General features: G+C 36.6%; 6 protein-coding genes across 9 annotated transcripts; 5 read left to right on the top strand and 1 right to left on the bottom strand.

Moving 5' to 3' along the window:
* Positions 1-10,370: 10,370 nt before the first annotated feature.
* On the top strand, positions 10,371-17,661 carry LOC134843702 (NBAS subunit of NRZ tethering complex-like). Its single transcript, XM_063859939.1, has 2 exons — positions 10,371-16,915; positions 17,198-17,661. Exons 1-2 carry the CDS (start codon positions 10,375-10,377, stop codon positions 17,509-17,511), a joined length of 6,855 nt encoding a protein of 2,284 aa, XP_063716009.1. The 5' UTR covers positions 10,371-10,374; the 3' UTR covers positions 17,512-17,661.
* A 122-nt stretch (positions 17,662-17,783) lies between these two features.
* LOC134843919 (dynactin subunit 1-like) lies at positions 17,784-22,201 on the top strand. Its single transcript, XM_063860261.1, has 2 exons — positions 17,784-21,368; positions 21,627-22,201. The coding sequence occupies exons 1-2, from the start codon at positions 17,814-17,816 to the stop codon at positions 21,861-21,863; spliced, it is 3,792 nt and encodes a 1,263-aa protein (XP_063716331.1). The 5' UTR covers positions 17,784-17,813; the 3' UTR covers positions 21,864-22,201.
* Positions 22,202-26,540: 4,339 nt separating this feature from the next.
* LOC134845069 (uncharacterized) lies at positions 26,541-33,416 on the bottom strand. The gene is made up of 2 exons (XM_063861914.1): positions 32,673-33,416; positions 26,541-27,186 (listed from the first exon to the last, which is right to left on the bottom strand). The coding sequence occupies exons 1-2, from the start codon at positions 33,111-33,113 to the stop codon at positions 26,974-26,976; spliced, it is 654 nt and encodes a 217-aa protein (XP_063717984.1). The 5' UTR covers positions 33,114-33,416; the 3' UTR covers positions 26,541-26,973.
* A 1,166-nt stretch (positions 33,417-34,582) lies between these two features.
* LOC134844015 (GPN-loop GTPase 1-like) lies at positions 34,583-43,050 on the top strand. Its single transcript, XM_063860466.1, has 5 exons — positions 34,583-35,033; positions 39,169-39,353; positions 39,784-39,990; positions 42,166-42,281; positions 42,648-43,050. The coding sequence occupies exons 1-5, from the start codon at positions 34,678-34,680 to the stop codon at positions 42,837-42,839; spliced, it is 1,056 nt and encodes a 351-aa protein (XP_063716536.1). The 5' UTR covers positions 34,583-34,677; the 3' UTR covers positions 42,840-43,050.
* A 9,435-nt stretch (positions 43,051-52,485) lies between these two features.
* Positions 52,486-88,200, top strand: LOC134844494 (tyrosine-protein phosphatase non-receptor type 7-like). Of its 4 annotated transcripts, none has more exons than XM_063861197.1 (2): positions 52,486-52,790; positions 85,623-88,200. In XM_063861197.1, the coding sequence occupies exon 2, from the start codon at positions 86,482-86,484 to the stop codon at positions 87,973-87,975; it is 1,494 nt and encodes a 497-aa protein (XP_063717267.1). In that variant the 5' UTR covers positions 52,486-52,790; positions 85,623-86,481; the 3' UTR covers positions 87,976-88,200. The 4 variants fall into 4 exon arrangements, with proteins under 4 accessions (XP_063717267.1, XP_063717269.1, XP_063717268.1 ...); XM_063861199.1 differs by lacking the exon at positions 52,486-52,790 and adding an exon at positions 81,329-81,692; XM_063861198.1 differs by lacking the exon at positions 52,486-52,790 and adding an exon at positions 81,800-82,119.
* Positions 88,201-127,516: 39,316 nt separating this feature from the next.
* On the top strand, positions 127,517-132,854 carry LOC134844329 (uncharacterized). The gene is made up of 2 exons (XM_063860964.1): positions 127,517-131,498; positions 131,747-132,854. The coding sequence occupies exons 1-2, from the start codon at positions 128,852-128,854 to the stop codon at positions 132,787-132,789; spliced, it is 3,690 nt and encodes a 1,229-aa protein (XP_063717034.1). The 5' UTR covers positions 127,517-128,851; the 3' UTR covers positions 132,790-132,854.
* Positions 132,855-144,179: the final 11,325 nt, after the last annotated feature.

Genomic DNA, 144,179 nt, shown 5'->3' on the forward strand with positions numbered 1-144,179 from the left:
GTTGGGACGAATGATATCTCCAGAGGATCAGATGAGCAGGAAGCACTGTGGGAATCAATGATGGTGTGTTTGTTTACCACTCTCTGGCAGAAGTTCAGTTGCGCGGTACTGACCGTTTGCACGGTGCCAATGAACGCAAGAAGCCTGACAGCATCAGGAAGAAGGCACAACGAGGGAGTCATGAGATGGAACAACATCTTGAGAAACCTAGCAAATCGAAATGCCGGAAGAATGATCCTCATGGACATTGAACATGAATTGAGAGCCATGGATCAAGCCAGACTGACCACAGATGGCATTCACTTCGACAGTGTCGAAGGACAAGCTTGGTTGAATCGAGTCTTCCAAGAACGGTTGGATGAGCTGGAAGCAGAACTCTTTGACACAGGAGTGCTGAAGGAAGAGGGAACGGTGAGTGATACGGTGATCACCACCTTTGTGCCTCCTAACCTGGAAACACGCTTGGGTACGGTCCCAGCCGTCACAAATTACCGGCAACAAAGCTCCGGTGAACCAGGTCGAAGAACAGACGTACAAGATCGGTTGGGAGAAGCACCGATGAGGAGGACAATTCATCCTAGGAAAAGGATAGGACCTGTCAACCAACCAATCGAGGAAGTAGCAGGCACATCTAGATCGGACACTAGATCGGAGACGACGAGTACCAGTCGAGAGGAGAGACCGAGCAGAGGCTCATTGATGTGGTCGCGATCCATACCGTCTCCTTGGCATATATACAAAGACGAACTAATGAAGCTGGACCTACAGAGAGTGAGCTTCATCGAAGATGCAAGGAGGATGCTGAATGGAGCGACGCTATCCGTCAGCAGATTGTACTCGATAACCGGCGTAGAATGGTTGATAGCCGCTAGCATAAATTTCAGCTCCACGACGGCCTTGAGATTTGCCGACTTGGAGGGACTGCCCTCCAACAACACAATAGGACCTGTGAATGCAAGACCGTTGCAAGATGTGAGATTGAACCATGATGAGAGGAATCGTGAAGAAAGGCCAGGAAGATTCCTGATGGCGAGAGCGCCGATTGGACAACACGTGAAGATATTTAGGCAATTGACGACACCACCTGGTCATGTGAAGGAGAGAGTGTACCCAAAACTAGTGAACCAAGATGGTGATGCCCAGAGATATGGCGGATTGACAGCGATGAAGAAAGATGAGACCATCTTCGCCGCCTACGACAAAGCAGAGACGAGAAAGGCCAAAATCATGGTAGTAGCGAATTCAGAGTTCGTGTACACCTCTAAGTCTTTGTTTTGGCCGGACGTCATAGTGCTGGCCGCAGTTGACCTAGACCTATTGCAATCAGTGTCATTGGCTATAGGGGTACAAAGGCAGACAGAAATGAACCCGATAACGATTGTGTTTGCTGGCATCAATGACCATCTACACAGTAGAGGTTTTCTGAGCAGGCTCAGAGATCCTGCAACAGCAGAAAACGCAGTATGGCCAGCGATAAAAGACATCCTGGAGTCGATGGGTGAAGTGGTAGACGCGACAAAGAAGGGATCATTCAATAAAGTGACGTTGAGAGTAGTATTTGCGTTGTCTCCGGGATATGCACATCTCCCGGATGGACTGAAATTTGTGTATGCAATGGTAGCCTTACTTTCGGAGGGAAAATATGATGTGATCATATCAGCCCCGAATCGCATGATAGAAATGGAGAGCCTGAGGCCACTTAAGGCTGAACTGCCTGCAGTATGGTCAGATATCTCAAACGCGATGAGAGGGTTCAAGGACCACGCGCTACACATGTTGGTGTTGGACGAAGTGCTGGGGTTGGAACTGTCCAACTTCAGTCGGCAACTCAAACTGAAACCAGGAATAGATGACGACCATCGAGTGATCACGGCGATGTCCAACGACTTGTGGTTCCGAGCAATGGAAGTGGCGAGTGAAGACACGAGAAGAAAGAATTCACTGGAGACGAGAGCTCATCTGGAAGCGATGGTGCTGAGAACCAAGCCGGAAGCAAACCAGTGGCTACACCTGAATCCGAGAGTAGCGGCATTGGGTGCAGATGCTTTTCAGCAAGGCCCAGTAATGATCACTAAGATACACGCCTACTTGTTGAAGGAGGTGAACCTGGCGGAAAATGCCGGAGAAAAGACAGCTGAGTTCGTGAACAGAATGTGTCAGATTACTCTGGAAACCTTCTGGACCCAGGAAGTGAAGGGACAGGAGGGATTTGAAAGGACAGACAGCATGCTAGAAGGGTTGGGAGCCGGATGGACCGCGTCCTTCTTGGCAAAAGTTTACCCGAAAGTCTCGCACTATTTGATAAAGGAATTCCTCCAAGCAGTAGCGAAAGTATCGATAGTGGAATTAATAGCCTTGTTCGTGACATTCGGAGCGGAGAGCTTTGTAAAAGGACCGGCGATACTGCTTACGGATGGAATACAGAACCTGCGACTAGATGGACTTCTGACACTGATCGCAATAACCCACGGAAACTTGGGAGGATGATGAAACTGGCACGTTGTCCAGAGCGGATGAAAGAAAGAGTGAGGAATCTGGATATGAAGAAATCCACAGACTCGTGGAACAAAATAAGAGACCTGAGACACACTCTTATCCAGTATCTCTTGCAGCAGAATCGCTTTGGAACCGGAGAAGACGAGACAATTGAAAGAGAGGAAGATGTTAGACGACATGTTGGAGGCATGCCGCTGTTAACAGATTTGAGCTTAGCTATGAGAATCGATCCCTTGGCGCTGATCAGAGGAGTCACGGAGTTCGTGACAGTGATCTATGGACCAGCAGTCACCTTTGCGTTCCCTGACGTTAAAGTGGAAGCATATAGGAGGTCGGTGTTGCACCTGAACCTCATATCGGCAGTGGACGGTAGTACACTGAACTGGTGTGAGCAGCACGCATTGCGAGAGCTCATGAGTGAAGATCTGTTATTTGCGAAAATATCGGAGCCAGAGATGACAGTCATCAATTTTGACGATCACTTCTGTGACCGCATGGGAGAAGTAGAAAGAGGGCACATCGAGGTGTTTCCAAAGCTTTGGAATCTGAGGCCCTATGACAAAACGAATGGTGAAATAACCAGAGTGCCTCGTCTCACAGCAGCATATCACAAGGTGAGAGAAGAGACGAAGGACTGGGGCGATTACAAGAAGCTACCAGAAGCAATCCCTGAATTCCCTCTGATAAGAAGGATGTTGCTCGGAGCAGTCTCCGTAGTGCAAACTCCTAGGTTGAGAGCATTCGAAACCAATGAAAGGAGAGTAGGGAATTTCTCGGCGACGATGGATCCATACTTCGTGGGGAGAAATGCCGCCGTGTTACAGTACACACGATTTGCGTACACGGATCAAGCGACGAGAAGGCGAATAAGCAACGCTGCTACTCCCAAGCCTGGAAGATTTGATGAGGAATGGAGGGGACTAGGCTTAGCTCCAATGAGTATGAGAGGCAGGAATGAATTGCCTGAAGCCTCAGTAATCCTGACCAGTGTGAGAAAAGAGATGAAAGTTGCGGGAGTATTGCAGACGAGAATTTTCCTAGCACCCTTCGGCTGCGAAGAAATCAAAGTGGTCCATGGAGAAGAGGAAGATAAGTCGGCCGGTACATTGCTCATACCGAGATTCCAGGAAGAAGCCGACAAAGACGAACAAGGACCATCGAACTCGAATAGGGACAAGTCAGAAGGAGATGACGGACAGGGTGGAAGCCGTCAGACTGAAGAACCCATGCAACAAGATCAAGCTGGTGGGGAAGACGACAGGGCATCGATAGGAGGAACATCCAGCCTGGATTTCAACATCTTCAGTGATCTTGAAAACAATGCGGATACGTTGGAAACGACGGAGCTGGATGAAGGCACCTCGACACTGGAGCCTCTGTCAGCCTTTATGGAAATGAAACGGAATTTGCCGGAGAGCAGCTCTCCTGGCAATACAAGAAATAACGATCAGAGAATCCTCATGGAATCACCTCGGAGGAGAAGAATAGAGGCCTCAGCCAGAGTACCTTTCTTGGGAACGCTACCCGAAGAAGAATGGGAAGTACATCACCGAGACCACGAGAGTAGGACAGGATGTAAGCTGGACAGAGTGGCGTTCATGGAAGAAGTCTGGACTGTGATTCAGAGCTATGGGACCCAGTCCATTCTCAAAACAGGTCTCAATCAACCCTTGATGAGAGAAGTACTTGACAAGCTTGATGAGTGTGAAGGGAGACTGAGTGAGTTATTGATCGACTCAGCCACTGATGAGAGTGAAGCGAATTCTCCCATCAAGATGACACCGCAGGACAATGAAGGAGAGGTGGTGTACCTGTCAAGGACCAGGAGAGGAACGATGCGATCGAAAATGGTGATTGATAAAATCAATGCGATGAAAATGAAGTTAGGCAGCAGAGTGATGCCGAGGAGGATTGGAAAGACGAAAGTGGATTCGGAAATATCGATGAAAGCTGGTAACTCAGCGAAAAGAAAACGAGTCGAGGAAGTCATGGATTTGGGGGCAAGGTGATTATCAATTGTCTGGCACAGATAGAATATTAACTGATATAGCGATGGTGCCACCCATTCTCATGGCGGGGATAAAGTCAACCGGTTATAAATCCAAAAGGAGTGACCGCACTCTGACTGGAGCAACTTTAAAAATGGAAATACTCAGTCAATGTGGAGAGAGTAAAATGAGGGACTTCAAACCATCTCCCATGAATCATGGAAAAGGAAGTGTTGCAGGACAACTGACACCAGTGGAATACAACCGACTAACAGTGTCTGAGACATTGTCGATAGATGAACCCACCGGTGGAAACATGGAGATGTTGGAATACCGAAACTCGGCTAGAGGGTATGTAATGGCCCTGGAAGACGGAAAAGCCATGGAGGGTTATCTGGAAATGATGTTGCAAGGCACCACCCTCAAGCAGAAGGCGTATGGAACTTTGGCGTCGTCTGACGTAGAGGCGGAGACGATCGAGCAGTTAGTGAGCCTTCCATGGAAAGCAGTAGTATTGAGGTATTTCGAAGAAGAAATGAGGACTACGCCAAGAATACATGCTCTCGTGGCAGTACCTTACGTAAGGACAGAATTACAACTCAGGCTCGCCTGGTGCATGATGGGACTGACTCGCGAAGAATATGATTCAGAAGAAAGGAAGAGATCAAAGGAGGAAAAAGTTTTCCTTATGACGAATCTGAGGGATCTGATAGTCCAGGAGGGAGCAGCAGTAGCGTGTGCAAAGCGGAGAGACGCTCTCTGCTCTCTGTTTCATTCGATTCCTGATAGAGCAGATTTCAGTACCTGCATTAAACACTTGTGTTAAAATGTTGAGGGAAGGCGATGAGCGAACGAAAGCCATGTTCTTACTAGCAATGCTGGATATGCAGCAAAGTAAACCGATGAGGGTGAACATGAAAGAACCTGAAGAATTGGAACCCATGAAAAAGATAGACGAGATCAGGAGATTCTCAAACAAGGAGTTGAGGCTCACTAAAGAATCTATGGGAGCATTGCCGAAATCCAGTGAATACTGTGGACCGATCAAGAAGAAGTCATATAGCTATGTGTCCGGGATTATAGGGATAGCATATAATCCTTTCCTGAGTGAAGACATACGCGATTGCTTCTTTGATTATGAGCAGGCGGTGTTACTAAGATTCTGGACGTCCAGAATTGTAACGATTAAAAGCGTCAACAATTCACAGGCCAAATTGGGACTGGTCTTGGAAGAAGAGGTGACTGCACCTTCAGTACCAAAATCCGACAAGAGAGTGGAGTTTGGGTTGGGATTCTCAGATGAATTACTGAGAACGAGCTTGATGGCAGTGTGGGAATTAATGAGACCATCATGGTGTCCTAGTCCCAACGCTGACTCAATATTACGGGCGACACAAGACGTACAGAGGGAACTTAATGCAGACTGTAACCTGCGTGACCTCAACATCATATATAATGTGATGATAACAGCCTCTAAGAGCAACGGAGAAGATAAAGTGGAGTTGCCTGGCTGGGGACCAGAAGACTGGGTCAAACCTGGTAGCTGTCTGGCGGAAGTCTGTGGACTAGAGGGTCACGTTTGTGGAAGTCTAGACGGTGTGAAAACCCTGGAGAAACAACACAAGCAGTTGACACTATTGTTTGGAAATGTAGTGATGAAAGCAAGAACGGAAACGGAACTGATAGCAGATTGCCATGGAGGAACCGATGTGAATCTAGTGACAGCACTAGGATTCTACAGCATGTTTGGTTCTTTAGAGTCACTATTGAATCTAGAACAGAAACATGAGATGGTCACGGCCATCAGCGTAGAAGTATTCCCAGGAGTTCTGCAGACTGAGCAGAAGTATATAGGAAAATGGAGGGAAGCAATCGAAACAGAGATGAACATCAGACACAGCGAAACTTATTGTAGACCATCAGGAGCACGATATTTGGTGGGTTCAACGTTGGCTCCAATGTGCAAGAGCAGATACCCTGTACATTTCGTGGCTGTGGACGTGAAGAGTACAAGAACGATCGTGGATCAAGCTTTCTCAGTGCCAAAGTGCGTGAGATTGGCGAGAATGTCTGAAAAGTCTTACGAGTTACTATGTAAGATGTTCTCAGCAGTTCCAGAGAGAACCAAAGAGGAGTTGGAGTCAATACTAGGAAAGAAGTTCATGGGATATGTGAGCGGGAACTTCAGTGACTTTGAAAAACAGAAACAGAGAGGATCAACTGTCACAGATTACAATGCAGTAGATGAGAATGATGAAATCCACCGAGTGATGATGGAAGTGGAACCATTGCTGGAAGCTTCAGGAAAACGCAATTGGAGGAGCATCATGTTGACACATGACGAGTTTCCTTGCCACTGCTTGCTGCAGACCTGGTGGTATCCCAAGCGTAGTATTTTGGTGTTGATCTGGGACTCTGGAGAGCTGCTCTCCATGGGTTTACCAGATTCATCACAGCCCATAACAATAGTGATAGTGGGAGTTATGATGGCGATACGATGGCTGGAAGCTCATGTGAGAGAAAATAATAGACAGGAGGCACCGACGAGAGAACAATTGCAGAAATTAGATTGTCTAAAAGATTTAGATCTTTTTGAGACAATGTGCAAAGTTCTAAACATTCCGATGGAAGTGAAGAAGATATGGGCAAGAAAACGATTGATGCCATGGTTCAGAGCTAACATGACTGCATGGTTGTACGAGTATGCGAAAAAGCATATGTCGAAACATGGCAGAGTGTACAGTGAATATCAGCTGGACATTGGGGCAGGAGCTTTCAAGCGAGCTTTCGTGACCCATCGGAATGCAGTGACCACCGCTGTGAAAAGAATTTCCAGGACGAGCGAGCGTAGTGGAAATGAGAAGGCAGAGATGCTGAAAGAAGATTTGGAGAGAAACGTGACGTTGTGTCTCCACAACAGCTTCTGTAGAATTAGAGAATCAAACGTGGATCCCCTACCTTGCTGTAAACAGAGGGTGGAAGAGCAGAAGTGTTGGAGGACGGCTTCCAACAGCGTCAGGATAGTCAATGACGTGCTACAAGACACGGAAACCGAGAGTGCGGAGTCAGTGTCATAGGAGGAGGAAATGGAGCATTGACGAATGGTCGAGAAAACAAGAGGCAGCAAGAAAGAAAATTAGAAGAATTTAGAAGTTTTAGAACTTCTAAACGACGAAAAAAGAAGAGAACAAAGGGATGATGAAGAAAAGTTAAAACTCAGAATTGTTTTATGTGTGTGAAAAGCTCAAGTGAGAAACCAAGCAACCAAGTTGTAATTGGAAACTGAAACATTTAGTTGAGTTTGGAAATTGTTGCATTTATAAATTTGCATTTTGGTTTTAGTTGAAGTGGCTTTAGAGACACTCACTTATTATTTATTTAGAAAGGCTTGAGGGAAGAGTATATTTAAATATTCCAGCCTGCATGATTGTTTTTAATCACTTAGGAAGACTGATGACTTTGTGGTGACATGAAAAACTTGAGTAACTTCTTGAGGAGGGAGGTTGTTGCATTGTTCTTTCTAACCACAAGGTCTCTTGGTTTTAATATTCAGGACAATAAACAAGCATGATTTCCGAAGGGAAGGAGCATAGTAGGATAATTTTAGCTTGTTGGTTGGCAGGACTGTCCTGCAAGCCAACATCTTTTAAATCTAGGAGAAAAAGCTTTAATCGGGACATTGACACTGGAAGTCAGAAAATATGTTTTATCTTAAGTCATATCCTCAATGTGCAGATTAATGAAAGAATTTGAAGGCTATAGTGATGTAGTATGATGCCATTTATATTCCGCAGTGAGTCGATGTGACGTAGATAAAAGTAATTTCGTGCATTTTGTAAATTCTGTTCGATGACGCTGTAACCATTTAGAACATAGTGCGATTCAATGAGGACATTGACCGGACTGTCCGGGGAGTATGTGACATTCGACCAGAATGGCCAAAGTGCAATTTATGCAGGCTTCGAATTTTTAGCAGTAAGCCTTCCGAGTTGATGATTTCGAAGGATTAGCGACGTTATTGGAACGTTTAGCCAAACGGTGAGGGCTAGAATATTCTAGTATTTTAAATTTTCAAAAATTCGAATGATGACGTCACATTTCGGAGAAATGCTGAAACGGCCATTTTTAACAACAAACGAGTGAAAAAACAGAACAACTTTTATCTGCGATTGCGAACAGTACGAAAATCGAGATTGGAAAACGACAACGAACTACAGAATAGCAGAGAACGTTCCGAGTTGCAACTATTGTGCTGCTACAATATTTGCAAGGCCGTTGCCAACAACGGTGAAGGGTGAGAACCAGCCTTCCGGATTGGCGTGAAATTGAACTTAAGGAGCTTGATTCACTGGATTCAAGAATCCGGAAGGGTCTCGGGACGGAAACTTTTATTAACTCACATAAACTTTTAGCATCCTGTCATGTCCTGACTTGAATTTAACTGATATTTTGATTAGTTTTGACAAGGATGAGGTGCTAAGAGTTGGGGGGGGGGGGGGAAAGGGTTAATCCATCTTCGATGGAGATGATGATTTTTATCTACTGAACAAAAACAATCGTAATATAATAAGTAGTAGCCCTGTTTTTAGGAGTGACCTCGTGGTCTGGGGATACTGAGACCCAGCCATGAGCTCACTATTTTTGCATGTAATTCAGTTAATTTGAGCGTTCTGGTCGAAGCCGGAGAATAGTAACGTTTTTGTCGACCCGATGTTGGAAAAGACCACCGAAAAGTACTGGCTTGGTAGAGACGGTGAAAAACATGCAAAGCTCTGTTTAGACGCTAGCCAGTCGTCTTAAGACTTAGTTTTGTTATCCGTCGATATGTATCTTCCGGGCGAATGTTACAACTGAACTCAAACTATTTTAAACGAACTTTTAGCGTCCTAGTCATGTCTTGAATTGAATTCAGATAACATCACGGTTCATTTTCAAATAATGAAAAGCTAGGAGTTGAGAGAAAGGGATGATCCATCTTGATGGAGATGATGATTTCTATCTACTGAACAAAAACAATAGTAATATAACAAATAGTAGTAGCCCTGTTTTTAGGAGTGACCTCTCGGTCTGGGGATACTGAGACCCAGCCATGAGCTCACTATTTTTGCATGTAATTAAGTTAATTTGAGCGTTCTGGTCGAAGCCGGAGAACAGTAACGTTTTTGTCGACCCGATGTTAGGAAAACCACCAAAAGAATTGGCTTTGGTAGAGACGGTGAAAAGCATGTAGAGCTTTGTTTAGACGCTGGCCACTCGTTTTATAACTTAGCTTTATTTTCCGTCGATATGTACTTCCGGGCGAATGTTACAATGTGAGTACCTAATTTAATTTTCTTGAGTGTGTTTTATTTTGTTATGTTGAGTTAGGGAGAGTTTTCAGGTTGATCCATCTGAAATGGATCAAAGGTCCACTGTCTATTAAAAAATAACTATACATAATGTTCCCACCCTGTTTTTAACGGCGTTTGCGTATTTTAGGTATTTTGAGACCTGAGTATGGGGGCGTTCTTATTTTCTGGAGTTGGGGGGAGGGGGGGGGGGGGGAGGTGGTATTTTCGTAGTGGCCTTTAAGCTGTAACGCGGGTTTAAGTCTCATATCGCAAGTGAACCGAATTGGCTCCGACCGCTTGAGGTAGAAAAACACAAGAGATAGTGTCCCTGACTCTTGAGCCAATGGTTATAGGGCCTATTTTTCTTTAACCTCATATGTGACTTAAGTAGGCGACTGTTACAACTCGTTTTTTTTTGTTATGCTCGTGCTTCTCGTTTTAAAAAAAGGCAGATTGCAGCTCAAAGAGTACGAAAACAGCTCGTTAGGTCAATAAATCGAAAACAAAATTAATAGATTGGACAAAAATAACCGATTCAACTACAACTTTCAGAATCACACATGACCACCTCTGAAAATTTGCTGTACAATGTGTACAATCACAATGACTGGTGTGTGGAATCAGAAGAAATAACCTTCCGTTTACCATACTCATTCAACGTTTCGGTTTGGTCTATTCTAAGGACTGCTGGGTCATTAATTCGATCAAACGTAAATAATGTCGTTTTCCCACTGAATCAGATATTTCTGCGGATAAAAGAGTTCTCACTCGACTGGAAGGTAGATTACCACGATGCATCAAAGTTGCTAGCAGTTGCAAGTGAACGAGAAGTATTCTTGCTGTCTTTTGAATCTGGTTTTTCAACAGTGCTTGCTAGCCATCAGATCACGCGAGACTATAATCCTAAATGGGCGCTTCTTCAGTGGGCTCCAAACGGTGGCCATTTGATTCATACCTCCAGTAAAGCTCATTTGACTGTGTTTGACCGCAAGTTATCCCAAATTGCTTCCATTTCAATTTACGGCGCAGAGAGAAACCTAAACCCACAAGAGCGAAACACGCTGGATGTTTTTGACACTGTTGACAATGGAAATTGTGTTTGTGCTATTGCTTTTAAGGAGGAGTCATCACTGGAAAACGCTTTTCTCAATATTTATTGTCTCAGTTTCCGAGGGTTGTTCAACTCTTTCATTTTCGACTACTCATTAAACGATCTACAGAAGTATTTTACCGTAAACCTATCTTCCTTCTACATAAATGGTGGTGTTTTCAGTATGATTTTTTCTAAAGTACATGATATTTTTGTTACCGGATCTTGTTTCGACATGTGCTCCGAAGAAATAAAGGATAGTACACAGAATGGCCTACACGCCTGGAAGCTTGTCGCCGAATCGCCATGGCTGTTAAATTTTGCTTTGAACGACAAAAACACACAGAAAATGCGAAATAAACCTTGGTTTGGTAAAGGGACTAATTCGGAACAAATTGATGGAGCATTTCGATTAATTTTGTCTGGCGATGAAAGAACAGTATTTTCCTGCAATTGGATGGGAACTGTTTCCCAATGGTCCATGCCAGGTTTGCTTTTGATTCGGAGGATGAGTGCGGTAGGCATATGCCAATCACCATTGGCTGATACTGAGGCAAGTACTTACAATCGATCGATGACCATGCTTCGAAACGATTTGCATGATTCCGTGAATAATCTGCAACTATGGGGAGATGAGGAAGTAGTCTTCATGAAGTTTTCAGGGCTTACAGATTTGCAAAATATAACCACAATGGAATCAGTAATTGGTAAATGTGAAAAGTTTCCTCCAACTTGTGAAATAACTAAGGTTTTTGAAACTGACGGTGGTCACAAAGCATTTATTGGGTTGGAGCTGGAAAAAAAAGTATCGACGATAAAAAGAAAGTTTAGATTGAGCGATTCTTCTGACAATGAAGATGACGATGATGACGACGATGATGATTCCGATGCAGAAACTCCTGAGACGTACAAACAGCAAGGATCTAGATACTTGAAACAGGGACTTTATTTCCTAACTGAAAGTGACCATTTCCAGCCTCCCAAAAAGAAGCCGAAATTAATCACCAAAACATACAGAATATTTTCCTTTCAGTCCACTACTCCTGAGGCACTCTTTAAAATAAAGCTTCAAAACGAAGAGTTCGGAGAAGCTCTAACATTGGCAAAAATGTTTAACTTAGATGCAGATCTGGTTTATATGCGACAGTGGAGAAAGTACCCGGTTTCGAATGCTACAATTCAGGACTACCTGCGTAAGATCTCAAAGCGTCATTGGATTCTAAGGGAATGTGTCAATAGAACCTCGAATGATCTAGATGCGATGAAAGCACTGTTGAATTACGGGCTGATTGGCACTGAAGTAGAAGTTGTTTTAGACATAGGCAATAAAAGTGCACAACAAGACCCTACGGTGTCAAATTTTGATCTAAGAGTTGAAGAGGATATTCTGACAGAGGACGATTACGCATTTTTGTCGCGACAAGAAGTAGCCGAGAAAAAGGCGAAGTACCGAAAAGAGAAAATTGAAGATCTTTTAACTGAGCTAGAAAAAGTTGATGCACTCAATTCAGAGCAGAAGGAAATTCTCAGAACTAGATTAAGACTGGTTCACTATTTGCACACGCTGATTCTATACGAAGAGGTTTTAGGCGGGGCTGAAAAGGCATCTCAGAAATTTTCAGCAGACGAATTTTCAGATCTTCGTGACCAAACTTGGCTGAAGACCACAATCGACTTCGCGCAAAGTTGCGATTGGCAAGCAGTAGACACGATGTTTATGCATGTAAAAGAGTTGGAGCAATACAGGTTGCTGATTTTGTCAAACTTTCCCGAAACAACCGATATCTCGGAAATCGCAGAGTTGTTGCCGTCAGTATCCGATAATGGGCGAATTAAAATTTTGTTCATGTGCGAGCAATTTGAATCTGATTGGATCGAATCTCAAATAGTGAAGAAACTTTTTGACGAAGAGTTAAAATTGAACTCGGTTGATAAAAATCAGATCCCAAAGATTTTATTACCGGAAAAATTGACCCCAGCTAGCTGTGGAGAATGGTTTAAATATAGAGCGAGAGAAATTGAAAGTTGCACTGGGTTGCTGAAGAATGCATGTGATTTGCTGAAACATGGCGTTGATAGTGAAATCCCAGGAGTGATTCAGTTAGTTACTGATATGCAGCTTCTGAATGATTTTGTGTGTGATAAACAAGCGAACATGCTGATTCAGTTCTCAGAGTTTGAAGCAATGTCCGACTTCGACAAGCTGAACGTAATAGTTCAAAGCGCAACCTCTGAAAGTATTGTGAAAGATGTTGGGAAATTTGTTAAACCTAGATTGAATACATTGAGTGGAAAGAAACACGAGGAATTATTTCGACAGCTTCTCATATCGATATCAATACAAGGTCTGGATAAATTGGTCCGAATTTTCGAAGCTTCAAAGCCAAAAACTTCAGAGCCGCTTGAAACCAACCAGTTGAGTTTAATGCGAAACGCGGTTGATTGTGTGTATAACTGTCCAAGAACTGATCAGCTCTCTCAGGCTTACGCTATCCTCAACTGTCTCCCACTGCGCTCATCGGGAAACTATGGTCCTCAGTATGACCAGGTTTTTGAGGACATTGACTCTTTGGAAATCCATTTAGAAGCAGCTAGCATTCTGAACAAATTTGAAATCTCCAAATCAGTTGTGTTTTACAAGCAAGTGCAATACGACAAGGTCGAAAGTTTAAAAATTTTGAATGAGTTAATGGCAACATTGGTGAAACAAGAACGGAAAATGAGCTCAGAAGATTGGCTGAATTTTCTAGTGCACGATTTGCTGCAATTGCAGGCAAAATTGATGAAAAAGTTGTCGGGACAGGAATGTTTCCGTATTTTTATAACACAATTACTGAGAGCAGATAATTCAAAACTGACCAAACTAGCGCTGAGGTTCATGGCGCTTTCTCAGTCTGAAAAAACAAGGGAGTTCTCATACGCAACTGCGGCCAATTTCAAACTGTCGTTCAAAGAATCGACAGAGGTTCTTTTGAACGTAGCCCAAGAGTTCGTCGACTCGGCGTCATCTGTCAATGACTCATCTCTGTTAGGCGCGGTGTCGCTTCTGAAGACAATTCACAGCCCTCCAAAGTTTATACAAGATGAGAAAGACTTCATAGAAATGTTGACGAAGCTGCAGCAGTATAGCTGTAGTTTGCTGCCGGTGGTTATCCGAGACAAGTATGATTATGAGAGTCTCGTTAAGTATGTTCTAAAGGAAAATGTAGGCGCTTATACCAATTGGACAAAAATTCTGAAGATTGCTACCCTCTTCAAATCTCCAACAAAATCTGTTTCAAATGACGAGAAGAAAGCGCGGGTTTGTGCTATAATAGCCGAAAGCGCCTTAGCCGACAAGTATATTGACCTGGCGCTAGAAATGTGTCTTCAATTAATTGACCTGAAATACAGGAAAGCTTGGACGTTCTGTTGGACTTTAGTTCAGAACGAAGAACTTAAAGACTTGGAGGTGAAGTTGAAACTATTGGCATTTACGATGTGTTACTGCGATGAACAGGTCTTGACTGATGTTGTTCGAATGAACAACCGAGTTATGATTCAAGTTACAAGCCAAAAAGTAGATGAAGCGCAGTTGAGTTCTAAATCGGAGTCGACTGTCAAACTTTTCCCTGTTTTGGGAACCTTGGAAAAAACGGGTAAGGAGTTTTTCAAGGAAACTCAAGATAGCACTCAGAAATTTTTGACGTCACAAGGTATCAGTTTCCACGGTGATACAGCCAGTGCCTCTTCGTTCAGCGATTTTGGTTTGAGAGGAATCCATTTTTTAGACACCGATCTTGTATCGGCAGAATCAATCAAAATGTTTGATCATGAGATCGCTGAGCCCAGCCAATGTTTCAAACAACTAGTTGAAAGACCGTACTGGGATGTTGCCAACGAAGAAAACGATTCAGAAACTCTTCAAAAATCCTTACTGGACTGTGCCTTAGAGTGTTTCGATGTGGATTTGACTCTCAGTCTTTTCTTCCTTCTGGCTTGTAACAGCGAAGCATCCGTAGACTCTATGAAATCAAAATTGCCTCAAAACGAAAGAAGCTCAAGTTTCCTACTTTTAGCCTACACATTGCTAAGAAAAACGAACGATAGTAGCAGAGACTTCGATGTGATTGAAATGGTAAATAAGAAACCTTACGATTTGATCAATTCTGAAGTGAATGCTTTAAAAACAGAGTCGGAAAATTGTTCCAGTCCAGTTTTAAAGGCCCTTGAAAAACTACAATCATTAGTCGAGGCTTCGAAACTGGGCCAATTAGTTTCAGAAGTTGACACCTCGAGATTCTCGACTGACGAAGAGTACAAAACGAGTACAATTTTAGGCTTGGCTGCCAATACTGATCCGAAGTTAGTGGCACTCTCTTTAGAATTAGCTGAGCGTCATAAAGTAGATGTGTATAAAGTCAGACTACATACCCTTCTTCACGTTTTGACAGATAGCAAATACAGAGTAAATGACATTAAACGACATCTGAAAGAAATGAACTTGATAGAAGACCTCAAGTCGAAACCGGAAGATGTCGTGAAACTGTTGGAGACAGAAGTTTTGCCACTAATTCATCCGTCGGATTTTGAAAAATTGAAAGTTGTTTTTGAAATCTTGAAGTCTGGCAATGTAACAGAGTCTAGATTGTGCCAGAAAGCCGAATTGCATATCGAAGTTTTGACAGCCACTCAAAAACTTGCTCCTAGTTTACCATACAAAGATCTCATTAAAGTTGAAAATGACTGTGATTTGAACGAGCTGGTCTCGAAGTATTGCACACAGAAAAATTTCACCGAACTGTCTCAAACTCTAGCAAAAGTTCCAAACACTGCAAAGCCGATTAGCCGCAGCAAAATTCTCTATTTCTATTCTAGTAGGCTATTTTATGAGCTCGAACACAAATCAAGCAATGAATATGGCGACCTTATCAATAGCGTGAAGTCCTGCATTGATCTAATGCAACTTGAAGATGTTCAACATACTGCGAATTTAGTTGCTTTCCAAGAAGATGATATAAGAGTTACTGACCTTCCATCGGTTTTGGCACTGGTCCGAAAGTGCTTAGCAGTTTGCAGGAAAAGTAAAAAGAAATCTGCTCATTCTGAAACTATTCAAAATGTGGAACAAATTTTTGAAGAAATTGAAAAACTAAACAACGCTCCTTTCATGAACAAATGGTTTGCGAGTGACAATGAAATAAAACGTAGTGCGGCTAAGGCTTTTTGGCTTTCAAGAGGCGACATTGAAACTCAAAAGGAAGTTTTGATGGGTTTGGTACTCGCACAGATACCTTTTGAAGCCATAAGCGAAGCCATGAAATCCTTGAAAGTCGGATTTGAACTGACTGAGGTGATTGAAAATGTCATGAGCCGATGCATGGAGGATATTGCAATGTGTCAAAATATAGAACTGGTTGAAACTTCAAAGCCATTAGTCAGTGTTCTGACCAATGTGAAATCTCACTTAAATTCGGAAGACGAAAAGAGTTGCGCGGAAATAAGCGAGGGGAGAATCATTGCTAAATTACGAGAAGTCACATCCATTCCTAATTTGTCAACAGAAGCGAAAATTTTCATTTTAGAAAGAATCGAACATCTGTTTAATTTGAACGAACAAGACTTGAAATCATTGCTCCACGCTAGAACTAGAAATTTGATCGGAAGTTTGTTCTCGGAAAGTGTTTTCACAGAAGATGATCTGAGTTCTGAAAGTGGCCGTTACGATTTGATCTGTGATTTACTGGACTGCAGCGTAAACTCAGCCCAGTTTGCGAAGTTGGTTGAATTGATCGACGCTTGGCCAGCGTTCAAAAGCTACCCTGGAAACCAGCACCCTCTTGTAGCTGTAGCATGCAAATGGATCCAAACTGATTCTAAAGAAGCGATGCAAACGCTCAAGAAGGTCGTGGAATCGAAATTATCTGATTTTGCAGTGAAGCAGTGCTTTGCATCGGTGGTAGATTTTTGCCTGGACTCAGGAAACGAGGAGTGCGCTGTTGTCTTTGGACTGCGGTTGAAAACATCAACAGGTTTCCTGTTGATTTTGAACTCATTAAATTGGAGGTTTTCGGCTTGAAGTTTTCGGCTTTTACAGAATATGAAAAAAAAGCTATGTTCGCAACCCGGTCGGGTTTTTCTCAAAAGAAAACATCAATTTTTGTCACAATTTTTGGCCAGTGGTCGACGATTTTTATCATTGACAACAGCGCTGCAACTGGGTTTTAGGCTTTTTTGGTTAAAAACTTTTGGTTCACAGAACTCTTCTTCTTCGGGTGGTGAGAGTTGTAAATAATAAAGTAATATTGTTTCAGCTCACTTGGATAAAATTGTGGCCATTCTGAATGGAGCTGAGATACAATTCGAGCTACCACAAGACAGTTTCGAAGACGTAATTGAGGCAAATCTACTGCCCAAACTCATGTCCTCCAAGTATTACTCTCTCATAACGGATCACGTGATAGAAGAGCAAAATCAGTCTCTCATGCAAAAAGTGATAAATCAGTTGAACTCCAGAGACCTGGAAATAGAGGCCGCCGACTTCTGGGGAAGATACTCAGACAGTCATCCGACGTTTAACACAGTGGTGTCGGCAGTTGGCTTTTTAAAAAACTGGTTCAAGTCATGAGTTTCAAACAGGCAGGGAAATTGGTGATTTATAACTTGAGGTATCATGAAAAAATAAGTTCGTTAATGCGCTGTATATAAATGTTTAGACATGTACTTCAAATTGGTGCTGGAAGCTAAATAATTAGTAAAATATTAGCTCTCGTAATGAGATTTCCTTAAAATGGATAACAAACAAAAGATTCACATGCCTTGGGGAATCGTAGATAATCTATCAAAAGTGCAAATTTCATCCATCTGGTAAATTTATTGATAATGTTGGTTTTCAGATATTGACCATATTTGTAGTCTTATGTGTGAATAATGCCTGGAGGCGATGAGTTCAGAGTAGGATCAAAGGTCGAAGTAATCGGCAAAGATCTCCGAGGTGTCGTTGCATTCTGCGGACTGACAAGTTTTGCAACCGGAAAATGGATTGGAGTAGTTTTAGATCATCCGAATGGCAAGAACAATGGAACTGTTCAAGGCAAGACTTACTTCTCGTGTCAAGATAACTACGGAATATTCGTTCGGCCGAATCAGCTTTCTCTTTTGGAGGACGCTTTGCCGCCCCCGTCAACGCCGTCACGATCAACACAATCGAAGCTATCAAAACCGACAAGTGCGCTAAAGCCTCCTAGTTCGAGTCTGAAGCCACCACGATCGTCCGCTAGTAGCACCTCTCTCTCCAAATCGACCAGTCAGGTGTCGCTGACTGCTTCAGACGCTGGAGATTCAAAGCAGGTTGCGAAAGAAGACAAACAACATGCAAAAACTCAGGAGACGCCTGCGCCACCGGTGAAACAAGAACCAGAGGAACCCCCCGAATCTGTTATCCTGCCTCCGGAAATGCCTAAGTTCGGTAGCGCGACGACAGATGCTGCACTTGTAGCCGAGAATGAGAATTTGCGAGCCCAAATACAAGATCTAACCGAGAAATTAAACACTATCAAAGTGAAACGAGCAGAGGATCGAGATAAATTGAAAGATTACGGCGCATTGAAAATGCAAGTGAGCATGATTCCCGAGTACAAATCGAAGTTAGCCGAGTTGCAGAAAGAATTGCAGACGACGCAGAAAAAAGCAGAAGAGGCGGCGGCTAGTTTCAATGCAAAAATCGAGGAGTACCAGGACGTTGGAGATACCCTGGAAATGTTGACCCTGGACAAGGAAATGGCGGAAGAGAGGTGTGACACATTGAAGTACGAAAACGAGACTCTTATTTTGAGAGTGAGTGAGTTGGAATCTGATTTGAAGGTCATTAAGGAAGAGATTCAGTCGAAGGGGACAGAAGGCGTGGCTTCTGATTATGAGTACAAGCAGTTGGAGGCACAATGTACACGGCAAAAGGAAGCTTTGCTGAGACTTCGTGAACTGATGGCGGAACAGAATGCAGTCAAAGACGCCTTTGAAAAAGACCATAAGAGGTTGGAAGCTACAGTGGCTGCCTTGACGGCAGAGAAGGAAAAGTTAGCGAGTGAGAAGAAAGTGGCTGAAGAAGAATCATCTAACTTGAAAGAATCGGTGGACGCTGCGTTTGGATCGGAAAAAATGATTGAAATGCTGACTTCGAAGAATTTGGAACTGGAAGAGAAATGTTCACAACAAGAGGAAAATATTGCTGAATTGGAAGAGTTGATGGAAATGAATAATGAAATTGAGGAGAACTTCAAGCAAACAGAGCAGGGGCTGCGGGAAGATATCGACATGAAAGAATCGGAGTTGAGAGCTCTTAGTACGAAAGCGGACCACTTAACTGCAGTTGTGAACGATAGAGAAAACACTATTCTCAAATTCCGAAATTTGGTGCAACAGCTCAAAGAGGAAATAGAGACTCTAAAAGCTAGTCAGAGTGAAAATGCTGCAGAAGAATCTGGAAAAGGCGCGGATGAAATGAAAGTAATTTCTCCTCAGTCTTTCTCGCAGCCGGTTCCGCTACCCTCTGCGCTCAACGCGGAGTTGAAGGCAAAACAAACTGCACAAATAGTAGTAAAGTCACTAGAATGTGAACTGAAGGATCTCGAACTTAAAGGCCTCGAGGACAATTTATCCTTCGTTTTATCTTATTTGCCAGATACTTTTTCGAAGTCGGCCGGTGATTTGGACTGTATACGAGCTTCTATTTGTCTACCTAGGATGAGTGAAAAAATTAAGCTGTTGATAAAATACGCCAAGCAAAAAAACGGCGCCGTTGAAGAGAGTCTAAGTTCGTCTTCGGAACCAAAGAAACCTTCGGACGCCTCTGAAAGTCCTTCTTTTGCCGTGAACTTGTCAGTCAAATTGCTCAGTTTGAAAGTTCTGCTCGATCAAGTGTCTTTCATTTTGAACTCCTGTTCAGTAGAAAAATTTCTGCGTGTGGGCTCTGTGTACCCGGAAATGCTGGCACACGAGAAATCAGTGGAGGCTTTGATAAATCTGTTCAAAAAGGACCAATTAGATCACACTTGTCGCTTGGACAGTATCTCCAGAGCACAGACATTCTTCGAACAACTGCTGAAAGCTGTGTTTGCTGGAGAGAAAACGAATTTATCCGAAGTGTTTCATAGCTATATTGAAATTTTACAGGAAAGCGCGCAAGTAATTAACTTGAGCTGCGAGAAAGTTAGTTCTTATCTGAACCCAAATCTAGAATTCGATGACTTCTTAATGTACCTCAAAGAGACCATTCAGTTTAGCCAAGACATCAAAAAAGTAGCGAGGAAAACGAAGCGACAGTTTCCTTCGGCGGAAGGCCGGACGTTCAAGGTAACGATAGAGCAAGTAGCAGAAATGCAAAGTTACGTGGAAATGATTCGGCCTTACGCGTATGTGTTTTACGAACTAAGTCGGGAAACGGAAATTGCTTCGTCTGTTTTGAACGAAGGGGAATTTATTTCGAGTGAGCGATTGGCAGAATTGAGAGACCAGTGCATGACCGACGCGAATCAATCGTACGCCGCTATGAAGCCGGTTCCGACTAAAGTCCAAAAATACATTGAACATATTTGTACTCAAGCTGAAGAAGGCGATTTTGAGGAAGTCGACGTGTCACAATATCCCCAGCCGGTTTATCAGCACGCCGAACAAACGAAAGCCGAATTGGCGAACCAAACTCGGACCGCGGAAGACGCCGATATGAAATCAGCTGAGTTGAAGGAAGTTAAAATCAAACTTCGTCAGAAAGAAGAAGAACTTGCGAGCATGAATGTTAAGATAGATCTCATTGAGCAAAAGTCAAAAACGGTACCAAAAGCGATGGAGGAAAAAATGCGTGTGCTGAAAGAAGAAATCGAAAAAGGCAAGCAGGAGTTAGAAAACTGTAAACGGACGCATGCTATAACCTTGAATGGCCTGGACCAGGAAATTAAGGAGCTGGAAACAACTAACAAAGAACTGAAGTCGAAAATTAATGCTGTTTCTATGCGTGGTTTAGTAGGAGGTCTTTCGAAGTACGCAACGAATACAGCTTCAAAGGAAGAAACTTCAGTTAAAGTTGTTGACTCGCCTCTGCTCAGAGACGAAATTTCGTCTCTGAGAAACGCATTGAGGTTCTCACAACAGGAAGTATGGCGCATGCGTGGCGAAAAAATGAGGGCTCAGCTAGCGAAATTGAAACCTTTGAGGGTCCCAGAGAAGCCTATTGGCCTGCAAAGTCAGACCGGGTTCGTCAAGTTGGACGGAGGTGACAAGGCCTCGACTTTGGGATCCCTGACACGTCAAGCATCGGCTTTAGTTTCGGAGTTGGACAGACTATGTGTGAGTCCTCGAGTGGTGGATATTACGAAGAGAAAGGCGGGAACTGTGCCTACCGTGGACAAACTGTCTTCGGTGCAGCAGCTGGTGGCCATGAAAACTCATCATTTGAAAGTGCAGAATAAGCTGGAAACGCTGAGAGAAAAGGTAGGCGAACCTTTTTGGCTTTCTTTCTTAAAACTTTTGTGCTAACTTTTCTAAATGCGCCTACTTCTCTTAAAAGTGCTAATTTTTCGAGAAGTGCTACCTTTTTTCCAAAGGTTTGATGAAAAAAGATCTAAATTCTGAAGAAGTTGGCAAGCGATTGAAATTTTTTTCTAGATTCTGTCGTGGCAGCCGGAAACTGATTTTGGCTGGTCAAATTAGGTTATAAACTGTTAGGTATTTTTAATTTCTCAATTCCAGGTGCTGAATTACACCGCAGTTGAATATCCAGCCAAGAATGGAAACATGGCCAACCCTCAGAATTCTCTGTTCGCAGACCGGGAAGAAATTAAGAGAATCAAAGGCAACCTCAACCCGAATCTAATCGCGAAAATTGAATTACCGTCGAAGTCATCGCAAATTACTGACTCTACTAAAGTCTTTTTAAGCAGAGAGCAATTCTTCGAGCTACATCGATCGTTGTTCAGACCAGAATGAAATAAAAACGGGCTCGCAAGTTGTTGGGGGAAAAGCGGTGATTTTGTACAAGTCTGTTCAGAAGTCAGAATAAAGTAGAAAAAAAATCAGATATCTGATTTCTAGTTTTGCGTGTTAGTTCTCTCAACAAGAATCTAAAAGCTATCATAGGTGTTGTTCATTTTAGATAAATTTTGCTCTTTCAATTACAAATTATATGCCTGAAAAGGTTATTTTTTCTGACCTGAGTTGTACAGATTCATTCCTCATTATTTTGAAAACTCGATTCGAAGGTGGTGTTAGTTAAATTGTAGGAAATGAGGGTCCTTTAATTATGCTTTGTTTGGGTAAAATTAATTGCAAATAATTAACAATTACTTTACTTAAGTTTTTAAAAAGTATTCTTTCAAATGTCATTAAGTGTAGAAGAACGAAGTGATTTTCTTTTATAAAAGTCTTGATGATTGAAATTTTTTTAACCCTGGCGATAAGCAAGGGTATTCCAACCGGGCACTAGACTTTTTCTACGTAAATAACTTGTTCACACAATGGTAAATATTAAGAAAGAAGTTTGAAATGGTAAATTTTAAAATATGCAGCCTATTTGTATTGCCTCTACAGGGCTTGCATATTTTTGACTTTTTTTGAAATTACTTTGGCTGTATGTCAGTTTATTAAGTGTCGGCTTGTTTACCTATAGTTTTTACCCTTGTCTGTGCTTGCGATATTTTTTTCACAAGGTGTGTCGAAGTTTAAAATCACTTCTCCGACCTTGTTTGAAAAATGTAAGGAAAAATCATGAACAAATTTTTGAAATTGTTTGCTACATTTTTTTCTCTTTTCAATAAAGCTTCGTTCGGATATTTTCCTCAATACTTCTTGAAGGGCCTGCTGTTCTTATAATATCCTTTTTAGCGAAAGTAAATTAACTCATGAGTTTTTTCGCAGTTTTCTTGGTATAATTTCCAATCAGTTTTTTGTCAATTGATTTTTATTTTGCTTTAATTGCTTTCGAGTCTATTTGTTTTTGCAGAACGATAACTTCTTTTACCTAGAGGTTCGGTTTAAGGAGGGCTTTAAATGCTATCGGATCACAATTCACCTTTAAATATATATATATATATATATTTTTAATATAGCTCGTAATTTTCAGAATTTGCTCTTTTCAAAACAACAAATCTATTATTTTTTTAAATGCGGGTTTCTCTATCTCACCATGTTTAAGCTTTTTCAACGTAATATTTTTGCATGTTAAACAAAAGAATTTTTGCACCTTTAAGCTATATCGTATATCTCAATTGTTAAGATTTTTTTTCAATTTTCCAGCTTGAATTCAGTGTTTAGTTCAAGTTTCAAATTAGCAACCCAATATTGGGATGCTGTCAGGGTTTTCCTAGGGTTACGGATTCTGACCTCCATAAATGATTAACCCGATCCTTTCAGCTTACGAGATGCGGCACTTTTCACAAATTTCAAGAAAAATTAATCTGAAAAGTTTTCTCATTTTTTAAAAATTCTCACTCTGTAGTTGAATGTTTTCAGAGTACTACCAGAAATTGCGCATATTGCCTCCAAATCTCACTTTTCAAATCTCTGCAGTTTTCGAGATATCACGTTTTTTTCATGATTTTTTCAAATTCAAATTTCGACATTGGATCCTGTTGAAGATCTCAATCGTGTTGTTGGAAGCTGTGAGGGTACTCTCAGGGTTGCGAATCTTGCCTCTGAGCTAGTTTTTCGCTTTTTGCCGTTTTCTCGCTTGTGTTTGCGAATGGCAACTTTGCATCTCTGTATACTTGTTTTCATTTGGCTAATTTGATTTTCACAATTGTAGTTCTAGCTTTACTTTCCTCAAAGTGAAGTTCATTTGAGTTGAAAGCATAAATTTGGTTGATATTGTTTTTTGGCTATTTTTGTGTCGTATCAAAAGTTCTACGAAGCCCCGCTACACCTCTGTGTCGAAATTTTAAAATAGTTTAGGTGAATTATTTTTTTCTATTGCGAAGTAAAAAAAATTGTTCGCCAATCATTTTTCAGATTTCGTTGAGATCATTATCACGTTTCAAACTTTATGCTGGCCATAATCTAATTTTTCAGGATTTTTGCTTACGCTTGTGTAATAACAAGTTTACTTTTTCCAAATTAATTCGTCTTTTATCTCATTCCTTTAAGTGTAAAACAACGAAATGAATTTAACTTCTATCGGTCATGATGATGATTATTTTTGGTTTTTTTTCTGCAATAAGTCCTAAAATTAGTTTGATCATTTCATTTTCTGCGGTGTAACTTCTGATTTTTTTAAGCTCACTTTATTTCCCCATTTAAAGGAAGGCAAACTCCACTATCAACAGCTAACGTGTGAAGTGAACGAAAAACGTGATAGACTTCTATTTTCAAAAATGGATTCCCTGCGGAATAAATTTTTATCTATTGTTGCAGTATTTTAAATTTAAAAATCTTTTTTTTTAAATATTTTAATGTGATCTGTTTTTGTCTATCTATGGTTTTGTCCTAAAATGTTTAGATGCTTTCAATTTTGGGGAGATTTTTTCCATTCGCTAATTTTGTTTTCGCTTCTCTTTGGATCAAACTACCGCAGTCTAGCCCCATTTTGTTATCATGAAATAGTGAAATAGCTAGCGTTGCAGCTTTTAATCAGTTGCGCTTCAACTATGTTGTTTATTAAGAGCCGATGAACGTATTTCAGACTCTTATATAGGTAGAGATGATTTTTTAAGGAAAATTCTTAAAGTAAGTTCAGGCTAAGAAATTTTTACTTTTTCGCTGTGTGACTTTTGATTTGTTTTTAAATTCAGTTATTTTTTTATAAAAGGAAGCCATACTCCTCTACCGAACAGCGAAACTGTAATGGTACTGAAAAACGTGATCGGCTTCTAATTTCGAAAATGGAATTCAATTATCAGATTTTATCAGAAAATCAAAGAGGCTTTAACCCATCTTTTTAAGAATAATGAACGTAGTGAGTACTCTTATATAGGCCTTGCTGATTTTAGTTTGTTTTTTTTTAGGAAAAAGGTAATTTTTCGCGGTTTGACTTGCTATTTTAAGCTCAATGCATTTCCATTGTTAAAAGGAAGGCAAACTCGACTATCGAACAGCAAAAGTATAAAGATCACGAAAAACTTGATTGTTTTCTGATTTCGAAAATGGATATTAAATATCAGATTTCCCTGCGAAATAAAAGTTTTGCCTATTGATCCAGTTTTCTCACATTTGGTTAATTTAACCAAAAAAGTGTCCATCGATAATTTTTCTACAGATTTAAAGAGTTTTACGGCCATTTAATTTCTTCGAAATGCGAAATTAGAAGGTTTTTGAGAAAACAAGTGTTTTTTTTTTCATTTTCCTTGCGTTCATTACTCTTTTCCAATTGTCAGTTGGCTATGTTTTTCTTGGAAATTGAAAGTTGAGATTTGTTTTAAAAACAAGTCAGTTTTTTGTTTACTTGTGTTCATTGTTTCTTTTCAACTGTCTGTTGGCTGCGTTGTTTATCAGTTTCAATGAATGAAGTGAAGATACTAATTTAATTATGGTTTTTGTAGGAAATATTGTTCTCGCTCAAATCGGATTTTTGACTTGTTTTCTTTACGCTTCAAGTTTCTTTACTTCTCCGGAACGCTTGCTCTTGAGGTAATGACTAAGAATGGGAATGATGAGGGCCTAGATAAGATTCCGGCCAGGACCTGTTTTTTTTAAATTGAAATTTTTCAGTTTCAAAAACTATCGGGCTTTCGTTATTCTGTGTCTTAAGTTCAATTCAAATGATTTTGATAACTCTAAGGCTCATCATGCTTATTTTTAAAGAGCTTTAATTTGGTGTTTTTTTCTTTCAATTCGGAAGTTACAAGTGATTAAAAAAACAATCAATCTTTATTTTTCTAGCTTCCGTGTTCATTTTCTCTTGGCTGTTTTTCGCCAATATTTACTAATTTTGAGGGGGAGCGCGCGCCAAAAAAAACGTAATTTTTTTGGTCCTAGTTTCCCAAAAAGTGCCTAAAAATCCAGTTTTTGGCCTGAAAGTTTGACCAAAACAGGGTCTCTTTAAGCTTTGGGACAGCTCGGAAAATCAATTTGATGAACCTAAAAAAATGTTATACAAATTTTTTGAAAATCCCCTCCCCTCTCGAAAAAATCCTCGATCCGCCTATGTATAAGCAGGTTATGTTATAAAGGTGTTTCGTTTATAAGAGTCGATGACCGCAGCTCAGACTCTCTTATAAGTCGCGATGTTTTTGCCAGGAAATTATTAAAAATTTGTTCACGCTCAAATTTACTTTTTCGCGGTTTGGCTTATGATTTATTTTTAAGTTCTGATCATTTTTTTGTTAAAAAGAAGGCAAACTCCACAATCCAATAGCAAAAGTTTTAAGATCATGAAAAACATGATCGACTTCTAGTTTCGTAAGTGAATTTTAATTTTGCGATTTCTTGGCGGATTAAAAAAAGTACCTATTGAGCCAGTTTTTTCAGTTGGGTCAGTTTTCTCAAAGAGCTTTGAAATTAATCTATTTTTTCGTTGAAATTCGAAATTTGGATTTTTCTCTTGTTTTGTCTTTGAGCTAGATCTATTTTTACAAGTTTAATTCGCCGTTTTTGCCTAGATAGCTTGTCATCTACAAAGTTGAAGTCGATTGTTGGTGAAAGAATCATTTGCAACTGAAATAAATATTTCGCAGTAATTCAAAGCGTTTTAGTACAAATATAAAAAGGTTACATACTGCTGTTTAAGGCGCTTTTACCAATGAACACCTGTTTTGCAGTTCTCTAAATTTCGAGCTTCAAATGAAATATTCAAAAGATGAATGGGAGTGGAAAAGGGAAGGGGAAGTAGAGGGGTGTGATGAGTGAAATGAGTGAGAAAGTGCAAAGAGAAGAGTCTAGATATAATATTGCAGAATTATTAGGATGTTTTTCCCTGGTAGAGTTCTTCTCTCTATATAATTAGTTCATTTAATTCGATTTTCTTATGGGTTGTTTTTGACCAAGCGAACTCAATAACTGTTGGCTAGTTTTTTGGATTGCATCCAACACATAAAACCTTGTTTAAGCTTTGGGAGCATGTTATCGCTCTTGGTGTGTTTTCATGCTGATGTTGCGTGGTTCGCATCCATCACAGATTGTTGGTGGCAATTGTCGTCTTGGCCAAGTAGGGATGCACCTCAGTGCATGATGGGTATGCGGCATCGATGATCTGTTCGAACTCCCCCTCACTAGCTCCAATTCTCCTCTGCATTTTAACAGACAATTGGCTCACATCTTCGTCTAACTGGCGCAGGATGTTGTGAACGGTCTGCTGGAATTGCATGATGGCACAGTCGAAGTGCTGTAACAGACATGCTCTGTTAAAGCTTAGAGGCTCTTTCCATAAGCTCGAGAAAGCGGTGAAAATTCTATGAAAAACCGTTCACGCTCCTGCGAAAATGTTAATCCTCACCTTGGTTCTTTACGCTTGTAGCTCCCCCGTCAACTTATACGCTACCCAAACAAAAAATCACTGCTTTGAGGCTATTTTTTTATCAGCTTAAACATTAAATTAGGATGGGCGCGATTATCAGAAGACGCTTTGACATTCAAATTGAAACAGTACTTTTTCTTATCCATCGATTTTCTGTAGCAAATGTACCCACCCTAACTAGTAAAAGCATAAAAGCAGGCTAAATGGGCACATGCTGCCTAGTTGTGTGCGCAAGAATTCTTAGGCCAAATCTCGTGTTTAAGAGTCAATGAACGTAGTTTTTTTTTTAGGAAAAACTCTTATAGTTTGTCGCGCTCAAATTTGATTTTTTGCGGTTTGACTTATGTTCTTCTCCTCTTGAATTATCGGTATCTGGTGTTAAACTGACAGTTTGAGGCTATGAAGCAGTTGTGAAAAGATTAGACTCGCTTATTTTCGAAGCTTCCTTACCTATGTTGGAATTTTCTTGCAATCGTAAAGCTCCCTTTAAAGCTTGAAAGTTGAGCACGACGCTCGAATGACAAGCCAGAGTTCCTCTTTCGGCCTTTTTTGCCTGTTTTTTTTGGACCAAATATGGTTTAATACTTGATCTTAGCCTCTCAATTAAGTTGAGATCAGAAGAAGTGGGCGGCCGAACCATTAATTGTGGCCCAAGTTGGCCAATGTTTGCTAGATACGGCATGGTCGAGCCGGCAGCAATTAAAAGAATATGTTTGCTTGCAAGAAAGTTACAGTTTGTCAATTCGTTATAGGAGGTCAAATCAGGACTCAATTATCGGCTTGAAAAAAATGGGACTTTTTGATGGCATTCAATTTCATTCCGTGTTTCACGCGACGTGTTCCGGAAAGATGGTTATGATATGTATTATCATTACGTCCCTTGTTGCCCTCTCTCTTTGACAGCGGCCTGATCTAACCAGCTCCTCGAAAATAACCTGTGCCTTCTAGTCTAGCTTGACACTCATCTATAAAATTGACTCGACGAAAATTAATTCTTCAGGTTGTTTTTTGTTGTTAATCTTGCTTGACGTTTTTTTTCCGGTTGGAAGATTGCTTGTGCGCTACATGAACCGTTGCAATGATAGAGAAAGTTTTGCACGTAGACGGGGGATTCTTTTGAGTACCTGTGTTTTGAAACATTGCATTGCTAGCTGCCAAGGGGCGTTTTTTGCATTGCTAGCTACCAAGGAGTCGTCTAGTGTAGTTCGACATTTATTACCCTTGCGATAAGCAAGGGTATTGCAACCGGGTAATAATCTTTTTCCCCCGTACAACTTTATTCACAGACTTCAGCTTGCAATCAGTGCACGTCCACCGCATACGCCATATGCATGCTGTATGTGTGTCCTTTTTTGCTCATTGGTCTATTCATCCCTTAGTAGTGTTTTTTTTCGACAATTTTGCTATCGAAAATTTTAAATGAAAATTCTTTGTTATATTTCGATTTCGTCGTTTTCGAATTTTTTGAGGCTCATATAATTCATAATAATCCAGAAAATTATTTTTGCAATTTTTGACTTGACTGTGATGTATACGAAAGAATGTTTCGACTGTCGCGCGATATTTATGAGTATGGTTCTTTGTGGCTGACATTTTTTGGGGAAAAGAATTTTCGTATTTGTATTTCCGAAACGGGCGTCTATTTTTTGTTTTGATCCAGCGGTCGCCAGTCAACTACATATTTGATAAGTTTGATGTAATAGGGTTAATCAAATTTATCAGTTTCTGTAGTCTTCTAGAGACTTTTTTTTGGATTTTCTCAGTTCTTTTTGTTGTGGCAATTGTTTGAAACGTTTGCATTCATTTTGTTAAATTTCATTTTTCAATTGTGTGTATTTATTCTGATTTTACTTTATAGTAAACAACGGATAGGCCCTTTTGGTATCCCCAAGTTTTCCTGAAAGACATGCAGGTAGTTTGGTTGCATAATTTTAAGTTTATGAAATAATTTTAGCCTAATTTTGAGTTTTTTAACCCGAATGTTATGTTTTTGAATTCTTTGAGAGTTTGTAGCGCACAGTTTCTTTGACAGAATTCAATAGTTTTTCTATTTTTTAGCCGCTTCATCTTTTGAACTGATGCATTTTTTTGTATCACAAGTGTTGCGGAGCTCAGCTTCGCCTATGTGTGTACAGAAATATCACGGCGAAATTAACTTGTTTATTTTCGCTCATTGTTATTTCTGTTTTTAAACAAGTTAGTAATTTTCAATTTGCTGTAAGTTAATGCCTTTAAGCATGCTGATTTAACCATTTGCTCGACTTTTTTAGGTCAAAAACTTGTCAGCAAGAAGTAATTTTGAATCTGGAGTGCTTTTGCACTTTTTTCCTAAATCAGAAAACTTTAAATATCAATTGTTTGTTTTAAATCGTATTTTTGACCTATGAAAATGCATTAAGTAACAGTAGAAAATAAATAGATTATCTGATTATGATGTACACCACCAAATGGTGGCAGTTTTTTTGCATAATAGTTTCCGAGGACTATGGTGGTAGAGAAATTATAACCAAATTAGTTCAGTGACGAATCTGAAAATGTCCAATGATGCAAACATTTTGTCATTTATATCCTTTTTTGGCCGGTAAAAGGCTGATTTTGATATACAGTTCAAAAATTGATCATTTATTGGGTCAATTTTTGCTGAACTTTTTACACCGAAGACTTTAGTCAAGGTGTTATGGTATCGTGTAACGGGGGGTTTTTTTTAATGTTGTCTGTTGTCAAGTGTCGACAAATAACGTCCACAGTTATCAATTATCATGTGGGCTGGACTATATCGCGCTATGTCACGTGATTGCGTATGTTTGTTTCTTTATTTGTTCATCTTTATTTATTTAATTATCTGTTCTTCTATTTATTTAATTATGTTTAGTTTGCTTATATTTATTTATAATTTATGTATGTACATATTTATTTTTGTTTATTTTTATCACGTGTTTTTTTTATTTATTTAATTATTCTTTCTTTCATTTAGTTTTGCTTTTATTATTTCTGCGTGTGTATTTATTTAATTTATTTATTTTCATTTATTTATATTATGGGTCTGTTTGTTTGGTTATTTGTTCATATATTTTTTTTCATGTCTATTTAATTATTTGTACATTTCACTTTTGCTTTTATTTATTTATTTATTTATTTATTTATTTATTTATTTATGTATTTATTTATGTATTTATTTATTTATGTATTGATTTATTTTTTTATTGCTTATTTATTTATCAGGTGTGTTTTGTTTATTTGTTGATATTTATTTCTATATTTATTTAATTATTCTTTCTTTCATTTAGTTTTGCTTTTATTATTTATGTATGTGTATTTATTTCATTTATTTATTTTCATTTATTCATATTATGGGTCTGCTTGTTTGGTTATTTGTTCATATATATTTTTTCATGTCTATTTAATTATTTGTACATTTCACTTTTGCTTTTATTTATTTATATATTTATTTATTTATGTATTCATTTATGTATTTATTTATTTATTTATGTATTGATTTATTTTTTTATTGCTTATTTATTTATCAGGTGTGTTTTGTTTATTTGTTGATATTTATTTCTATATTTATTTAATTATTCTTTCTTTCATTTAGTTTTGCTTTTATTATTTATGTATGTGTATTTATTTAATTCATTTACTTTCATTTATTTATATTATGGGTCTGTTTGTTTGGTTATTTGTTCATGAGATATATATTTTTTCATGTTAATTTAATTATTTGTAAATTTTGGTGTATATATGTGTTAGTAAGATTTTTAGTTCTACAACGTTTATTCAGGCTCTTTGTCGATATAGCAAAATATTGGTGTATACATGTGTTAGTACGATTTTAGCTCTAGAATTGTTATTTCAGGCTCTTCGTCAATATAGCAATATTTTAGCGTATACATGTGTTAGTACCATTTTTAGTTCTCGAACTGTTATTTTATGATCTATGTCAATATATCAAAATTTTAGTGTATACATGTGTTATTACGATTTTTAGTTCTCGAACTGTTATTTCATGATCTTTGTCAATATATCAAAATTTTATTGTATACATGTGTTAGTACCATTTTTAGTTCTCGAACTGTTATTCCATGATCTTTGTCAATATAGAAAAATTTTGGTGTATACATGTGTTAGTACGATTTTTAGCTCTAGAACTGTTATTCCATGATCTTTGTCAATATAGCAAAAATTTGACGTATACATGTGTTAGTACGATTTTTAGCTCTCGAACTGTTATTTCATGATCTTTGCCAATATAGCAAAATTTTGGTGTATACATGTGTTCGTACGATTTTTAGCTCACGAACTGTTATTTCAGGCCCTTTGTCAATATAGTAAAATTTTGGTGTATACATGTGTTAGTACGATTTTTAGTTCTAGAAGAGTTATTTTATGATCTTCGTTGATATATCAAAAATTTAACCTATACATGTGTTAGTACGATTTTTAGTTCTAGAACTGTTATTTCAGGCTCTTTCTCGATATAGCAAAATTTTGGTGTATACATGTATTAGTACGATTTTTTGTTCTAGAACTGTTATTCTTCAATTATTAGTTGTTCAAGTTGTTTGGTTTTTGCTTCAGTTTCTATGCCTTCGGTGTATTGCGCGTAGCGCCTATGTTGATAAAACTTATTTAAGCAAAGGTATTACTTGCGCCTTTTTTTAGCTAAAGTTGACTTTATCGAGGCAAAACGTGCTGACAATATAATTGTTTTAAATAAGAGGTGTACTGCTACTTAAGCGTTTAATTAACCCAAAACTTATGTTCTGTATAGACAGCATCCTGTATCGCAAATTTTTATGAGGCAGTCGATTTAAACTTGGATTCGGGGCTAAGGTTTACACCGCAGAACTGTTAGGGCAATATTAGACGGTGGGTTCTTCAAGAAAAAGAAATCTAAGACCAAGCTTAAAAAGCTTGGTTTTCTGCTCTGGATTCGACGGATCTTGTTATTTATCCCCTCCCCTATTGCAATTGCAATAAGGGGGAAATAGTTAAGATCCGTCGTCGAATCCATATACGAAAGCATATACGACTTTTGTACCTTGTTAACTATTCCCACCCTTCCCCCTATTGCAATAGGGCGGAAATAGTTAACAAGGTACAAAATTCGTATATGCTTAACTGTTCAATTCTTTCTTTATAGGGGGTATTTTCGTTACAAGGTACCATAGGGGAGGAAATAGTTATCAAGATCCGATTCGACTAACACATTTTTATTTTATCTGAATCAGTTCTTTTCTTTGAATTTCATATTGGCTTGTGTTTTCACGCTTTTCTTTTGGAGTTTCTGCTTGTCAAATCCTGCTTTCTGGTTGTGGTACTGCAAAAACGAAATTACTACTTAATTGTTATCTTACCGACTGCGGAATAGAGGTAATGCACTTGTGCTCTTGTCTGAATGTCGCCCATGACTCATACTCTCTTACGTCATCGCTACCGACTTCGTACTGCTCACTTCCCGCCAACTCCTTTCGACTTGGCAGCAGCTTCTCGCTGACGTCATTTTCTAGGTTACCGTATAAGGTAACTGCTCGTTCAGTCTGCCACCATGTCGTGTCTGTTGACAGTTCCTGCAGGGCGTCGTTGGAAGCACTGAGAGCGGTGAGTTCGGCGAATCGAGTCACAACTTTTCGTTCGTCGTAGCGATGAGTGACGCGCGACTGATTTCGATAATCGAGGGACCGATTTGGAAATAGTTCTAAATTGGTTTTTGTATCAATGTTGGAAGATTTAGAAAGATCGAATGAATGATTTGGGTCGAAAGTATTTCGAGCTGGTTCGTTTGATAAGCGCTGCATTTTTTGGTTCTAAGTTGTTTCGCTGTAAAAGCAAATGAAGACAATCTGGTCGAATTTGCAGACTAGTGGCTTAATTGGTCAGCTTTCAGTTTAAATAATATCGATTTTTTTTATTACTGTGTACCAATGTTTTTCTAGTCTGAGCGGTTAAAGTTGCCTGGAGGCGTTTTTACCGTATGCTTATTTAAATTTTACCGTCTTGCCACGTTTTGATCCATTAAAGATGAGAGATTTGAAAGCTTTCAAATTGTGTTCATGGATTTAAAAATTTTCCATGGAATTATGGAAAAAACCGCGTTCAAAACACTTTGTTTACTCGCATCAATATTTGAATCACCATCTGCGTTTTTTTTTTCAAATCAGCACAAGTTTTTACCTTTTCCTTTTTATTAGCAAACAGGTGATTTAGCTGGAGTACTGTTTATTATTACCTTCGGTGGTTGGTATTAAATGATACAAATTTCAGACAATGAAATTGGGTGATTATTACGAGTGACAAAAAACTACTGATCGAATGATTGAAGTGTAAAGACAAGTTGAAAATCAAATCATTTTAATTTGTTTCCTGAAGGAAACATAAAAGGAATGCTCTTACCATGTTGCCCGCAATAACGCGACTAGCAATTAAAGTAATTTGCAGTAGCTGGTATATTTAAAGTTTGAATGATATATTAAAAAAGAAATTCGAATTTTGAAAAAACAAAAGTTTTTTTTCAAGGTGAGATGATGAATTTGCAGATTATGATGTTTTTTAATTTTTTACCATGTGTTCATATCGCGATGGTAAGAGAAAAATATTTCATGGTTGAGAAGAAGAGGGTGAACAAATAGCCTCAAATTCAGACCCCCTTAATCGTCACTATTATTTTTTTGATAACGTTTGCGATTAACCGTCGGAACAAATCGGAACAGAATTTTTTCAGGTTAACAAGTTGTTAAACACCCATTTGATGGCTTGATTGACAGAAACGACGAATTTTTCAATCTCCTACCAGTCACAAGAAAGCGATAAATTAAGCTTTGATTTATATCATTTCACTCTCCGTTACAGTAAGTCTTTACGCACCACTGGCATGAATGAAACATCATTTTTTTCGAAACCAAAAGGGCGTTATTTTTGAAAATCACACTTGATCCCTACAATTTTTTATGTACCTTAAACCGTACAAATAAACTATTGTATGCTAAAATTAATTCCCTCTCTCTCGAGAGATGTCTTGAAAAATAAAGGTTATTTAAGTCCTCTCAGCTCAAAAAAATTCTGATTCTTAACTAGTGTCATGTTCTTTCTGATATAATTTTCGAAAATTTCCTGAATAGGCGACGCTTTTATGAAATTCTTTTATTGTTAATATCGAAATATTATTGTCAAAATTTGTTAAAATGTAAGACATAAGATCAAATAATTTTGCTATCATTTATCGAGAACCTAATTTGTGTAGTTCAAGATTTTCTTTTGTTTCAGGTTTTTGATTTTATATCATGTTGGAAAAATAAGTCATTTTTGCGAATTCGTTCGAGATTTCATTGGAGTGTTTTTGCTGAATGATCAGCATTTCTCAAAATGGCTTCTGAACTAGAATGCTCTTCGGAGGGAATGAAAGATGAAAAGGGAACAGCGGGATGTTCGAGCAGCAACCTCAGTGGAGATGCTAAAAAGAAAGCGATGTGTGTTATTGTATTGGGCATGGCTGGAAGTGGCAAGACCACTTTTGTCAGACAACTGAACAGCCATTTAATTGCAAAGGGAAACAAGTGTTACGTCATGAACCTGGACCCTGCAGTTAACGAGGTGCCCTACCCAGTGAATATTGACATCAGAGACACTGTGAAGTACAAACAAGTCATGCAGCAGTATGGACTGGGACCCAACGGGGCCATTATGACGTCACTCAACATATTCGCAACCAAATTTCATCAGGTTTCATTTGAAAATTTGTAAAGAATTCGAGATGAACGGGAATGTTAATAATATTAGCACTTAATTATTGTTAAATTGATATTGTTATTTTTCCGACTTTCGATACGAAAATAACGGAATATTTGTGCTCGGGGTGGGTTTTTTTATTCAGACAAATTTCGACTTTTTAACTAGCCATTTTTGACGAATTTTTTTGATATCATTCAAAAGGTTTTGTTGTCTTGAGCTTAAATTTGAAAAGATATTTCACCTGTGATTGTTTTTCGTAAAGTTATGAGGGTTTAAAGATTGCCATTTTGACCAATTTGGGACAATTAACGCGCGATATATTTCGCGCTATTAACGCGTAAGCGGAGATTAATCCGTCTTATAAATCGTTCCAAATTGGTTGAACGAAGCTTATTTGCCATAATTGATTTGTTGGTTCCCCCTTTTTTTAACTCGAAACAACTTAACACCCTACAATTTCACTCCCTACTTTTTGTTGCCTTAGCAATATAATATTGCTACATTTTAAAACAGTTTTTATGACTTAACACCTTTGTAATCCAAAATGAAAAGAAAACTTACTTCAAAGGGGATTTCGGTAACCATCAAAGAATTAAACGAGAGAAATTTTTGCCATTTAAAGCCAGACAAATTTGCGCTAATTAATCTGCGTAAGTTTTGAATAGAATTGACCTTGCAAATGCTTTCTATGAAACGTTTGAAACCAAAATCAAATGGCCTTGCCAATATTTTCAATGAAGCATTCCAAAATGAACCAAAAACACGCAATAGTTCAATGAACTTCAAAAGCACGCAAATAATTATGGCCTTTGACTAATATGGCCTAATTTTGTAGACATTTTCAGCCGGTATAGAAATTTAAAAAAGGTTAAACCATTTCCAAAAGCCTTAAAATCATTATTTTTAGAATCATTCTCGAACTTAAGCTTATGACCTGATCGCTTTGTCAGCTTTTTTTGAATTGTTGGCACATAAAGGCAAAGCTAAAGGGTTTGCCCAAGCTAAAGGGATGCCGTAGTCCCAAGCTAGCATCCCGAAAATAAGGGCGATTGTCCTGGGATTAAATTGCTAAGGCACGAGTCATGTTCCTGCGTTTACTTACGTTTCCGGGAGTCTGCAAGGAAACGTCTTTTCAAAAAAAGCTGACAAAAATTTCAGTAGGTTTAAAATTTGAATTTTAATAATACGAAAGAATAAACAAAAATGAAATAAAATTTGCAATGGTTTAACACAAACTAGATAACGCTCTGAAAAAATACAGATCAGTTTTGTCTTCGTAAACGGACATTATGTTTTGCACTCTTTCATTTAATACTCGATACTTTTTCTTTTTTGTGAACCTTTGGCCACTCGATGCATCAAAGAAGTTGAGTTTTTGTACGGAAGCGTCTTTTTGCAGGCTACCCACTACTTTCCACATATTTGGGTGGGCTCCGCTGAAATATGATTGAATCCCGAAATGCCATCCCTCGACAACATTTGTTGTTCGAGCAATCCCCATCACGGCCGCATCTCGCTGGTTCCAAAGGGAGGGTGGGAATGAAACTTCACGGTTTGGCACCAAGCTTTTTATATAAGTAGAGCCGAAGTACAGACACAACTCGTCAATTTTTTCGGGTTCTAAACCATTTCTGTCGCATACAGTTTGAATTTCCTGAACGATCATGTCATAGGAATCGCCGATCTTTTTTTTTCAAATGCAAGGGATGGCAGCATTTTTAAAGCCAGCGCTAAATCGTGATTCGTTTCGTAGGTCACTTTCAGACCCAATTCGTTAATTTTTCTCATGTAACTCTGAGAGAGATGGAAAAAACAACCCGATCAATGTGCTTCGGGGAATGTTTTTTGGAAGGACTGAAGAGCAGCTTGCTCAAAATCTAACAAATTTTTTTTCAGGCCAACAGTTGGGTGCTAAATCAATTAACGCCTGCAGGAAGCGATGGTAGGTTTTTTCGGTTTTGTTAGGAAGGAAGGCGTAAATGCAACCGGGCACAATGCCAGATACACTAACATGAATTGAATAAAGCTGATAGAAAATTTTTGGAGTAATTTTAAAAGTTCCATCGGCTAACCAGAAAGATGACTTCTCCAGAACTCTCAGCATTTCGGGGTCGCCGCACAAAATGATTCGCTCATGATCATTTGATTCACTGTCAAACCGGATAAAATTTTCAAAAATTTCAGGGATCTCGAAATTTCGCGCAACGGGGATGGGCCGCATATTTACATCTAGCTGCTTACGAGTGCGAGCAGCCGTTCGGATCAGTTTGTCTTTACTTGGGAGAGCAAACTGACTAGCCAAATTGTTTGTAATTGGCAAAACCGCACTGGCAACTGCAACAGTCGGGGTAAATCTCTCGCTGAGATCTTTTATATGCTTTATGGTATTTCGGGCCTCCGATTTTCCCGCTGAAATGTCGTGGTTATACTCTCCACGCGTCTCGATTAATTCATTTTTTCAGTAATGGCAGTTGCTCGACATTTATGTGTTTGATATTTTTAGCAAATCCAGTTTTCTGTAAACTTATTTTTTCGCTTGAAATATAATTCGTGGCCGGACGCTATAAGGATTGGCTTGTATTTAGATGAAACTGTGAACTCGAAAGAAGACTCAATCATAATGTTTATTGTGTTTGCGTTTGTTTATCACTTGAGTAAAATATAAAGTGACTGTCAGAGTTTAATTTTTGTCAGAATTTTTACGTCAAATTGTTATGAATTAGCACAAGCAGCTTTTAGTAATCATAATGGTTTAGCGAAAAGTCTAATTGAAAATAAATTACAAACTTGCAGATAAGAGTCTTAAGTAAATTAGGAAGCCTCCTTTTAGCATGTATAACTAAGATAAACCAAGTTTTTCATTAGGGTGCGTGTGTTAATTGCAGGATTAACTTTGGTGTGATAAGAGTTAAGATAAGGAATTCATACAGCATTAGATGTAATAGTGAAATGACTAAGTGTTAAAAGTACTGTGTTTAACTGGAAAATAGGAGTTATATTGTTGTCGATTTAAATTGTTTAGTAGTGAAATGACTAAGTGTTAAAATGTACGGTGTTAAATTGTATGTCATTAAATTGTAGGACACCGATTTGTTACAAGGAACGAAATCTATCTTTTTGTACTTCATATGGCGTGTGGGGGATGAATTTCAAAAAAAAATGTCAAATTTTACAAAAAAAATTATTTTACTTTATTTCATTTAATTTTTTATGTTAATACTGCTGCTCCATAAACCTTAAAAGGCAGTCGGAACATTCAGGGCTTCGCCGTGATACGAGCAGTCTTGTTTTATTATTAGCACTGTATTGTATGTTCTTCTTCGACCGCCCTGGGCGAAATTTTGTATTCAGTGGCTTTTTGTTACTAGGTTGCACAAATAACGTCGCATTAATCCTGTTGAAGTCCTTTGATCGTTATTCGAGCTGCAAATAAAGTTTGTGGAATTTTTTTAACACGATGTCAAGAAAAAAGGTTTTATCGACTTAAATTGTTATAGGAGTAAGCTATTATTAGTTCTATTGGAAGCGTCAAGAAAGGTTTTAAGTCCCCTCACTTGATCAAAAAACTAAAAATCACAAAAGAAAATCCGAACCGCAAATTTGATTACGGTCGGAACATTCTGTAATACTTTGATAGCAACCGTCTATGCTATTAATTTATCCTGAGGGAAGCGCATCAAAAGTTTTGTGAAAGAAGGTCCGATATTGATCAGAGTTGAATGTTGGAATCTAGATTCTGCAAGGCTTTTTTTCTCATTGTCAATGCTTTTTTTACCTTTTCACTTACCCATTTGACTTTTTAATTTTTTTATAGCTACCTTGTGTTGTCGTTTTCCCGCTTGGGTTTGCAAAGAGCTGGTTTGCGTCTTTTTAAAGCTTGCTGTTTGATTTAGTTTTTCGAGCAAATGTTCAAGTGGTGTGAATCGTAACTAAGTAACTATTGTAAGGATTCGTAACTACAATGCGGATTCAACTTAACCGTTCAAGACTGAAAATTTCTAACATGCTTTCCTCAAATTGAGTTAAAATGAGACGAAAAACAATGAAAAAAAAATAATGAGAATTTGAATATGAGGAATGATGAAAATCCTGAAAATTGCATTGAATTAGTTTGTTTAAACTGCTGGTGTTGGATTTGGTTGAGAAACGAATGAATAATGAGGAGGTTGACTATGTGCTGGTTGACACTCCTGGCCAGATAGAAGTGTTCACATGGAGTGCCAGTGGGGCCATAATTAGTGAGGCCATGGCATCCCTCATGCCCACTGTAGTCGTGTACGTCATGGACACGCAAAGGAGCAGCTCAACAGGTCAGAAAACAGAACTAATTCAATCATTCTTGTGCAGTCTATGTTTTTGTGATTTATTTTGCTGCAGTTTTCAGCTTGAGTAGTTTCTGCTCACTCAGTATCTATCGGCGGTATGCCCAATCCGATTTGATTTCTTGAAAGGATATTTTAACGCTATTTTTCTTGTTTAATTTATTGCATACTGTTTAAGTGATTTTGCAAATTTTATGGTCATTTGTTTTCAATAAATTCATAATGAGAACCGTATGCAATGTTTCGACCATTTTTTTCTTTTTCATTTTACATTTTGTTAATTTTTGTTTTGCATTCAATTTCTGTCGGTTTCGATGTCTATCTTTTTACTGCCCTGTCTCCATTTTCGTTATTTTCACTTATATAGGTCTTTATATTTTCTTTTCATGATGACGATGACACGGTCTGTGGTGTTTAGTGACGTTTATGAGCAACATGCTGTATGCGTGCAGTATCTTGTACAAGAGTAGGTTGCCGCTAGTGGTGGCCATGAACAAAACAGACATTGTGAGTCATGCTTTCGCGGAGGAATGGATGCGCGACTGGACTGTGTTCGAGGACTCCCTCTCCTCTCAACAGTCTTCCTACTCTGCAAACCTCGCGAGATCCATGTCGTTAGCTCTTGGTCAGTAAAGAATTCAGTTGAACATCTCTTGAATTATTTGCACCCTTCTGATATCTAGCAGAGGTTATCAGCCTCTAAAATAGAAAAAACTCAAACGGTTAAGCATATGCGAAAATTGAACATTGTAATGAATCCCACAATAGTAAAGATTATTAACCATTTTTTTGGTGGTCAATAAAATACGTAGTTAGAAATCATTTGCAAGGATAACAAACATGGGATATCTTTAACTGTTTTCCCCCTTTTGCAAAAGGGATAGATTCGTTACTAGATACAAAATTCACGAATGCTTTTCCGTTGAAAAAGTTCATTATAGGGGTGGCAATTCATTACTAGGTACCAAAAGAGGGAATAGTTAAAAGATTCGAAACTTGTTATATAGAACTTTTTGATGGTACCTATCAGAACTGAATGAAAAACATTTAGATTAAAAATTATATATGGTAATTGAACAGTGTTACCTTTGCGATAAGCAAGGGTATTGCCCTCGGGTACTAGACTTTTTCCCGTCAAAAATTTTGTTCCTAGAATGGACGAAATGGTAATCATTTCAATAGCACCATGGTTAGTGTAGTGTGCATTAGTTACATACTAGGTGTGGGCTTCGGGTTCCTGTTAAAAAAATTTTTAAGAGTATTTCTGTGCCGAAAATGTTCGGTAGACTGCAAGAGTCGGCTTAAATTTCGTCGGCTTATTTTCCGAATGCATGTTTTTTTTCAATTATCTTTCTTTGCTATTATGTGGGAGTGATTGATTTTTATTTTGAAGTTTCGGAAAAATTTAAATCAACCTTCCCGACTTAAAAAAAATTAAAAAACACATTTTTTCAATTTTTTTTCCAGTTCAAGAAACATAATTTGTTCAATTTTTTGTTCTTTTTGGTTGTTCGACCGGCTGTATTCATCGCATTTTTTGGTGCACCTAAAAAGCTCGATGTTTTTTCGAAATTTGATTCTTATCTTTTTTTAAAGCTAGTCATTTCATTTGAAAAATATGACCAAGCCAGCCTGAAGTCCTATCAAATCCGAATTAAATTAAGTAAGTTTTCGGTAATGTTCCTCACAATTGCTAGACGCATTTATTGTTTTACTCTGTCAACTTGAGTTGCTGTCTGCTACTCTTCCTGATTAACTTGTATTTCTTTGGTTTAAAGTAGTTTCAATGTGTTAAAATTGTAACGAAATATTTTTTTAGTTTTTTCGATGTCAATTTAAAAAAAAACGTTGTACTTAATTTTTTTTCACTTCCAGATAATATTGATACGTTTCCGGACTCTCTTTTTAAATGGTTCAATGATACGTCTTTTTTCGTTTAATGGCATTTTTTGGTTGAGGTTTTGATCAACTTTCTTTTTCTTGAAACTTGTTTTGTCTGATCGGAGTTTCTGTCTTTAGGAATTAAAATTGTTGTTTGTTTTCGGATTCAGAATTTTTCCAAAATCATTTGTTTGCTCTGAGCAGCGTCTCTGTCTTGTATCTACATCTTTGTTTGATTCGATTTTTTTGAGCAATTTTTCTTTTAACAAGAAGAATAGTTTTTAGATTTTGAATTTAAAAACTATTCTTCATGTTCAATCGTTTCTTGTTTTTAGAAATGTTTCAGTTGTTTTTGGATGTGGCGTGTTGTTTGGGTGAGTCAAACTGATTTTGCTGCTTGTTTAGTTTTCAAAAAAAATTTCCAAGATTTTTTCCAACCGATTTTTTACAACTTTCTAGATGCGCTTTTTTCCATCGCAAGTGGTGCGCTCGAGTGCGCAATTTTCGATTGCGCTCGAGTGCGCAATTGTTATTAGTTTTGATAAAGATCGAGTGCGCAAATTTCATTAATTTTGATAATGAGTGCGAGTAATTTGGATCAAACTATAGGAAACAGCACATTTGTATACTATACCAGCCAGGAATATCCGATAAAATATTCTACCCGATTTTGATAATGCTCAGGTGGGAGGGGGGGTGTCATGAAATCTGAAAGAAATACACTCGAACATCTGAAATAAATACATCGTCAATTTTAAAGTTTCAGGGACATTGATGGTCATGAAAATAGCCGCCGTTCAAGTTCCTTAGTTCTTCGCTTATGATTGCACATTTGAAACTAACTTTCTTCATTAGATTGACAGCATGGTTAGAATTTATTTTTTTCTGGTGCTCTGAGAATATCCTCCTTTATGTTTAGAGGAGTTTTACCAACATCTTCGATGTGTGGGCGTCTCATCTCTGGCAGGAGTTGGATTTGAAAAGCTGGAGGATCAATTGAATGGAGCGAGAGAGGAGTACAACAAGGATTACAAGGCAGAGATGGCCTTGTGTTACTTGGTTTTAGAAATAAGATTGAGTTTTTGTCAAAAATTTCTAGTCATAGAATTGAACCATAGCTCGAGGGCCGGTGGATTAAGCTCCTATTGCGCCTTTAGTTTTCCGGTACACTATAGTTTAGGTTTTCGACATTTTTTCAATATTCCAAATAATGCTCAAGTTCTAAGTGGCCATTGTTTTATAGCGCTAGTTAGATTTGAGTACTTGAGCGTCAAGAAAGCGTTATTTTGTAATTGAAAGCGTCTGGTTTCGATGGCCGAAACTTGGCCTTAAAACAGAACGAATAATGTAGTTTTCTGCCGAACAATGTGAATATATAAGGTCATCTCTGGTTGATTCAAGGCACAGTACGAGAAAATAAAGGCAGAAAAACTTAAGCAAAACATGGAAAAATTAAAGGCTGACAGAATACAAGAGAAGGAAACAGAGAAAACCAAAGTCAACGTGCAGCAGAATATTGAGTCAGAGTCGAGCATGGAAGAGGAACAGGACAAAAATGGCCATCAAGGAACACCTTCTGTATCGAATCAATGAAAAACGAAGCAACATTTAACATTAACTGGTTCCTGTTGAAAGAATAACCTGGAATTCCCAGATAGCTTTGTGGAATCAGATGAAAGTCTGGTGATAAAGAAATCGATTGGAGCAGATTGTGATTAGAGAAATATGAAACAAATTCAACTATAATTTTGTTATGCTTTCCGAGTTCTTTTTTTCTTCCACTTGGAATTTATTTTTCCATGAAGTTTTCTCCTTTTTAGAAAAAGTTTCTAAGTCGCAATGAAAGAAGTGAAGAATCTTATTTATGCTGTGTTTTTTTTTCAAGATAATTTTAAAAGGTCATTCACGTTCAAATTTATGTTCTCATTGTTTGGCTTCTGATTTTTTGTAAGTTCACTTAAACGGAAGGCAATTTGCCGTTTTCAATAACAAATGTGAACATGGACGTGGTTGGCTAAATTTTTCAAAGTGGATTTTGCTTTTACATTTTATAGCGGAATAGAAAAATTAACCGTTGCTTCAGTTTTCTCAAATTCGGTTAGTTTCATCGAAAGAATATTAAAGATTCATGAAATTTAAAGAACTCTTATATAGGCTCTGTCTATCTTGTATTGGTTGATGTGTTTTTCCAGGTTAACAATTTGTCTAACAGAGTAACTGAATCATTTACTCAATTCTGTGATTTCGTTAGCAACAGAGATCTTTTGAGCATGTTTACATTATAAAATCCCGTTCTAGTTTTTTGTTGATAGTAAATTTAGCAACTCCGATTCTGTAGTGTAGCTTTTTTCGTTTTAACGAATGAAAACCTTTGAACTTATATAATTTCGGTTTGTCGCATCAGATTGCGTCGTTTAATAGGCGCAAAACATTTAAATGGATGTTTGATTTTCAGGGGGGGGGTGAAAATTTGGAGTTTCAAAATGCATCTTAGATCAAAAGTTTTTTATGAAAACATTTTTTTTGGCTCAACGGGCAACTGCCCAACTAATGTCGATTTAGTTACCGCTTTGTACTTTTTTCTATGAATATAGAACGCTGGCAATTGTCTTATTTGCATGTTTTTCTCAAAATTAACTACATCTAAGAAAACTCGAGAAACACACATGAAAGTTTTGGTTTCTAGCTTACATCTAATTTTTTTGGCACGATTTTTAGGCTTAACGGCTTTTGTCTCACTTTCTTTCAGCTTGTTTGCCATGCTTTTTTCTTTATATCGCAGAGGTCTAAGGAACATGGTTTATGCCTCGTATAGAACTGAAATTATCTAATTGCTTGATTTAGCGCTTTTTAAACGGGATGGTAGGAGAGAGATGGGGTTAGAAGGTTTCAGGTTTAATTACACGAACTAATCCATTTAAGCGTTTCAAATATTCTACTGTTTCTGATTTACTGCGAGGTGACACATTAATTTTGTTGATAAGTGTTTGGTATTTTTTTACTGTTTTTGTTCAGCAAAAAATGAGCAAACAAAATTGAAGAAGTTTGTTTTCACACATTCTTTCTGAAAAGTGGATTTTGTTTTGATTTTCACATGCTTAGTGCAGTGTTACATAGCATTGCAGCACTTTGTCCTAGCGCTTGAAACAGTGCATGGTGTTACACAGATATAGTTCTATTTGTGTACAGAAGTTTTGCAAGAAGAATTGGTGTTTTTCTCTGATATCGACAGGAAAAGATGCATTTTGGCATGTCTGGCTTTTAAATACCTGTTCCGTAGGAAATTGGTTACTTCATCGCTTGATGGGCGAAATAGAGTTTTTTTGCGTATGTGTTTAAGGGGTAGGATGGATTCGGATACTTCGGTACTTTTTCTTGAGTTTTTCAGAGAAAAGGAACAGGACAAAAATGGCCATCAAGGAACACCTGTATCGAATCAATGAAAAACGAAGCAACATTGAACTGGTTCCTGTTGAAAGAATAACCTGGAATTCCCAGATAGCTTTTGTAGAATCAGATAAAAGTCTGGTGATAAAGAAATTGATTGGAGCAGATTGTGATAAGAGAAGTATGAGACAAATTGAACTATAATTTTGTTATGCTTTCCGAGTTCTGTTTTTCTTCTACTTGGAATTTATTTTTCCTTGAAGTTTTCTCCTTTTTTGAAAAAGTTTCTAAGTCGCAATGAAAGAAGTGAAGAATCTTATTTATGCTGTGTTTTTGTTCAAGATAATTTTAAAAGGTCAATCGCGTTCAAATTTATGTTCTCATGGTTTGGCTTCTGATTTTTTTGTAAGTTCACTTAAACGTAAGGCAATTTGCCGTTTTCAATAACAAATGTGAACATGGACGTGATTGGCTAAAGTTTTCAAAGTGGATTTTGCTTTTACATTTTATAGCGGAATAAAAAAATTAACCGTTGCTTCAGTTTTCTCAAATTCGGTTAGTTTCAACGAAAGAGTGTCAGAATATTAAAGATTCATGAAATTCAAAGAACTCTTATATAGGCTCTGTCTATCTTGTATTGGTTGTGTTTTTCCAGGTTAACAATTTGTCTAACAGAGTAACTGAATCATTTACTCAGTTCTGTGATTTCGTTAGCAACAGATCTTTTGAGCATGTTAACATTATAAAATCCCGTTCTAGTTTTTTGTTGATTGTGAATTTAGCAACTCCGATTCTGTAGTGTAGCTTTTTTTCGTTTTAACGAATGAAAACCTTTGAACTGATATAATTTCGGCTTTGTCGCCTCAGATTGCGTCGTTTAATAGGCGCAAAACTTTCAAATGGATGTTTGACTTTAAGGGGGGGGGGTGAAAATTTGGAATTTCAAAATGCATCTTAGATCAACGTTTTTTTATGAAAACATTTTTTTTGGCTCAACGGGCGGCTGCCCAACTTATGTCGATTTAGTTACCGGTTTGTACTTTTTTTCTATGAATATAGAACGCTGGCAATCGTCTTATTTGCATGTTTTTCTCAAAATTAACTACATCTAAGAAAATTCGAGAAACACACATGAAAGTTTTGGTTTCTGTTTACATCTAGTTTTTTTGGCACGATTGTTTTTGTCTTAACGGCTTTTGTCTCACTTTCTTTCAGCTTGTTTGCCATGCTTTTTTCCTTATATCGCAGAGGTCTAAGGAACATGGTTTATGCCTCGTATAGAACTGAAATTATCTAATTGCCTGATTTAGCGCTTTGTAAACGGGATGGTAGGAGAGAGATGGGGTTAGAAGGTTTCAGGTTTAATTACACGAAGTAATCCATTTAAGCATTTCAAATATTCTACGGTTTCTGATTTACTGCGAGGTGACCCATTAATTTTACTGATAAGTGTTAGGTATTTTTGTACTGTTTTTGTTCAGCAAAAAATGAGCAAATAAAATTGAAAAAGTTTGTTGTCACACATTCTTTCTGAAAAGTGGATTTTGTTTTGATTTTCACATGCTTAGTGCAGTGTTACATAGCATTGCAGCACTTTGTCCTAGCGCTTGAAACAGTGCATGGTGTTACACAGATATAGTTCTATTTGTGTACAGAAATATTTCTCGAAGAATTGGTGTTTTTCTCTGATATCGACAGGAAAAGATGCATTTTGGCATGTCTGGCTTTTAAATACCTGTTCTGTAGGAAATTGGTTACTTCATCGCTTGATGGGCGAAATAGAGTTTTTTTTGCGTATGTGTTTTAGAGGTAGGATGGATTTGGATACTTCGGAACTTTTTCTTGAGTTTTTCAGCTTTATGAGTTCTGCTCTGATGCTTAAACCGTTGCGATAATCACGCACTTTGTCTAACAGACTCATTTGATACCTTGATATATAATAAATTGAAGTCCAGTGTCTAGTTGTGTTAATTTCGGTTATAGTCAACCTGCGCTCTAGGGTCGAAAAATTGCAGGGTTTGAATCCGGCATGGGGCTATTTTTCATGAGAACTGAAAATTTTCTTGTTAAAAAAATCAGTTTGCGAACTATCGTTTAACTGCTTATTTGTTTTCGGCTTAGTTTCCTCACCTCGATTTTTCTTTTTTAACGGATTTCAGTTTATAATTCGAAATTTTTTTTAATGTATCCGATATTGAGTAATTGAGTTTCATGAAGTTTTTTAAATTTTGATTCACGAAGTTTCATGAAGTTTTTTAAATTTGATTTTAGATTAGTTTTTTGTATGTTTCTAATAGTCGCAAGAAATCTTTGAATGGAGCTCTGTCTAAGACTAATTGAATTTGTTAATACACTAGCCAGCTTGCGACCGTTAGGGTATTAGTTCGTAACTTCTTTTTTTTCTAAGTTAACTCGCCAATATAAAGTGTTCATTAAAATTGTTCACTTGTTTGGTGGCACTATTGCTGTAATCACGATCTGTAGCATTAAAATTTTCATAGCATCCGTTCTCTGCTTTGTTTGTGGCTAGTGTTTGTGATAAATTACGCGTCCGTGGCTGAGTGGTTAATGCGGGAGACTGATAAATTCTAGATCGCAGATCGAATCCGAGGCGTGGCAGAATTTTTACTAATTGTTCTCTTGTGTTTGCCAAGCCCAGCTTCGCTTCTGTGTCATGAGTACGAGTTGATTTATTTTAGAAGGATAAGCCATGAAACTTTAAATTTATACAAATACAAAGTCTTTTTAGCACCCTTTTGGGAATAAGTTTTAATAATTTATAGTGAATTTCGCAAAAATAATCGGAATGATTCGAGTGATATATCATATTAAAGCTTTCTCAGTCGTATTTTGAACTTTAAAAAATTTCCTAAAGTTGTTTTAGTGTCGAGAAAATTTGGTTGACAATTGTTTCAGCTTCAGTTCAATTTTGAGCGATAAAAGCAAACGAGCAGGTTTATTATAGAAGGATAAGCTATGGAACTTAAATTCTACTCCAGTAATTTTTTTTTCGAAAATTTTTAATGTCTCCTAAAGGTCGCCTTAGTTGCCGCTCGGTAAATGACTTCCAATGTTTTTAAAAGTGTTTTTAAATATCATTCAATGCAATTAGAAAATTTGCAAACTTGTAGAGATAATGTTTCAATTGTTTTTCTATACTTTTTTCTTTAGTTAACTTTCTTTTTGCTTTCTTTGAGTTTTGCATTATATTTTGAATTCCTTCTGGATTTTTATTGATGTCTCAACTTAAAAGAAGCTGGAAAAATGCACCGTTTTGTCAATGGCTATATTTTTGGTAATTTTATTTTGTTCCGACCATTGAAAATTGGGAGGAACTTTGTTTTCGGGTATTTTAGTTTTTTTTGCTTTTTGTTTTCCACGCAAAATCAGGTACGCAATAATCATCGGACTGGGATGAGTGATATATTATATTAAAGCCCTTTCAGTCGTGATTCGAACGAAATTTAAAACTGTTGAAATTTTTTTCACAGTGTTGAGAAAAACCGATTTGGAGTTTTGATATTTGGTCTAATTTCGAGCTAATAACGTGACCCCATATGCTAATAAGGTGACCCCATATAAAACGAAGTTTTCAGCCGTGAAAACTTAGTTTTATTCAAATAAAGGTAATTTCTGGAGTTATTAGCTGCAATTTTGGGAATCAAAAACCTGAAAATTCAAAAAGTTTTTGCAAAAATTTTTATAAATTTTGATTTTTTAAATTTTTTTTTCGTTTTCTAGTGATATTTTTCAAAAACTGGTTTCCAATTGACCTATTTTACTGTGCCTCTCCTAAATTCTATTTTTGCTTAGGTTTTTTATCATAACATGCAGAAACAAAAAAACGACACCAACTTGTAAAAAAAACAAGTTTTTTTTTGTATTTCTTAAGTTTGATTGGAACTTTATGTGCTACTTGCACAGTAACCGGCTATCCTTGTTTAAATTTGTGGTGATTTGATTTTCTGTATAGCAATTAATGTGATACTCGGCTTCGCCTGTATATAGAATATGCCCTTTTGCACAAATGAGCGAAAGCGTAGCTTAGTGTTATTTTTCTGCACCTGTATTTAAAAGTAAAAGCTTTGAAATCGAGGTTAATTTCACATATCAGCGTAGATGGGAATTTTGGTGTATTGATTTTGTTTATTCGCAGTATATTAAAGACAATTTGCAGTTAATCTACGCCTCTCTGGCGCGGTCAATCTGGCGACTGAGGTTCAGTATGGCGGTTTTGGGTTCGATTTCTACATAACCATTATATTTTCGATATTTTCGAAAATTTATTTCTCATTTTTTTTCTGAATAACCGGTTTTTTTCTAAGTCAACTGAAGATTTTTTAAAAGCTCTCACTATTTGTTTTCTCCTTTTTGTAAATTGCTATTCAAATTTGTTTTTCACACACTTACTAGTTTTGATGGAAGTTTTGTGCTCAATTTTGCGGATTATTGAGATTTGAACTTCCAAGCAAAATATAGGTAAAATTAAATTAATATTAGTTTTATTGTTTCGTGGGCTATACAAAAAGACCTTTTGAATGTTTAATTAGAAAAGAACGCTTGGAAATTGAGTTTTCGGCATTGCCTGTGGAATCAGGTGCCCTTGTCTTTACGCCGGTGAATTGATATGAAATTTGAAAGAAATTCCATGTGCGATAAAGGCTTCAGTTGACTGTGTTTTTATTTCTGATTTTTTGATGATTCGAACTTTTTTGTTTCTCCATTAGAAGTTTTGGAATAATATTTGAAAAATTTCGTCTGAATTCAACGGTTGTTTGAATCATTTATCTGCAGAACTAACTAAATTTATTTGAATGTATTGCGTTGTCACCATGAAAAAAGTTATCATCACGGAACAATTATCTGGCTGTTAATGAAAACACCCACTTGGCCACTATATAAAATGGAAAATTGAATTAGACAGAATTGGTCTTTCAGAATGGTAATCTGAAATAATCGCAAAATAGAGCTCTGGTTTTTCTTTTTTCAAGTGAAACTTAAACTGATTAAAAAATAGATCACCTCTCATGGCGGTGATAAGCATTTCCTTTTTGGGTCGGACTAAATGTGGAATGCATCAAATATAACGAATTAAAGGTCATCATCCATCGAAGCGTAGTCTTCTTTATGTCTTATTAATCTGAAAACGAAAAGAGAAATAAAATATATGGATCAACAGACAAATTGACCTTTTTTGAAGACTTTTTCGACCTAATTTGTTGAATCGTTTTCAATTTCCGAGCTATTCAGTAGCATTAGAATTACCTTATTTGGCAATCAGTCGGTCAAACCCCTATGTAATAAAAAGGCGCCGAAACCCCTCCTCGTCCCACGCTATTGGTAATATGCCTTGATATCCTTAAATAGATTACCGGCGACCGATTACAATTGCAGATCCCTATCAATGGGTCAATGATATCTCGGATGAACAACTCGGCTGTTATTTAATACGACTTGGTTTAGATTCTGCTACGATTTCATATAGTGTAGTTTATTACTGAATAGATTAAGATTTTTAAGATCTGTATGTCGATCCTCCACTATGGCTGAAAGTTTTTAAATTTGTAATGAACGTAGTGAAGATTCTTATATAGTCTTGGTGATTTTTTTGTTTTAGGAAAAAATTTTTAAATGCTTTTATAACTACAGATGTGCATTCACACATATTGATACCCAAATAAATGCACTTAGGTATATATGCACTTTTTGAGTTCAATTCAAAATCATCTGCTGAAAGTGACGGAAGTAGCACTCTCCAAATAGGAACGTGGAAATGGCGCGAAAAAACGTGAACGATTTCCAGTTTCGAAAGTGGAATTAATTTTAAGATTTCCAGCGGAATAAAAACTTTAGCTGTTGATCCAGATTTCTCAAGTTGGGTTAATGTTATCAAAAAAGCACCATTCATAAATCGTTCTAGAAATTCTAATTGCTTAAAGGGCATCTATTTTTGCTTAGAAATTCGAAAGTCTCGTTTAGTTGCGTTCATTGCTCTTTTCCAATCTTCGATTGGCTATTTTCGCTAACTAGTGATCAATTTTTATGACAAGTTTTTAGCTTTTTCATAACATCACGCGTAGTTTTTTAAAGTAACGATACCGAAATTTTGATCAAGCTTTTAGATAATCTTGAGCTTTCTCTTTGTCTTATAAACAATGACGTTAAAATCACTCGACTTTTCTGTGCACTTGGACGTGGATAGACTGGAACATATCTTGGCGCAGATTAATTCAGTCCAATCGCTCATCATAGATGCTGCAACTTCCCTTACTTTCGGTCAAATCCACTTTTCTCTCTCTGATCACTTTGAGGACGCAAACAACCGCAGTCAGATGTTGAGTAGCGTGAAAAAGTGTTTGAAGCGCAAGACATGCTCGCCCGTTGAGAGTGCAAGTGAGCGAAAGTCGAAGCGTCTCATTGAGCCGATAGCTCGCAAAGACGTCCAAACTGCGCTGAAGGACCTTAACTTGATGCCTGACATCGGAGCTGATTTAGCATGTGCTATGTGTCCGTATATTGCCACCCAAAAAGGAAGTCTTAAGATTCATTACAAATTGAAGCACCTCGGAGGCGCCGATTTGATTATGACTTGTCAAATTTGTCAAACTAAATTGAAAACTAGGTCTTATATGAAGAAACATTACATGAAAGTGCATAAATTGTTAGAAAACGCAGCTCAAAACATGACAAATTCAAATCTATAGAAATTCGTGGGACTCACAGGATTGTTGAATTAAAAGACTCACAGACTGCAGTCGATATCCATAAATTAACAAACGTAGCTTTAAAGTAATGATCAAATAATGTTTCCTAAAAATTTACATGATTTGTCGCTTTAGATTTGTATGTGTTCCTAGCTGAGAAGATTTTGTTAAATTGTATGATTCTATGAACTTTCGGAATCTAATTGAAAACAGTGCTGGCTTAAAATATCCGTACAAAGCAAAAATAGAAAATTTACACCCATTTTTAGGCTTCATTTTTTGATGTAAAATATCTGTACATTTTTTTAAAAAAATTTTTGGTGTAAAATATTCGTACATTTTTTCATTTTTTGCTGTTCAATATCCGTAGAAGAAAAGAATCGAAGTCACCCGTTTTTGCGCTTCATTTTACACCTGTTTTCATTTTTGGTGAGTACTTCCTCGCAAATTAACTTACTGGGAGTTGATTTCACCACAAGGGTTGCGTTGATGTTGTGTTGATTTGGGCAATGGTTTCGACTTCCTGAGGGGGCAAAGGGAAGCGTACCACCCCCTAAATCAACAACTACGGAGGGGTAGTTGTGAAAAGGGTCCATTAGGGATCTCGCTGGTAAAATCTGTGTACACAAATGAAAGTAGCGGTTCAATATGAAAACCAAAACATCAAAAAAAGTATGGCGTTGTTTTGTGTTACAACTTGAGTTACAATTTGAATTACAAAAGTTACAAATTGATTCTGGCTACCACTATTTCTCTCAAGTTGAGTTAGTTTCAGCACAACGATGTCACTGATTAAGCATTCTGGAAACCCTATCAGTTTCTACGTGATTTTAAGTTTTCCTATTGAAAGTCAAATTTTTTCTTTCCAATTACAATAAAAACGAAAGAATTTTCAAATCAATAATTGTAAGCATTCTGAGGTATTTTTTCTTCAAGTTTCTCTTGAAAATACCTTCCGTACAACTGTGAAATTGACGCATGGAGAATTCTTTCAAACTGAACATTTGCTCTGAGCTATAGCGAGTCAAGATCACTAAATCACATTTTATTATATTATAATATGCACATATGGTTTCAGATTCAGAGCTTAAGTTCCATCTATTGTTTGTATAAAGTAAACGTATTTTTCTATGCGTTTTTTACTCAACTGGCCTCGTTTTATGCAGTCACACATAGATGAAGAAATTTATGTATTGCTTCATATAAAACGCGCAAATCTTTTCGCTTATATAATTAGTTTTTCTTTGTTGGCAAGCCATTCGGTCGCACTTTGAAATAGATTGGTACATGCTTTATAATTGAGTAAATTTTGTTTTGAAGTCTTATTTGAGAACAATTGGTACCTTCATTTGAAATGTGCCTTCGTTTTCTGAATAAATTTTATTCTTTAACGAGGTCTCGCGCTGTTACTGATAAGCAGTTTTAAAATTCAACAAATGGTGTCTAGCGTGTGGTAAGTCCAACTTTGAGCTTCATGATTTGTTTGTCAATAATTTGGCGTTTAACATTTTGTATTTTTTTTCGAAGGGGTTCGATTCTTCTTCATGTTCATCAAAAACTTGAAAAAAATACTTTGAAGGAAGGAATACTGAGTCGCGTATTTTATATAGAACTGAAATATTAAATATTTTTAAAAATACTCGTATCTTTGAATCAATCGAGGTTCCATTTTAAATTTTTATTAAAAAATTCTACTTTATTTGCAGGATAACCATTTCGAAGCTTAACTGAAATATATACTTTCGAAGGTTGATTTTCCTAGGGTTGGAAGCAACCTCACGTTTTAAATTCCAGTTTACGAGTTTTTTCCTATCATTTTCTAAGAGCAAAAAGAAAGAAAACGCCGTCAATAAAAGCAAAAGCAAAGAGTTTTTGTTTGCTAGGATTCGTTTTTTCCTTACTGTAATAATCAAAGACAATGAGAGTAACTAGTGTTTGTTATTGCTCGTACTTTCGTAACGAAAGTAACGGAATATTTGTGCTCGTGGTCGTTTTTTTTTGACAAATTTCGACTTTAAAACTAGCCATTTTTAACAGAATTTTTTTAACAATTAAAATGTATTGCTGTCTTGAGCTTAAAGTTGAAAAGATATTTCACCTGTGATCGTTTTTTGTTAGTTATGGGACTTCAAGGGTTGCCATTTTGGCCAATCTGGGACAATTAACGCGCCATATATTTCGCGCTGTCAATGCGTAAGCGGGGATTTATTTCGTCTTAAAAATCGTTCCAAATTGGTTGAAGGAAGCGTATTTGCCATAATTGATTTTCATTTTAATTTTATTACATTTGATTTTGTCATGTTATTACTACTCTATAGACCTTAAAAGGCAGTCGGTACTCTCAGGGCTTCGCCTTGATATGAGCAGTTTTGTTGGTGCTTGAAATGCTTTGAGGCCAAAATTTTGTAGGTTTTTGCATCGAGTTGTTTTTTTTTCTTAAAATTTTTTTCAATAAAGGCCAGGAAAATAGTGTCTTTTTCGATGCAAAATGGCCAAGATGTCGTCTAAAACATTTAATTTCAAAATGAATAAATGTTGAATCTTAAATCAAAATGAGAAAATGTTTATAAATGGTGGGTAGTCAGAAATTTTTCTTCAATTAAACCGTTAAAAAATTACAATTTTTTGTGATTGTGCCGGCAAATTTTTGTAGCAGCTAGCCGAATAATCTCTTTAGGTGCCATTAGGATGCTTTTCATTGGTTTTTTTCTCTTGTTGTTATTTGTTATCCTTGTAGTCTTGAGACTATTGAGTTCAATTTATGATCCAACATTTTCAGCTAAAAAGGTAAAAAAAAAAAACATTTTATTTTGTGGGGGAAAAGTGCGCGAGTTGTTTTGCCACCAGTTAAACGCTTCTTTGCTCAATACGGGTATTTTGAGTAAGTTGAATTGGAGTAAGTTAAAAAGATGTTTGACAATCATCTAACCTAAGATTCTTTGTTCGGAATTAACAGAACAAGACTGCTCATATCAGGGCGAAGCCCTGAATGTTCCGAGTGCCTTTTAAGTTCTATGGAGCAGTAATAACATTAAAAAGTTAAATGCAATAAAACAAAAAAAAATTTTTTTTTTCTAAAATTTGAAATTTTTTAATGAAAATCATCCCCCACGCGCCATATAAAGAAGAAAAGGATAAATTTCGTTCCTTGTAACAAATCAATTATGGCAAATAAGTTTCTTTCAACCAATTTGGAACGATTTCTAAGACGGATTAACCCTCCGCTTACGCGTTAATAGCGCGAAATATATCGCGCGTTAATTGTCCCAAATTGGCCAAAATGGCAATCTTTAAACCCCCATAACTATACGAAAAATGATCACAGATGAGATATCTTTTCAATTTTAAGCTCAGTACAACAATAGTTTTCGAATTATATACAAAAGATTCCGTCAAAAATGGCTAGTTAAAAAGTCGAAATTTGTCTGAAGAAAAAAACCCACCCCGAGCACAAATATTCCGTTACTTTCGTTACGAAAGTTGGAACAATAAAACGTAAGAAGGAATCCGACTGAATTGTAATCGAAATTGATTCAAATGGTTTCCATCATCTATCCCATACTATCCTTTCCTATATTTCAATCTACCCTAAGCTGTTCAAATCTACGCAGTTTTAATCTATATTTAAAGCAAGTATCATTTACTTCATCTCTTTGAAAAATCCTAGATATAATATTTCAGAACAGATCAAAGGACCAGTAGATTTGATCAAAGAGTAATTGTCGCGCGCGCATAAATTATCGAAGCAACTTAAAGTTTGTTTGTTCAAAGTGGAAAATATCTCAAAACTTTTAATGCGTCGTTTTGCTCAGACTTTTAATGCGTCGATACTATGCTATGAACGTACAAAAATCAACAATCGCGAAGTAGCTACAATTAATTGGATAGTGTAAGCTCTTTAATATGCAATGCTGAACAAATCTGATAGAAAAGTCCACAAAATTGTTACTGAAATTCAAAAAAAAAACGCTCTAGGAATAAGACCGCCCAAGGCCAGGCCAAGGCAATAATGGGGGCGGGCGAGGGAGAAGGGTTTATTTTGCCTCTCGCATTGTCAAAAACATCAGCCATCTAGCGTGCCGGGAACCCTATTATACATTATAAAATCTCGATGGCATTTTTTAAAGTCTTAAAAGCCGTGAGTTGTTTTTTGATTACATTAGGAATATGGGGTCTGGGATTTTTCTTCTAATTATTTCCTATTGGTGTAACTGCGTTGAAAATTAGACGCTACTGAATTCAAGTTTATAAACGCTCACATAGCTCTAATTATTCTCTCTTTCGCTGTTTCAAGTTATCCGATGTTTTTGGTCAAAAAGTTTTTAGTTGATTGCTTAAATTAGCTTAAGTCTGACTTCAGTAACCTTATAATTGAAGTCCTTGTATAAGTGAAAATCGCAGCCTTTCATGGCTTATCTGTTTGGTCAGCAACGATCAGCGTAGGGCTATCTTTAAATGTTGATGAACCATTCAAGAATTTTTGGTCAGCATTGACGTTTGTTTGGAAACGATGTGTAGACTAATGACAGATGAAATCCGGCCAGTTGTCTGCAAATGGTATAAAAAAACACAAAAAAAACTGCACTTTTGGGCAACTTTGAATGTACCATTGCACAGTCAGAAAGGGCAGTGAGCCTGAAGAGCGCTGATGTTGTCTAGATTACTGTTATTAACAATTTCGGGATAGTCTTTTCACTGCCGAAAAGACAGCAGTTCTGGTGGCACCAATGGTCGCTCAGTTTTTAATCGGTTGAGGGCTTTGTGTAATGCAGACCGACTTGCAACAGCCAATTGAACAGTTTTCTCGTCTGCTCCACACTATTGACACGTTGGTATGATGCTGCTGTTGACAGGTTTTGTTTCGTTTTTTGTATTGGTTTTCTGCAGTGCGAACGTCCCGGAAAAACGTTATGAGCATGCTCATTCTTCTCGGATACTTTGCTGTCCGTTAGAGTCATTGCTGTCACTTCAGTTATGTGAGCTCAATCTTGCGAAAACGGCAACCTTCACTGGTCTTTTTACTTAAGTCAACAGTGAGCAGATCATTTTTCGGAAATGATTTAACTTTTGGTTTGTTTGCCAATTTTGGGTACTTCTCGCAGTTTTGAAAAAAAAATCGAAAGCAATTTTGTCAGGCATATCTATTCGCAACAAAGTTTTCATCAATTTTGTGGTGGAAACTCCGTTTGTTTGCTTTTTAATTAACGTAATGTATTTTGGCGCCGAATCGAATCCTGCTCGAGCAATCAAAATATTTTTCAATCTAAATTGATTGATTTAAATTCAAATTTTCATTTAATTGGAGTTTGTTTATAGTTTTGCGTTTAAACAAATTGAAATTTTTAAATGAAAACTTGAATTAATTTGAATTTTAGTTTAAAATGGACATCCCCACGGTTGAGATCAAATCGAGGCGGGAGCTTTCTTTGTGGAAGCAGTAGGTATTGATTGTTTTTTTGTTGACCTTGTCAGGGTCATCTTCCAAAGTTATGATCTCTGGCTAAGTGCCGTACGTCTTTTATCCGTTATAGGGGATATCTGATCAACGCTTCAGCTCTCATTGCTAATTGAATTTTACAAGATTAACTTAACGTTTCAGAACCGACTGAAAGGGGGTATTTTCTATGATTTTTGTGCTATTTGAAAGTTCTGATGGCGATGATATAATTCGGATGACTTAGCTTTCCAAATCACCTGTAGTCGTGTTTAAATGATGTCCAGAGATGTATATTGTTCGCACTAGTTGATCACAATTCTGGTTTTCGTTTCACACTTCGATTCCTTTCGGGGGATCCGTCCGATGGTCCCTAAGATACTTTTCCTTCAGTCTTAACTCTATGTGTTGGCTGTTGACCTTGTGAGAGTGGAATCAAGTTGAATTCAAGGTTTTTTTGGATGAGCCAGTCATTATCTGGCTCGTCCAAAAAATTTTACCTTTATAAAACGTATCTTTTCCCCAGGAATAAATTGGCCATCGTTCTATTTCTCATCGGTTTTGTTCATTATCGTTTCCTTCGAAACGTCGATGCTCGCGTTTCTTCTGATCTCGATTAACGAGCTCGTGGAATTCCCGTTTTTCTGGGGTTCATCAAAGCAAAATTTTACTGAATCGGTGGGACATGGAGACGTTAAAGTGCTACTTTTTATTTGAATGACTGTCATCGGCAACTGTGTTTACTTATTGTCAGGCCAATTAAGTTTTGGCTGCATTTCCGAGCCTATCCAGGGTATATTATCTTAGGAATCAATAGCGATTTCTCATTCAATGGTATTTAGTGGTTGATCTTTCTTTCGGTCTTTTTGTTTGCTTTACCCTTTTTGACATCTCTTTGAGATAATTGAGCTCCCAGAATCTCATGCTTTGTTGTACTCATAGGCTTTTGTGCGGAGTCTTCTTTCCGTTTATCTTTGTTGGAGTGGAATCCACTGTTTAATAGATTAAACATTGATGTTACTGGCGCGCTATTTGCAAACTTCTTCAATGTGGAACCCACTGACAAAGGCTAATACATTCTGCATCGGAAGCCAATAACTTACCTTAGTTTTAACTTGCATTAGAATTTACACGTTGTATTCGCAAAAATGTTTTCGCGACTTAAACAGTCAGTCTGATCCAATAGTTGGTTGTGATAGTCCAACATTGTTCAGCTCTATGGAATCATAATTACTATCAATTAAACTTTTTTCCGAAAAAGAGTTTCTGAAAGGGCTATTTTGGAATGTAAGGTGTAGTCGACAATAATTTTGGTTAAAAATTGTTTAAGATGAAAAGTAGGTGGTTGATTAGGTTTGCAATAGGTGCTACATTACATCATTCACAAGGCTGCGGCAAATATACGTCGTTGTATAACCGATGGGCTTTGTTGAAAATCAATTGAACCTAAAAATTACGCGAAAAACACAAAAAAGAGCGGTAACTATATGTAAAATAACGTTGAGAATGCAAAATAACGTTGAGAATGCAAATAAATTGGACTTGGGAGGCCAGTTTTTTTTTCTTCATTTTTTGCCAAATATATTATATATTTAAATACGGGCTTCACTAGCTCCCCATGTGTAAGTGTTTTCAACGCATAATTTTCACATGTTTAACAAAAGAATTTTTGCACATTTAAGCTATATCGTATAGTGCAATGCGTAAGAAATGTTACGATTTTCTCGTTTATGTATGCTGGGCTAATTTTGAGGCCCGAATGTAAGACTGTAGCTATGATGCCAGTATGGGAGGTGAGGAGAGTTCAACGTATTGTAAAGATGGGATTCAGCCATCTGTCTATCTATACATCATTCTCTACATTTTTCAGCGGACTTTTCACTTGACGCATACAAAAATTTTTTCTCTGTATTGACCTGCTGAAATTGCAATTTTTTTTGCAACGGTTGAAACGCAGTTTTCTATGCTTTTATTTCAGTCTTAATTTCACCAAATTGGAAATTAGCAAACCCTATGGTGTGGCACGTTCATGGTTCTTTCGAAAAACTGGCCTCCAGAAAAATAACCCAAATATTTTCAGTTTTTGATATATGGCGATTTTTGTGGCTTTTTAGATGTTTTCAAAAATTGTCACAAAAACTTTGCCTAACCTCTAAGCTTCTTGCTTCTACTTTGCTCAACCCATCTTGCTTCCAATTATGACTGCTCAATTTTTTTACCCATGCGATAAGCGAGGGTATTATAATAGGATTCTAGAGTTTTTTTCAAGACCCATTGTATTCCTGATGTACCTTGGTTCATAATGATACCAAATTTTGTAGTGTATCTTGCTCACTTATCCTGGTGGTAACGAATGCGCATGGAACGGCAAAGGTCCTTGATTCGAATCTGACCAGGACCAGTTTTTCCAAACTAAATATTCCGGTTCAAATATTTTGGCCTACTGTTTGTCTGCTTATGTTTTGTCGGCTTAGTTGCCACATCTAAGAATCGTTTATTTTAGCTGCAAGAAGTTTTCACTGCCGTTGCTTTAAGAATTTTAAACTTTCGGCTGAATCGAATTTTGCTTTTCACAGTGGTGGTAATTTTAGCAGCTCGATTTGTCAAAATTTCACTTTTTTTGTCTTATTCATCGGCTTAAAAATTTTCGGCTCAACTAATATCGACTTAGTGGCCTCTTATTGCGTTGTTAGGACCGAAAAAAGTTCTTGTGCCTCTGTGTATTTTTACAAGTGAAAAATTTTATGATTTTTTTTCGGCATGATTTTTTTTTCTGCTGCGGTATTTTCGGCTTTGTTACCGCTTGGTAATTATAAATTTAAATCCAATCAACCATCCGGTGCATCTGGCGTGGAGGTGAAAGATTAGCTTGAGGCGGCAACGGCTTGCAGTTCGAATCCGGCCGGGGCCTTTTTTTTGCAAACTAGTACTTTTGTACTAGAGTTTTTGTACTTTTTCGTATTATCGTCTTTTTGTCGGCTTGGTTCCCGTTGCTCGATGGTTCAGCTTCAATTCAAGTTACTGTAACCTCTTTGCTTGAGATGACTAAGCCCGGGAGTTCGATTCCAGTTGATACCTGTTTCTCTTTTTGCAAGTAGAAAATTTTGGCTAGTTTAGATTATCCTTTTGTAAATTTGCCTTTCGTATAGCATTCCCAAAGCTCTTTTTAGACTTTCCAATGGTGCAGGCAATTTTGTTCTGCATATTTTGGACTTCTGTTAGAATTTTCATTGACAAAAACGGTTTGTTTTTAATTCTTTCAGTTTGTTTTTAATCATTTTCATTCTTATTTGTATCGCAAGGTGTGCGAAGCTCAGCTTCGCCTCGGTGTTCGAAATATGATGTTTTTATAATGTTTCAAACGTTTTCAAAACGCTTGGTGTTGTAACGTCACAAAATATGAAGTTCTCAACCCTATAGTTGGTTGCTGTCAAGAAACTCCCATGATTTGCAAACGGGTTCGTCAAGGTAGTCTCTGGGGTTGAGAATCTTAACGCGAATTTTGACTTCCCAAATCCGTAAAGTTTTCGAGATATGACGTTTGTTAATAATTTTTTCAGAATCTGTAGGGTAATCTCAGGGATGTAAATTTTGCCTCCAAATGTGGTTGCTCAAACCATTTTCAATTTGAGATATGACTTTTTAGGAATTTTCAGACATTTTCAAAAAACATGAATAAAAAATTCAAATTTTGAAATTCCCAACCCGATGGTGGGGTGATCTGTGTTCTCGCTGAGTTTGCAATTCTCGACTCCAAAGTAGACAGTATTTCGACCCTATGAAGTTTGAATTTCTCGATTGATGGCAGGGTTATGTCAAGTATGTGACCTTCAAATAATACTGCTCTAATTCACCCTTCATGAATGCGGCTCTATTCACTTTTTAAAAAAATTCAGTTCTAACCTAATGTTTTGTTGCTATGAAGGTAGTCCCAGTCGTTGCATATCTGGTCTTCTGGTCTCTAGATACGACTGCTCTTTTTTTTTCGCGAGACGTTTTTTGGCATAATTTAGGTTTTCAATAAACTTAAATATATTTGTTTCAAAAGCACGTTTTTTTTTGTATAAAAAAGAATATTTAAGTTGGTTTTGTTTTTAAATTGTTCAAGTTATGATATATAAATTGTTTGACGCCTTCGTCAATTTCTATGGTTGCATATAATTCCTTTGTGTTTTTATATATATATATATATATATATATATATATATATATATATATATATATATATATATATATATATATATATATTTTACATATAAACAGTTTTCACGTTCATCAATCTCTTTACCCTCAAGTTTAGTCTGTCAGACAAAAAATTCCGACCTCTTCTTCTTGAAACTGAGACAACGTTTTTAAAAATAGAATACCAAGGGAGTTAATATGATACTTCGTTTATTTACCCTCTACTCAAGTTTAGTTACCCTCTAGTTTAGTCTGTCAAACAAAAAAAATCCGACCTCTTTTTCTTGAAACTGAGACAACTTTTTTAAAAATAGAATACCAAGGGAGTTAATATGATACTTCGTCTTACCTGTACGAGCTTTCCTTGATGTAGTCATCATTGGCTGGAAAAAAATTAAATACGGACCCTAGTCCAGAGTTCCTTCGCACTCTATGAGAGTGGTCGGAACAATTATCAGAGTCCTAAGTTCTCAGCTAGGCCTAAATCCAAAATTTAGTCCTGAACTAGTCCTTAAAACGGAACCAATTCTAAATGCTCAAATGTTACATCACACTTGCCGTTGATGAATTGGGCTGAGAATATCAAATTGCTTGAACATTATCACTAGATTTGTTAGTGGAATCCAGTGACATTTTAGTTCATTCCATTCATCTAAAAGGTTCAACTCAATTTTTCACTATTTGATCTCAATCCGAGGATTTTGCAGTTGTCTCTAGATTCCACTTAAGATCTATATCTTTTGTAAGAGCAGTCAAAGCTAATGAGGAATTTAAGAACGAACGTTAAATCCTTGTGTTGGAAAGGAGCAACAAGTGTTAAAACATTGTATGATAATGTTGCTATTATCTTGGTGTTATTGTTATGTTGTTAGGGATGAACTCTTATTTATACCAGTCTTTTTTCTCGGTTCCTCCAAAACGTTCTGTTTTCTGCAAGGTAAATTACAGTTCTGAGTTGAAGATTAAGGATATTTATTTAGTAGCTCCGTAATATGGTGGTGATATTTTGCAACCATTAAGGGCTTTTTCAAGGGATTTTTTTATAAAAGACATTTTGAACGGATTTTAACAAAAGGAACCCTAGATTTTTGATACTCCGCGACTTTTGAAAAAACAAAAGCCGCCTTGTTTTGGATTTGAACCGGGGTCTATGTCGTGTTGGGCGCATGCACTATCAACTAGGCTATGGGGAGAGCCCTGAGCATTTCCCAAAAATTATTATTGCAAAATGTCTTGTTTTTTTGTGCCTGTTTTTTACAGTGTTTTTGGTGTATGGAAAATGGACAAGGTTTCTCGCGGGAATCGAGCCTTGGTGTTTATTGTGTGGGACAAAAGTCTTAGACGCTCGGCCTTGAGAGATATGTTGATCTAACTAATAGTTGAATGCAATTTACGCTTTTTCCTGGCCTGCTTAGTTTTAGCTAGCTCTATTTTGTGGGACTGAATAACAAATGTTAAGGTTAAAATTGTGGCATGCAATATAAATTTGTAAATGCACATCAAAAGAGTTATCTTATCTAAATTTTTCTCTTTTTTTGTTCTTTCTCTCGTTATTCCTCGCTGTCATAGCGCTCACGTTATCGTTTAGAGTCGGGCCGCCGTCTTTCCGTCGTTGATCTGGAGCTGGAGTCCATTGAGGCTTCCCTTGCCAGCAATATACTGATAAAACCCGCTGTTTTAGTGCTCGCGCGCGGAAAGGCCTAATTTCTGAGGGTCTGCAGCGCAGTAAGATAACTGTATGTGAAGAAACCCACATCCGCCATCAAGCCATGTGGTGGGTAGTACACCCGACGCGAAAGGCTAGTGAGTCGTTCATCGGAATGGCGATGTGACGGAGATAAACTTTTGGAAATTGCATCTTGGGTTTTGTGAAAAGATATAATTTAATTCGATTTGGGCCTTCATGGGATGTGATAAGCATTTTGGCAAAAAATTCCATTCGCTTTTCGGTTGCTTTTATTGAATATCTGTCAATCTCAGGCTGACATCTAATACGTTGAAGTAATGTTTAATTGTAATTAAAGAGAATAAATAGAAGATTTTGTTAATTACCAGTTAAATATCAAAAGTTCTGGGCGTTTGTTATTACTACTATGCCAAAATCAAAAAGTTTGTATGGATTAAATTTAAAAGAGTGTGGCGTTGGTGGTGAGAAAAGAAAGTGAAAAGGCTTATTGTAATTATCTGAGGTGTTCGGTTGATGGTTCCGATGGGCTTTTGATATTTTTTCTGTTCAGTGTGTCCGGCGGCACAGGTAATTTGCAGATCGAGAAGTTCGTTGTCGAATTCTTCGACAGGTCGCGGTCGCTGGAATTGGTGTAGAAGACAGTGAATTCTGTCGGCGGCAAGGGAGTAAAGGATTGGTCTTCCTTGCGGGTACAGTTAATAAGTGAGGGGCGGGGTGAGCTTGTTCGTGAAAACTGATAGCCCATTGCGCCTTTATCTGTTGAGTCGGAGAATTTTCTCACTTTCCGTCCCGGGTTTTTGAAAGAGTTACACGGTGTGTCGAGTGCAAACAAGTCTTTACCATTTAATAGTCTTTTGCCCAAACACTTGAATAGAAACAGGAAATACCAAGAAATTTCTCCGCACAGTTAACTGAACGGAGCATAAAGGGGTCAATGACTTCGCCTACTAGTTTTACTGCTCTAGTTACTGGTTGGGAAGCTTGCCGGTTTGAAGATCGCAGTGGAGACGAAGTGTTGCAGAAATTCGCGTTCGGTGTGCGCCGTGGAAGAGCTCAGGAACTTTTGAGCGAAATTATTGCGAGTTTGCAAAATTATGGCTGGGAGACGTGATTAAGAAAAGGGATCATCTGATACTGTGGATTACGTGAAGGCATTGGCTGTTCACGAATCTGCTGTATGTTTCAAGCATTCGCTTCAGGCTGTCAAAGGTGGGTCAAGCAGATAGCTTCAGTGTTTATTTAGTCGGGCGCAGCATTTTTTTTTTGGTTTCGCTCACGAGGTGTGTGTGAGCTTGTTCAAGAGATTATGTTGTTGCCTTTGTAACATTCCAATCTGTTTGTCGGGCCAGGTGGAGAGAATAAGTTAATTTGTCCTGTGGGCAAGCCGTTTTGAATTCTTTGTCCAGCTGGTCTGAGTGTGAGTCTTCGCTCAATTCTGAGTGAGTTTTGAAAGTTTTATTGTCCTCGGTTAGTGCTATGCGCGGTGAGTCATTAGTGCTAAGTTCAACAGTCATTTTGGGCAAAAAACAAGATTAGTTGGTGGGAATTGTGTGTTTTATCGATCGCGTTGCCCTGATTTGCACATTTCTGTTTTCATAGAAATAGGCGTTTTAGATGAGTCTCTCTGCTCAAAAAATGATTGATTTAGTTTTGTTCTTCTAATAGTTGATAGGTTATTGCGCGATCGGGTGGTTTTTGAATGGTGGTTGTGGTTTGTTGACTGTCTCGTTGGGCTGGGGTTGTTGCAGTGTTGTGAAAGTGCTTTTTTCTGAACAGCTGGTGCTAAGTCGACCCCTCACCAAAATGATCAGTTAGATTTATTTTTTTTAAACCTTTGTGTAGGTTGTTTTCCAGATTAGTAACTTATTTTGTTTCAAGTTTGAAATTTTGTGTTTACTTAGCTTCGTTTGAGTAGCGCTAAAAAGGCTTTTTTTGGCAAAACCGCGGTTTTCGCCAGTTTTTGGGATATAAATTAAGTTCTGTGCTTGCAAGTAATGAAAACGCTGTGGAAGTGCCGCGTGAGTTGCTGTTTTAGTAATGTAATTTTAAGGAAAACCGTATGAATAAGTAAATTTAGTCATAAAAGGTGAAGAAAGAAGGTTGAAGTGTAAGAGGTGTAGAAGAGTGCAGTCTTATGATCTTTTTAGTTATTTTTATGTATTGGAGATGGTCTAACGGAATAATATGACATCGAAGACTAGCAGAATTAGATTTTGGAGCCCCAGTTTTTTTCTGGCTCGTTTCTTGAGACGAAGGGGCGTAACTGAAGTTTGTCGAAATTAATCAATTATAATAAAGTGGCTTGTAGAATCTAGCCATAGGGGTAAACCCTTCCGAAATTTGTAGGCACTGATTCAGAGCAGCATTTTTGCTCAGGCAGAAGACTAATTTTTGTCAATTTCTTTATAGCTGTTCATGAATTGAATAAGAGTAAGAGAATGAGCAGAAAATAAGTGTAGTAATGAAGAGTCTTAGCGCTACATGAAGAGTAGCCCAAATTTTTTTTGATGGGGATAGGTAAAGAGAGTTAAATACAGCGACCTAGCTGTCGTGTAGCTCGAAATCGCCACCGATGTTTTCGTCGATGTCGTGCAGAATGAAGTGATGAATTGGGCTGTCGTTTGGGCCACGGTTGGCAAAAAATCTCTTCGTGGCGCACTGTGATTGTTCCGCAAGGTAGCAATGAAGATTCAGAGAAGGTGTCCTATTTGATGTTAAAGTCGATGTGGACGTAGTGGTCTAGAGGGAAGCGGATGGGTGTAGATGGTATTGATAATCGTTAACTTCAAACGGGAAAACTTCGTTCAGTGTGTCCATTGGCTTAGTAATTCCTGTTTTCGAACTCGCCGAGGTATGACATTGGGGTTTCCAGATCTTCAATAGCCTTGTCGTAGTCATCAAGGATGGAGTTTATAAGGTCTGTTTGGGACATGTCGCTGTTCAGGAAACCAACGAATAGACTGATGGTTAAGTCGTCAAGGATGATGTAGTTATCAAAAAAGCCATCGACGGATTGTACGCCGTTGTAATCTCGAACAGTTTTGGTAAAGTGTAATACTACGGGCTGGTAATAGGTGTCCTTAAGTTTGCTGAATTTGAAAAATCATGGATCTCCTGAGGTTCTTTTGAATTGACGTCAGTATGGTCTAAATACCATTATAACAATTTGTTAAGTGGTTTAATTGGGTGGGGGTAATTTTACACCAATGGTGTCTAATTGGCTAAGAAAGGAGTTGATAATCGCAGAGGAGCCAGGTTGTTCATGTGTACAGTAAAAGTTTATTCGTTGTGGAAGCCAGTGATTTGGGTGCAGCAAATGTTTAACTTTGATTGGTCCGGAAAAATGTAGATTCTAGATAATCTGGAGAGTTAGCCATCTACTTCAAGAAGAGTTTTTATAATCGAGAGTAAAATCCATGTCCATGGCTAGGCAAAATTTTTTGGGGCTGTATAACTATTTTGTATAAGGAAAATTTCTACAAGTGAAAGATATTGTTCGGATGTTGAAAGATGATATTGGTCTATATTGTTCGGATGACTAGTGGTTATTTTATTTCTAATAACTAAACGTATTTGTTATTTCAGATTCTTTCGCAAAAGACAGCAAGGTTTCTAAAGCACCAAACTTCAACCAGATCTGCCTGATTTCCTCGAGGTTTGCTCACTGAGTGGGCCACAAAAAATTTAGTTTTTGTTTGTATTGTGAAAACATGTTTTTGTTGTTGTTTTTTGTTGTAGTTTTAGTTTTTTTAAATAGTCTAGGAGAAGTTGGTGGAAAGGTTAGTGATATAAGGTCACTATAAACAGTTTTCACGTTCATCAATCTCTTTACCCTCAAGTTTAGTCTGTCAAACAAAAAATTCCGACCTCTTCTTCTTGAAACTGAGACGACGTTTTTAAAAATAGAATACCAAGGGAGTTAATATGATACTTCGTTTATTTACCTTCTACTCAAGCTTAGTTACCCTATAGTTTAATCTGTCAAACAAAAAAAATCCGACCTCTGTTTCTTGAAACTGCGACAACTTTTTTTAAAATAGAATACCAAGGGAGTAAATATGGTACTTCGCCTTACCTGTACTAGCTTTCCTTGATGTAGTCATCATTGGCTGGAAAAAAATTTAAATACGGACCCTAGTCCAGAGTTCCTTCGCACTCTATGAGAGTGGTCAGAACAATTATCAGAGTCCTAAGTTCTCAGCTAGGCCTAAATCCAGAACTCTTCTACCAGCCTTTAATGCGAAAAAATTTAGTCCTGAACTAGTCCTTAAAACGGAACCAATTCTAAATGCTCAAATTTTACATCACACTTGCCGTTGATGAATTGGGCTGAGAATATCAAATTGCTTGAACATTATCACTAGATTTGTTAGTGGAATCCAGTGACCTTTTTAGTTCATTCCATTCATCTAAAAGCTTCAACTCAATTTTTCACTATTTGATCTCAATCTGAGGATTTTGCAGTTGTCTCTAGATTCCACCCACGATCTATATCTATTGTAAGAGCAGTCAAATCTAATGAGGAATTTAAGAACGAACGTTAAATCCTTGTGTTGGAAAGGAGCAACAAGTGTTAAAACATTGTATGATAATGTTGCTATTATCTTGGTGTTATTGTTATGTTGTTAGGGACGAACTCTTATTTATACCAGTCTTTTTTCTCGGTTCCTCCAAAACGTTCTGTTTTCTGCAAGGTAAATTACAGTTCTGAGTTGAAGATTAAGGATATTTATTTGTTAACTCCGTAATATGGTGGTGATATTTTGCAACCATTAAGGGCTTCTTCAAGAGATTTTTTTATAAAAGACTTTTTGAACGGATTTTAACAAAAGGAACCCTAGATTCCTGATACTCCGCGACTTTTGAAAAAATAAAAGCCGCCTTGTTTTGGATTCGAACCGGGGTCTATGTCGTGTTGGGCGCGTGCACTATCAACTAGGCTACGGGGAGAGCCCTGAGCATTTCCCAAAAATTATTATTGCAAAATGTCTTGTTTTTTGTGCCTGTTTTTTACAAAGTGTTTTTCGTGTATGGAAAATGGACAAGGTTTCTCGCGGGAATCGAGCCTTGGTGTTTATTGTGTGGGACAAAAGTCTTAGACGCTCGGCCTTGAGAGATATATTGATCTAACTAATAGTTGAATGCAATTTACGCTTTTTCCTGGCCTGCTTAGTTTTAGCTAGCTCTATTTTGTGGGACTGAATAACAAATGTTAAGGTTACAATTGTGGCATGCAATATAAATTTGTAAATGCACATCAAAAGAGTTATCTTATCTAAATTTTTCTCTTTTTTTGTTCTTTCTCTCGTTATTCCTCGCTGTCATAGCGCTCACGTTATCGTTTAGAGTCGGGCCGCCGTCTTTCCGTCGTTGATCTGGAGCTGGAGTCCATTGAGGCTTCCCTTGCCAGCAATATACTGATAAAATCCGCTGTTTTAGTGCTCGCGCGCGGAAAGGCCTAATTTCTGAGGGTCTGCGGCGCAGTAAGATAACTGTATGTGAAGAAACCCACATCCGCCATCAAGCCATGTGGTGAGTAGTACACCCGACGCGAAAGGCTAGTGAGTCGTTCATTAGAATGGCGATGTGACGGAGATAAACTTTTGGAAATTGCATCTTGAGTTTTGTGAAAAGATATAATTCAATTCGATTTGGGCCTTCATGGGATGTGATAAGCGAGGTGTTCGGTTGATGGTTCCGATGGGCTTTTGATATTTTTTTCTGTTCAGTGTGTCCGGCGGCACAGGTAATTTGCAGATCGAGAAGTTCCTTGTCGAATTCTTCGACAGGTCGCGGTCGCTGGAATTGGTGTAGAAGACAGTGAATTCTGTCGGCGGCAAGGGAGTAAAGGATTGGTCTTCCTTGCGGGTACAGTTAATAAGTGAGGGGCGGGGTGAGCTTGTTCGTGAAAACTGATAGCCCATTGCGCCTTTATCTGTTGAGTCGGAGAATTTTCTCACTTTCCGTCCCGGGTTTTTGAAAGAGTTACACGGTGTGTCGAGTGCAAACAAGTATTTATCAATTAATAGTCTTTTGCCCAAAAACTTGAATACAAACAAGAAAAACCAAGATATTTCTCCGCACAGTTAACTGAACGGAACATAACGGGGTCAATGACTTCGCCTACTAGTTTTACTGCTCTAGTTACTGGTTGGGAAGCTTGCCGTTTTAAAGATGGCAGTGAAGACGAAGTGTTGCAGAAATTCGCGTTCGGTGTGCGCCGAGGAAGAGCTCAGGAACTTTTGAGAGAAATTATTGCGAGTTTGCAAAATTATGGCTGAGAGACGTGATTAAGAAAAGGGATCATCTGATACTGTGGATTACGTGAAGGCATTGGCTGTTCGCGAATCAATCTGCTGTATGTTTCACGCATTCGCTTCAGGCTGCCAAAGATGGGTCAAGCAGGTAGTTTCAGTGTTTATTGAGCCGGGCGCAGAATTTTTTTTTGGTTTCGCTCACGAGGTGTGTGTGAGCTTGTTCAAGAGATTTTGTTGTTGCCTTTGTAACCTTCCAATCTGTTTGTCGGGCCAGGTGATTGAGAGAATAAGTTAGTTTGTCCTGTGGGCAAGCCGTTTTGAATTCTTTGTCCAGCTGGTCTGAGTGTGAGTCTTCGCTCAATTCTGAGTGAGTTTTGAAAATTTTCTTGTCCTCAGTTAGTGCTATGCGCGATGAGTCATTAGTGCTAAGTTCAACAGTCATTTTTGGGCAAAAAACAAGTTTAGTTGGTGGGGCTTGTGTATTTTATCGATCGCGTTGCCCTGATTTGCATATATCTGTTTTCATAGAAATAGGCGTTTTAGATGAGTCTCTCTGCTCAAAAAATGATTGATTTCGTTTTTTTCAAATAGTTGATAGGTTCTTGCGCAACCGGGTGGTTTTTTAATGGTGGTTTGTTGGCTGTCTCGTTGGGCTGGGGTTGTTGCAGTGTAGCGAAAGTGCTTTTTTCTGAACAGCTGGTGTTGAGTGTGCTAAGTCGACCCCCCTCACCAAAATGATCAGTTGGATTGATTTTTGTTAAACCTTCGGGTAGGTTGCTTTCCAGATTAGTTACTTATATTGTTTCAAGTTTGAAATTTTTGTGTTGATTAGTTACTTATTTTGTTAAACCTTCGGGTAGGTTGTTTTCCAGATTAGTTACTTACATTGTTTCTAATTTGAAATTTTTGGGATATAAATTAAGTTCTGTGCTTGCAAGTAATGAAAACGCTGTGGAAGTGGCCGCGTGATTTGCTGTTGTAGTAATGTAATTTTAAGGAAAACCGTATGAATAAGTAAATTTAGTCATAAAAGGTGAAGAAAGAAGGTTGAAGTATAAGAGGTGTAGAAGAGTGCAGTCTTATGATCTTTTTAGTTATTTTTATGTATTGGAGATGGTCTAACGGGCCAGTATGACATCGAAGACTAGCAGAATTAGATTTTGGAGTCCCAGTTTTTTTCTGGCTCGTTTCGTGAGACGTAGGGGCGTAAAAGAAGTTTGTCGAAATTAATCAATGAGGATGAAGTGGCTTGTAGAATCTAGCCATAGGGGTAAACCCTTCCGAAATTTCTAGGCACTGATTCAGAGCAGCATTTTTGCTCAGGCAGAAGACTAATTTTTGTCGATTTTTTTTTATAGCTGTTCATGAATTGAATAAGAGAATGAGCAGGAAATAAGTGTACTAATGAAGGGTCTTAGCGCTACATGAAGAGGAGCCCAATTTTTTTTGATGGGGATAGGTAAAGAGAGTTAAATACAGCGACCTAGCTGTCGTGTAGCTCGAAATCGCCACCGATGTTTTCTTCGATGTCGTGCAGAATGAAGTGATGAATTGGGCTGTCTTTTGGGCCATGTGTTGGCAAAATGTCTCTTCGTGGCGCACTGTGATTGTTCCGCAAGGTAGCAATGAAGAATCAGATAAGGTGTCCAATTTGATGTTAAAGTCGATGTGGACGTAGTGGTCTAGAGGGAAGTGGATGGGTGTACATGGTATTGATGGTCGTTAACTTCAAACGTGAAAACTTCGTTCATTTTGTCCATTGGCTTAGTAATTCATGATTTCGAACTCGCTGAGGTATGACATTGGGGTTTCCAGATCTTCAAGAGCCTTGTCGTAGTCATCACGGATGGAGTTTATAAGGTCTGTTTGGGACATGTCGCTGTTCAGGAAACCAACGAATAGACTGTTAGTGGAAAGGTTAGTGACATAAGGTATGATCCGCAATTAGTCTAAGTAGTAAAATAAGGATGGAGAATTGATCATCAGGAAATACCAAACCGGAAGCTGTGCATTGGTTGTCCTCTATACTCTGATATTTGGTGTCCTTGATCAGGTAGATGGCTATACCATGGTTGTTTTGGCTGTTGTTTGGCTGTTTTGGCTATGGTTGTTTTGGCACTTTTCGCGGTAATTCCTGAGTTTCTCTATCGGGAATTTGTTCCAAACTCCGGATATATTTGCGTAGAAAATTTCATGGCGTGCATTTTTGTTTGGTTCAAGCGTAACTGTATCAAACGACATAGTTGATAGAAAAATAGTTTCGGGTCAAAAGGTAACTTCGATGTAGCTTCGATTGTTGTATATTTAGTCTGAGAATTCGGTTTTATCGGAAGGTTAATGCACTGGGTATTTGAAAAACTGATCTTCTGAAACGGCTGATACCTTAAGAGGCGAACAATTTTTCGAGAATAGGCTGATTATTTGAGAACTTCGCGCTGAAAATCTGCTTATTGAACTAAGGAGATGCTATCATTAATGACGAAATAGGTTACTAAATGTCTGTAACAGTGTTAAGTCGAAGTTGTGGTAATTCAATTCAACGGTAATTTAGGGGCCAGATGAGACCGCAACAATTCAAATAGCTTGCTTTGAAATTTTAAAACAGAGAAAGAGGCTGATGTCGTGGGCATTCTATTCAAAGGTAAATTTTGACCAAATGAAGCCGCAGTAACACAATTAACTTTTCCTGTTAGTTTGTCGCACCGAAGTTAGTCCTCTGAATTTGATAATAGCGCATCGATTTATGTGGGCCCCACTTGATTTTGCTAGCGTTTTTTGGTATCGTCAAATAATTATAATTGCTTCAAAAGCTAAGGTTTTCCTAAAGAGTTAAACTCGTATCCTATGCCATTATTAGGATCGGGATGAAAGTCATTGCTCTCTAGTTTCCTTCGTAGAGCCGATTTGTGACTGCGCTTTTTAATTTTCTTCGTAGAGCCGATACGTGACTCTGCACTTTATTTGAAAATTGATAAGAAGATTCTTTCACAAGTGATGTTTGTTTGATTTCGTATATCCAAAAGGCCAGAATTTGAAGATTATAGCTGTGTCTCGATACTGTTGTCGGATGACCAGTACAAAGTTATTCATAGTATTGAATTGAAGATAAGATTAGCTTTAGTAGAAAAGGGGAATCATGCTTTTTTAATATTCTCAGTCGAGGTAGGACAGATATCTTGTACATTATTTTCTGAGATGAGTCTCGCTGGTGCATAATTTGCAAAACAGCGGGCTTGTGTTTGTGCAGCCTGGCCTGTCGTTGACAGTCTGAGGTAGTTCCTGGTCAGAGATTTGACTTGATTCCTGGTCTTCAGATCCAGAAATGTCTTCCTGCCTATCTTGACAGTAATCAGTCATAATAATCCGCCTGGTCAACTAAATTCGGTGGTTCGTATTCGTCTTTATGATCGGTGTAATATTCTTCGTTTTATTCGATGCCGTGATCGACATTATATCTATCGTTTAAATATGAGTCGACTGCTAACTTTTGACTGCTCTCTGCGTACTTTGTATTTGATGAATTTGCAGATATATGCCAAATTCCGTTGTCCTGATTGTATTTGCTGGCATTAGTTTCAATGGCTGAGATTGCAAAACCTTCTTGTACTTGAAGGACATTCCGCCCATGAATTGCTCTCTTACTCGCCTGTTTCGCTCATCTGCTCGGATTGTTCCTGCGTCGCCGTTATCTAAAATAGTCAAGCTTGCTAGACGATTCAAATCAGTTAGATAATCAAGTGCTTCTTCATTTTCGGATTTGAAAACTCTGTTTTGCAATTCAAAGTCATTTTCTCGGATTTGGTCAGGCCCTGCGTATCGATTTCGCAATTGCTCCAAAGCTTGTTCGAGATCATTTCGCGCAGCTTGAACAAGATTCGAATCGAAATTAAGCGCTTTTCCATCTAGATGGAGATTTAAATAATGAACTGGCTGATTTTGTGCTTCTGGTATGCTGGCAACAATTATACTTGCGCGAAGAAGTCCTTCGAATTGGCTCCAGTTTTCATTAGGGTGTCCCGAGAATCTCTTAAGTGAATCTTGAGGTGGGTTTAGATCAGCCATTGATGGTAATTGGTGCTAATGAGTTTTAAAGTAAGAGTCGCTGTTCTCACAACTGGTGCATTTTGTTTGGCGTTTTTTTGAATGTTCAGAACAGTGTGGCGGTATAAGTTTGAGTGATTTGCTGGTTATGGTGAGCTGGTTAAGGCTTATCTGATAATATGTAAAGAAAGTGCATAAAGGTGATAAACTGATGACAGTTAAGGCGGCTGTTTAAAAATACTCTCGAAATGAGCTTTTGATTTTGATATCTTCAGGTCTTCGATCAATTACTTGTAGCTCTGCTATACGGCTGTTGATTTAGCAGTTGTATTGGTTAAATACTTTATCTTATGACAACATATTGGTATTTTTGGTTAGTTTTTGGAAGAGCATCATCATCTTCGCAAAGGGAGATGATGTGGTTCTGGTCGCTCTGAATTTTTGTTAGGACGATGTGGCTTATCGCATTGATGGCCTCGAATTCGGAGATTTCGAGGAGATAATGCGTCGAGTCAAGCTATAGTGAATAAATGAGGAACTTATGCTTCAAGGGAGCTATCTCCGTGATAAATGAGAACTCCGGTTTCGGTTGTGATAGCTTATGGTGATGAAAGAAATGTGGATAAGTCATTGGTTGCTTGTTCCATTGAATGTGAAAGTTGATCCCAGCAATTTAACCTTGTCGCCTTATGATATTTCGGTACTTAATCAAGAAGGGGGCGGAAGTCCACATGACACTGCGTTGAATTTTTTAATGAGTCCATTGATGTTGTGATTGTCTTTGTCTTCTGGTAAAATTTTGATGCTGCGTTGTTGGGTGTTTGAAGTAAAGGTGATGTAACATCCGTTTTTCAAATGTTGAACGTCAGATAAGTGGAATAAGCCTGTGGATTCCATGTGCTAGGAAAGTTTTTCGGCTAAGATTTTTGCAGAAGAAAGGTGACCATGTTTGTCGCCATATTATAATGTTGCTATTATCTTGGTGTTTTCGTTATGTTAATATTATTCTTACCTATCGCAGTCATTTTCTCGGTTCGTCCAAAAGGTTCTGTTTTCTACAAGTTAAATTACAATTCTGAGTTACAGCTGAAGGATATATACTTGTTATCTCCGTAATATGGGGGTTTTGTTTTTCAATCAATCAGGGTTTTTCAGGGCTTTTGTTTATAAAAGACTTTTTGAAGGGGTTTTAACAAAAGAAACCCTAGGTTCCTGATACATTGGCTAATCGATCTCACGTTTGAGCCGCTTTTTCTTTAAGTTTCCTATGTCGTTATGTTTTGAAGATTATGGGATCTATAAGGATTTGCTGCTGAGTATGATGGAGTTTGAAGCCCTATTTTTGACGAACTTATATACTCACTCAAAATTCACTCAAAATAAATCAAAATAATAAATTGTTTGCAATGTAGATTCCATTCACTGTAAAACTTACCACATTTACAACCAAATGAAATCTCGTTGCTAGAATGCCCTGGAACTTTGCAGAGTAACTGTTTTTAAATGCAAATATATTTTTGATCAAGTGTTAAACGCATCAAAAATATACTTAAAAAAATGGCAATTCTGTTGTTAAATCTAATGAGCTTGAAGCATGAAAAACTATGATAGATGATCGAAACAAAAACGTTTGATACTTTTTGGTGGTTTGCTGGTTTTTTCGTCATTTGCCAGTTGTTTTGCCAGGAGCCAGTGACGGATTTAGGGGGGAGGTGGAGGGTGGCCGGCGCTTCTCCCCTCTCACGTATTTGACCCCCTGACAACTAAAAGGGTAAAAGGTTCGTGCTATCTTAAGACTTAAGGCCTCGATTTTTGGCGGGCTGACCCTAATTTTTTCTATGCTAGACCTTATATAATAATTTTGAAGGGGGAGCGCGCGCCGAAAATTTGCTATTTTTGGTCACAATTTTTCAAACTAAGCCTTGAAATTCGTTTTTAAGGCCTGTTTTTCAACGCAAAACGTTTAGCCAAAACAGGGTCTTTTTAGTGCTTTGGGAGTGCTCTGAAAATCAATTTGGTCGACCTAAAATGGGCGACAAACAATACGCCCCTGCCATTTCCTGTTTTCGGGTAAAAATCACCTGAACAAATAATCAAGCACTTTTTGTGGATGTCGGGGAAAAAATATCCATTAACCAATAAACTCAAACACAATATTTTGAAAATTTTCCACGCATAATTGCTTGTTTAGAGTAAAAATATGGGATAATTTTGCATAATTTTTTAGATATTAATCTAGTAGTTCCAATTTTGCACCGCCGAAGTTTTTTTGAGGGAGTAAAGCTATCAAGTGACGCTCTTTTCGTGAATTTTGGCCATTTAGGCTAAAAAAATTTAATTTTTTTCTAACTGAAAACTAGTTTTGTAAGCTTCATTTAGCGTTTCCTTGACAATAAAGAAGAATTTTAAAAAATTTTGGTGCACACAATTTTTCGAAAGTAGTTTTAAGTCTATTCTCTGTTATATATTTAAATCACGTCAATCTCACTCTTATATCACTATCTCACCATGGTTAAGTTTTTCAATGTTTTGTTTTTGCATTATTAACGAAAGAATTTATTTACGTTGAAGCTCTACCGTTTAATGTGAGGCTTAAGAATTTTTTTGATTTTTCTGTTCGAATTATGTGTTCAATTCACCAAGTTTGAAATTATCAGTCCATTAGTGCGATGATGTCAGGGTTTCGCCCAAGGCTTACGAATTTGGCCTCTAAATATGAATACCCAAATCTTTGAGTTTACGAGACAATTTTTGTTATTTTTTCCAAAGTGATCAGAGAATTTTGGCTTCAAAGTTTTCACAGAATTTGAAATTCGCAAGGTTCCTGTATTTGTGCGCTTTCAGGGTATTCTTAGGGGCTGTAAATCTTGCCTCCAAGTGTGATTGCTCGAATCCTGTTATTTTCCGATATGTGACATTTTTATTATTTTATAATTGGTAAAAAATAGATTAAAAATTTCTAAAAATTGGAGTTTCACAATCCTATAGCTGGGTGCTGCAAGAGTAGTCTCTGATGTTGCAAATTTTTCCTCTCAATTGTATTGCTAAAATCTTTTTACTTAATCTTTAAAAAAACAGTAGTAATGATTGGGGGGTTAGGGCGTACCCCTCACTTATGGCTCCTATTTATTAATATAATTTTGCAATAAACTATTGTACATTTTTCTGTGACCACGCGTACTTTACAAGCTATTGTTATTGTTCCGACTTCCGATACGCAAGTAACGGAATATTTGTGCTCGGGGTGGGTTTTTTTTTCTTCAGACAAATTTCGACTTTTTAACTAGCCATTTTTGACGGAATTTTTTTATATCATTCAAAAAGTATTGTTGTCCTGAGCTTAAATTTGAAAAGATATTTCACCTGTGATCATTTTTCGTAGAGTTATGAGGGTTTAAAGATTGCCATTTTGGCCATTTTGACCAATTTGGGACAATTAACGCGCGAGGATCCAGACGACGCCGCCTTCCAGTGGTGGATCCGACATCTTGGGCCCCACCAAGATGCAAATGGCGTCAAGCCCCCCCTCACATTGGGTCGGGAGAAGCTCAGAAGTCTCCGGGTTTTCGGTTACGGAGCGTCTGAAGCCGGCCAGGCTGCTCCGTCTGCTCATCCTTATACTACTACTCCGCTCCGGCATTAATCCAAACCCTGGTCCAGGGCCTTACTTTTGCTCCCCTTGCTCTTTCCGCATCAAACGCACCCAGCCCAGTGTCTGGTGCCACATCTGTGGTTACATTCACCTTAAATGTAGTGGTCTTACCCACCTTAACCAACACCACCCTGACTACTATTGCCCTACCTGTACCTCTACCTACATTTTACCTCCCCCAGGCACCAGGTCCTCTAACTTGACCACCCCCAACTCCCAAACTTGTTCAACTTCCCTAACCGCCCCCAACCCCACCTCCCTAACCCCCCTCCCCCTCCCACCCTTCCCACCTCCTCGAATAAAAATTCCTCCTCCCAAAATCGCGCAAATCGTAATCGTGTAAATAGTGTAAATAACTCAAGTACAAACAACCATTTTAATCATACTGCTGTTAATAATGTAAATAGTTCACCACACCCCGCCAAAGGCCTTTTAAAAATCCTTCAATTTAATTGCAACGGTATCTCCGGAAAAGCACCCGAAATTGCTGCTTTCTTATCTCAAAATCAAATTCATATTGCTGTCTTCCAAGAAACTAAATTAAGAAAGAAATCTCGAAACCCCTCACTAGGCTCACACTACACTTTAATTAGAAAAGATCGAGAAAAAGAAGGGGGCGGTCTCCTCATAGCCATACATGAGTCGATACAATACGAAGAAATAAATATTAACAACGATGGAACACTAGAGGCTATGGGCATATCAGTGGTAGCCAGTTCATCCAAGCTTCGTATTTATAATTTCTACATCCCCCCTCGCTCGAGCTGTCCCCCTGGTTACTCTGCGTCCCTTGCCGAACTACTTGAACCTGGGGACGCCTTAGTACTCGGGGATGCCAACGCACATTCACAACTATGGAACTCCAACATCGAGGAAGATCAACGCGGCTCTGTACTTAGCAAAGAAATAACCGAATCCACCTTTGCACCATTAAATGATGACACACAAACCAGAGTCCCTTTTAACTCAGAAAACCAACTCTCGTCACCAGATATTTCCCTCTCGTCCCAATCGTTCTTACTCTCCACATCATGGACCCCAATTAAATCTCTAGGATCAGATCACCTACCCATTCTTCTAGAACTACCCTTGGATGATTTTATAAATTTTTCACCTAAAAGGACTTTTATAAATTTTTTAAAAGCAGATTGGATCAAATTCACAGAGGAAATTGAGGAGGGTTTCTTTTCAGCGGTTCCACCTTCCGGAGTTGCCGCCGGAGAGAAATTCTTGAGGGACCTGGTGCTCAGGGCAGCACGCCACCACATCCCCGCTGGCCGTATTCGCCACTTCACTCCCTCTCTTTCCCCCGAGTCCACTGCCCTTGCCGCCGAAAGAGATTTCAGCCGACAACAAAATCTCCCCCCAGAAGTCATATCCCAACTGAACTGTAGACTCATGAAACAGACAGCAAAGGACAAAGAAAATAAATGGCGAGAATTCCTCCGGACTTGCGACTACCGCACTGGTGCCAGAAAGTTCTGGAAAGTGGTACGCTCCTTAAATGGATCTAAGTCCGTGGCAGGAAGACACCCCATTACTTTTGGTTCTAAACCCATACACTCACCTCGTGATATTACCAGCTCTTTTAACAAACAATTCACCAATGCCAGACCCCACGCCTCTGACAAACTCGTTCGTATAACGAGAAGAAAAATTGCCAAACTACCGCTGTCAGACAGCCCAATTTTTACCCCTGAAAATACTAAACAAGCCATTGCAGACAGCAAACCATCGCGAGCGCTAGGTCCCGACGGCCTTTGTAATATACACCTTAAACATCTCGGCCCACTTGCTACTCAATACTTAACATACCTTTTTAATATCTCTTTGTCCGAAAACATTATCCCCCAAATTTGGAAAAATTCAAAAATTGCACCGCTTCCAAAGCCCAATAAGGATCTTAAACAATCAACATCTTACAGACCTATATCCTTACTCTGCCCAGCAGTTAAAATTCTGGAGAGGCTCGTTCACCCCATCTTTACCAAACATCTCCCCAACGCCAAACACCAACACGGCTTCCGCCCTTTTCACTCCACCACCACAGCTCTCTCCACTCTCGAATTTTACATTTCAGACGGTTTTAACCAAAATCGCCCCCCTAAACGTACGGTACTGGCCACACTTGACTTATCTAAGGCTTTCGACGTGGTGTGTCATCGCTCACTTGTGGAACTCGTTCATGACACTCCCCTCCCAAGAAGTCTAGTCCGCTGGCTAAGTAATTACCTTAATGGTCGACAAGCTGCCACCTCATTCCGTGAACACACATCCCCCCATCGAATAATCGACTGTGGCGTACCCCAAGGTTCTGTTTTATCACCCACACTCTTCAATTTTTATGTCCATGATGCACCGCCACCTCCCGATAATGTAAACCTTGTTTCGTATGCAGACGATTTCCACCCCTTCGCAAGCAGTTCCAATATTGATATCGCCTCAAATTCCATCAATAGCTACCTAAAAAGGCTCTACGATTTTTTCACCTCACGCAAACTAAGTTTCGCGTCCTCTAAAGGATCAGTTACACTTTTCTCCTCTTATAACAAAGAATTTAATAAAACACCTAGTGTTCTTTTAAATAACGAGGCGCTACCCCTAAACAAAAATCCAACAATCTTAGGGGTGACATTTGATCCAACACTTTGTTTTGCCACTCACTGCAAACAATCCGCTGAAAAGGCCAGACGCAGGATCGGAATCCTGAAGGCATTAGCAGGATCAACCTGGGGTCACTCCAAAGAAACCCTCCTCCTAACTTTTAAAGCTTTAATTCGCCCCATACTTGACTATGCAGCCCCCGCATGGTCCCACGCATCAAGTAACACCTCCATAAATTGCCTGCAGGTTGCCCAAAACCAATCCCTTCGCGTTGTTACTGGATCAAATCTAATGAGTTCCACTGCCCACCTGCACAGTGAATCTGAAATCCTAACGGTCAAAGACCACCATACCCTTCTGTCATCTCAATTTTTTATCTCTACCTATCGTTCCCACCATCCCATTAATTTTATACATTCACATTCCCCTCCTCCCCGTCTACTTCGCCCCTCAATTATAAGCTGCTTCAAAGAAGACACCCAGAAAATTTTAACCGACTTTTCAGTCTACGCAAACCACCCTCTAGTTCTGGACGACCGAGATGAAGTCGCCACTTTTATTTTTAACTACTACAAACCAATTTTAAAAGACAACCATACCTCCCTTGTAACCAAGTTCCTAGCCGAAACCCCTCCGTCTAAAGTTATTTGTATCCCTCCCCCAAAGATTGACCCCTCTGAAAAATCTCTCCCACGTCCCACGCGCTGTAAGCTCTCCCAACTCCGGTCTGGCTACAGCCGGCTCCTTAACACTTACCTATCCCGCCTCGACAGCTCCATCTCCCACCTTTGCCCAACCTGTTCCCTTGCCCCCCACACAACATGTCACCTTTTCAACTGCTCCCAAAACCCCTCCCCACTCACCCCAGCAGACCTGTGGCTTCGGCCGGTAGAGGTTGCTAAGTTCCTTGACCTGGAGACAGAAGAGCCCAACCCGACCCGCGTGGGCTAACAACAACAACAACAATTAACGCGCGATATAATTCGCGCTATTAACGCTTAAGCGGAGATTTAATCCGTCTTATAAATCGTTCCAAATTGGTTGAACGAAGCTTATTTGACATAATTGATTTGTTACAAGGAACGAAATCTCTCTTTTTGTACTTTATATGGCGTGTGGGGGGATGATTTTCACAAAAAATTTCAAATTTTAGAAAAAATTTTCTTTTTATTTTATTCCATTTGATTTTTTTATGCATTTACTGCTGCTCCATAAACCTTAAAAGGCAGTCGGAATATTCAGGGCTTCGCCCTGATACGAGCAGTCTTGTTTTTCTTTTAAAGTTAATTGTATTCAAAGTTGTCAAAGTTCTTATTTTTTTTGATGCATACAAAAAATCTTCCAGTTCAACCGTGGTTATGCTTTTATTTATTTGCGCAGCAACCGGTTATCAATACTATTTGCACAGAAACTGGCTATCCTTTTTTTCTGGTTGAGATTATTGTCGTGTATCAAGACAACCCTTTTTGGTGGAATCCTAAAACTAAAATCACATAGAGATACCTTAGCATCAATTTTAAATTTTTTAAAATCAGTTTTTTTAACAATTATACCTTATATTATGCCTAAACAATTATGCTTTGGTGTTTTTCGAAACATTGCCGGCAAAGTTATCAGAAACAAGTTTTAAATATAATAATTTTGCCGGCAATGTTTAAAGAATTCCATTTCGAAATTACCAGCTGTGATTTTGCGTAATTTTGATGCTATTGATTTCAATTTGGCATCAAAAATGTTCAGAAAGAGCATTTGCTGACTAAGTCTGAATAAATATGCTCTCTTTGTGATATGGAGAGATTAACAGTAAATACCCCTAGTATTGATTCTAGTTATATATTTTTTCTTTGGTTATGTTCAGGCATCGAAACACCTTTTTTCGTGTATTCTGTTCTTATCACAATCACATTAAGACTTTGCTCCCTTAATGATAACGCATCAAAAGTCTTTAAATAAAAAAGTTTTGACTTCACAATTATTTTTCGAAGGCATATGTCGGTCATTGTAAGCGCTTATTAGACGTAGCTGTTTTTGAAGCCTGTCCTCAATCTTATAGGCTTTGAAGCTAGGCAGTCAAGTTTATTTTTTGTGTTATTCACAAATTTCTTTTGACGCAAAACGGTATTGATTACTATTATTCATTTAAATTGAGCTTAGTGATGCAGATTGCATTCTAAGAGCTTACGCCATTTCTTAAGCCAATTACTAAAAGCTCCTATTTTAGCGGTCAAATAAAATTTCATCTTTTCCATTCAAAAAATTTCAGAGCTGTTTCAGTTTACTACGTTGCAATTCCAATCGAGTGGATATTTTAGCCGAGCGTGTCTAAATTTTTTAAAGCGCTTTGTGTTTTTACCATTGTTAGCTCAGCTATCTACATGTGGTATATAGCTGAGAAAAAGCAAGGACAAGTTATACCATTTACCATGGTACGTGATCAGTTGGACGACAAATACAGAGCCGATTGCTGATTCGAAACATGACTGAAAGTGCTATTTCGGGTATGAGTCAATGATGTGTTTTAAACTAAACAAATGGAAAAAAAACAATGTGTTCTTTTCCGACTTTTTGTTCTTAGATTAGTTTTAGTTTCAAAGAGAAACTTAACTCAAGATGTGTTTCCATTTGGCGGTGATGTTTCTTGAATGCTGCACACTAAGTACGAATCCTTAATAATCACTCGAAAAATTAATTCAGATGTAACCATGCTTAACATTTGAGTCGAGCTCGAAAAAAAAAGCATTTGCTGACTAAGTCTGAATAAATATGCTCTCATGTGTTTATTTCCAACATTCGTGGTTCCCTTTTTTGTTTATTCAGGCTGAAAATTATCTTTTTTGAACAAATACAAAAGAGAACTAGTTTCTGGTGCCGTCAATTTTGACGACCTAAAGAAGTTGCAGCTTCTTCACATTGACAAGCGGAAAGGTAAGCTGATCAATCGAATCAATTTCGACATCCACATCCTGAGCTCCCCATTGAGGGGTTCATAAAGGTTTATACACCTCGCTCGGTTTTCATAATTTTGATAATTATTCGGCCAAAAATGAACAGAAGTGTTTTTTTTTAGGGAGGGGGAGGTTGGGAGTTGGTAACTTGCATGCAATTGCAATCACCTGTTTGAAAGAAAAAAACAACGTCTTAATGACTGAAAATCTACTGCAGACGCACATAACTGGTGGAATATTTTCATTTTTTCTCTGCGAGTCAGCACCTTTTTTTGACGGGTCTGATTATAAAAGTGCTTTTCAGGCAAAAAGTGGCTCCAATGCCAGCTCTGTCAATGAGCTTCTAAGTGTTTTGCGGGCAGTTTTTGTATGTCCAAACTGAACCTTAAAAACTTGACTTTAACGTTTCAGCTAGTTCTAAGAAACATCAAGCAAAAAAATGGAGTTTGAAAAGACAAAAAAAAAAGAGTTGAATATGTGAAGATTTCAGCATTTATTTGAATGTTCAAAATGCTTCAAATTCATCATAGAAAACGATTGTTGAATCAAATATATAGGATTTGATTGCCTAATATCGATTAAATGTATCTGTCTCGCACTTGCAGACTGAAAGAGCAGAATCGAAGCTCCATCTAAAAAACTTTTAAATAAAACAAAAAATTGCGTATCTCTTAAAGTTGTAACTCAAGCCATATGCGGTTTTTACTGGAATTACTTTTTTGGCCGGTTGTTTTAAGTTGAAATGGATTTTATTTGAGGTGTCTAGCTCTGTTTGTTTTTTAACATTTAAATCTCAGGCTGTTTTGCGTCCACGCAGGGTTAAAGCGGAATAAACCTGCAGGCAACTATAAACTGATAATTTTTTTCCCAATCATTTCGATCATTATGCAATTTGTTATGTTTTTTACTCTTCCATATAGTGCCATAAAGTGGTTGGCTTGGAGGGTAACGTGTCTGACTGTTGAGCGGAAAGCCAGCACTGAGATCCAAGTGGATGTCACTTTCATTGGAGAGACTCTCACTTAGATCTAATCAGAAGAGCCATTAGATGAATGCAAATAAAGAAACGCAAAGAATCCCGATCTTACTAATTCGCTTTTAAATATTGCTTCATCTTTTTATTTGTTTCCATTTATTTTTAGAAAAACTGCCTTATTTTTGAGGGAAATTTAGTTTTACACTTTAACATACCTAAAGCCGTCATTATTGTTCCGACTTTCGATACGAAAGTAACGGAATATTTGTGCTCGAGGTGGGTTTTTTTTTCTTCAGACAAATTTCGACTTTTAAACTAGCCATTTTTGACGGAGTTTTTTTATATAATTCAAAAGGTATTGTTGTCCTGAGCTTAAATTTGAAAAGATATTTCACCTGTGATCATTTTTCCTAAAGTTATGAGGGTTTAAAGATTGCCATTTTGGCCATTTTGACCAATTTGGGACAATTAACGCGCGATCTATTTCGCGCTATTAACGCGTAAGCGGAGAGTTAATCCGTCTTAGAAACTTCTCCAAGTTGGTTGAAGGAAGCTTATTTGCCATAATTGATTTGTTACAAGGAGCGAAATCTATCTTTTTGTACTTTTTATGGCGTGTGGGGGGATGGTTTTCATAAAAAAATTTCATATTTTAGAAAAAAAAATTCCTTTTATTTTATTTCATTTAATTTTTTTATGTTATTACTGCTGCTCCATAAACCTTAAAAGGCAGTCAGAACATTCAGGGCTTTGCCCTGATACGAGCAGTTTTGTTCTTGATTTAGATTTAACGGTAAAAATTCTTCTGTGTCCTCTTTTTTAAACTCTATTATTTCTTGATTTCTGAATTTACCTTGTTTTGTTCCGAATAATCTTCACCCCTACGATAAGCAAAGGTATTGCTATCGGGTAGAATACTTTTTTTCCCGTAACTAACTTTGTTCACAGAATGGTCAAAATTAGAAATGGTCATTTTAGACTCAATTCATAGAAAAAATTCATGTTTTTGTGCATTTGCGTTCCACTTGGTCTGGAGGTAACCAATACGCCTGGGACGGCAAAGTCTTGGGTTCTAACTTGACACGCGCTGTTTTTTTTCAAACGGGAATTATTCAATTTCAAAAAATTGTCGGCTTACTATTTCTGTGCTTGTGTTTTGTCGGCTTAGTTGACACATCTAGGAATTTTTTACCTTCCCCTCTGGATTGCTGAAAATGCTAAAAAATCGTAACAGAACTTATAGTTTTTCATAACAACATTTTTTCGGATTTTTCCCCTTTTGTTCCGCTTGATAGCTCTCGGCCTATATAAAATCAGCCTTCAAAAATGCTGAAAATGCTAAAAAATCGTAACAGAACTTATAGTTTTTCATAACAACATTTTTTCGGATTTTTTCCCTTTTGTTCCGCTTGATAGCTCTCGGCCTATATAAAATCAGGACTATATTATATCGGCTTAGTGACCTCATTTTGTGTCAGTTGACGAGAAAAAAAAATTGTGCTCTGATGGTAAGTGTGATTTAATAATTCATTTTGATCGAACTATTTTTTTCGACTTTTTCTATTTTTATTTCGACAGCGGCTTTCTTGATTTGTATCGCAAGTGGTGCGAAGCTCAACGTAGCCTCTGTGTTAATCTTGACAGCAATTGCCTATCCTGGTTCATCCGACCACATCCTTTAGGTGAGAACGAAGTATGGCGGAGGGTGTTTTTTTTCAGCTGATTTTGACAGGGCCAAGTGTGGTATTAAGTCAAACCCCTCAGCCGTGGTTAGGACTCATAAAAAATTCTTAAAGGCAACTCAACGTCAAAAAAATTATCTGATTTTTTTTCTTTTTCAGAGGAAATTAAATAAAGGTTGTCAGGAATTTGGTTAAAGTGTGACATCCAAATGTAAGGTTATAGTCGCTATCGTTTATCCGTCATTCGTCATTTAATCAATTGGTTCTGCGCATTTAACACAACATTTTGCTCTTCTATTTCTTCAAACGCTTTATAGTATTGGTACTAGTATCGCCAAGTAGCATAAACTAAAGTGCATATGTATCTAGCGCTAATCTTAAAAAGGTATTCTGTCGAATTCACTTTTCAAAATGATTTTTTCGGTTTAGTGTTGTCAATTTTTGAAAATTTTATTTTATTTTTTATGTGGTGTTCAAGCCCCCTGTTTCATTTGATAGGGTAATCCCTATGTCATTGAAGGGCCACCATTCTCCGTTAGAAGACGGAGTACGTCCGCTTTTTTTATAGTCAATGCTTAAATATATTTAGCAGAGTAAGTTTGCTGTCGTCTCAGATGGCCTTTGAGGTCAATGTCATACGTTTTCATCCAAAGTTTTCTTCTACTTATACTGTTTTAAAGGTTCGGCTTTGACCTGTTTTCAAGAAGGACAGCATCTTACCTGTTTTTCAGTCGCTGAGATAAACAGGAAGCAAACGAGGGGAAAATTTGAATTTACCTAATCCCAAATTAGCTGTAATGTTATCTGAATGTTTTTTTGCTTTAGAAAGCTTGTGCAACACAGAACTGTTCAGTGTACCATGCATTAGGAGATGACCACAACCACAAACAAATTGTGCTGCCGCCATCTTATTGTCCTATGTCTGCTATTGGAAGTTATCTGTCCAACCAATTTGGCCCAATATCCTCTTTATAATTTTCCCCTCCTCCCCATACCCCTCAAAAATACTCTTTTGTTGTATTCGAACAGCATTATTGCAGAAAAATGCAGAAAAATTGATTACAGTTTGCAAACTGCTTTTTTGTGGTACTAATTGACGCCTAAAAGTTATTGTAATTACTGCAAAAACTTGCACATCATTCTGCAGTGGCTTGCTCGAAAAAAATGAAAATCTCATAATTCAGGTTAACACAATGGTAACAATAATTTGTACAAAAACTTGCGCCTCTATTTAGAAACAAAATTTTTCCGACGATGTTTTAACAAGTTTGCCTCGTCACATTTTTATAATTCTGTTATCGTTATGTCATAGTCGTTTTTGTAATTTTGTCATACCTTACATCGGAGTGTAAAAATTGTGCAAATTACTTCATCTTTTATTTTGTTCAAATCTAGGGCGTTTTGTTACGATCTGCTATCGTTTATATCTGATCAAAGATTGAATAATTTTAACTATTGATATCTTTGAGGTTAGCACAGATATCGATTTGTCGCTATGTTACCACGAACCGAGAAGCAACCTCGTATTATAACGAAGCTTGAGCAAAATTTCATTTTCTCGTATTATTTGCTATAGCCTTTTTAACACTTGATGAACTTTGGAACCAAGTTCACAAAAGCGACTAAATTGACATCATACAGCTCATTTACTTTCATCCTTGTCTCTTAGTAAGTTTGACGAGTGATGCCAGTTCACCGCACATTATCGACCGATCAAATCGTACTAGCGGTTGTTTCTGCTGCCGTTGGTACCTTAATTATTATACTACTGGCTATTATATTCTACCTTCTTCGAACCAGAGCTTCGACATGTACGAAACCGGCCGCTACAGATGAAGAGAAACGATATGTGCTGGACCTTAGCAAACCCAAACCACCGAACGGGGGATCTCTGATTTCCACTGTTATTTCCGAGGGAAAGCCTGGCTTCTATCCACACGGAGTAAGTCGCCAGGATCACCTCAACGTGCCACCGGGACAAATCAAACACAGCCGGGTGCATTCATTATCGGGTGGTCGCAGTAGTCCCTTTGTGAGGGAAAGCTCGGCATCTAGCTCTTCGATCCAAACTCCACGGGGTAGTAGTATCAAAGATAGAAGACCTTCGGGATCAGTGTCGCTAACCTTGAGCATCCCATCATCTGCAAGTCAAGCATCAGTCGCTGGGGGTCCTCAGAAGTCCAGTTTTTCTGGGCGCAGCACGCCGTTGTCTAGGTCGAATTGCGATGCAGAAATTTTAATGAAAACCTCAAAACCCTTAACAGTCTCAGAACTCGACAATTTGGTGCAAAATTTGAATCTTTTGCCCGATTTGCCAGTAGAGTTTATGTCATTGCCTGCTAATCAGCAAGATCGCTCAGAAATACAAGGACTAGAAAAGCACAAAAATCGGCATGAGCAGATGTTGCCGAACAATAGCAGTCGGATCCGACTTAGTGGCAGCCGCTATAGGTCAGTGAGTTCTGGATATATCAATGCCAATTTTATCAGTGGCTTACAGAGAGAGCAACAGTTTATTGCTGCCCAAGGTCCCTTGCCTTCTACTTTAGAGGATTTCTGGTGGATGATCTGGCAGGAAAACGTGTCCATTGTAGTGATGCTGACAAAACTACGGGAGAGGAATAAAACCATGTGTGAAAAGTATTGGCCAATTACTAATGCAACATTTGGTGATATTGTAGTTAAATGTGAGTACAGTTTCAACCCCAAGTCGAAATATCAGCTAAATGGATTTCTCATAGCCGAGATGGAAAGTGCCAATCAACGGCACGTTCGCCAGTATTGCTACTCGGATTGGCCCGATAAAGAGGTCCCCGAGGACGCCTCGGCCCTATTCGCCATGATGGAGGCCATTACGAAACACCAACGTGAACAGAATAACGAGTCGTGTGAGACAAACTCGGTCTCTCCGACGCCTCCGGGTCCAATATTAGTCCACTGTTCTGCCGGAATCGGACGCACCGGGTGCTACATAGCTCTAATGTCGGCCATTGAAAAATATGAGACGGAAGGAAAAATCGATATTTTGGGCACTGTGGCCAAATTGCGATTAGATCGAGGCGGAATGGTTCAAACGAAAGAGCAGTACGAGTTTATCCATAAGGCCTTACTTCAGTATATCAAAGAAAGCGAGTCAAAGCAAAGGAAATTTTTCACTGAAAGCGGCAAGGAACTGTGAAGCTTTCAATGAGTCATTTTTGCTCTCGTTTATCAAATGCCCATTCTACGAAACGAATAGGCTGGAACTTTGCACGGCCCAAAATTCCGATCCCAGGAACTCAAAAATAACGGCGACTCTAGGTATCTTATTTAGATTTTCAAAATATATTCTGATTGAGAGTGATTTTTTTTTGTGAAATATCTGTCCGTCCATGTTTAGATTGAATTTATTCTTTGAATTGTTTTTATATTGTTCCGACGATTTGAAAAAAGGGTAGGAGCTTTGTATTCGGGTGTTTTTTTTCTTTTTTTTCTCCGCATAATCAGGTACCACAAATTTTCAATGGAATGAGTGGAGTGATATATCATATTAAAGACCTTTCAGTCGTGATTCGAACGACATTTAAAAAATTTCTCAATATCGAGAAAAACCGGTTTGAAATTGTTGATTTTTGGTCTAATTACGAGCGAGTAAGATGAGCGAGCAGGCTCATTTTGTTCTTCAACAAAAAAAGTTTATAACAAATAATTATCGGAATGGGTCGACTGATATCTCATATTAAATCCCTTTTAATCCTGATTTGAACAATAAAATTTTTTCGAAAAGTTGTTCCAGTGTTGAGAAAAACCGTATTGAAATTTTTGAGTTTTAGTGCAATTTTGAAGGATTAAAGCAAGTTAGCAGGCTTATTACAGAAAAGCAAGCCATGAAATTTTACTCAAATTATTTTTTGAAGTTTTAAGCTCCATTTTTGGACTAAAAAAATTTCAAAAATTCGAAGCAAAATCTGCAAAACATGAAAAAATAGTTTTTTTCTTATCATTTTTGTACAGAAATAGTTGCCCGGCTTACTTCTTTTACCAGAGGCGGATCTATGACTTACTCGAGGGAGGGGGGGGGGGTGGCTTTTCAAAAAATTCGAAAATTTTGTGGACATTTTTTTAGGTCGACCAAATTGATTTTCCGAGCTCTCCCAAAGTACTAAAAAGACCCTGGGATGTCAAAATTTTCTGCGCCGCTGCCAAATTTTGAAAAACATGCCAAAAATGCGTTTTGAGGCACTTTTTGGAAAACTGTGACCAAAATCGCGTTTTTCCGGCGCATGTAGCATCTGATTTTTCACTAAGCATTGGTCTGAAAACACATGGTCTTCAAGGACATGTTAGGTGCTTGAGTACCAGAGAACTGCGTTCCTGGAAAATGCAAAACCCCACAACAATCATGTTTATTCTATCCCTATCCCATAACTGTCCTAGAAATAGAAATTTCCGTATCACTTGGCCCTTTCCATTGATTTAATGTGGTTTCAAATTGTAAAAAGGAAAGAAAAAACAGAAACGCACCCGAAGACAAATTTCCTCCCTATTTTAAGGGTCGAAACAACAGAAAAAAAAACTTAAATTGTTCGAATCACAAAAAACAGAGAATAATTGAACTATTCAGGCTCATGTGAATAACAGTGGCACAACTGAGAGACTAAATATTTGCAGCAACATGAATTGTCTACAGATCATTCTCAAAGCACTCAACAGATGTCTACAGCTGCACTTGTGATAAAAACCCCTCTTTGGCACACTTCAAAGTGAAAAATCCTGATTAAAGCGTATCAATATAGGACTTAAAACTCAAGGAAAAAAAGGAACCGCCTTTCAAATGGGAGCAACAAAATCAACAACAAAAACAAGTTAAATGGTGAACACAGATGTTTTTGTAGTATTAGTGAAGGGAGCATGATTTTTGAAGTACTAACAATGTTTTATTGAAGTATTTCTTTTGTCTTCATCTTCATTCAATCATCTTATGAAATTTTTGTAGGACCCAACTTCATGATGCGAAATTTGTATTTTGATTGCAATAAAAGATTAATAACTTCCAATTTGCAAATGAAGCACTTTCGTAAGGATACTCACAAAAAGTTCGCACTTCAACAATACGCAAAAATGGTAAGTAACACTTAACATAGAGTAAAATCTGTTTGTCAAACATTTTCATTTCCAACATCAAAATTCTCAGGGACTGTCCACCTCCTGAAAATTCATCTATATCTATCTCTACTCTATTTAAATGCGTGCGACACGTATATTACCATGTTTAAAGTTTTTTTTTGCAACAGTTAAAGGCATAACGTATCTATGCGTGGTTAAGCGATATCGTATATTGCAATGCGTGAGATTTTTTTCGATTTTCCAATTCGAATCTAGTGTTTTTTCTGCCGAAATTAATGTTAGCAACACAAAATTGAGATGCCGACAGAGTTTCCACAGCGGTTGCGAATATGATGTCCAATTGAGAATGCCCAAATCCTGTTAGTGTACAAGATAAGTCGATTTCTAAAAAATTTTCAAAGCTTTTCAGAAAACTCAACTTATAAAATAGTTTACAAAATCTTGAAATTCCCAACCCTGTAGTTGGGTGCTGTCAGAGTACTATCAAGGATTGCGAATCTTGCCTCCAGATATGACTGCTGAAATCCTTGTAGTTTTTGAGATACGACGTGTTTCATGATTTCCTTTTTTTTTTTCGAAAACTTAGATTTTAAAAACTCAGTAGATTTCAAATTCCTAATCTTTTAGTTAAGTACTGTCATGGTACTCTCGGGAAGTTAAAGATATAAATTTTTCGCCCAAATGCGACTGCTCAAATGCTCTCAGTTTTCGAAATATGACAATTTTTCTGACTTTTCAAAAAATTTTCAGAAGTCTTAAATTTCAAAATTTTTGTCAAACGATGAAATTCTCAACTCTTTATTTGTGTGGCTGTCAGAATATTATCGGGGGTTGCAAATCTCATTTCTAATTATGAACGTTCAAATTTTTGTAGTTAACGAGATCTGACGTGTGTGGTGATTTTTTTAAAGTTTTCAAAAAACTTAAGTTCATTGTTCTTTTCAAATTCGAAACTCCCGAGCATTCAGTTGGAAGCTGTCAGAGAACTATCGGGAATTGCACATTTTGCCTTCAAATATGATTAATCGAGATTTAGTTTTTTCAGCAAACTTAAATTTAATTCATTTTTATAAAATTCCAACTGAATTTTGAAGACCTTTTCTATGTAATGGGGGAGAGGACTGTCAGAGTATTTTCACAGATTGCTAATTTTGCCTTCAAATATGACTGCTCTATTCTTTGTAGTTTTCGAGACCTGACAATTTATGCGGGTTTTTCAAAAAAAAGTTTTCTGGAAAACGTAAATTTGGTTTTTCTTCTTCAAGTATTGAAATTCCCAACGCTTTAGTTGGGGGCTGCCTTATGTGGTTACTCAGGACTTTTTATATTTCCTGATGTGACGTTTTTATGGGTTTCTCATTTTATTCAGTTGGAATTTTAATTCATTTTTATAAAATTCCAACTGAATTTTGAAGACCTTTTCTATGTAATGGGGGAGAGGACTGTCAGAGTATTTTCACAGATTGCTAATTTTGCCTTCAAATATGACTGCTCAGATTTTTTCAGCAAACTTAAATTTAATTCATTTTTATAAAATTCCAACTGAATTTTGAAGACCTTTTCTATGTAATGGGGGAGAGGACTGTCAGAGTATTTTCACAGATTGCTAATTTTGCCTTCAAATATGACTGCTCTATTCTTTGTAGTTTTCGAGACCTGACAATTTATGCGGGTTTTTCAAAAAAAAGTTTTTGGTAAACGTAAATTTGGTTTTTCTTCAAGTATTGAAATTCCCAACGCTTTAGTTGGGGGCTGCTTTATGTGGTTACTCAGGACTTTTTATATTTCCTGATGTGACGTTTTTATGGGTTTCTCATTTTATTGAAATTTGAAAACCTCTTCCTTGTAATGAAGGTGACTGACAGAGTATTTTCAGTGGCTGCTAACCTTGTCTCTTAATATTACTGCTTAATTCTTTGCAGTTTTTCAGATACATTTTTTGTGATTTTTTCAAAAAATTTTCAGAAAACTTAAATTTAGTTGTTTTCTTCAAATTTTGTTCTTCAGTTTCTTAAGTTGGGGGCTGCCAGAGAACTCGAGGAGATTGCGAATCGAGCCGCCCTATATGGTTACTCAGGACTTTTTAAATTTCCAGATGTGACTTTTTTCGAAACTTAAATTTAAAAATTTTCTCAAATTTCGAAATTCTCAATCCTGTAGATCATTTTGAAGAGTTAAAAATTTGGAGTCTAAATGCGACTGCTCAAATGCTTTTAGTTTTCAAGATGTGCCGTTTTTAAGTAATTGCAAATTTTTCAAAATAGTTTTTTCAAAACTTGAATAAAAAAACTCATAGAAAAAACATTTGAATTTTTGAACCCTGTTTCTGTTTAGTGTCTGAGTACACTAAAAGGTTCTAGATTTTTTTTCCAACATATGCGGTCTTTTTATGAGTTCTCAAAATTTCGAAGCACCGGAGGAGTTGCAAATCTAGCGCCTAAATGCGACTGCTCAAATGCTCGCAGTTTTCGAGATATGACGTTTTTTGTGATTTTTCAAAAAACTTTCAGAAATCTTAAATTTCAAATTTTTTGTCAAATTTTGAAAATCCCAGCACTTTATTTGCGGGGCTGTCAGAATTCTATCGGGGGTTCACTCTTAATGGTTCTAGATTTTTCTCAATATGAGCGGTTTTTTATGAGTTCTCACAAATTTGAAGCACCGGAGTTGCGTTAAACGCTAGGTTCCTGGAAAGTAAAAAAAAAGCATATCAAATTTTATTTTGACGATAATTTTTGTTGCAACCATGTTTAAGTAGTATAGGTTTTACTGCTTGAGTCTTGAAGACTACTTGCAATTTTTCCAACAAGTTACAACCACTAGAAAACAAATAAGAAATCAGATGAAATGTTTGTCCCTATCTTTCTTCTGGTTGAGAAATAACTGTCCTTGGGTAAATATGTTTGACGCCCCTTACAGTTTTAGGGACAGCAATTAGTACAAATTAGCCTTATTAAAGAGTACCTAAGCTTACAAAAAATTGTTGCACCTGTTTTTCATTGTAATTAGGGCATTGATACCCTAAACATAGCTCAATACTTTTCATCGAAATTATTATTACATCTCCGCAATTTGTCTGGAGAGAGCAAACTTTGCCGCACAGATACCTTTAATTTCGTCAAAATTGGGATCATAAAATGTCTCCGTTTTATGTCTTCGTTCAAATCAATCAGGGCAGTCAAAGTTCAAACGAGAAAAAAATTAAAATCAACTGAGGGTGTGTGATGTTACTTCAATCCGATATGAAGGGCTCTTGTATTTATCATTTAGAAAAATTTAAATGCTTGAAAAATGGGAAGTCATCTTGGACTCATATAACACGTGCTGAGATAATTTATAAACCTTTACTATATAAGGAGATAAGATAGAAAAGAGTGAATTTTGGGGAAGGAAATTGACCCCGTTGCATCCAGCTGCCAATCAATTATATAACAATTAGACAGGTTATGTAATCGGTGCCAATGACATTTAGCAATTGTGCTTTTTATGGAAAAATCAAATTGAACTCTACCGATTTATTAAAAAGTTTGTTGCAAAATCTGAACTAATCCTTTAATTGTAATCTTATCTATATTAAAATTGCTACTTTTCAAATTTTATCTCATTTCAATTTAAAAAGATTATTTTGATTTTTCTGGAAAATTTCTCTGTAATATACTAGAAAATAATTTATTACACACTACGTAAAAATTCGGTTGATAATTTTATTGGATCCTTTTTTTTTGTTTTTTCGACGGTTTTCATTGATCTAATCATTTGCAAGTCTTCTTTGAAAGGGTCTTGAAAGCTTACGAAAGTATCAACATGCTTATTGTTCTTCACAGTAAACAACAAGAGAAATTTATTTTGATTAGACTGCAGAAATAATTCAGATTCTCGCTGAGTAAGATTGACTTGTTCACCCGTGAGCTAAACAAAAAGCTTCAAAACCACCGCCCGAGAACCTTAATTTTCATTCAGCTGAAATAGTCCCAAAAGCAGTAAAAGCACAAAACTATCAGTTAATTGTAGAAGCTTGATAACAACTGTTTTTTGTTTATTTTGCGGTTATATTGAGTTGTGTATTGATTATAAGTTAAATTTTACAGTTGAAAAGTGTGATAGTTTTCAAAGACTTTTGAAAGGGGTAGACAGCTAATTAAACAATTGTTCGCGATTGTCAGCTGCCAAAGCCGTCCTGAAAACCCAGTTTATTTTATTGACATAGTCTTCAGTTTGACTGGTGGCGGGTGGGGGTGCAGACGCCGCCGCTTTAGTTCACCCTCCATTCAGAAGTGGGTATCATACCGGCGGCCGCGAGGTCATATTTAAGATCCAGATCTAAGTAAGACTGATCTAATTAATCAGTAATAACTAGGGTAAAGTTATTTTAGGGTAGAGCTAGTTGTGGGTCCGACTTTGGGCTTTGTTTACTGAGCCAGTCAAGTGGATAACAGTGGCGCTGGGTTCTCCTTGTTTTGCTTATTTTTGCCTGTTTTCAAACGTGGTGGGTCCAAGAAGGCATTACTTCATGTTGGTCCTTATTCATGCAACGATGGTTTGTTGACAATGTACTTCTAATTGCGCCATTTTAACACCAATTTATTTATAAGATCCAATCCTGCCTCACCGCGCCACCGAGATATAGTTGCAAAAGTTTGACAATTCAGAGTGAAACTTATCGAAAACACTGTCACTATAAACAGTGATTTCTCTGCAAACTCCCGAGTAAACAAGGAAAACAAGACTAATCAAGCGGCTCTCTGTCTTAGCTAATTTCTCCCCGGCTTCTAGTTCGTCGGGCGACTGAAAGGCCAGGCCTTCTTTACTACCGACTGGAGCTGAAATTCTGTTTGTTCACAACGCAGATCAACAACACTCACATTTCTTGACAATTAAACTGCTTAGCCTTATTCAATGTCGCAGTCTTAACTTTATATCGCGCCTTGTAATCTCAATTTCCCATTAAGCCATTCAAAAGTTATTCCCATTATCGTTGCCCCACCGCCGCCAACGCTTCCCTAATTTATTGCCCAGTCATTTCCACAATTCTGGGAAGTTGCCTTAACTCAACCATGCGCAAACTCAGCGAAACTACAATACTGCTGCGAGCTACGTTTTTCTCAACTCTTTATTTTTATCAATTACATTTCCAAACATACTTCCAAACTCATTGACTAAGCATTCTTGATTTAATTTCAAAGTTATCGACTTCTATGATAGTGTTAATAATTCGAGAAATGTGTTAAATTTGTTTTGAAATTTTTTTCTACAAGAATGTCTTTCAACAGATACTTTTCAGTTCTCAAACGTTTTAAATGTCGGTCGTTTTTTATCATTTCTTTTGCTATTATTTTAGTTGTTCCTGATAAAATAATAGCTTTCAGAATAGCCCACAAAAATCACAATAAAGCCAAAAGTCAACAGCATACTTCTCACCAATCGCCTAGAAATTTTCTGACAACATCACCAACAACGTCCAGGATCAATCAGGACCCTCAGAGCTATCTCCTTTACCCGAGCGTGCAAGCATCTCCGTTACGTCTTAGTTCACAACCAAACTCACAATTAGGCTTAACGGGATCTCAGTATCGTTTCGGCAATATGAACTCTTTAACGTTATCAGACCAACCTGGCAGTTCCAATTCCGGTTCTTCCGAAGGTTCTGAGGATTCTGCGCAGCACATTTCATTCCATCCTTTGAGACAAACACAGTCAAATGAGTTAGAACCAAAACCGAACAAAACACCAAATTCAAAACATTCTCCGCGCAAATACATGGATCAATTTTCGAACAATGATTATCCTGATTTTACAGACAGCGATGACAAAACTTTCGATGCTAGAGATATCAATTACCAAAATCATGAGGCACCGCATGATGTGCAGGAGCCTCATTATCCACCAGAGTTCTTCAAGCAGAAAATACACTCAGCCGATGCCTCAAAAAGCAAACCAGAAGAAGAATGGAGTAGTTATAAGCCTTCGAGAAGTCGCGAGGAGTATGCAAAAAATGTCGATTTGGCGCTTAGTAGAAAAACGAAGGCGGATCCGGCACTCATGCATAGCATCATTTTTCAAGCTTATGACTTAAATGGTGAGTTTTCGGTAGAGATTATACCTAACCAAATAGAATCAATTTTCAAAGACAAAGAGATACTCATAATGACGTTGCAAAAATAGCGTTTAGATATATGAAATTTAGCTCAAGGTTTTTAAACCCTTGCTCCAGTCGAGCGATTTGAAAGCTTCAATTGTGTTGTACTTCGTCCAGTCAATCGCATCTTCGATTTTTTTTGAAAAATAAAACTTCTGAAAAAAATAATAAAAAAATCTGTGTACTTGCACAGGGTGGCGTCCCTCAAATAAATTGCAAAAATCTCAAAAAGCAAATAAATCAAGCCATTGAAATTTCCACCCTAGATCCGCTTGAAAATTTTGTCGACTTTTGTTTAGGTTGACGAAATGGATTTTCTGAGCTCTCCCAAACCACTGTTAGGACACTATTTTTGAAAAAAAAAAACAGGTTTTTAGGCATTTTCTTGTAAAATTTTTACCAAAAAGTTGCGTTTTTTCTGCGCGAAAAACTTTCTTGTGCTGCTGTAATTCATTTTCGGTTAATAATGACTAGCAAAAGTTTTGTGCAAAAGTTATTTAGCCAATAGGAACGTCTAGCGATTCTGATTGGCTTAAAGTTTTCCATCATTCGATCTCTCCATCATGAGAATACGCCCCTTGCACAGCAACCGGTTATCCTTGATATCGTTTTGATCTTCTCGCAATAAAGGCTCAATCAACTCTAGAAGGAGGAGCTTAAGCTGAAAAATGGTTTCGATCGGAAGAATTATGGATACTTTAAAACTCAAGTTTTCGATTTTTGTCTTCAACTTCATCAATTTTTTTTTGCAAATTAGGAGAATTTGGACCCTAAAAGAATGCTTGTTTGTGATAATAAGTCCCTAGTTTACTCATTCTCCGTGGTCTAGACAGTTCTTTGGCCGACCTATAAAAAGTTATGTGAGTCTGCAAAGTTATGTTGTTTTTCGAAAATCCATTAAGATTTGCGGAAGATCAGCACTGTGTCAAACGAGAAAGAAGTCAAAATGATTGAATTGGAAAAAAAACTTCCGATTTCAATTCACTTTTTTCTCATTAAATAAGGCTGGTTTGATTTTCGTTAGATCGGTTTCTCTTGACTCTGTTTTTTTTAATTGAAAGTAAATTTGACGTTTCATTTTGCAATCTGAATGAAAACCGAGTTGGCTTCAACATGAAGCTACGCAAATTTTTTCGAGCTTGATGCGAAGTGCCTTGCCCACGAAATGTAGGAATTTTTCCGGAAAATTAGTCTCTTGCTCTTTAATCATATGTGAAAATTATAAATAGAAACATTTGATTTTCAGATGATGGAGTAATCACGTACCAAGAATGGATGTACTTCCACGAAGTTATAGAAGCTGCCCATTCAGTCACGTGACCTTCCTAGATGCACGTGATTGTCAATCAATCACTTTATCAGTTCCATTAGTCACACAGTTCTGATCTACCCCAAAGCGAAAGCAACACGAAACGGCATTATCCTCGACTAGAAGAAAACTTCGGCAACAAAGCGGAAATTCTAAATTAAACAATTTGGACTTAAAGTAATCTAGACAAGCTGATAACGCTGTATTCGAAATTTTAGGTTGTTTTTAGTTTTATATTTTGTTTTTTTCTTAATATTATTCAATTCAATATTCAAGAAATATTATGCCACGTGGGTTCTCTTTTTGTAAAGCGTTCTTTTTGCGACCTAAACGATTCAGTGCAACTAACATGGACATTAACTAACTCGAAATGAACTGTATTTACTGTCACGCGCAATTGGTAAATAGCCAACATATGGCTCACAATCTGCGCTTGCCGCTAACCTACAGTGCCTCCGTTATGATTTGCGGCTGTTGTCATCTTCAGAAAAAATGATTAACACACTGAGTTGTTTTTTTTTGAGCGAAGCTCTACTTTGCGAGTCTATATCGTTTTTTTTGCGTCTCGAACTTCGCGTGGTGCCAATACTGCAGTCGTGTGTGCGATAGTCTGCAAAACCAACTACTGTTCAAGAAAATGTTTGGTGGTTATCGGGATATCGGCTCGCAGCGCTAATTGCTCTGGGTGATAATAATAATTTGTTTTCTCCGAATTGTTTTCTGCACAAACCCTTCAGCCAAATGAAACCCTCTACGGTTTTAGGTTATTCTAATTGGTTAAAATATTTCTGTCATTCGGTTCGTATAACATTTGATTATCCTTCCAAAAAACTAATTTTTACTCAGTCGCTTGAAGTACTGAAAATTGAATTTAAGTTTTAACCAAATAGCAGAAATTTGTTTTGTACAATAAATTTGACTAAAATTCTTCTGTGGCGACATTTTTTTTCATTATTTTTTTTTCGGAAATTCTCCTCAAAAATTGGCTTTGACGGTTAAAAAACTTTTCATTCATCTCAAATTAATAATCAACCTTTATTTTCACTACTACAAAAGAACGACATTGTGGCTAACCGTTCGTTTTCGTGGGCCTTTGATGAAGCGTTTTATTTTGTTTGATAATTTTCCGGAAATGCATTAAAATAATGGCTGCAAAATGGTTATGATACTGATCACAAACTTTTATCCTGCAAATGTTCCAGTTTTGATCTCTAAATTTCCTTATTATCACATTAATGATATAAATTTTGTGGTTTTTTGTTTTTGTTTCCAATTTTTCTCTAACTGACTGAGTTGCTTATTAGTTTTCCATTGTATTTCAAAAATTATGAAATCTTGTAATCAATTTTAGAAAAAAATGTCAGAATTAAATCTCAACTTCATTTAAGTTTTATCCAAGAAATTTTAAATGGAACTCAGACAAAACTCCAAAATCATTGTGAAAAAAAGTTATACATGCGGTTCTCGACCGGAAATTTTTGCTATAACCATATATGAGACTCTTTCTGAATAATAATAAAAAAAAAAATAAGTTTCTTCAGTGCATAAACGTACATATAGGCAGTTTTTGCACCAAAGAGGATAACCGACAGGCAAAGTATACCTTTCTTTGGTTACCATTTCTCAGGCAGGTAGCAAATGATCACATACTTCAATAGCACAATTATGGCGATAGACAAACTTGTAAACTTTTTTGTTCGTAATCACAAACAATAGCTCAATTAGAAAAATAAGTTTTCTATTTGATTATCAAACGTCAGGATATTGTATTTAAAATTACGCAAAGTTTTGGATAGAAACACTTGAGTCCAAATTAGAAAGGATTATGTCCGGCTTTTTCAGATGGTTGTATAACATAGCTCCTCTAATTTTCAATAATTTTTGCGCAAACTTCGTTTTGACTGGATTTAAATTTAACAGTTTCTGATCACTTGATGTGGTTTTACGGTTATTCGCGCATTCAATGAGAAATTTTGAAAAGTATTCTGAGTCAAACAACCTTTTGATTTCAATGTAAACTTGAGAAGATCAAATATATGCAACTAATAGACATCTAAAACTTAATCTTTGACGAAAAGTTGGCGCTAGATTCTAATTTGCTTTTAAATTTAATGGATCTTGAAAACTTTTTTTGAAGTAGCTTGATTTCGCTTAAATAAGTTTTATTCGCGCAACTATAGACCAAAACTCCATTTTGAAATTTAGGTTTAATATGTAAGCCATAAAAACGCAGTAGCAGAGATTTGGTTGAAAAGTATCTGAGTCTAAAAGATAGTCCTACTAATTTGGACACAGCTGAACAAACATAATTTATGTGAGACTTGAAAGAATTTTCTTAAAGTTTACCTACCGGCCTTTTATATTCAATCTTTATTTAGCTCATGATTTTATAGGATCCACCGTTTTTAAAACTCAAACTGGCGGTAATAGGATCAATGTGGGGGTCAAAATTCCTTGCAACATCGGGATGGACCATTTCCAAACGGGCTTTTTGAACGTTCATTAAGCGACCCTTTAGAACACAAATCATTCAAGCTGTTCCCGTGAAAACACAGTAAACCGTGTATAGCAGATGACCCATAGTCACTTGGGTGCTTACTCATTTATTTGAGTTCAGAGGCTTCGAAAAATTGTCTAAAAGGCAAACGCAATGCAAATGTTTTGTTGGAATCCCTTGAAGAATTGAAAGTTGATATTCTCTAATAAAATGTACTAAAACTATCTAATCCAACTTAAAATAAATAAAAGGTAAGAATTCGAGTTGAATTAAAATGTGTGTTATTGCTAAGTGAGACACAAATAGCACTGACGCTCGCTCACTCCGAAGGAGGTCACTTGGGTTAAGTCAAGGTCATATAAGACCGGTTAATTAAAAAATGTAATTGAATAAGAACAATCACAACATTCTCTAGCAATTGGCACATGTGGCGTGTTAGCAGGCAGCAAGGCCTAGTTTTGAAAAAAAACCTGCCTAGACTTGCCGGGCAACCAGCCTAATTTTATGTCCATTTGCCAACCTAAATAAAGTGTTTAATAGCTTTACTATCATCAATTGTTTCCAAACTTAGTGTTAAAATTAGTATGAAACAGCTTTTAAAATCAGAAAAGTTGGAAAGAATGAACTTTTTTATAGTTGTTTGAGCTAGTATAATTTTCACAAAAATTATTCATAATTGTTTTGGCAATATTGCTTCATTGGTATCATGGTATCATATTAGCATGCATTTTTTTTGAGAAACTGTTCCCTAAGTTCAATTTCAAAAAAAAAGCATTCTAATTAAAGAAATTTATATTTGTAAAAACCTCGATGCCTTAGTGAAAACACGTTTCTTAATGCACTATTTGACATCAGATTTCATTGCAAATCAAACAACAATTTTCTGAGATTGCACCGACAACTATAGCTCAAAAATTATGATCTTCTTCAATTACTTCTTTTGATAACATTTCACATCAAGAATTCGGATTTTTGTGAACATCCGTAAAAAAAATCAAAACATATTGCCGAAACTAGATTATATCAAGAGGCATTCATTATTATTTCTTTTCTTTGATGAATATTGATTATTGATAAATTGCTAATCATTTTCAACTTCAATTTATTAGCATATGTAGCTGCTTTATTCGTGACCAGTGTTTGTTGGTTTTTAAGCTTGAGTGACTCAAGCGATAGCGCATGAGACTCAAAATCATTTGATTGCAGTAGGTCGCAGATTCGAATCCTACACGTAGCCAAGTTTTTGCTAATTCCAGGCTTATTTACCTTTTTTCTTGTTGAACTTGATAGAGCTGCTTTTTGGTCGTGTTCTTGTGATTGTTTGTGATGCGCAGCTTCACCTCTTTGTAGAAACTTACCACGACTGGGCTTATATGGGCTAGATTTTGCATTATACGAAACTGCAATATAAAAACATTTTGCGACATTTTTACACATAATTAATTTATCAGTAGTTCTTATGTAATTTTTAGTAACAACCAGCAAAAAGTGTTCAATAAAAATGGAAAAATATTAAAAAGCAGTAACTCTGCAAATGAAAATGATAATTCAATTTTTCAATATTTAGTCCCACAAAACTACCGAATGCTTTCTTCGGTTTGAAAAAAAACCAAAAATCAGCTTTGTTTAGTTATAATTGCACTACATTGGGTATCATGTCTGCGCAAAATTCATTTTATGATAAAACGAGAAAAAATTTTAAAATGAAATGACTCACTTCACTTTCAAATTGTACGAGTAGTGAAAAATACCAAAAATCAGAGTCAGAGTAAAAAAACTAAAAATCAGCTTTGTTTAGTTATAATTGCACTACATTGGGTATCATGTCTGCGCAAAATTCATTTTATGATAAAACGAGAAAAAATTTAACAGTGAAATGACTCACTTCACTTTCAAATTGTACGAGTAGTAAAAAAAGCCTCTACAAAACATATGAAAAGAAAAATTATTAAAAACCTTATCTGTTTAATGAGGTAAAGTCAAACTGTGGAAATTTTTTTATCACTGAGAGTTTCTGCAGAATTGCCACATGGCTATCAAGCTATCAATTTGATGCACAAAGTAAATCCTTATGCTCTCCTTGATTATCAAAGAAAAAGCTATCCAAATAATCGAACTTTAAATTTGAGTCAGGCTCATCGTTGTTTTTGAAAACAGATTTTTAACGAAATAAGATTACCTTAAATATTTGAATGTTCTTCTGAGCATAAAGCTACTTTTTCTTTTTATTGAATAAAAAAATTTCCCCTGACAATTTTTTGCTTAAAGTTGGGGATAATTCATAACAAATAAGCTTGGATCAAATCAGCAACAAAAAACTTCTGAAAATTTTTAACAATTTTATTTTTTAATAGGAGTATTTCTATAATTAATCTTCTGAGATCTGATTTGATCTGGAAAAAAAAACATTAAGAAGAAATAAAGAATATTGCCAAAAAATCTGGAAGCATCATCAACCAATTTTTTGTGTTAATCCTTGCCTTTTTTGGAATAAATAAGTATCTTGTACTATTTTCATAGCATAGTTTACAAAAATATCAAAAAAATAGCAGAAAAAAAACCCCGTAAGGTAATTTCACTTCTTTTCTTTTATTATAAATGGCCGAATTATCGCAAAATTTCTATAAATTTTTATCTGAGCTAACCATCAATCAAATTGCTTAAAATTTTAGCCTGTGTCTTTTGCATCAAAGAAAAATTGGAAAAAGGCTGTTTTAAATTTGAATTGAAATACTGAGAAGAAAGACATATTTTTGTCTGTAAAACTAATCAAAAAATTTTTCTTTTTGTTAGAAGTTTCCAGAAACATGGAAAAAAAAATATTTTCAATTTTCCAATCCCCCACATTTGAAATCAATTGCAGAAATACCGAACAGTCACTACGTCCAACAAACTCATTTGCAGACTTTTTCTGAGTCAATTCAGTTTGATAATGGTTCAAATTGCTTCAACCAGTTGGCGAACTAAGAACTTTTGGGACCAGTTTTGACCAACTGTCATAAGATGGCTTTTACAATTTGAGCTTGAAAGATCACAGTTGAAAAAGTAAGAACTTATTACGAAAAATACTTATGAGTGCTATATCTTATCTGAAAAAAAAAGATCTCCTTGAGTCAACCGGAGATATTATCAAAGTAAAAAATGAATTATCACTGTCAACAATTTCAAAATTTTCCTTAGATAATACCTAATTCAAAATAATGATGCGGAGAGATATGTGTTTTTAGTTCGATTAACTCCAAAAACTGAATCCCAAGTTTGGCTTGCATTAATTGACAAATAGCTGGTAATCAAGAAGATTTTTTTCTGATTTCCACATCTGTTCCTACTAGTTTGAATCATGTCGCAATTCAGTAAAGTCAGAATCTTGATCTTTGAAAATGAAAAATGTAATGAAGTTCGATTTCTCAAAAAAGCGGGATAAAAACTTGGAGATGCTCAAATAAAAAGCAAATCAAAGAAAAAGCTATCCAAATAATCGAACTTTAAATTTGAGTCAGGCTCATCGTTGTTTTTGAAAACAGATTTTTAACGAAATAAGATTACCTTAAATATTTGAATGTTCTTCTGAGCATAAAGCTACTTTTTCTTTTTATTTAATAAAAAAATTTCCCCTGACAATTTTTTGCTTAAAGTCGGGGATAATTCATAACAAATAAGCTTGGATCAAATCAGCAACAAAAAACTTCTGAAAATTTTTAACAATTTTATTTTTTAATAGGAGTATTTCTATAATTAATCTTCTGAGATCTGATTTGATCTGGAAAAAAAAACATTAAGAAGAAATAAAGAATATTGCCAAAAAATCTGGAAGCATCATCAACCAATTTTTTGTGTTAATCCTTGCCTTTTTTGGAATAAATAAGTATCTTGTACTATTTTCATAGCATAGTTTACAAAAATATCAAAAAAATAGCAGAAAAAAAACCCCGTAAGGTAATTTCACTTCTTTTTTTTTTATTATAAATGGCCGAATTATCGCAAAATTTCTATAAATTTTTATCTGAGCTAACCATCAATCAAATTGCTTAAAATTTTAGCCTGTGTCTTTTGCATCAAAGAAAAATTGGAAAAAGGCTGTTTTAAATTTGAATTGAAATACTGAGAAGAAAGACATATTTTTGTCTGTAAAACTAATCAAAAAATTTTTCTTTTTGTTAGAAGTTTCCAGAAACATGGAAAAAAAAATATTTTCAATTTTCCAATCCCCCACATTTGAAATCAATTGCAGAAATACCGAACAGTCACTACGTCCAACAAACTCATTTGCAGACTTTTTCTGAGTCAATTCAGTTTGATAATGGTTCAAATTGCTTCAACCAGTTGGCGAACTAAGAACTTTTGGGACCAGTTTTGACCAACTGTCATAAGATGGCTTTTACAATTTGAGCTTGAAAGATCACAGTTGAAAAAGTAAGAACTTATTACGAAAAATACTTATGAGTGCTATATCTTATCTGAAAAAAAAAGATCTCCTTGAGTCAACCGGAGATATTATCAAAGTAAAAAATGAATTATCACTGTCAACAATTTCAAAATTTTCCTTAGATAATACCTAATTCAAAATAATGATGCGGAGAGATATGTGTTTTTAGTTCGATTAACTCCAAAAACTGAATCCCAAGTTTGGCTTGCATTAATTGACAAATAGCTGGTAATCAAGAAGATTTTTTTTCTGATTTCCACATCTGTTCCTACTAGTTTGAATCATGTCGCAATTCAGTAAAGTCAGAATCTTGATCTTTGAAAATGAAAAATGTAATGAAGTTCGATTTCTCAAAAAAGCGGGATAAAAACTTGGAGATGCTCAAAAAAATTTTGTGAACCAAAAATGCGATGACCTAATTGCGGAGAAAAAACTGGATCATTTACATTCATTCTAGCCTCATGAATGAAAAAAAAGATGGTACCGAATACACGCACACAAAATCCGCAAAACTAGCTATTACCGCAAAATTCGCAACAAAAGACAATGCCTAATTTCATAAGAATAAGATAATTCACAAAAACCAGCAACTCGTATAAGACTCAAACAAAAATTGAATTCTTTCGTTACGAGGCCAAACTGTGCACTAGATAGGAGCACAATTTTGTGTTTGTATGTTCCTGGATTCCATAGACAACTCTTTAAATATGTTAAAAACTTGTCGGAACGATCAAAGGAAATTAAAGAACAAAAGAAGAACGAAGGGAGCATCCTTGTTGCGGAATCCACTTACAATGCACAAAATGCACAGCTTGGCCTCGTAATGTTTATAATATAAGCGTGAAAGAAAAGGCGGTAAAACATCAAACTCTTTACGGCAACAAAACTTTTTTTAATTTTAGAGTCTTTTATAGACAAATTTAGTTGAAAGGGCGTCCAGTTGCTTGTTTTGACACTTTTGATACTTTTTTTGAAAGTTTCCGATATCCTTTGTTGCAATTGTTTATTTTTTGAGAATTATAATTATTTTTTCAGATTAAAACGATATGAAACAAACTTTGTAGCAAAAATATAACCATGGTGAGTTGGCGGTTATTTATAACAGCACTCAGAGAATATATTTCAAAAAAAAATAACATTGGACAGCTTTTAAATGAGCCAACAGCCTGCCAACTTGTGCGTCTGTCAAAAATATCCAACTTTGCTTCGTGAATAAAAAAAGTTGGCCGAATTCCCCCGGCTTTGAATCATGAATCAAAATGCTCCTTTTTTGGAGTTAATTGAAGTTTCTTGGGCTAAAAAAACCGTGGATGTTGTTGAAGTTCAATAAGATGAATAGAACAGGGATCTTCCTGCGTGTTTTGCGCACTTTCATTTGGTTTTATTGCTTCGCACTAAAATATTTTATATAAGTTACGATTTGTTTTACGACAAAAAACAACTTGACCTTCAATGAGAAACAGTCGGTTCTAAACTGCTCTTTTGCTTGCCACGAATTTAAAACATCGCAAACTTATTCAATGGCGAATTTCAATACTTTAATTGATGAAATAAAAGATACAGTAAATATTGATCCTAAATTGAAAAGCCTATTACAAGGGCTAATTGAGAATGTAAAAGGTAAGGATGATATCATTGTTGAATTGCAAAATCGGGTGCATTTTCTAGAGAATAAAACTAATGAAATGGAAAGATATAGCTCAAAAGATTGTGCTTTTGCAAAATTTACCTTTACGATCCAGAAATTTTACCCAAGATGTCCTGGCCTTTTTTAACGAAGTTATGGACGTGGAGGTGAACAGCTACGACCTGAAGGCATGCCATCCCCTCGGTCCTGTGAGTCAAAACCAAAAATGTGTGGTTATAGTGAAATTTGTCTACTTTGATATAAAAAACTGAATTTATGGCAGGAAAAAGATATTGAACGATTTTTTGCACCCTGTAAATAAGCAACCAGTGTATATAACAGAGAGACTTACTCAACGCGGTTCAGAGCTTCTTGATTATTCTCGGGGTTTGGGAATGTACACAGTTACATATAATTGTGCTCCTCAAGTTTTCGTTTCAAAAACAGATGGTGGATTTCAAAGATACAACTTAGTTGATATTAAGGATGCTGATCAAATTTTCAAAAACAAGAATCCAATGACGGCAAGACAGGCAAATAATGTTAGAAAACAAAATCCTCGTGTGGTACAAAATAATCAAAACAACTTTTCTCGCCCTCCTATTGTTTCAGTGAGGAAACGTGACAGAGAAATAACCCCAAATAATGAGGAAAGAAATCATCTGATGGATGAATTGTACAGTAGGGTATCGGATCCCGTCAAATTGGTGCAATTTGTGGAATCACTTCAAAGAGATTCTCCACAGTCCAAATTCCTCAACAACGGAAATAAAAATCATGAAAACGATTCTGATTAGTGGCAAAAGCATTTCAACTCTATTTACAGTTTTTTGCCGTAAATCTCTTTTGTTTCAGCGAGAATTTTTTGCGAGATATGACTGACCTGACAACAACGCAAACAGCATTTTTCCTAAATGTTCAATCCATAAGAGCCCATCATGACCAATTATCAGTTTTAATTGAATCCTTTGATAACAAGCCTGCATTAATTGGGCTGACTGAAACATGGCTCTCAGACAATGATCCTATTGGCATATATAACTTGGAAGGTTATGACAATATTGTCTGTGCAAACCGCATAAACGCTAGAGGTGGGGGCGTTGCAGCTTTTATTAAAACTGGCCTTAAGTATAGTTATTTTAAATTACCAGTCAGTTTGGAGCTCATCGTTATCAAAATGTGTTTTGTCGATCACACTACACTAAATGTTTGCATAATATATCGTCCACCAAATCTCAAACTAGAACTTTTTTGAATTTATTTGAAGCTTTATTGCTTCAATTGAAAGCATTAAGCGGTGAAATTTTGCTAATGGGCGATTTAAATGTCGATATTATAGGTAACCAGCGCAACTTTTTTTGACTCAATAAAACTCGGATACTGAACTTAGTAACGGATATCAGTGGAACCACAAAATATTCACCAAACCTAAAGTATATCATGAATTATTCAAAGGCGCCGTTAATTACACTTCCTCTTTCTATGATAATTGGTCAAATTACCTGAAAGTTTACCTACCCCATCAACCAATTTGTATCAACCAAGTTTTTATAACAAGTCTGGCACCAAATAATTATCATCAATCGAATTGTGTTCAAATTATTAGAAATTTTTATAATAAGTTTGGCATCAAATAAATATCATCAATCAAATTGTGTTCAAAGAAGAATTGAAATTGATAACTTTCGCTGAAATATCTTTTTGTGTAAAACTGATTTAAAGCTTTTCTTTTTTGTAGCAGTTTTCGCAAACCTGGAGCAAGAAGGTCTTTTAATTTTCCATTCACCACAACTAAAACCTATCGAAAACTTACCGAACAATCAATACAATAGATCTAGCAATTTCAAGTTCAATTTTTTTCAGAGTCCGCCTTAATATGCTAATTGTCTAAACTAGTTCAATCAGTAGTCGAACCTAGATATTTTGACCAGCTTGCCTTGGTTTTTTACAACTTCATTTTGAATATTCGCAGGGAATCAACTCTGAATTTATAGCATGGAAATACCTATGGGGACTTATATTTGAAAAATGATCCAGAGTCAATTGGACACGTTTTTCGTAAGTCGCGCCAAAAAGCTTTTAATTTAATTGCCCTCAATCTTTCTAGCCATAAGAGACATGAAAAAAAAATTGAATATTGTATCTAAAATTACTTATGGAGTTTATGCAAAAATAAAATTGAAGGCCCGGGATTTCTTGCCAGCTTAGTTTGAATGATTCTCAAAAATCAGCCCAACATTGGTGGCTCAGCGCCAGAAGCTGACGGAACAGATTGGTTTTTTCGATAGTCAATTCAATGATATCCTATCGAAATGATTTAAATTTCAAAAAGGTAACATTTGATTTTTAGTACGAAGATCGAGATCTGCGACTTCAGAAAAAAACAGTATTTTGGTAAGTTGTGCAGCTAAATTCTTTTCTTAAGTAGCGCCGCTAAAGTCTTTCATTATATTTTTCTTCCTTTTATTTTGTCAATCGCTCTGTCTGTCGTTTTTAGGTCGCGCCGTCAGTCATTTCTTAAATCTCGCCGTCAGTCATTTCTAAAATCGCGCCGTCACGTTTTTCGTAAGTCGCGCCAAAAAGCTTTTAATTTAATTGCCCTCAATCTTTCTAGCCATAAGAGACATGAAAAAAAAATTGAATATTGTATTTAAAATTACTTATGGAGTTTATGCAAAAATAAAATTGAAGGCCCGGGATTTCTTGCCAGCTTAGTTTGAATGATTCTCAAAAATCAGCCCAACATTGGTGGCTCAGCACCAGAAGCTGACGGAACAGATTGGTTTTTTCGATAGTCAATTCAATGATATCCTATCGAAATGATTTAAATTTCAAAAAGGTAACATTTGATTTTTAGTACGAAGGTCGAGATCTGCGACTTCAGAAAAAAACAGTATTTTGGTAAGTTGTGCAGCTAAATTCTTTTCTTAAGTAGCGCCGCTAAAGTCTTTCATTATATTTTTCTTCCTTTTATTTTGTCAATCGCTCTGTCTGTCGTTTTTAGGTCGCGCCGTCAGTCATTTCTTAAATCGCGCCGTCAGTCATTTCTTAAATCGCGCCGTCACGTTTTTCGTAAGTCGCGCCAAAAAGCTTTTAATTTAATTGCCCTCAATCTTTCTAGCCATAAGAGACATGAAAAAAAAATTGAATATTGTATCTAAAATTACTTATGGAGTTTATGCAAAAATAAAATTGAAGGCCCGGGATTTCTTGCCAGCTTAGTTTGAATGATTCTCAAAAATCAGCCCAACATTGGTGGCTCAGCGCCAGAAGCTTACGGAACAGATTGGTTTTTTCGATAGTCAATTCAATGATATCCTATCGAAATGACTTAAATTTCAAAAAGGTAACATTTGATTTTTAGTACGAAGATCGAGATCTGCGACTTCAGAAAAAAACAGTATTTTGGTAAGTTGTGCAGCTAAATTCTTTTCTTAAGTAGCGCCGCTAAAGTCTTTCATTATATTTTTCTTCCTTTTATTTTGTCAATCGCTCTGTCTGTCGTTTTTAGGTCGCGCCGTCAGTCATTTCTTAAATCGCGCCGTCAGTCATTTCTAAAATCGCGCCGTCACGTTTTTCGTAAGTCGCGCCAAAAAGCTTTTAATTTAATTGCCCTCAATCTTTCTAGCCATAAGAGACATGAAAAAAAAATTGAATATTGTATTTAAAATTACTTATGGAGTTTATGCAAAAATAAAATTGAAGGCCCGGGATTTCTTGCCAGCTTAGTTTGAATGATTCTCAAAAATCAGCCCAACATTGGTGGCTCAGCACCAGAAGCTGACGGAACAGATTGGTTTTTTCGATAGTCAATTCAATGATATCCTATCGAAATGATTTAAATTTCAAAAAGGTAACATTTGATTTTTAGTACGAAGGTCGAGATCTGCGACTTCAGAAAAAAACAGTATTTTGGTAAGTTGTGCAGCTAAATTCTTTTCTTAAGTAGCGCCGCTAAAGTCTTTCATTATATTTTTCTTCCTTTTATTTTGTCAATCGCTCTGTCTGTCGTTTTTAGGTCGCGCCGTCAGTCATTTCTTAAATCGCGCCGTCAGTCATTTCTTAAATCGCGCCGTCACGTTTTTCGTAAGTCGCGCCAAAAAGCTTTTAATTTAATTGCCCTCAATCTTTCTAGCCATATGAGACATGAAAAAAAAATTGAATATTGTATCTAAAATTACTTATGGAGTTTATGCAAAAATAAAATTGAAGGCCCGAGATTTCTTGCCAGCTTAGTTTGAATGATTATCAAAAATCAGCCCAACATTGGTGGCTCAGCACCAGAAGTTGACGGAACAGATTGGTTTTTTCGATAGTCAATTCAATGATATCCTATCGAAATGATTTAAATTTCAAAAAGGTAACATTTGATTTTTAGTACGAAGATCGAGATCTGCGACTTCAGAAAAAAACAGTATTTTGGTAAGTTGTGCAACTAAATTCTTTTCTTAAGTAGCGCCGCTAAAGTCTTTCATTATATTTTTCTTCCTTTTATTTTGTCAATCACTCTGTCTGTCGTTTTTAGGTCGCGCCGTCAGTCATTTCTTAAATCGCGCCGTCAGTCATTTCTTAAATCGGGCCGTCACGTTTTTCGTAAGTCGCGCCAAAAAGCTTTTAATTTAATTGCCCTCAATTTTTCTAGCCATAAGAGACATGAAAAAAAATTGAATATTGTATTTAAAATTACTTATGGAGTTTGTGCAAAAATGAAATTGAAGGCCCGGGATTTCTTGCCAGCTTAGTTTGAATGATTCTCAAAAATCAGCCCAACATTGGTGGCTCAGCACCAGAAGCTGACGGAACAGATTGGTTTTTTCGATAGTCAATTCAATGATATCCTATCGAAATGATTTAAATTTCAAAAAGGTAACATTTGATTTTTAGTACGAAGGTCGAGATCTGCGACTTCAGAAAAAAACAGTATTTTGGTAAGTTGTGCAGCTAAATTCTTTTCTTAAGTAGCGCCGCTAAAGTCTTTCATTATATTTTTCTTCCTTTTATTTTGTCAATCGCTCTGTCTGTCGTTTTTAGGTCGCGCCGTCAGTCATTTCTTAAATCGCGCCGTCAGTCATTTCTTAAATCGCGCCGTCACGTTTTTCGTAAGTCGCGCCAAAAAGCTTTTAATTTAATTGCCCTCAATCTTTCTAGCCATATGAGACATGAAAAAAAAATTGAATATTGTATCTAAAATTACTTATGGAGTTTATGCAAAAATAAAATTGAAGGCCCGAGATTTCTTGCCAGCTTAGTTTGAATGATTATCAAAAATCAGCCCAACATTGGTGGCTCAGCACCAGAAGTTGACGGAACAGATTGGTTTTTTCGATAGTCAATTCAATGATATCCTATCGAAATGATTTAAATTTCAAAAAGGTAACATTTGATTTTTAGTACGAAGATCGAGATCTGCGACTTCAGAAAAAAACAGTATTTTGGTAAGTTGTGCAACTAAATTCTTTTCTTAAGTAGCGCCGCTAAAGTCTTTCATTATATTTTTCTTCCTTTTATTTTGTCAATCACTCTGTCTGTCGTTTTTAGGTCGCGCCGTCAGTCATTTCTTAAATCGCGCCGTCAGTCATTTCTTAAATCGGGCCGTCACGTTTTTCGTAAGTCGCGCCAAAAAGCTTTTAATTTAATTGCCCTCAATTTTTCTAGCCATAAGAGACATGAAAAAAAATTGAATATTGTATTTAAAATTACTTATGGAGTTTGTGCAAAAATGAAATTGAAGGCCCGGGATTTCTTGCCAGCTTAGTTTGAATGATTCTCAAAAATCAGCCCAACATTGGTGGCTCAGCACCAGAAGCTGACGGAACAGATTGGTTTTTTCGATAGTCAATTCAATGATATCCTATCGAAATGATTTAAATTTCAAAAAGGTAACATTTGATTTTTAGTACGAAGGTCGAGATCTGCGACTTCAGAAAAAAACAGTATTTTGGTAAGTTGTGCAGCTAAATTCTTTTCTTAAGTAGCGCCGCTAAAGTCTTTCATTATATTTTTCTTCCTTTTATTTTGTCAATCGCTCTGTCTGTCGTTTTTAGGTCGCGCCGTCAGTCATTTCTTAAATCGCGCCGTCAGTCATTTCTTAAATCGCGCCGTCACGTTTTTCGTAAGTCGCGCCAAAAAGCTTTTAATTTAATTGCCCTCAATCTTTCTAGCCATAAGAGACATGAAAAAAAAATTGAATATTGTATCTAAAATTACTTATGGAGTTTATGCAAAAATAAAATTGAAGGCCCGAGATTTCTTGCCAGCTTAGTTTGAATGATTATCAAAAATCAGCCCAACATTGGTGGCTCAGCACCAGAAGCTGACGGAACAGATTGGTTTTTTCGATAGTCAATTCAATGATATCCTATCGAATTGATTTAAATTTCAAAAAGGTAACATTTGATTTTTAGTACGAAGATCGAGATCTGCGACTTCAGAAAAAAAACAGTATTTTGGTAAGTTGTGCAACTAAATTCTTTTCTTAAGTAGCGCCGCTAAAGTCTTTCATTATATTTTTCTTCCTTTTATTTTGTCAATCACTCTGTCTGTCGTTTTTAGGTCGCGCCGTCAGTCATTTCTTAAATCGCGCCGTCAGTCATTTCTTAAATCCTGCCGTCACGTTTTTCGTAAGTCGCGCCAAAAAGCTTTTAATTTAATTGCCCTCAATCTTTCTAGCCATAAGAGACATGAAAAAAAAATTGAATATTGTATTTAAAATTACTTATGGAGTTTATGCAAAAATAAAATTGAAGGCCCGAGATTTCTTGCCAGCTTAGTTTGAATGATTCTCAAAAATCAGCCCAACATTGGTGGCTCAGCACCAGAAGCTGACGGAACAGATTGGTTTTTTCGATAGTCAATTCAATGATATCCTATCGAAATGATTAAAATTTCAAAAAGGTAACATTTGATTTTTAGTACGAAGATCGAGATCTGCGACTTCAGAAAAAAACAGTATTTTGGTAAGTTGTGCAGCTAAAATCTTTTCTTAAGTAGCGCCGCTAAAGTCTTTCATTATATTTTTCTTTCTTTTATTTTGTCAATCGCTCTGTCTGTCGTTTTTAGGTCGCGCCGTCAGTCATTTCTTAAATCGCGCCGTCAGTCATTTCTTAAATCGCGACGTCACGTTTTTCGTAAGTCGCGCCAAAAAGCTTTTAATTCAATTGCCCTCAATCTTTCTAGCCATAAGAGACATGAAAAAAAAATTGAATATTGTGTCTAAAATTACTTATGGAGTTTATGCAAAAATAAAATTGAAGGCCCGAGATTTCTTGCCAGCTTAGTTTGAATGATTATCAAAAATCAGCCCAACATTGGTGGCTCAGCACCAGAAGCTGACGGAACAGATTGGTTTTTTCGATAGTCAATTCAATGATATCCTATCGAAATGATTTAAATTTCAAAAAGGTAACATTTGATTTTTAGTACGAAGGTCGAGATCTGCGACTTCAGAAAAAAACAGTATTTTGGTAAGTTGTGCAGCTAAATTCTTTTCTTAAGTAGCGCCGCTAAAGTCTTTCATTATATTTTTCTTCCTTTTATTTTGTCAATCGCTCTGTCTGTCGTTTTTAGGTCGCGCCGTCAGTCATTTCTTAAATCGCGCCGTCAGTCATTTCTTAAATCGCGCCGTCACGTTTTTCGTAAGTCGCGCCAAAAAGCTTTTAATTTAATTGCCCTCAATCTTTCTAGCCATAAGAGACATGAAAAAAAAATTGAATATTGTATCTAAAATTACTTATGGAGTTCATGCAAAAATAAAATTGAAGGCCCGAGATTTCTTGCCAGCTTAGTTTGAATGATTATCAAAAATCAGCCCAACATTGGTGGCTCAGCACCAGAAGCTGACGGAACAGATTGGTTTTTTCGATAGTCAATTCAATGATATCCTATCGAAATGATTTAAATTTCAAAAAGGTAACATTTGATTTTTAGTACGAAGATCGAGATCTGCGACTTCAGAAAAAAACAGTATTTTGGTAAGTTGTGCAACTAAATTCTTTTCTTAAGTAGCGCCGCTAAAGTCTTTCATTATATTTTTCTTCCTTTTATTTTGTCAATCACTCTGTCTGTCGTTTTTAGGTCGCGCCGTCAGTCATTTCTTAAATCGCGCCGTCAGTCATTTCTTAAATCGGGCCGTCACGTTTTTCGTAAGTCGCGCCAAAAAGCTTTTAATTTAATTGCCCTCAATTTTTCTAGCCATAAGAGACATGAAAAAAAATTGAATATTGTATTTAAAATTACTTATGGAGTTTGTGCAAAAATAAAATTGAAGGCCCGGGATTTCTTGCCAGCTTAGTTTGAATGATTCCCAAAAATCAGCCCAACATTGGTGGCTCAGCACCAGAAGCTGACGGAACAGATTGGTTTTTTCGATAGTCAATTCAATGATATCCTATCGAAATGATTTAAATTTCAAAAAGGTAACATTTGATTTTTAGTACGAAGGTCGAGATCTGCGACTTCAGAAAAAAACAGTATTTTGGTAAGTTGTGCAGCTAAATTCTTTTCTTAAGTAGCGCCGCTAAAGTCTTTCATTATATTTTTCTTCCTTTTATTTTGTCAATCGCTCTGTCTGTCGTTTTTAGGTCGCGCCGTCAGTCATTTCTTAAATCGCGCCGTCAGTCATTTCTTAAATCGCGCCGTCACGTTTTTCGTAAGTCGCGCCAAAAAGCTTTTAATTTAATTGCCCTCAATCTTTCTAGCCATAAGAGACATGAAAAAAAAATTGAATATTGTATCTAAAATTACTTATGGAGTTTATGCAAAAATAAAATTGAAGGCCCGAGATTTCTTGCCAGCTTAGTTTGAATGATTATCAAAAATCAGCCCAACATTGGTGGCTCAGCACCAGAAGCTGACGGAACAGATTGGTTTTTTCGATAGTCAATTCAATGATATCCTATCGAATTGATTTAAATTTCAAAAAGGTAACATTTGATTTTTAGTACGAAGATCGAGATCTGCGACTTCAGAAAAAAACAGTATTTTGGTAAGTTGTGCAACTAAATTCTTTTCTTAAGTAGCGCCGCTAAAGTCTTTCATTATATTTTTCTTCCTTTTATTTTGTCAATCACTCTGTCTGTCGTTTTTAGGTCGCGCCGTCAGTCATTTCTTAAATCGCGCCGTCAGTCATTTCTTAAATCCTGCCGTCACGTTTTTCGTAAGTCGCGCCAAAAAGCTTTTAATTTAATTGCCCTCAATCTTTCTAGCCATAAGAGACATGAAAAAAAAATTGAATATTGTATTTAAAATCACTTATGGAGTTTATGCAAAAATAATATTGAAGGCCCGGGATTTCTTGCCAGCTTAGTTTGAATGATTCTCAAAAATCAGCCCAACATTGGTGGCTCAGCACCAGAAGCTGACGGAACAGATTGGTTTTTTCGATAGTCAATTCAATGATATCCTATCGAAATGATTAAAATTTCAAAAAGGTAACATTTGATTTTTAGTACGAAGATCGAGATCTGCGACTTCAGAAAAAAACAGTATTTTGGTAAGTTGTGCAGCTAAATTCTTTTCTTAAGTAGCGCCGCTAAAGTCTTTCATTATATTTTTCTTTCTTTTATTTTGTCAATCGCTCTGTCTGTCGTTTTTAGGTCGCGCCGTCAGTCATTTCTTAAATCGCGCCGTCAGTCATTTCTTAAATCGCGCCGTCACGTTTTTCGTAAGTCGCGCCAAAAAGCTTTTAATTCAATTGCCCTCAATCTTTCTAGCCATAAGAGACATGAAAAAAAAATTGAATATTGTATCTAAAATTACTTATGGAGTTTATGCAAAAATAAAATTGAAGGCCCGAGATTTCTTGCCAGCTTAGTTTGAATGATTATCAAAAATCAGCCCAACATTGGTGGCTCAGCACCAGAAGCTGACGGAACAGATTGGTTTTTTCGATAGTCAATTCAATGATATCCTATCGAAATGATTTAAATTTCAAAAAGGTAACATTTGATTTTTAGTACGAAGATCGAGATCTGCGACTTCAGAAAAAAACAGTATTTTGGTAAGTTGTGCAGCTAAATTCTTTTCTTAAGTAGCGCCGCTAAAGTCTTTCATTATATTTTTCTTCCGTTTATTTTGTCAATCGCTCTGTCTGTCGTTTTTAGGTCGCGCCGTCAGTCATTTCTTAAATCGCGCCGTCAGTCTTTCTTAAATCGCGCCGTCACGTTTTTCGTAAGTCGCGCCAAAAAGCTTTTAATTTAATTGCCCTCAATCTTTCTAGCCATAAGAGACATGAAAAAAAAATTGAATATTGTATTTAAAATTACTTATGGAGTTTATGCAAAAATAAAATTGAAGGCCCGGGATTTCTTGCCAGCTTAGTTTGAATGATTCTCAAAAATCAGCCCAACATTGGTGGCTCAGCACCAGAAGCTGACGGAACAGATTGGTTTTTTCGATAGTCAATTCAATGATATCCTATCGAAATGATTTAAATTTCAAAAAGGTAACATTTGATTTTTAGTACGAAGATCGAGATCTGCGACTTCAGAAAAAAACAGTATTTTGGTAAGTTGTGCAGCTAAATTCTTTTCTTAAGTAGCGCCGCTAAAGTCTTTCATTATATTTTTCTTCCTTTTATTTTGTCAATCGCTCTGTCTGTCGTTTTTAGGTCGCGCCGTCAGTCATTTCTTAAATCGCGCCGTCAGTCATTTCTTAAATCGCGCCGTCACGTTTTTCGTAAGTCGCGCCAAAAAGCTTTTAATTTAATTGCCCTCAATCTTTCTAGCCATAAGAGACATGAAAAAAAAATTGAATATTGTATTTAAAATTACTTATGGAGTTTATGCAAAAATAAAATTGAAGGCCCGGGATTTCTTGCCAGCTTAGTTTGAATGATTCTCAAAAATCAGCCCAACATTGGTGGCTCAGCACCAGAAGCTGACGGAACAGATTGGTTTTTTCGATAGTCAATTCAATGATATCCTATCGAAATGATTTAAATTTCAAAAAGGTAACATTTGATTTTTAGTACGAAGGTCGAGATCTGCGACTTCAGAAAAAAACAGTATTTTGGTAAGTTGTGCAGCTAAATTCTTTTCTTAAGTAGCGCCGCTAAAGTCTTTCATTATATTTTTCTTCCTTTTATTTTGTCAATCGCTCTGTCTGTCGTTTTTAGGTCGCGCCGTCAGTCATTTCTTAAATCGCGCCGTCAGTCATTTCTTAAATCGCGCCGTCACGTTTTTCGTAAGTCGCGCCAAAAAGCTTTTAATTTAATTGCCCTCAATCTTTCTAGCCATAAGAGACATGAAAAAAAAATTGAATATTGTATTTAAAATTACTTATGGAGTTTATGCAAAAATAAAATTGAAGGCCCGGGATTTCTTGCCAGCTTAGTTTGAATGATTCTCAAAAATCAGCCCAACATTGGTGGCTCAGCACCAGAAGCTGACGGAACAGATTGGTTTTTTCGATAGTCAATTCAATGATATCCTATCGAAATGATTTAAATTTCAAAAAGGTAACATTTGATTTTTAGTACGAAGATCGAGATCTGCGATTTCAGAAAAAAACAGTATTTTGGTAAGTTGTGCAGCTAAACTCTTTTCTTAAGTAGCGCCGCTAAATTCTTTCATTATATTTTTTTTCCTTTTATTTTGTCAATCGCTCTGTCTGTCGTTTTTAGGTCGCGCCGTCAGTCATTTCTTAAATCGCGCCGTCACGTTTTTCGTAAGTCGCGCCAAAAAGCTTTTAATTTAATTGCCCTGTCGGTTTTTTTTTGTAAATCGCTCTCGCTGTCAGTCTACTCTTTAGTCGCGCTGTAAGTTTTTTGGCAATGCTCGCCTCTTAAGTTTTTGTTGTATTTACGAGTCTTTTTTTAAGTCGCGTCGGTAAAATTTTCTCTTATGCCGCGCCGCAAAAATGTTTTCTCAAGTTGCGCCTTTTTTAGAAGTCGCGCCGTCAATTTTTCTCGTTAGTCGCGCTACTAAAGTCTTACGAAAAGACTGGCAGCACGACTTGTGAAAAAATCGACGGCACGACTTAAGGCAAGAAATTATCGGCGCGACTTACGAAAAGACTTTAGCGGCAAGACTTAAAATTTTTTTATCGGCATGACTTACGATAAAAGTTTAGCGGCGAGATTTAAGAAAAGACTGATGGCGGGTCTTACGGAAAGATTTGAGCGTCGCTACATATGAAAAGACTACGGTGCGAGTATGAAAAGACTGACGGCGCAAGTTCACAAAAAATGACGGCGAGACTTAAAAAAACTTGCAGCGCAACTTAAGAAAAACTTCATTGGCTCGACTTACGAAAAGGTTTTAGCTGCGAAATTTAGGAAAAACTGACAGCGCTATTTCCGAAAAATTGACCGCGCGACTTACAAAAAACTGATGGTGGGTTTTATGAAAAGATTTTAGCATCGCAACTTATGAAAAGACTGGACTGCGGTGCAAATATGAAAATACTGACGGCGCAACTTAAGAAAAAGCTTCATCGGCTCGACTTACGAAAAGATTTTAGCTACGAGGTTTAGAAAAAAATTGATAGCGCTATTTCAGAAAAATTGACCGCGCGACTTACGAAAAGACTGATGGCGGGTTTTACGAAAAGATTTTAGCGTCGCAACTTATGAAAAGACTGGACTGCGGTGCAAATATGAAAATACTGACGGCGCAACTTTAAAAAAATTGACGGCGCGACTTAAGAAAAAGCTTCATCGGTACGACTTACAAAAAGACTCAAGCTGCGAGATTTAGGAAAACTGACAGAGCTTTTTCAGAAAAACTGACCGCGCGTTTTACCAAAAGGTTTACGGCGGGTTTTAATAAAAGACCAACGGCGTGAGTTACGAAAAAATTTTAGCATCGCGACTTAAGAAACGAATGACGGCGCGTCTAAAAAAAAGATTTAGCGGCGCGACATAAGAAAGGAATTTTGCGACGCTAATCAAGAAAAAACTCACGGCGCGACTTACAACAACAGTGACAGCGCGACTTAAATAAACACTTTAACGGTGCGACTTAGGAAAAGCTGACGTCGCAACTTGACAAAAGACTGACGGTGCGACTTACGAAACGACTGACGGCTCTACTTAAGAAGAGATTATAGCGGCGCGAGTTAGGAAAAAATTCAAGCTGCACGAGTTACCTACCACCTTAGCGGCACAATTTATGAAAAAAACGGCGCAACTGGAAAAAAATGGCGGCGAAACCTAAGATAACTGACAGCGCAACTGGAAAAAAATGGCGGCGAAACCTAAGAAAACTGACGGTGCGACTTCAAAAAATACTTTGTATGACTTCAAAAAAATACTTTAGGAACTGATTGTTTTTAACTGGAGAGTAACGACCAAAAAAAAACTTATAAAAATGGCAGAATCCGATGAAAAGAAGATAAAAGTGTCATAGAAATTTTCTTTTTCGAGACAGGGTCTGTCTATCAGAAACGTTTTGAGTTGTCTTATTAGTTCTGAATCGATGTCTTAACCATCGGCATTTTTTATCACGGATGGTGTTAATGAGGTAAGTAGCTCCTGTACTTCTTCATCGGTAAATAATCTCGATTCGAGAATCTTTCCCGTCGGAATTTGTGAGATTATGGGGCTAGGTTGTCAGACTAACTGTGCGACCAAAATATTTCAGCAGTCCCTCGCGCTCTTCCGGAATATTGTCGCTGGCTGTGTCTTTATCTAAGCAAAACCAGGGGAGAATTTATTTTGTTTTCCCGATCCGGTCGGAATCTCGTATTCTTCTGAGTCGGTTTTCTGGATTCCTTGAGTTCGCTTTTGTCCTTGTAAGGTTATCCGAGGGAAAGATAAGCACGTCTTTTCTTGCGCTCACATTGAACCAATTTCAAACTATGATTTAAATCAGGAATTGTGAAACTACCTTTAAAAACATTTGGTTGTTTTGGACAATAGGAGTTCCGTAGGATTTTTCAGTTTGCGAGTTTCACTGTTGAGCTAGGAGAGTGAATAATTTTCTCGCTCAAAGGTCGGTAATCGATCTCCCCGTTCTTTCGATTTAAAACTTTTCAAAAAATTTTACCTTCCTTTAATAGGTTAGAAAGTGGAAGTCTCGTTGGACATTTCGTAAGGACTTTCTGAGTTGATGTAGGACCAGGCTCCGAGTAGTATCATTTCCCTTCCGGGTTTCGCTTTATGTTGTCCAGCGGATTGTCTAGGCATCCATCATCTACTCTGTCAGAAGCCGAGTGTTGTACTCTAGTTTTTGACAATCTTGATTTTCCGTTGTCTAAAAAATCATTATTATTTTGACTTATCAAAGTCTTCCAGATGGTTTTTGAAGTGTTTTTCAATGGTTTACAGTTTTTTTCTGATTGTTTTGTGCTCTGTAAATTCCATATGACTTTAGAAACTGAGTCGATTAGGGAAGGTTTTGTTAATTCTGATGGAATCTTTTTTTTTTCACTTTTATTTAACAGTATGTACAAGTTCTTCTACTAATCCGTGATCAGCTATTGTAAAAAGTAATATTTATTTTAATTGAATCTCAAAGTGATTTAAAATTGGCCCCTGTGAAACACGAAGCATTGTCAACCCAACCCGCCTTTAATTTGGGATTCCTTGAAGAAAATCAATCTTACTTTTAGCGGAAGTACTTGAGTTAATTTTCGCAGACGGAAGTTTCGAAAATCTATTTTTGCAAAAATGGATAATTTTACATCGGCCCCACGACGACTCTAATGGGCCTGCGATATCTAAATTTATTTATTTTTCATTTTATTCAAGGTCGGGAGGATTATTATAATGTTTTCCGAAATCAAGGGTTTAAAGTTTTTACCTACTTTTATACAATTCGAACAATTCTTCCCATGGAGTTGTATCGTCATTTCATTGTGTGGCTTTCAAACATCATATTTCGAAAGGAGTCTTAACCCAAATTGGTCTGGATGGATTTTATGAAGAAACTTCATGGCGGCTGTTCTTAGGACAAAGGGTAGGCACAACTTGTTGTCCAAGTGCAGTAATCCGTATGCAGTAAGTGACTCTTCATAAAAATGCTAGAAAAAACTGCCAAAAAAGTGGTTTGAATCTCGTTTTTCTCTTTTAGTGCTTTAATAATGGGATCTGGAATGTTGTTTTCTTTGGTAAGCCAGGCAACAATTTTACTTTTGAAGAAGGTATTTAATTCCAATGATTGTTCTGGCCATTTTAGAAAAACACGTTTTTTTTCTAGTGGGGATTAATTTGGAGATAAAGCTCAATCCATCTTCATATCGAAGGATGAGGGAGTAATTACAATTTCACAATTTCAATATTTAGATTAACCTCTTTCATAGTATTAGACCCCATAGAAATTTTTTATTAAACTTGAATGTACTGATAAAAAAACTAAAAGGATAAATATTGGAATTCAATACTTGAGCAATTACTATTTGAATTATGCAACGGAAAAGATCTAGTGGTAATGTTTTCAGAACGGAAATGTTCAAAATCGAAAATTTATATCTGGAACCAACTAAATTTTGAATACTTGCGATAATCTTATTGCGTAGTAATTTGTCGTTGTAACTTTCCTAAATTTGACCAATCAGATAAGGGTTTGGATGTGATATGTCTATTTGCGGATTATCTGATGAATTTATAAAAGAGCTAATTTTTAAAATTGTGGCCACCACGAACTCTTCGTTGTGTTTTGAGGGTGGAAAAATTTTTCCAATTAGAACTCTTGAAATTAAATCTGTAAAACCCATATCTTTGCCTGCTAGGTGTTTTATTGAAAAGTTGAAATTTAAAAGTCTTTCAACCCATCTTGTTAATCGGCTAGGATAAAGGTTGTTTCCATGGTTACCGGAGAAAAACAATTATAGTGCGTTATTGTCTGTGATAGTTTCGAATTCCGTCTGTAGAGACAACTTTTGTAGTGTTCAATCGCCCAAATAGCACCTAGAAAATCATGTTCGTTTGTTGAATATTTCACTTCGTGACCAATTAAAATGGGCTAACGAAAAAAACCATTATTTGTTCGAGCGTAGCGCTGAGACTTTTCTGCGAGGCGTCTGATTTTAGTATTGTATTTCATTTCCCGGTCGAAATGTGTGTTTTCGGTTAAATTAGCAAAATTGGATGTATTTTTCTCTAAAGTTTTTGTATGATTATCCGACCAAATCAATATCAATTTCTTGTTTATAATTTCTTAAGGGGCTTCCTAAAATTGCAAGGTTGAGTACGACTTTCGTAAATTGATTTCTCGATCCCAAAAATGAGCGCCATTCCTTCAAGCTCCGAGGGATTGGATAGGGATAGATTTTTTTGCTAAGATTTTATCTTTCAGTGCAATTACTCCTGATTTTGATATTTTAAGCCTAGCCAATTGATTCCTTGATGAAAAATTGTTATTTAGGCTTTTTGACTGCGGAATTGTTTTTGTCTAAGGTTGATAAAATACTTTCGACACATTTATATTCATCGAAACTTCCTTTAGAAGAAATTAATATATCATCTAGAAAAATGTTGGTAAAACTGTTTCAAAAGTTGGAGTCTTTACTGTTTGAAGTTCAATTGGCATATTGACAAGTCCTTAAAAGCCCGTTAAAAACTGATAGGTACCGGTTATGTTTCCTCCTACGATTCAAAACGTGCATTGTTTGCTTTTGGATTTGTCTAAATTTATTTGACTGTAGGCGTCTAAAATTGAAAAACAACCATTTTTCCGGCGGATTTCTCTGAAAAATGTGATGCAACGTTATCTACTGATTCGTGAATGTTTGGCATTTGATACTTGTTTTTGAAGATTTGTTGGTTGATGAATTACGAATCCAACACGAGCTTTATAGATTTTTCTTTCTTTCAGGTAATTACTATTGGGCTAATAAACCCATCTTCAGCCCACTATTCTAACTTTTTAACTTGACCTTCGAAGATTAGTTTATCGAGCTTTTTGCTTTACGCTGGGCGTAATCGTAACGGTACCCTTCTTCCTCTTAATTGTTTTGTTTTCAAGAGATAAGGAAAAATCGTAACTTTTGTTTGGTGATTTTCCAACTCTGTTTCGCCCCTGTCCATTGGTGATAAAAGAAACTGTTTTCTTGTAAGGCTATCCGTTGGATCTGATTGGTACAATATTTTGGTCCACGATCTAATTCGGGTCGTCCGTGAAGCCGCAGCAGAGATCTTTTTAAGTATAATCGGCTACGTTGATTTTCAAGTAAGGGTCGCGTAGTTTAATTTTGTGTATTAAGTTTCTTTTTAAGAAGCTTACTGGGCTTGCTGAGTTGACATGGGTATTTTGTTGAACAAAGTTTTTTTCCAATCCAAAATTCAGTAATTACAATGTCATTATCAATTTTTCTAATGTAATGTAATAATTATTCAGTGAATATAGTTCCGTCATTATCAATTATTGTAGTCACGTTTGAAACTAATTAGTGGTCGTTGTTGCTTTGTATTGTTTCCAACCATGCATTACGCCGCAGCATACTTTTATACATGGTTATTTACAGCAGGTTGATCCGACGGATGCAAAATTTCCGTATCTAAAACTTTGTCATTATTTACATTATTTATGTTCTTTTTTCTGGATTTATATGTGAAGTTACCTTCAAAATTACAAGGTGTACAAGTTGCGTCTTTCGACGGAAAAACGGGAAGGTGTCCCTTTACACATTTTTTTTTCACATTCCATGCATAAGTTTTCTCTATCTACGGCTACTGTTAATTCTAGTTTGTTAAAATTCCGGTAGTTATTTACAGTTTTATTTTCTACAGTTAACAAAAATTGAAATCTGATTGTCGTCTTCAAGTGATTAGAGATTTCCTTCTCATCTATTAAGGCAACATTTGGAGCTTCTTGAGGTGGTAAATTTTTGGCTATTAATTTTCTTTGAATTTCGTAGCCCCTCTTGTTGTTCAAAAAACTGTCGCGGATCCACTTCTCTTCTTCGCTAGATATATCACATTTCTTAGCCATTTCCGCTTAAGCACTCCAGAATTGTTCCAATCGTTCCTTGTCTTTTTGGCGTATATTAAGTAGCTTATAGCTTGCGAAAGTTACGTTCGGTTCTTTAAGAAAAGCTTTGTTTAAGAGGTCCCAAAATTCAGAGAAGTTTATTCCGAGAATTTTGACTTACCCTTACTGCCGAGTGCTTAGTAAAGCATAGAGCGGATGTTCTTGTCTGCTTCTCAATCCGTTGACTGTCTTGTTTTCTAATTTGTTTCTGGAGTTTTCGGATTCATCGAATCTTCTCCTTTTTTCTGCGTTTCTTGCTACTCGATCCGTTTTTGTCCTTTTCTTTTCGCTTTGGGGTTCTGCCTCTAGTTGTAGAATCTTTAGGTTTTGTAAATCTAAGGGATTTTAAAATTTTTCTAAATCGATGTTCTTTTCGACTAATAATGCCAATTGAAACATATCCCTCCAGCCTTCTCATTGAGTCGGGGGGTCGATCGTGTGGGTTTACCAGAATAGAGAAACCGCCTTCATGCGAGATTTGCTTACATATGACTGCGCATAATACAAAATACTATTGCTCTAGCTAAACAAAACTTAGAATAAATTAGAAGCTGAAAATATCGTTCAAAAAATATGCGTTACTTCCAACTTAGACACAATTACACTGAAGTTTGCTCACTCCGATGGAGGTCGCTAGCAATAGACAGTTCATACGAGACCAGTTAGATAAGAAAGAGTTAATCAAGTAAAGACAATCACAACAACCATCAACACAAATTTTTTTGCAAAGTTCATTTATGAGAGCTTTGATCACTATTGGATTCAAATATTCGTCTCAGGTATTCGAACACCTTACATCCAATGATTCCCTTCTGGTACGATTTTAATTTTCGGCCGACTGATCCTTAAGTTTTTCGAAAGCCGACTTTACAGCCCCGGTTTAGTATCTTTGAGATGTGAGCGAGCGCCAAAAAAAACGCAACCTTTGGGTGCAAAAATTTCAATAAATTGAAAAAAAAATTAAAAAGATCGGAAACTCGTATTTGTCAAGCCTGAAAAAAGTGGAATAATTTTTAGCATTAAAAAGTTCCTCTCTTCAAAAAATACTGGACCATAATTTTCTAAAATTTGTTGCTATCATTACCAGTAAAATCGATGAAAGTACAGTGCAAAATTGAAAGCTATCGCAACAACACGCTCAAACTTTCATCTTTAAGAAAAAAAGATTGCTGAGACAGTTTTCTGAAGCTAACAGACATCAAAAATTTAACATATTTTTTTTCTAGATTTACAGTTGTTTCTGTTGTCTTAGGGTGATAGTTGCTCGATATATTCGAAAACTACAAATGAATTTGTGACTGTTGAATTTTGTGAACGTAATACTCAAAATTCGACTGTCTTTCATTAGTTTTAGGTTAAATTGAACTATTTTCCAAGTTAAAATTGATTAATAGAGAAAAAATTAGTTAGGTTTTCTATCAACATCTGAAAATTAAAACTCTTTCATTATGCCCCCATTATGTTTTTTTTGGCTGAGCAATACAAGGAGTAGTTGTGTTGAACGAAACCGATGGTGAAGTGGTTGTGGAGTTGCTAATCTTTTTGTCTACCAATAGAAAAGCTTGAGACTTGGGAAATATTTCAATTGCCCCGAGAGTCTCCAAAAATTAGATATATGACTCAGTCAGGAGCAAAACTGTGATTTCCTGTGAACAATTGAACAGCTGGCTCTAGGTAGGTCGTTTGGCTATGCATAAACTTTAAAAAGATAAGTTATAAAGCTCGAAATAAAATGTTGCTCAGAATAATGGTAATTTTTGTTGAAGGCTTGCATGTCGCGGAAGCTTTTAAAAATGCCTTGGAAAATTAAAATGATGAAGCCTTAAAACACGGTCCAAAATTTTGCTCCAACTCTCGCGAGTAAGCTACTCCCAACAATCAAAAATTGCGCCAAAACAAAGTTTGGGCAGCAAGCTTGGGCAACGAAGTTTGGGCAAAAAAATACGGCAGCAATTAAATGTTTTTATTTAAAAAAATAGAATGGCAAGTGACACACCTTTCTGAAAAAATAGGGGGATGCGAAAACAAGTAGTGTATCTTACATGATCAGGCCACCAGCGGATTTAGGGGAGGGGGGAGCGGATCTTCCTTCTCTCTCCCCCTCCCTCAGTGATTCAACCCCCAGCCGACCCAAAGGATCCCCCTTTGTGCTATTTTGAGATATCCCTTTTTGGCTGACTCAAAAAAGCTATTTTTCCCCAATAAATCTTAAATATGGTCATGCTAAAAAAAGCTACTGAGTAGCTTTTTTAGCTACTGGATAAATTTTTTTCTTAAGGCGCCTGTGGCGCCAAAATATAGCAATTTTGAGGGGAGAGCGCGCGCCAAAAAAATTTGCGGCGCAAAAAATTTGGTCAAATAGGGGTCTGCATAGTTATTTGGGAGAGCGCAGAAAATCAATTTTGTCAACCTAAAAAGAAGTTCTTTGAAAGACCGCCCCTCCCCCTCGAGAAAATCCCAGATCCGCCCCTGGATCAGGCCAATATTTTCATTTAAAGGTGCTCCTCCAGATGACAAATACAATGGCTCAGATTCAGAATTCATAAACCACTGTATTCGAACTTTGCAAAAGGGGCATGCATAGTGAAAAAGAAAATATGTTATTTTGAAATCCAACTGAAGTAAAAGTTTTAGAAAAATGGGCAAGGATAAGTTTAAAAAAATACACCGGAGTGATGGCTTGCCCCCCAGTTTTTTGACGGGGGATTCGGAATTGTTTATGAAACATTTTGTCGACCTGTTTTTAGACCAGCGATTTCAAAAATTTGAGTTTTGCCGAACCTCAGAAATTCAGCAAAGCATATGTTCATATTTAGCATGACCATATTTAGCATTTTTTTGGGAAAAAATAGCTTTTTTGCGCACTTCTTAACAGATTTAGGCTGATAAGTTGCATTCGTATTTGCACCAAGGGAGGACTTTTTGAAAAGTTTAGCAACCCAAGATAAAAAAAGTTGGGCGGCTGGCCCCTTTAGACACACTACGTCTTAAGTCTAATTTTATAAATGTTGAATATCATCTCTTTTGTGCAATCAAGTCTAGTTCGAATTGTGTCCCAAATTTGATTAAGTCCCTCACAAAGCAAAGGAGGCTCTAAGAGCTCAATTGTTGTGACAGAGAATTAAAATGCTAATTGTGATTCTTGTAGCTGAATTTTGCTCAGATAAATCCCAATTTTATTGAATTTCCCCTCTTTGTCAAAATGACACTGTCTTCATTTCTAATTCCAGCCTCGGCCAAATTTTCAAAGAAGAGATTAAAATATTTCCAAATTCATCTTACTGGATTTGCTTTCAATAAAGTTCCAGATCGTCTTTTCTTAAGTGATCATTCTTGAAAAGATTTTTTTTCGGTTGCTTTTATTGAATTTGGTTCAACACTTTAGATTAATTTAAAAAGACAACTTGAACTGGCAATTTTGCTTGGAAAAATATTCATTTATTAAGAAACGGTTCCTGAAAACTTCAAAAAAACAGGATCTTATGTCCTTAAATTGATTCCATGTGTATATAACAAAAATTAGCAATTATAAAATCATCGACCTCTGAATAATTATACGGGAAACTATTGATTGGTGAAATTTTCAGGAAAAACTGCTTATATTTTCTTCGCAGAATATCGATTTTTCTGTTATCATTACTTTTCTGTGAGCAAAACGGTTTGTTTTTAAATATCAGTTTCAATTTTTCATCATTCTATCACAATTAGCTTTGGACTGTGACACTCTTCGTAAATTTCATTTCCGCGACTTGAAATTTTCAGTTGAACTTGTTTTTTTTTCTCATTTGAACTGATACTCTTATGAGTTCACTGATTTTCGATAAATTTTAATCTGTTAAATCGAAAATTAAACCAACTTGAATGATTGTTTTGTTTACTTCTTAATTTCCTTCTTATAAACATTGAAGAAAGTTCATCAAAGACTGCGGGAAGTCGAATTTTGAAGTGAGAGCGACCTAGCATAATCTGGAGCCTACCATTGCGTAAATGTTTACAATAGCCCGAGGCGTTTTCCAGGAACCGAGCAACATTAAAGTGGCAGACTTGCTATCGTTTTGAATGCAAACACTAACTGTTTACGCTAGGACGTTTCCGGCGTGACGGAATTCTCGAGATCAGCAATATTATAATGGCAGTTCAAACGTCCCCCGTGGAAAAATGGCAGAGTTAAAACTCTTCATGAAGTCTTTGAATTTGACAAATTTTGAACTTCATTTGTACGTTTTGATGCCCCGAAGCCATACTTAAACTTAGTGATTGTCTCACTTGCTGCTTAGCTGCAGAAAAGTTACAAATTTCAGCTTCGGAAGATTTACCAAAATAAAACGGCAAAAATTTACTAAATTTCACCAAAAACCAATGTATTCTAAACACTAATGCAAGATAGTTGAAGAAAATACAGGTTATAAAATTAATTTATCATCTTTTTCCGGAAACTGTTTCAGTTGCTAATTTTGTATAAATTCAACTTTTTTTGCACTTTTACAGGTTTATTGAATTTTTAACTGGCAATACTATCATAAAATCTGTTAATTTTGCCGTAAATTTGGGAGTTAATTATTCAAAATTTCGTTAAGTATTCAGGAAATACAACTACTTATCAGTTTGTAATTTATTGTAACATATTTCAATCTCCATCTTTTGAGCGTTACTGAAACTGCAAAAAATTAAAAACAAATCCTTTAAAATCAGCGATGCGATTGAATTTGTCATAAACTTTAAAGTATCTTGCTGCTAAAAAGGTTCCGGTAACATATGTTACAAAATCCCTTCGGAAAGCATAACAACTTGAACAAGTTCCAGTCTTTTGAGTGGATCAATTCACTATTCGACAAAGACAATCATTGAATGACTTTTCTTTACATCTGACAATCTGTTGAAATTTATTGCGATATTATACAACTTCTTTGTTACAATACAGATTAAAAAATCGGTCCGCTCGATTAAGCTTTGCAAAATTAATCTTTTTGTCCAAACACTAATTTGCGGATCACATTATATAATCTTCATTTTTTTTAAACTTAATTGACATCTTAATGAGAAAATGAAGATTACTTCAATTTTGAGCTTCGGTATTTCAGTGATTACTGTATTTAAGCAGTGTGTTACCTTGAACTGCCCCGCCTGGAATATCGACGCCCGTGAAAACATATGTTTTGTCGGTGAATATAATGAGCTCTCTAACATTATTGAACCTGAAAGCCAAAATTTTGTCGAAACAAATGCTCAAGTTTTAGAAAACATCACAAAAAACGTATGCGAGCTGCCAATTCAAACTATATGTGCTTTGAAACGTCAACATACATATCCGCTCCAAATAAAAAGCTTGAAACCTTTTTCGAATCTTCTTTTATTGGTAGTTAAAGATGAGTTTTTATCGTCACTGGAGCCTTCGGTCATTCTACCCGAACTTAATTCGCCAACTCGCAGTACGGAAGTCAAGATTAAGCTCATTCGGTTAATCGGGCAAATTGATCTGTTTCATCTAATTGATAACGTCGATCCGATTCACAGACCAGAAGCGTTGGCTATATTATCCAGAACTCCTAGAAGTATAACTCACTTAAACGAACTGGTCTACAAGCAGATGCAGTTGATTCTGACTAAAGGTTTCCGTTTCGACCAGCTGAACCTTTTTGGGGAAAGTTCGCAGTATAAAGAATACCTGAACAGCATTCTAACGGGGATTGAGACTGGATTTAAAAATGAACCTTTAAGCTGCTTCGAGAGCCAAAAATTATTTGAATTCGTCAAAAGCATGGTACAAGAGCGCAAGATGAACCCTCGCTTCTTCTATGACTATCAAAGGTCAGTTCTGGTTTGGGTCAAACTTTGGGGTCAAATTTTGCCCTGTGTCGGAACCCACGAAACGATCATACCTAAATCACGAGGCATGCAAATAGTCGAAGCACTCGTTAAGACGAATCCATCTACTGATTTTGGTGAAAATATGGGAGCTAATTTGTTATTGCAAACTTTGCAAAATGCTCCTGCAATAAACAAACACAATGGAGAAGACTTTGCTTATGATTCGATTTCTCATTTGTGGAAATATGCGACTTACGAACATTTTCGATACATTGAAAGAGCTCGGAAATATAAACAACGAAGTCTGGAAAGTCCGAGAACGATATACAACATGTTTTCACAGCCACAGAGCTTAGTTTTCACGATAAAACTAGCCGAACTTGAGTGTAATTTCCCAAAGGAGCTCTCATGTATTTGGTATTACAATTCCGAGAGCCGAGAGCAGACTTTACGATTCAATAACTTCAAGTCGGATTTGATCCCGATTTCTAGTTTATCATGGTCGGCTAAACGACAGATAGCGAATTTGATATTCACTAACCAAGTTACGGGTATTCCGATGACTAGCAAACTGGCAACTTTGGGAGGTCTTATTTCAGGCCTAGATATTACTTTACTTGTCAAAATGATAGTTAGATCGAAGCAATCTTCTGAAATCTCGAGAATTATTCTCAATGAAATCGAAAACAATGGTTCATATTTTAGTCATTTTCAGAAAAGTGTTCTAATTGGAAATATTTTGAACATAACTTCTGATGCAGCTAACTTGCCCGAAGATTTTTGGGAGTTTCTCCCATTTTCAAGTTTTCTACAAGCATCCAGAACTATTTCGAAACTAAACGTAAAAAGCATCCAAGAACAATTCATAGAAAAACCATGGAGACAAAAGCATGCTCAAGTTATCGCGAAAGATTTTGAACTTTCTGTCGAACGAAGGACGGACTTATCAATTTCAACTAGGGGAGCTTGGATTATGCCAACCGAAATTGAGCGATCCAAATTTTCTCCAGAAATTTTTAAATTCATTCAAAGCGTTTCAGCAAGCCAAAGTTCAGAATATGCCTTTCAGATAGCACAAAAAGTTCAACAATATTACTCTTCATTGAAAAACAGCGAGTTTACTTTTTCACTGATAGAAGCACCCATTTTGGCTTCTATTCCTGGAAAAGTTTTACGCGAGTTCTCGATTTCTGCTTTTTTGAGACAAAATTCATGTCGCGAATTGATTTCAAAAATAGCAAAATTAGATGATAATCACCGGTTTTCTAATGGGAGAAATCAACAGTTAGCCCATTTGTTCATAAGTAATTGTGGACAGGAGAAAAAGGAAAATTTGGGAAAGGAAGTTAGCGAGCAGTTATTATATAGTATGGGAAGCCTTGTATGCTATATTTCCCCAAATTATATCAGATTAACAGGCAAAAAAATTCTTCAAAACTCCCTGGAGCTTTTCGACCAGTGCTGCCTAACCAAAAATCAAAGCATAGCTATCAAAACAGTTCTTCTTGAAAACTCTAACGCACAAAAAACAGAAGAATTATCAAAAACTTCGCCAAAATTGAAGTACTTAAAATACTACAATTTATTTTGCCAAGTATTTGATTTTGATTTCTCTGTTTTCGAAATTGTAAATTCAAGCAGCAACTTGTTTATGACAACATTCGATGAAAGATCAGCTGTTTACCAGTTGGTCAATCAGGGTGGAATTCTTTCAGGCACCGAAAGGTCGGGAAAGTTCACGCCTAAGGATGAATGCGCGAAAAAATTCAAAGATGAAGGTCGTTTGTATGATGTCAAATTGTGTCACAAAAATGCAACTGAACTGATTTTGCTTATGGAACCGGAAACTCTCAAATGCAACACGTTAAAGATACTCGACCAAGGTGAGAACTTTTAAAGAGTTGTCGAACTGTTAGTTTTTGTAGCTTGATTATATTTTGGCCTTCAAAAATTTGAAAATTGAGGCTTTCTTGACTAATCTTGACCATTATTATTTGAATGAATGCTTGAAAAAAAACACTCTAAAAATTTCGAAGAAAAATTTTTGAAAAAAATGAATAGTAATGCATTTTTACAATTTTTTATGTACCATTTAAAATGAACACAATAATCAGAGTTTCTCGTTTTTTAGGAATTCGTTGGATAGACGCTAATCAAATCCAGGCCATGCCTCTTGACGAACTAAAAAACTGCCTCGACTACCTAGGAACCGAAATAGATCAATCACAAATTACGCACTTGAGTGAAACAATTCTGAAACGTTTAAGAAAAACCGGCAACATGCGCGAATTAAAACCAGAACAATTGAAAAACTTCTTGCCGTATGTCACTTCATGGGATCTAAGAAGTGATCGACTCTCATTGGCCGATTCTAGTTATGACGTAATGAACTTATTATCCAATCAGGTTCTTTCTAGAGATTCGTCGATACTTATTCAAAACTGTTCATTTCCCGAAAAATTTCATTCGCAATTATTCTCTTTTCCATCGGAACAAGAAACCCGGGCCTTCATACTATCAATGGGTGGATTGCTGTGTTATGAACCAGAAAAAGTAATCCCACTAGTTAAACCAAAATATATCAAAGATTTATCAAACTCGTTGAGTAATTGCCCGTTCGAATACATTGATAGATTATCAGTAGTGAAATCATTATTAGATGACACAGTTTTCAACATCCACGACATTGGTAATGTTGAAGATTTGGGAATATTTGGATACCAACTTTTGACTGACAACTCTATAACTGAAGTTGTGGACGAGCCTATGGTACAAGCGATAAGCTTGCAAGCGTTAGCCATTATGCCTCCAACTTATGTAGCCATGATGATACCTGAAAATATTTTTCTGAAGTTCTCGTTGCAACAGGCCAATTTTCTGTTTAAATTCAAGATTGAATTTCTAAGTTTGCGTCAAATTAATTTTCTGACCTTGACTCTAAACCGAAACGATTATATACAAAATTTTGACGACCGCTTAGATCCAATCATTTCTATAAGTGCGACTGAAGACCAAATAAGTCAAAATATCGACCATTTTGGAAATCAAGTGAGACAAAATTCGACAAAACTCTACGATAGACATTCAAACCTAATCTACGTGTACAGTGCTTCTTATAAATGTGATAGTTATTTTCTACTTTTCGTTTCTGTCTGTATCAAATGTTTATTTTAAAAATGCTTTATAATGGCTTAAATGAAATGAAATTGTCTTCAAATTGCATAGCAAAAATCGTATTTTTTTATTCATTCAATCTCAAAACATTTGAACGTTTTTTAAACAGATTTTTAAAAACAGAAATGTTAATTTAGCAAAATTGCCTTTGTGTGTGTGTGTCTGTGTGTCTGTGTGTGTGTGTGTGTGTGTGTGTGTGTGTGCGTGGAGGAGTTAGAATGGGGCTCAAAATTGCTCAAAAAGACGTGAGATGACAACTGCAAACCTGCAAGTACAAGATAATCCTCAACCACGCTCCCCCCGCCCAGTAAAAATATGGTGTTAATCTATTGGAATTCGATGTAATTAAGTTTTTCAAAACGCAGTTAGATAATTTATGGAAAAATGAATGGCAAAAATGAATTGATTATGCTTTTAAAGCTTTTTAAATAGCAAATCAAGCAGCAATGATTTTTTTGATCAGCGCAGAAACTAACACTGATGGAATATTCGGTGCTTCTTGCCCTGCATTCGGTTATTCTCGTTATATAGCTTCCTTTATAACAAGTTTCGGTGGCTTCCGTTATTTCTTAAGTCTCAAAGAGTGCGATGCGAATAAATCAGGGTCAATAAACATAATGCTGACCGATTGAAAAATAAGCAGACCCATGAACTTTCAAATATTGCAAAATCAGTGTCGGGTATCGGCAAAAACTTGATACTCCAAGAATACACATTTAAAAAAATAAACAGCAAAAACATTCAGGGCTGTACTGCTATAATTCATTTTTTGTTATTAATGATTTCAGTTTTGTGCAAAAGTCGTTCAGTTCACTAGAACGTGTTACGATGCTGTTTCGTTTGAAACTATCCATCATCATCTTGACTACCTGAAAGAAAACTCGTATAGGGGTCAAGAGTAACTTCATTTTTGAAAATTTTTCGCCGTAAATTGGATTTCAAATGAAATTTCAAAAAAAATTTCACGGTGAAGTTTTTGATTCAAACTTCAGATTATGTGATACAAAATTTACAAATGACAGCATGAGAGACTGAGAGACTCACTCTCATATTATGTTTTTTTTGCGAATTAAATTTTAGTTGAGCAACATAACTTGTCAATTATAAACCATAGCATAAAAAACTGAAAACTAAATTCAACATTATAAAATTTTTCGGCTTTTTGATTAATTTTGAGCATCTTTAAGCTCAATCCTTGCAAACTGAATATTCTGCTTAACTTTCACGGCAACAAGCTGCTCCTTTTTATCATATACGGCGTTCTCGCAATGAGATTTCCTTTGGTTGTAATTGTAGATTTTTTTACAATCAATGGAATCTAATTTGCAAACAATTTATTACGATTATTATTATTATATATCCCCTGATAAATGGCACTTTATTTTCCCCTAACAACACGAAAAATCGTTTTCTATGTGTCGGGTATCGGCAAAAACTTGATACTTCAAGAATACATTTTTAAAAAAATTGAAAAACAGCAAAAACATTCAGGGTATATCTGCACAAATTGTACAGCAAAACTTGGCTGTATGCTATAATTCATTTTTTGTTATTAATGATTTCAGCTTTGTGCAAAAGTCATTCAGCTCACTAGAAGGTGTTACGATGCTGTTTGATTTGAAACTATCCATCATTCAATAACTCTACCACGAGAAAAATCTCACAAGTGTAGATTGAGAAAATCATTTTTTCGCTGTCAAAGCGGAATAATCGAGGTTGTGTAAAATGACAAAAAAATGACTGAAATATGCAGCGGCCATCAACAACTATGTCGCAAACAAAGTTGTGCGAAGTTAGCTAAAGGCTTCTGGCAAGCACTTGCTCAAAATTGAAATGTTTTTGTCCGCCTTTCGAAGGAAGCGATAGAATATTTGAGCTTGGTTTAGTTTTTTGTTAGACTAACTTTGTCTATCAAGACAGCTCAGATAACCACACCCAAGGGAGCTGTAGCGTATGATGCGTTATATTTTTAAACTGATTTTGACTATCTGAAAAAAAACTCGTATAGGGGTCAAGAGTAACTTCATATTTGAAAACTTTTCGCTGTAAATTAAATTTCAAATGAAATTTCAAAAAATCTTTCTCGGTAACGATTATACTCAATATTTAGATTTGTGATACAAAAATTACAAATGACAGCATGAGAGACTCGATTTTTTTTTGCAAATTCAATTTTATTTAAGCAAGTATAACTTGACAATTATCAACTTAATTTAATTACCATAGCATAAAAAAACTGAAAAGTAAATCAACAATATAAATTTTTCGACTTTTTGGTTAATTTAGAGCATCTTTAAGTTCAATCCTTGCAAACGGAATATTCTTCTTAACTTTCACGGCAACCAAACGAAATCTCATAGCGAGAACGCCGTATACAGTGCTGATTTAAATTAACCGGACAAAAGGCGTTAAACTTGAAACTTAAAACGCGTTTTTCTCAAATTGGGTTGAGTTTAGGTGAAAACTTATGAAGACAAAACTTGCCTCAAATTTTAGCAGAATTAATATAGTGTAATTTATTTTGCAAAATTCGGGCCCGAAATTTTACCCCAAAAATGGGTCATTTTGGCTTTTCTTAGTTAATCAAAAATACGCCAAAGATACCCAGTCAATCTCAGTCATAATTATACCAAAGTGAGCCCCTTACGTAGCCTAACAAACTTTAAGAAAGGTATATTCTCCAAAACATTGTATAAGTTAATTTATTTTTGTTTGATAGACAAAAAAGGTCGTTTTTACTATATAAAACAGCAACTTTTTATTTAAAAACAATTTTTAAACGATTTGCAAATTTTTTTGGAGAATATACCCTTCTTAAAACTTAAAATTTGTTAGGCTACGTAAGGGGTTCATTTTAGTATAATTATGTCTGAGATTGACTGGGTATTTTTGGCGTAAATTTTGGTTAACTAAGAAAAGCGAAAATGACCCATTTTTGTGGTAAAATTTCGAGCCCGAATTTTGCAAAAAAATTACATCATATTAATTCCGCTAAAATTTTAAGCAAGTTTTGTCTTCATAAGTTTTCACCTAAACTCAACCCAATTTGAGAAAAACGCGTTTTAAGTTTCAAGTTTAACGCCTTTTGTCCGTTATAATTTCGTTTGGTTGTAAAAGTAAAAACTTTTACAATGAATGGAACCTAATTTGCAAACAATTTATTAGGATTATTGTTCCGACTTTCGATATGAAAGTAACGGAATATTTGTGCTCGGGGTGGGTTTTTTTTTCTTCAGACAAATTTCGACTTTTTAACTAGCCAATTTTGACGAAATTTTTTATATCATTCAAAAGGTATTGTTGTCCTGAGCTTAAATTTGAAAAAATATTTCACCTGTGATCATTTTTCGTAAAGTTATGGGGGTTTAAAGATTGCCATTTTGGCCAATTTTACCAATTTGGGACAATTAACGTGCGATATATTTCGCGCTATTAACGCGTAAGCGGAGATTTGATCCGTCTTAGAAATCGTTCCAAATTGGTTGAAAGAAGCTCATTTGCAATAATTGATTTGTTACAATGAGCGAAATCTATTCTTTTGTACTTTATATGGCGTATGGGGGGATGATTTCATTAAAAAACTTCAATTTTCAGAATCTTTTTTTTTCTTTTTTTTTGATATATTCAATTTTTTTTTGTCACTACTGCTTCATAAACCTTAAGAGGCAGTCGGAACATTCAGGGCTTCGCCCTGATACGAGCAGTCTTATTATTATTATAATCACCTGATAATTAAAACTTTTGTTTTCCCCTTACAGTACAAAAAATCGTTTTCCATGTTTTTCCATGATAGTATGCTTAACTTAACTGCGCAAATTTTTCTTTAAAGTTTGACAACCACAGCGCCAAAAAAACAAAAGTCAGGCCAGTTCTTATGCAAAATTTTATTGCATCCTGAGGTAATTATTAAAAAGCCTTTTTGTACTAACTGCCTAAAGCGACTTAACGTTAGGTTGCAGTGGCGTATAACACTCGCAATCAGAAGTGATATTTAAACTGGTTTCTAAACACTATCCATCCAACAACTAGTTTAGCAAAATATCCCCTGGATACTTTTTTATTGTTCCGACTTTCGATACGAAGTAACGGAATATTTGTGCTCGGGGTGGGTTTTTTTTTCTTCAGACAAATTTCGACTTTTTAACTAGCCTTTTTGACAATTTTTTTTTATATCATTCGAAAGTTATTGTTGTCCTGAGCTCAAATTTGAAACGATTTTTTCGTAAGATCATTTTTTGTTAAGTTATGGGGGTTTAAAGATTGCAATTTTTGCCAATTTGGGACAATTAACGCGCGATAGTTCGCGCTATTCACGCGTAAGCGGAGAGTTAATCCGTCTTAGAAATCGTTCCAAATTGGTTAAAAGAAGCTTATTTGCCATAATTGGTTTATTACAAGGAGCGGAATCTATCCTTTTGTACTTTATATGGCGTTTGGGGGGGATGATTTTCATAAAAAATTTCAAATTTTAGAAAAAAAAAATTTCATTTTTTTTATTTCATTGAATTTTTTTTATGTTATTACTGCTCCATAAACCTTAAAAGGCAGTCGGAACATTCAGGGCTTCGCCCTGATACGAGCAGTCTTGTTTGTTTTTCTGCTCATTATCACGACATCCTGATTGAATATTGCAATAGTGAAGCAGCTAACAAAGAAAGATTAAGTTTTGTTGCTTCTAGAAAAATTCAACAGTGGTGACAAAAAACTCGAAACGAGCTTTAATATTCGTGGAATAAGTATCTTTCGTTTTGTTTATCGTTCACAAAATTTAATTCACCGTAGCTATACAGTGGTAAAGTTTGAATCTTGACTTTGCTCAAAAATGAACCATGCTCAAGAACCAGCCAGTTATCTTGCTATAAACAAAAAGTCGTTGATTCCTTCAAGGATGCAAGCATATTAACAAGAATTAACAGATGTCAAAACAAAATCAAAATTATTCAACATTACGAATCAACTGACAAATTTATGAACAATTTGTATTCAAGTGGCAAACGAAGTATGCGATCGACTGAGGTCTAGTCTAGTCTGCCTTGCCTAGACCTATTTATTATCAATTGAGCATCATCAGTATAAGCTAAAATACGTCCTAGACCTATGGATTTCTTTTGCGTTTCGGATACACCAAAATTGATAAAAAGATGGGTTGCATAGCAGGGGCAGATCTAGGATTTTCTCAAGAGGGGGGGAGGGGGGCGGGTTTTCAAAAAATTTTCGAAAATTTTGTCGACCTAATTGATTTTTCGAGCTCTCCCAAGGCACTGTTATGTCCCTATTTTGGCCAAATTTTCTGCGCTGCAGGCAAAATTTTGAAAAAATAGGCCGAAAAAGGCGTTTTTACGCACTTTTCGGAGAATTTTGACCGAAAAATTGCGTTTTTTTCCCCCCTCAAAATTAGTATATATTGGCGCCAAGGGCGCCTTAAGAAAAGTTTTAAGGTTGGTCGGCCAAAACTGGATTTCTTAAAAGTACCAAAGGGGGACACTTTGGGTCGGCAGGGGGTCGAATCCCTGAGGGAGGAGGAGGAAAAACGTCCGCCCACCGCCCCCTCCCTAAATCCGCCCCTGCTGCATAGTCATGTGGTATCGAGAACACCCAATTTAGCGGAAGCAAATGCTAAAAGATCAAACTGGAGTTAACATGATTAAATTCTAACACCTAAAATTCTTCAAGAGGAGAGCGTGTTTGATGACTAAGTATCGAAAAAAAACCACCACCTCGATATTTTCTGAAAACTTTGTCTACACACCAGAAGGTCTACTATCAGGGTCTGCAGGTGTACTCTGGTTCACAGGAATGAAAAAGTCCGTCTGTCCGGAAATGATAGATGAAGCGAGTCGTATCTGGACATGTTGCATCTTTATTCACTTTCAGCGCAGTCGGATGACATTTCTCTGCAACCAGGCAACGCTCCTTGTAATCGCTCGCTGGGCCAACCTGACAATTTTATATAACAACAAGGATAGCCGGTTACTATGCGAGTGGCACAGAATGATCAGACCACAGTCTTATGAAAAAAAATGTTTTCTCAAATTGGTGTCGTTTTTTTTCTGCATGTTGTGATAAAAAAATCTGAACGAAACAAAAGAACTTAGGCATATTTGAGAGTCATAGTAGAATAGGTCAGTTGGAAAACAGTATTTAAAGAATAAAGACTAGAAAAACAAAAAAATAAATTTTTAAAAAATTCATAAATTTTTTCAAAATTTTTATCGGAAAATTTTTAAATTTTCAAGTTATTGATTCCCAAAATTGCGCTAAAAATTCCAAAAACTAACTTCACTTGAGTGAACCTAAGTTTTCACGGCTTGAATTAAGCTCAAATATGTTATTGCAATTACTCGCTACCTTACTAATTAGCTCGAAATTAGACCAAAAACCTGGTTTTTCTCGACACTGTGAAATTTTTTGTAAAGTTTTTAATGTACTCTGGTTCATTAAAAAATTACGACTGAAAGGGCCTTAATTTGAAAATTATTTTAACGCTCTCCAATGATTTTTCGTGGCAACTGATGTTGCATGGAAAACAAAAAGTTGAAAAAAAACTAAAACACTTCCAAATACAAAGTTCCTCGCCATTTTCAATGGTCGGATCAACTGTATTTTTTCCTTACTTTTTTTCTTTCTGTTGACTATGCTTAATGTTTTTTTTTGTTGCATTTGAATTTTTTGGTTTGAAAGCGTCAATTTCTCTGATTTTAGCTCAGACAACACTGTTTTGTCTATAATAACTCTAAGATTAAGCTGAAATATTTTAACTTAAATAAATATAATAAAAAATCCAGTAATTTTGAAAATCAGCATAATAAAACTAAACACTGCTCTTTTTTATAGGGAAACGGAAATTGCTTGCAAAAGTTTCAATAAAAAACTGAGTCAAGCTAATTGGTCCGTTATTAACGGCCAAAGCCAAATTTTGGTTTTTGAAAACAAAGTTAGAATAAAAGCAATGAAAAGTATTTAAGGGAACCTCGAGTATCCATAAATTTTGATTTATGGAAAACATTCTATTCAAACAAAATAAGAAAAAAGCTCCCATTAAAATAGCATGAAAAGCGTTCTTTCTATTAAGAGAAATCTCGAGTATTATTTTCTCATAAATTGACTTGTTTGACAACATTTATTTGCTTTTTTCTCCTCAAAGTTTTCGCAATTATATGTAAAGCGACTTTAATCTTCCAATGCAACAGCTTTTGAAGATTAGCTGAAAAATGTTGAATGAGAAATTAGTCGGAAAAAAGTGAAACAACGTAATTTTTTTTATCAGAAGAAGTCTTCTACTTGAAAAAGTTTAGTTTTTGAGAACCGATGCATGTTATTTTTTAAAGTTTCGAACAAGATAAGAGTACGCAAAAATATGTTTCGCTTCGGTCAAAAACCCCCAAGTATAACACCAAAAGATCAGTTAACCACAAAAGATCCGTTAAATTTAAACAACTGAAATTATTCATGAGGAGAGCGTGTTTGAGGACCAAGTATAAAAAACCCATCTGAAAATTTCTGAAAATTTTGTCTAAACAGCAGAAGAACACCCTTAGAAATAAACGTCGATCGCCCTATTGGTATTTGTGAGAAAATTTATACATTGGGAAAAGAATCGGAATTTCAGAAATTATAGCTGTTGAGTCTAAACGATAAAGGAGTTGATTGAAAAAAGGTGAAGCTATGCAATAATTGGATTGAAGGTAGCTGATACTTAAGCTTTGAATAGCAACTAAACTAGACCGAAGAAAATTAGTTCCAGAGGAAAAAGAAGTGAGCTGCGTGCGCCACGACAAAAAATTCTCCTAAATATTCTGAATGGTCGGGATATTTCTTTAGCTCCCCAGAATTTGTTTTTTTTTGGCATTATCGGACCCCTAATAGACGGACTTACGCTTGTTTAATAGCTGGAAATTAGAGATTGAAGTAGAGGAGTATTTTAAGGACGAATGTCTACGATTGGCCGCCGTACGGCAATTCCAGAGCGACGTCGTCGGAAGATATACGGACCTCCACAGAAAAGTAATTTTAAAAAAATTGGTGAAAGAAGTGTTTCTTTTAAGAAGATTTTTCGAGCGAGTTTTTCTCAGGGACGGAAACCAATTGAGAGATAGAAATAAATGAAACGCTCTGTAATAACGATAGATCTTCCAAATTAACCAGGCTTACTTAAAATAGATGAAGTAATTTAAATGTGTATAAATCACCAATGAGCTTAAAAAGTATTCTGAACAAAATAGTCAAGGAGGGAAGACATTAGAATTGAAGGTTCTACTAACTTTTCGACTACCCTCAATTTCGTCTTAGATAGGCTTTTTCATGAGTTTAAAAAAGGTTAAATTGGTATGCTACGCTAGCTTTAAGGCTCATTGGAGTGATTTTTAGCTTAAGATAAACAAATCAAAAGATTCAAATGAGGATGTTTCTTAATTATGAAATGAGAAAATTCGGCAAAAAACACAGATACCGTAATGAACAAGATTGTGGACGCTTTAAACCGGTCGCCCAAACCACCAAAAGTTTTTGGGTCTCACAGGATCATCTTTCTTCCACAAGTGACAACAGTTTTTGCCATAATTACCCAAAAGGAGAACAAACTGCAGAAAACGATAATATCTGTTTCTTCAACCGAAAATGAATTCTCAGAAAACAACAATAGGACAAAAAACGGTTCAACAAAATTAGGTTATCGAACCTTCTGCGTCAGCTGAGCATAGTTAAATTAATTTCGAAAGTTTTCAATTTCAGGTCCAAAGCACGGGATTTCCGGTGGCGAGGTTTCAACCCCAGGTGATAGTAGACAGCTGAAACTTGGCGGAAATCGCACAAAAAAGGAAAGACGAACCATTTTTTATAAATTGACTAAATCCGATGCTTGGACTGGACGTTTGTAGCACTTGGGAGGAATACCAGATCTTACAACCGAAAGAACCAATTTACGCGAAATAATTAATGATGGCAAATTGATTTTCTCGTGTCAAAAGACATTGTCTAATGAAATCTTGTTATTAAAATCCCCACCGGCCGGTGCTAGCCCTTTACTGAGAAAAAATCACAATGGACCTTATAAAAGCGATAGTTCGGGAAGTACTAAGGGGAAATGGATGAAATTGTTGACTGAGAACCCCATGAGACTTTTAGCCTAAATATGAAAGACTGAATCGGTATTCTCGAGGTGACCTTTAAATGACCTTTTGGCGTTTTGCCGAAGTTTCGCCAGAGTCGTTTAGAAAACCCCAGATCAAAATTTAAAAAAGGGCCGGTTTAACAGAGCTAAATCTTAGAAAAAAGTGTTGATCATTTTTCTTTTGATTCAGTTGAAACTTGTTTATCGGGAAACAAAATTGGAAACTCACAGAAGAAAGCTGATTTGTAGCAACGGTAAATTAGAGGATTGAAAGAAAAAGAAACTAGCAAATATTGGATTGAACGGAAAAGATGAATAAGCTATTTTTGACCACAGAGGATTTTGGCAATAAGTTGCATACGGAAAAATATCATTGTCTCTTAAGTAATATGATTGGACGGGATATGTTTTAGCTCTCCCGAGGTGGTTTTTTGACACAACATGACCCTTATTGGACAAAATACGACCCCTTGATAGTTGAAAAAACGGGATTGAAATAGTGTAATGATGAAAATTCAGATGCTTAATTGGAAGTTTTTATATCTGAAAAGGACATCCCCTTAGCCCCAGGAGGTCGGAACTCTAACGGGATAATAATCAAAACCTTGACTTAATAATAAAAACCTAGTTATTTAACTAAATATAAGTTGGTTTTGAGGTGAAACGGACTTCATATTCGTACAACTGATTTAAAGATACTACTAATGAATTGGTACCTATGGCTAAGGTTGTCAGTAAAAAAAGTTTTTAGGACTTTGCGCAAGTTACCAGATCAAAATACAGGACTTGTAGGGACGATTTTTTTTTATTGTAAATAAAACTCAAACAGAAAAACATAATACGTATCAAAAAGCTTAATTTGAAGCAGAACAATTAGTACCGATCTGAAGTACAGTTGGTTCTCAATCAAATAGAGAACAATAAAATTAAGCGAAACGATAAGCCTCGAAGTTAGAGAGAACACTGAAAGAAATTTTCAAAGGACGAGTGATCTGTAGAATCACTATCAATTTTAATGGGTTGAACCAAGCAGTTGTGTGAAACTACTGAGTAATTTTGAGTATTTTGAGTTCACTAAAAATAAGTAATAGCATTTTATGTAACAAAGATAGCAGGTGGCTGTGCAAGTAAGACAGAAGTCAAAGTGTTCTAACCACTTTCAAAAAACGTTAGGGTTCTTTTTAGTGCGTGGTGTGATTGAAAGAATGTGCAAACACATAAATACTAAAAAAAAACCCATATCGTCAACATTTATTTTCAATTTTGCAGACTATATGACGCCCCGCCCCGCCCCCCTAAATTTTAACACAGTATGACCAGTTTTTTCTAATGTTCCGACCATAGTCTTTACAAAACAACGGTTTGGAACTTTTTTTTTCAAATTGGTGTAGTTTTTTTCTGCTTGGTGTGATCTTACGTAAAATTATAATTCAGACATACTAAACAGTCATAGTAATATAGGCAAAATGAAAAATTGTTGTAGAAAAATAAGTAGAAAAACCGAAGAAAAAATTTTTAAAAAGTTTCAAAATTTTTTGCAGAAATTTTTGAATTTTTTCAAGGTTTTGGTTCCCTCACTATCGAAAACTTCAAAGGAACCGTTGTTTCAAACCAGTCTTAAATTAAGAATGACACAGCCTAGATGTTTTCATTTATACCAACAAACTTGTAAATATTGCTCAAACTTTTTTTGTTGAAATACGTTGCGAACACACTACTTGATAAGCTGGCTCAATTAAAAAAAAATATTGCTGGTATCAAAGAAAAACGCTGATTCTTTCGACTGCCCTTTAAGTTTCAAGGAAAAGAGAGTCTTTTTGACAAATTAAAAAATTGAAGTAGAGTTTTGCATTCATTTTCAGATTTGTTTTAAAAATTTTCCTCCATATTTTATATTAGGTTCAAAGTGGGGACCAATAGTTTAGTAGACCATTCCTTTATCCTGAAAAATAAAAACTTTTTGGTAGACCGACGTAATGGAGTGATGCATGATTGGTTGGCAGACTCAAAAAAACGCTCAATTTTGGGTCAAGTTTCCTTAAAAACAATTATTTTTCAATTTGTTAGCAACACAATCGGGGGCTATTCTCATGCGCGAAGGACCGAATGCGCAAACAAACTTGTGTGCGAAAGACCGAAAACAAAATCAGCCGAAATTTAATTTTAAAAAGAAGCAGTTGCCATTCAATTAAAAGAAGTAAATGAAGAAAGAGTTTGCTTCTTTCATAACGAAACCCTTGAAATGTAAAATTTGTCCCAATTTTGCGGCGGTCAATGACAA

Source organism: Symsagittifera roscoffensis, chromosome 4, assembly GCF_963678635.1.
Source record: "Symsagittifera roscoffensis chromosome 4, txSymRosc1.1, whole genome shotgun sequence".
Classification (NCBI taxonomy): Eukaryota; Metazoa; Xenacoelomorpha; order Acoela; family Convolutidae; genus Symsagittifera; species Symsagittifera roscoffensis.

Excerpts from the sequence above, each read along its gene's own strand:
- LOC134843919 (XM_063860261.1), top strand. The coding sequence starts at position 17,814 with ATGCCTGGAGGCGATGAGTTCAGAGTAGGATCAAAGGTCGAAGTAATC. Across the intron at positions 21,369-21,626 it reads TGGAAACGCTGAGAGAAAAG|GTGCTGAATTACACCGCAGT; the intron begins GTAGGCGAACCT and ends TCTCAATTCCAG.
- LOC134844329 (XM_063860964.1), top strand. The coding sequence starts at position 128,852 with ATGAAGATTACTTCAATTTTGAGCTTCGGTATTTCAGTGATTACTGTA. Across the intron at positions 131,499-131,746 it reads GTTAAAGATACTCGACCAAG|GAATTCGTTGGATAGACGCT; the intron begins GTGAGAACTTTT and ends CTCGTTTTTTAG.
- LOC134845069 (XM_063861914.1), bottom strand. The coding sequence starts at position 33,113 with ATGCAGCGCTTATCAAACGAACCAGCTCGAAATACTTTCGACCCAAAT. Across the intron at positions 27,187-32,672 it reads TTACCTCTATTCCGCAGTCG|CACTTCGACTGTGCCATCAT; the intron begins GTAAGATAACAA and ends TGTCTGTTACAG.
- LOC134843702 (XM_063859939.1), top strand. The coding sequence starts at position 10,375 with ATGACCACCTCTGAAAATTTGCTGTACAATGTGTACAATCACAATGAC. Across the intron at positions 16,916-17,197 it reads GCGGTTGAAAACATCAACAG|CTCACTTGGATAAAATTGTG; the intron begins GTTTCCTGTTGA and ends ATATTGTTTCAG.
- LOC134844015 (XM_063860466.1), top strand. The coding sequence starts at position 34,678 with ATGGCTTCTGAACTAGAATGCTCTTCGGAGGGAATGAAAGATGAAAAG. Across the intron at positions 39,354-39,783 it reads GCAAAGGAGCAGCTCAACAG|TGACGTTTATGAGCAACATG; the intron begins GTCAGAAAACAG and ends TGTGGTGTTTAG. Across the intron at positions 42,282-42,647 it reads AGTACAACAAGGATTACAAG|GCACAGTACGAGAAAATAAA; the intron begins GCAGAGATGGCC and ends GGTTGATTCAAG.
- LOC134844494 (XM_063861197.1), top strand. The coding sequence starts at position 86,482 with ATGCCAGTTCACCGCACATTATCGACCGATCAAATCGTACTAGCGGTT.